The 144,179-nt window shown below is 26.2% G+C and overlaps 9 protein-coding genes and 1 long non-coding RNA gene across 10 annotated transcripts in view; 4 read left to right on the top strand and 6 right to left on the bottom strand.

The window, feature by feature from the left end:
- Nucleotides 1–3,285: 3,285 nt before the first annotated feature.
- On the bottom strand, nucleotides 3,286–7,059 carry Vps26 (vacuolar protein sorting 26). Its single transcript, XM_011501033.1, has 6 exons — nucleotides 6,587–7,059; nucleotides 6,354–6,497; nucleotides 5,410–5,804; nucleotides 5,127–5,233; nucleotides 4,728–4,939; nucleotides 3,286–3,995 (listed from the first exon to the last, which is right to left on the bottom strand). Exons 1-6 carry the CDS (start codon nucleotides 6,587–6,589, stop codon nucleotides 3,705–3,707), a joined length of 1,152 nt encoding a protein of 383 aa, XP_011499335.1. The 5' UTR covers nucleotides 6,590–7,059; the 3' UTR covers nucleotides 3,286–3,704.
- A 2,040-nt stretch (nucleotides 7,060–9,099) lies between these two features.
- On the bottom strand, nucleotides 9,100–17,667 carry Grip163 (gamma-tubulin complex component 6). The gene is made up of 18 exons (XM_011504958.1): nucleotides 17,343–17,667; nucleotides 16,843–17,057; nucleotides 16,546–16,784; nucleotides 16,285–16,381; nucleotides 15,886–16,191; nucleotides 15,700–15,807; nucleotides 15,463–15,633; nucleotides 15,101–15,399; nucleotides 14,725–14,944; nucleotides 14,149–14,380; nucleotides 13,863–14,055; nucleotides 12,927–13,786; nucleotides 12,269–12,686; nucleotides 11,533–11,800; nucleotides 11,208–11,468; nucleotides 10,857–11,066; nucleotides 9,887–10,059; nucleotides 9,100–9,426 (listed from the first exon to the last, which is right to left on the bottom strand). The coding sequence occupies exons 1-18, from the start codon at nucleotides 17,542–17,544 to the stop codon at nucleotides 9,138–9,140; spliced, it is 4,761 nt and encodes a 1,586-aa protein (XP_011503260.1). The 5' UTR covers nucleotides 17,545–17,667; the 3' UTR covers nucleotides 9,100–9,137.
- Nucleotides 17,668–18,952: 1,285 nt separating this feature from the next.
- Nucleotides 18,953–29,845, top strand: Oseg2 (intraflagellar transport protein Oseg2). The gene is made up of 21 exons (XM_011501022.1): nucleotides 18,953–18,991; nucleotides 19,305–19,448; nucleotides 19,555–19,667; nucleotides 19,853–20,038; nucleotides 20,114–20,417; nucleotides 20,898–21,003; nucleotides 21,202–21,504; nucleotides 21,868–22,224; nucleotides 22,764–23,130; nucleotides 23,439–23,741; nucleotides 23,807–24,117; nucleotides 24,376–24,554; nucleotides 25,022–25,389; nucleotides 25,874–26,069; nucleotides 26,156–26,390; nucleotides 26,684–26,892; nucleotides 27,421–27,753; nucleotides 28,202–28,454; nucleotides 28,544–28,794; nucleotides 28,911–29,184; nucleotides 29,378–29,845. Exons 1-21 carry the CDS (start codon nucleotides 18,953–18,955, stop codon nucleotides 29,779–29,781), a joined length of 5,235 nt encoding a protein of 1,744 aa, XP_011499324.1. The 3' UTR covers nucleotides 29,782–29,845.
- A 1,618-nt stretch (nucleotides 29,846–31,463) lies between these two features.
- On the bottom strand, nucleotides 31,464–36,309 carry LOC105366486 (low-density lipoprotein receptor-related protein 2-like). Its single transcript, XM_011504947.1, has 6 exons — nucleotides 36,131–36,309; nucleotides 34,298–34,899; nucleotides 33,411–33,660; nucleotides 32,738–33,346; nucleotides 31,917–32,398; nucleotides 31,464–31,637 (listed from the first exon to the last, which is right to left on the bottom strand). The coding sequence occupies exons 1-6, from the start codon at nucleotides 36,210–36,212 to the stop codon at nucleotides 31,464–31,466; spliced, it is 2,199 nt and encodes a 732-aa protein (XP_011503249.1). The 5' UTR covers nucleotides 36,213–36,309.
- Nucleotides 36,310–40,918: 4,609 nt separating this feature from the next.
- On the bottom strand, nucleotides 40,919–51,217 carry Sec71 (ADP ribosylation factor guanine nucleotide exchange factor Sec71). Its single transcript, XM_011504936.1, has 17 exons — nucleotides 51,089–51,217; nucleotides 50,401–50,912; nucleotides 50,078–50,240; nucleotides 49,357–49,702; nucleotides 48,678–49,082; nucleotides 47,753–48,142; nucleotides 47,272–47,583; nucleotides 46,888–47,129; nucleotides 46,423–46,703; nucleotides 45,773–46,106; nucleotides 45,275–45,402; nucleotides 44,397–44,865; nucleotides 44,099–44,319; nucleotides 43,511–43,714; nucleotides 42,665–42,973; nucleotides 42,053–42,332; nucleotides 40,919–41,608 (listed from the first exon to the last, which is right to left on the bottom strand). The coding sequence occupies exons 1-17, from the start codon at nucleotides 51,213–51,215 to the stop codon at nucleotides 41,067–41,069; spliced, it is 5,265 nt and encodes a 1,754-aa protein (XP_011503238.1). The 5' UTR covers nucleotides 51,216–51,217; the 3' UTR covers nucleotides 40,919–41,066.
- Nucleotides 51,218–54,999: 3,782 nt separating this feature from the next.
- Nucleotides 55,000–68,640, top strand: LOC105366469 (Bloom syndrome protein homolog). Its single transcript, XM_011504924.1, has 11 exons — nucleotides 55,000–55,119; nucleotides 55,287–55,383; nucleotides 56,348–56,472; nucleotides 56,762–56,983; nucleotides 58,954–59,315; nucleotides 59,922–60,180; nucleotides 61,873–62,259; nucleotides 62,653–62,806; nucleotides 63,265–63,452; nucleotides 64,294–64,618; nucleotides 68,624–68,640. The coding sequence occupies exons 1-11, from the start codon at nucleotides 55,000–55,002 to the stop codon at nucleotides 68,638–68,640; spliced, it is 2,256 nt and encodes a 751-aa protein (XP_011503226.1).
- A 160-nt stretch (nucleotides 68,641–68,800) lies between these two features.
- On the bottom strand, nucleotides 68,801–84,144 carry LOC105366460 (uncharacterized). Its single transcript, XM_011504912.1, has 6 exons — nucleotides 84,109–84,144; nucleotides 83,893–83,953; nucleotides 70,974–71,147; nucleotides 69,967–70,007; nucleotides 69,071–69,181; nucleotides 68,801–68,980 (listed from the first exon to the last, which is right to left on the bottom strand). The coding sequence occupies exons 1-6, from the start codon at nucleotides 84,142–84,144 to the stop codon at nucleotides 68,801–68,803; spliced, it is 603 nt and encodes a 200-aa protein (XP_011503214.1).
- An 8,233-nt stretch (nucleotides 84,145–92,377) lies between these two features.
- LOC105363345 (uncharacterized) lies at nucleotides 92,378–95,759 on the top strand. The gene is made up of 3 exons (XR_912918.1): nucleotides 92,378–92,554; nucleotides 94,847–94,944; nucleotides 95,684–95,759. It is a non-coding gene; the product is annotated as an uncharacterized LOC105363345 (long non-coding RNA).
- A 7,554-nt stretch (nucleotides 95,760–103,313) lies between these two features.
- Pde8 (phosphodiesterase 8) lies at nucleotides 103,314–119,770 on the bottom strand. Its single transcript, XM_011504901.1, has 18 exons — nucleotides 119,746–119,770; nucleotides 117,958–118,040; nucleotides 115,094–115,284; nucleotides 114,352–114,408; nucleotides 114,207–114,273; nucleotides 113,372–113,539; nucleotides 110,822–111,036; nucleotides 110,375–110,520; nucleotides 109,946–110,076; nucleotides 108,606–108,713; nucleotides 107,396–107,598; nucleotides 106,697–106,975; nucleotides 104,952–105,078; nucleotides 104,689–104,829; nucleotides 104,392–104,553; nucleotides 103,922–104,051; nucleotides 103,784–103,851; nucleotides 103,314–103,527 (listed from the first exon to the last, which is right to left on the bottom strand). The coding sequence occupies exons 1-18, from the start codon at nucleotides 119,768–119,770 to the stop codon at nucleotides 103,450–103,452; spliced, it is 2,379 nt and encodes a 792-aa protein (XP_011503203.1). The 3' UTR covers nucleotides 103,314–103,449.
- Nucleotides 119,771–144,137: 24,367 nt separating this feature from the next.
- The window catches only part of LOC105363324 (brain protein I3), a 1,907-nt gene continuing 1,865 nt past the window's right edge, over nucleotides 144,138–144,179 (top strand). Inside the window, exon 1 of the mRNA XM_011500995.1 lies at nucleotides 144,138–144,179. This exon is cut by the window's right edge and continues 425 nt beyond it. The gene's annotated coding sequence lies outside the window, so the exon portion shown is untranslated.

Below are 144,179 nucleotides of genomic sequence, written 5' to 3'. Positions count from 1 at the left end.
CTGATTTTGAGACGCGTAATTATTATTAATATTTTACGAAAAGAGAAAATTATTTGCAAATTGAATAATAAATATTGGTGCGCGAAAAACTTCGCTTTAATATCTAAATATACAACGTATTAAAATTTTTATTCTAAATTGAAAATAGTAGTGACAATATAAAAACTTGAACGTACTTTCGCAATAATTTTTGTTTTTATTTACAATGTGTAAAACATTATGGGCTAGAAAATTATTGTAAATTTGTCTACGTATAACAAATACATGTTACATTAAAAATTGCAGTATTATCACATGAAATATAATAAAGAAAATTTTCTTATTACAAGGGTCAAAAATAAACACAAAAATAACATTTTCCATTTATTTTCAGTGATCTTTATCAAGATGGTTTGTTTAATTACTGAAGTGAAAATGTTTATTAAGTCAATTTTTTAATTGGTAATTATTTAAAATATAATGTATGTATATTTTTGTATGTAAATACAGAAAATAACTTTTCATTAGATATATTTTAAAGTAAGTATAAATGCAAAAAGTCTTGTATGATAATATATTTATGTATATATGTATATATATACATTATTTCACACATAAAATAATCTATGATTCATTCTATTTTCACACACTTTTTGTCTTGCATAATTCTCTGAATTTTTTTGGTCAACAAATAACAAAGTATATAGAAGATGTTCAGTTTTTTCTTATCATTCTCTCATTCTCTCTCAGTTTCAAAACTTCCTAGAAATGTCTGCATAATGCATATGGATATAGTTTATTTTTGCACTATGCAAATATACAGAAAAAATTCAATAATGTGTACTTTGATAATATTTAGCTATATTCATAAAAGCTACATTATCCATTAAAAGTTATTAGACACCTCTTAAAGAAACCGGTGAATCAAACAAAATATATATCTAAATAATTTAATATTTATAATAATTTTAAAAGACATTCATAAAGACATTCCATGTTTATTTTCATTTATTTATGTTCGTAACATTTTCATCGTATTTGATTTAAATATATAGTTTACATTTTTCATTTCTTCACATAAATAATGGATTGGTGTCTGAAAAATTTTTAATCGATAGCGTATATACCGTCAATCTTAATTATTTTAATTCCTGCAATCATGATTTATAATTAAGCTGCATTTTCGAGACATTTTATACAAAGAATATTGCAGCACGCAAAATTACTTATCAGTGCTGCAGAATTTAAAAAATGGAACCTTCGACATTCCTGTCTCGCATAAATATACATAATATACTTTATATATAAACAATTCGATCTGTTGACTCGATTAGGGCTACCCAATTTCTGATTTTATTTTCGTTTTTCTTTCATATGTTAATTACAATTCATTTTACTGTCAGGCACGAAAAAAAAGGCTGAAGTTGCATTCTTAAGGTATTTCATAAAACAGACTCTCTTGCTGTAAAATGTATGGCATTTTGCTCATGAGTATTAAAAGTTAAAAAAACTGTATATTTAAAAAATAGTATCATTGGTATAAATAAAAAAATTCCACTAATTTTCTTTGAATTAAGCTGATATAAATTAAAACCTTCAGGTATAATTTTTTTTTGTAAAACTGACAGTTTTCCATTTGTGGTATTTACACGTGCATACAAATAAAATATATGTATAAGTGACTATGTACTTTAAAAGACATGAAATATTTCATCAATCATAAAAAAATTAATGAGAAATTTCTTTAATAAGTAAACTTATTAAATATTGATGCTTTTCATTATATACATATTTATTTTCTTTTTAAATAAACTGACAGTTCTAAACATGAAAAATTACATTTTTTTATACATTGATGAAATATTTCATAATTTTTAAAGAAAATTATATTTTTTACAATAATAAGTTTAAAAAGTGGAAAAAATGAATTCATTTGTGAAAAGTTTTTCTTTCTCTTACAAAACGTCATGGAGAAATTGGAGTTCATGAATTTTGCTATTTCAATGGACGTATTTTTATATCTACACTCATTCATATTTGCCATTTCAAAATCATTAGGATACTTCCATTTTTTTAAGTTGGAGGATATTTAGTTTTACAAATAATCCATTCATTACTTTTTGAAAAGTATTCAAATAATGATTTTTAAATTATATTTTTAAATTTTACGATATTAATAAACATAAAGTAGATGATGGAAAGACATGATAATTCAAGGATTACAAAATTTAGCTCTCCAAAATTATTTATGTGCAATCGAAGTATTTACAACTTTCATCATTCATGCTAAAACTCTATAATCCTTTCTTTTTATAAAAGAAACTTTCACTATTTACTATTAATGTAAAAATTGTGTATTCTAATCCGATTCTAAAACAATTTATACATAAATCATATGAATTTTACGCACATGATTATGTAAATAGTACCTAAGTACACACAAAAATTTATATTCCACAAAATATTGAAGATAGTTTCGAAAGTATTCTAGAAAATCACAGAAAATTGGTATAAAACAATTGCTCTGAATATTGTTTAAATAAACTTATGTATTATTTTTGTGTGTATCTAGTCTTAATAAAATACATATCAGTCGTACATAGGTTTATTTGAGTCACTGACAGATTAATATAATACAATGTATTATTATTATAATTTTACTTATAACTTTAACTTCATATATTTTGATTATAAAGCAATAAGAAAGAGACATGATACATGCGTTTGGTTTTTCAATAAATTATATAATTTTTGTCATATTATATTGCTGAAAATTAATAAATAAAAGATAAAAGTCATTATTAGTTTAATAACTTTATCACTAGTAAATTGCTTATATAATTTAATTCGTTATGATTCATTATATAAACTAATAGTGAATTATATTCAACATTGTAATTCATAAGCTTATATATATTACAAATTTGAATAGAAACTTACAATATATCTGTTAGCTATTTATCTCATTCTTTCATATTATTTTCAAATAGTCAATCTATATTTACTATATTTTAGACATGGTTATATTTAAAAAGATAATGCCATTCAATTTATTTATCAAGTATTGTAAATTAAGTGTATCATTCAAGTATTGTGCATTTAATGTAGATTTCACGTACTATGATTCAAATGTATCTTTCAAATTTCATTAAAAAATATTTAATATTTATTATTATACATCATATAATAATCTACAGCTATACGTTTCTCGATTTTATATAAAAACATAATTTCACATATTTTTTAATTTAATCAGAGTACAATAACAGTAATAAATTGATATATAAAACAAATATCAAAGACGGCTTTTCTTAATACATTAATTAATATTAGTGAATTAAGCAAATACGATATTTAAAAAATTTCTCAGGTACATCAAGAATATATCACCTGAGAAGTATAATCATACAAGAATAAAAACCAAAATTTGCTATGTATTCGTAGTGTCTCATTGTCGATGTTTCACAAATGTAAGCCAAATGTAATTGTTGATATTGACTTCACATATGAAGCCTGATGTATACATTAAAGTTCGAACTTCTATATAATCAAGATAAATAAAGCAAGTTTCCTCCTTGCTATTGACATTCTAACCTCAAAACGTCTGTCAGTGGCTTCTTATTACCCACGCACGAAAACACGTACAACTCACATTTCGCTTGTGTCCATACAACAACTCGATTCCTTATATTTCGCACACTTTCTTATTATCTCATTCCAAATTCTCACTGGCTCTCAGGGCTTAAGTCCTTTTCACCTTCACCATCCCCCTCTTCTCGCGTCATGCCCTCAATTGGGGCGTGTGACTGATGGGATTGAGGTTGCTCTAATGTTTCTGGGTCATCATACTGGGCTAGATTTTCCGACGGCTCCTGCGCTGGTGTTTGGAAGGGTGGTCCGTTTTGGGCAGCACCCTGAGGAAAGCCTGTCTCCGCAGAAACTAAGTGTGACGGTAAATGAGGTGAAGCCGACTGTGGTTTTCTGCTTTTTTCACCCTTCCGCCAAAGTGTAATTTCCTGCGACAGAAAAATTTAATTTTAAGTTAATAATCAGACATTATAGAATTTGATCCTATTACACAATTGTATTTTTATAATATATTTTTTTAATAAATAATATTTTTAAAATATAAGAAAATTACAAAATCAATACCCATTGTGAATTAAAAATATATAAAACTTATGATGCTATTTAGGGCAAAAAATTAATCAAAATTTAACAGACATATTAAGTTAACTTTTTACATTATAATTGTTATATACAATTGCCATAAAATTCTATTAATTTATAAAAGTATCAAACATTAAAAGATACTCATTTAAACATATATATATCTAAACCTTAAAAGTATTTATGTAAATATAAATGTTTTACTTGATGCTTACTCAAAACTATCATTTAATTTTGAAACATTCATTTGAATAAAAATTTTCTTCAATATCTTAGAAAATAATTAAATAGATATATTTGTTATAAAAATGAAAAATGATAACGTAACATGTCAACATCAATTTTGCATTACAAAGTAAATAGAATTTTTTTGCAATTTTTACATTAAGTAGATTCCTATATTAACTATGATTTATTGTATTTTAATTATATATTTAATATAAACATAATTTGATTTTAATCATGGAACAAATTTTTTTTTAAATACCAAATTTGTGTTCTTGATAAAATTGAATAGATTTTCAGGATGTGTTTCCATTAATTAACATAAAAATATAGAATATAAAATGAAAAACAACCTGTTGTTTGAAGTATCTTCGATCTTCTTCATCCATAAGGACTAAATTGAGGTAATATCTCACACTGAATTTCTTGTTAATATCTCGCATTGTTGGTGCTAAGTCATAACCTGCTAAAAATACTCTAATTGGAATAGACTCTCCCTTCACTGGTGCACCATCCATTATCTCATATTTTGCTATAGTTTCGTTTTCCATGAATGTATGAGGTCCTGTAAAAAATATTTTGAGTAAAAATGAAAAAAATATTTGCAATATTCTTTAATATTTATTCATTATAAGTTATATTCATTGTTTTTCTATTATAAATGGGTGCGCATGGGCATTTGTGTGTATGGGTACATAAATATAAAATTTAGTCAAATTTTATTAATTAATAAAAAATGTATAACAACTAACCAGAACCTGTTGTCTCTCGTTTAATAATTGCTATTTCCATGTGTTTGATCTTAATTCTGACCAATAAGAAGTAAATTTTTCCAACTATAACATCTTTTAAATGATATCTATAAGGTAACAAAAATTAATTATTAAATTATATTCATAGTCAATTGTTTGCATATACTCTTATCATTGTAAACTGGAACATGATAATTAATAATCTTGACATTTTAGTAATGAAATATATTAACAGAATTTTAACAAAAATATTTATTTTTATAATCAATTAATAGATCCTTACTTGCTTTTATTATATTCAAATTCGATATGCAAACAGTCTTCAATTCCAACTTCCATTTTAATGGGATTATTCATGTCTGGATAAGAACTAAGAGTATGTACAACAAGCTCCAGTTCTTTAACAATATCGCTCAGTCTTCTAACAATTGTTACTCTAAGAAAATATCTTAGTCGCACATTTGATCCTGTATAGCTTTCAAAAGATTTTTCCACATTAGCAAATTCAAATTCATATGTGGTATTATGCGTAAGTTCACCAGGCCTTGCAAGTTCCTTAACTAAACTACTGAATTCATGATGATTACCCCTGTCATAGTAAAGTTCTATCTGTCCAATAAACTCAACTTTAACACCTTGATGTTCCAATTTTCCTGCTTTTCTCAGACTAATATTTATCTAAGAAATAAAAATTAATTTTATTATTAAAAACTATCAAAACTTACAAATAAAAAATATATTAAAAAAATACTGATTTTTAAAAAAATTTATATCGTTAACAACATATATATAACAAGGAAATAACTATTAATTATTTCATATTATTCTAATATATCTTATAGCTAATTAAATAATTCTTAAACATTATACATCGACTGTATTTTTCTTTTACATTTGTACAGCATATAGTTATATACTAGATTTAGAAATAAAATAAAAAGAAACAATTTTTATTAAATTTTAACAAAGACAATTTTAAATATGATTAAATATAATGAATAAACTTTATCAATATTTATATTAAATTCAAAATTATTTGATATCTTTGTTACTTCCTTTATTATTGTAAATAATTTACATATGTCCATGTATACAAGTATGTTTATATGTCAATTATTGTTTAATAGATATACATTCTTTCTTATTAGATATAATTAAATATTCGACTAAAGAGGTTTATTTTATATATCGTTCTAGTTTACACTGAAGCATAACAACTTGACTTACCTTGCCAGAGACTGTTTCTCCATCAAGATATAACAAATGCCTTTCTTTTTTTCCATCTTCAGACTTAATATCTGCAGTCTTCCTGGTGTCTGCACCATCAAGTGTAATCTCAATATCTGCAGATTGGCCAAACCCAAAGAAGCTCTATAGTTAAAAATTAACGACTTTCAATGAAACACGCTCTATACGGGTATAAAAAGGCCATAAATAAGATGAAAAATGTGCCTACTTACCATTTTAAAGCTCTAAAGAGAAAATTGACTTTTCGATTTTCTTATGGTATAACCTGGCGCGAGCGACCAGAAACACGTTCGCGTTATATTCTCACCAGCACTGTCCACGGCATAATTAAAGAAATAATTATTAAATGATCGAGAAAGTGCAATTTTCTGTCCTCACTACCAGTTGGTTTTCGTTTAGACACAGGAAGGACTAACGAAAGATAGATTTATTTCTCCCCGTACCGAACGATTGCGGCGGTGAACAGTCACAAGTTGCCAATATGGCCGTACGGCACTGATAGCACTTTTGCCATCGGTAGTTCTATCTTGTCAAAAGTCCCTGGCTTAAATATTCGCATATGTTTAAATGCATTCGTGCACCATATGTATGTATGAATAAGTCTAAGGGAGAAAGAGAATACATACAATGTACACCTCTACCTATCTTTTTCTTTTGCGTTTAAATTTCTATTACGTTTGTCCGTCGGAATTCGTATTGTAAATTTATAGAAATGGAAAGATAAAAACGACCTTAACATCTGTCTCTCTCATTATTTTTCTCTCTCTCTTTCTCGTTTATTTTTACATCTGAATTTTTTTTTCGGCTTTCGTCTACCTTATCAAAAATTACTTTGCGTAACATGTTACTATCGGAATAATGAAGTACATTCAATTCACATGAAATAAATGGTACATTCAATTTCATAAACAAGTGGAGAATGACTCCGTAGTATAGGCTACATTAAATTTATATTTACGAAAAAGTAAGAGAAAAATTTACATATTTCATGTTTACATGACAATATGTACACACACATATATATATAAACAGATATGCAAAAACACTAAAAACTGCCAATCTGATCAAAATCTTTATATATGCCCAGAAAAATAGGGTAACTAATATTAAGCCATATCGATAATCTATGCATCAATTTAAATTTATGACTGTGACATTACCAATTAACAGTAAACACGTAATTCATAAACATTTTGTACTAATAAATATATAGGTTAAACAATTTAGATTACTGAATAGTTTACCTCACTATAATATTCGTGTAAAAAATACAATAAAATTTAATACTTGATTTAATTGAATAATTTAATACATATTATTAGTAAGTTTTTAATCAAAATTTATTAAACTTTTATTACGTTTGAAGTAAATTAATTGATTAGAAATTTTTAATTTGAGTGGAAATAAACACGTATAAATAAAATTCTTATGTAGATTTACTGATGTGGTATTTGATAATTTAAAAAATTAATGTGATCTTTTAATAATACATAACAGCTATAATAATGAAATATTTTATTAACTCTTTATAAATAAATATAGCTCCTTGTAATTACTATACTTGTATTTAAATAAGCCAAATGATCTAAAAATAGTAATTAAAATATTAATTCATGTTCTATATTGAAAAGAATTGATCAATTTTATACATTTTTATGTAACTATAATTCATGGTTCTGAAAAAAAAATTGAAAATATAATTATATACACATTCGATATTTAATCAACTGACACATTTTACATTATTATAAAATATATTTTTGAACATCTTCAACAATAATAAATTAATGATAATTAAAACAATCGATGCTATCTATCTCAATCTATATATTTAAAGAAGTTTCATTGGAAAATACAAAATATGCATTCTCATATATTCGCCAGATAATATTCAATGACAAAAATTACGACAAATTCATCACTATAGTTTAATAAAATTAAAAAATCTAAACATACAGAAATGTGCCTTTTAATAGTTAATCGTTAAAGATTAGTTAACGCTTTTAGTACTTGGAAGATTCTAATCTTTAATTTAATTTCTTTTGCAATTGTACTTCTCAGTTACATTACCTAAAAAAGATATACTACATATAATGTGGATGCAAAAATTTAAATATTGTAAAATAATGTATTTATAAAATAATTTGTTTTCTTATCAAAGTTAAATTACATATATTTACAATTATATTGAAATGTATACATTTAATAATTATATAAATTCAATATTTCAAATAAGTAAATTGGAATTTTTAAAAAATTAACATTTTTTAAATTATTTAGTATACTATTTAATCTACACTTGACCAAATTATAATTTGAACCATTATTTTTTGTTTTAAAATAAGAAGCAAGCTATATCAAGTTTATAATTATAAATAATTATCAAATTAAAAGAATGCTAATATTTTAATCTGATTTATTTGATATTTGAGGAAACGTAAAGTTTTTTTTTTGCTGAAATTTTAATTTTAATTCTTAATTCTAATTTTATTCTTATTATTGAAATAGAATTTGAAAAATAGAAAGGAAAATTAAATAAAATTAAATGAATAATAATACTTTTACATTATGTGCTAAAAAAATAATGATATCCATACATTTGCAATTGAAAATACAGTTGCCGACGCAAATACTAAATTGCTATATAATCACGTAATTTTAATTGCTTATTTCGTTGAAATAAACCGTAAAATTTAAAAAGGCTTTAAATTTTCAAAGTATACTATTTTTAGTCTAATAAACTGTTTAAAAAAATATAGGAATCTACTTTTGCGAAGTAAAATTGTAGCGGTGATTTATATTTAGCGCATGCAAAAATTGCATCAAATGAGGTTGATAGCCGGTATTTGCTAATTTCTCCGCCACGTGGGCCAGGTAAGCTCTTTGTTCACTGAAAGCTATATACATCTTCTCGAGATTCTCGTAATTCGGACCGGCCGACTTTGATTCGTTCCAGTTCTGCGTCTTTATTCGATTGTGAAATTTAAGAACAACTTTGAAGATATTGCATAGGCACGTGCGCATCTTTTCACCTCTGAGATTCAGCATACACCTATAATAAATCTCGGAAATTAAATTAAGGTTCATAAATTAATGAAACAAATTTATAAAGATTAACATATATTAATAATAATAATAAGAAGAAGAAGAATAATAACAGTAATAATAGAAACAATAATAATAATAATAGTAGCAATAATATTAATAATACTAATAATGGATAATTATATCAAGTCCTCAATAAATATATTAGGACTATCATTTAATTAGAATACTATTTTGAAAAATTAATTGAAAAATATTGAATATAATTCGTTCTGACTTCATAGAATATATCTTATTGAAAACTATTTTTTTATTTTAAAATAAACTAGATACTGTTGAAAGCCTTGTATAAAATAATTACATGTAGTTTATTAGGAATTGAAATGCCCATATGCTTATATACGCATTTATTATAAAATATTTTAAAATTAAACAAAATATTGATCTGCATTTTATTATTGTGTTACCTTGATAAAATCTTTTTTATGTAACTGATATGAGTATCATGCACTTCTTCAAGAGTCATTGTGTTTTCTAATTTCTTTTCAAATTCTGACCAGCTGGCATGCAAAACACTGCAAGTTAGGTATGTATGCAGTGCATTCATAAATTGCATCATTGAATGCCTGTACAATTGGAGCTAAAAGTGGAAAAAATTTGCAATATAATTTTTTTAATACAATATATGAATTCAATGCTAATATTTTCAATTTAGATTGACATAAAGCATTTTATTACGATTTTAGATATTTTATTATAAATTTGAAATTTGGTACATTTTCACATTTGGCAAATTTATAAGTTGTCAAATTAAATATTGCTTACGATATTTATTTGATCGATATTTATAAACTCAATCGCGTTTTTTTTAAACTTTTAAAAAGAATTGTCCAAATATTCTAATACTCAAATATCCAATTTATTTCATTTACTTAATGATCTTATTAAATATATTTAATAGATCACTTTTATCACTTGCTTGAATGTCTTAGAAACAAGATATGTATACAAATTAGAGTATATATTTTACGAAAATCATTTATGAAACAGAATTTGTACTAGAATCTAATGCACACTTTCAATTCTAATAAATATTTTAAACAATTTGTTTTACATACAAAAACATTGCAAAGTATATATTTAATAATTTTAAAAATATTTTCAATTAATTGCTTGTATTGATTCAATTACGTTTTGCATCTGCAGCTAATATTTTATAACTGTATTAAATGCATTTAGTTTGTAAATATTCACAATTCTGATTAAATAAATTAATTTAATTTATTCATTAAATGTAATTTTTAAAACTGAAGCTGATTCATAAAAATTATCAATTAATATGAATTTATAGAAATATTACATCTGTAGTTATATAAATAAATTTACTAACAATATTTAATAATTATAAAATTTTCATTTATAAATTATAAAACTTACTTTATGGTGATTTTTTGTAATAGAGGCTTTTCTTTCGATTTTTAAAATTTGAAAATCTTCTTGTAGTACCCACAGAACACGACCAACCATTAGCAAAAATTTAAATACTTTACTATATTGTAACATAACCATATCGTTAAATATTATATTTAAAGGCCATGAAATTTTATAATTTAATGACAAACAACTAAGTATTTCGGGGTTCGAAGTCTAAAATGAATAATAAAATCAATTATTATAAAATATATCCTATCGAATATTCATTTTATAATTGTTATCAAGAAAAATTTAAGAATTTACTTTTCTTTATTTTATTAAAATGAATTTTTCGTAGACATGTTTATACAATACCTGTAAGTGCGTTGGTATATTTAAAGCCGAAAGACTCAATAATTCAGAATTAGCATAAGTACTGCTAAGCGAACTAACAAGTGCTTTTTCTAAAAAGTTCGTTAAAGTTGATGAATTGAGAAGTTCACTGGGAGTTGTTACTTCGTACAGCTTTGTAAATAATGACTGCATAAGAGTTTTAGCAAATTCACCATTAAGTAAAAAGAAATAGCTACGCAAACTGTGCAGATGAGAGAGCATATTATGTTCAGTTAATAGGTACTGCAAAAGTATTACTGTAATGATTATTTATTCTATTAAGTAAAAAGTATTTTTCGACTGTTACCTTAATTATAGCACTATTTACAAGACGACTTTGTGCCGTTAGTGGTATCATAACAGATTTCTCCAGGTATACTTGTAGGGATGTTGTATCAATCATCTCAACATCATCAACAGTTAGTTGTTGAGTTTCAATAGATGGTGTATTTGGGGTGGAATCAAGCCCGATGAAGTTTGGAAATACTGGAGAACTTTGGAAATATTTGGAGCTTTGATATTGTGATAAATCTTCTGTTGACATTTCATTTGATGATTTAGCAAAAAGTATGTCACTACAAATTTTAATATATTCTTTAATAAGTTGCTCCTTCATATTGAGTCGTAACGAAAATATTTTTATCGTTTTATTTTAATATAGTTAAATTATATTTAAATTGCAAAAATATATATTTTTAAATAGTAAAATATTTAATTTTATCAAAATATCGTAAGTTCTTTGAAGGTAAAACAATGTACCCAAAAATAGAAAAAAAAATTGAAACAAAATAGTCAATGTATAATTAAAATAAATAGTTATATTTATAAATAAATGGAACTTTATAAATGCAAATTAAATTACTTTCAGAGAAATCAAATAATTAGCGTACATTTTTTATGACAATTTGCTCAAATAATTTCATGCTTTATAATTAAAATTTGTCCTAAGTTTCAAACATATTTTTAAAAAATATGAGGATCAATTAATTTATATGAAACAATATCAAGTTTCTAATAAAATTATATACTATAAAAATTCACACCTGTGATTTGTAATTTCAGAAAACGGAGTATTCTCGCAACTCTGTATTGGTATAGAACTACTATAGGTTGAAGCAGTGAAATGGTCGGTTGTAGTTGACATAGGTGTTTCTTTTGCTGGCTCATTATCAACAAATCTGTTTATTTCAAAATCAAATTGATCGGTATTGTGAGCCATATTCCGATTTCTATTTTTCTGCCATTCAGTCAAATTTTCTGTTTTCGCAGAGACAGGTTCGAGATCCTCCATCCGATTGTAAAAATGTGACATAATTTTGTTTCTATTTAGTTGGGCCTCTGTTAATAATGGTTTCTCTACCGTTTCACTTGCTTGTGGATCATTCCAATTCAAATGGGTGAGATGCTGCGTATTTCTCAATCGATTAATTTGAATCTCTGTCCTTGGTTCATTTAAGCAATCTTGATTTAGAAGGAAATACAAATAAATTTATTTGTAAACACTTAAGTTATAATGATTTTATGGAGCCAATATTTTTTTAATATAAAATATGTTTATAAAACATGACATTTTTACTTTACTTTAATTATATTAAATATATAATAAATACTATAATAAATAATAAATATTAAAATATTTTATTCATAATATTTGTATCTAAAGTTATTAAATTTTGAATAAATACTTAAAAAAGATAGTACCTTCATCTTTTATATGACGTGTTGCCGCCTCAACATTATCCCAATTTAAATCGATTAGATGATTAGTATTTCTCAATCTATTTATTTGAATCTCTGACATTTTAGGTTGATTTTCAGAATTGTCCATAGACACGAGTATATTAGTTTTATTGTTATTTGGTGAGACTCCGTATTCCTGTTGCAGAACTTTTAACTTGTTGCGTTGTGCTTCTGTCATGTTATCAGTTTTTGTGAGATTTAATAAATTAAGAGCTGTGTTTTCAATACAAGTAGCTTGAATTGTTTTGAAACCATCAAGTCTGTCAAGATCCTTTAAATTCTTCGTACAAGTTGTTCCAGGAATTTCAAGTATATTTGGTCGCACTGCTTTTATTGTATTTTGTTTGCTAATAGTTTTATCTGGTGAATTAATATTTTGTTTCTCTGTAATAGAAGTAACCATACTTTTAATTTCGAAATTAGATTCGTCAATTTTTATAGTTGTGGGATTACTATTTTCATCTGTATTCAGAACTACTGTTATTTGTGTACTATCAAGAGGTATAGAAATAGAAAGATTATTTGTATTTAGATTTCTTTCTTTTTCTGAATCATTATTGTTCTCTTTCAACATTACAGTTTCTTCAAATCTTTGATTTTTTATAACCTCTTCATTTATTTTTTGCTCTTCTTTTTTAGTACTATCAAAGTGAGCAAGTGGTTCGAATTTATCTGGTGTAGTGGCAAATTCTCGCTGCAAATCGGATATAGCCAAGATTCTTTCATCAAATAGCTTCATTCTACGTATTCGCCAGCTTGCATGAATACGACGTCTATTCGCTTCCTCTGCTAATTCGTTGTAATACTTTATAGTATTTTCTCTATAAATATAAATGACTTAAAGAAAATCGATTTTTCTTATTTATTTTTATTTTATATTATAAATATATAAAATACCTTTCTGCTCTCTCAATAAGTTTAGCTTCTTCTTCCTGCTTTAAAGCATTTTTTAAAAACACTTTATCAGAATTTAATTCTGCAATTCGGTCTCTTTCCTTTCTATTAGCAGCTTCTTCAGCTTGATCTTTCAACTGCTCTAGAAGTTGATTTTTCTCTTTTATAATTTGTTTAATAGCATCTTCTCGTTCTTCTACAATATCACAAAGATAGTAAACTTTCTTAATTTTTTGTTAAATTTTTGTTTAAGATAAGAATAAAAAATGCTTTAAATTCATAGGCTTACTTTTTAATCTTAATAAAGTATCTTTTTGTGCTTCAATCACGAGTTCAGCTCTTCTTTTCTCTGTTTCTTTTTCTTCTTGAATTGCAGAACATAACGATACTTTTTCACCTTGTTCAATTTCTCCTTTGATTATATATTCCTCATAGAATTTAGCTTGCTCTATTAACATACCCACACTCAAACAAACGCGAATTTGTGGTTGACTAGAGGCTGAGACTTGACACAATGGATTCTGAATATAATTCAATATAATTTAATTATTACCGTTCTTAAAGATATACATCATATATAATTACAAATGCATTAACAAATAAATAATTTCTTTATATTAGTTGTAGCAAATTCCGTTTGAAGCTTGAAAAAAATTAAAATATTAAAATCACTGGTTAATCTTAATTTAAAACTTCCTTATACTCCATATATATAATTAAATTATTTAAAAATAAGTAAGCTAACTTTTAATTTCAATAAAATATTTTTATTATGTGCATGCAATAATTAAAATAATTATGATAATTTAATGTGAAATAATTTACTTTAATGCAAAGTGAACAACTATTATATTTATATACGAACTTTAGGATTACATATTCTTAATAAAGCTACAGCTTTTCCACATTGTAAAATTGAATCCGTCAATTCGGATAAGAATCCAGGTACCGATTTCTGATTAATACCGAAAGCTCTTGTCCAGAATCGATGGCCTCGAATTCGAAGATATTGTGTTCTCACTTTTATAATAAATTCTTCATAAATGTCTGTGCATTCTCCTTCAAAAATCCAACGTTGTAGAAAGCTATAATAATAAAAATAATTTTTTTAATTAGTTTAATAAGGAATGATTCAATGTAACTATGTAATTTAAATTGTTTATTTTATCAAGGCAATGTGAGATGTACAGAAAGAATTCAATAAAATAAGTAAATAAAATGAATATTTAATCTATACTAACCGAAAATAGACTTCACAACAGGTTTTTAAAGTTGAATAATAAACTAAGGCAACATTTTGTTCTGTAACTCTTGTTACTTCTTTATAAATATGTGTTAAAATACCAATACCTTCGCCCAGCGAAGTTAATATTTGATTATCACAGCGACAAAATCTTGCCACTTTATTAATTAAATTACCTAATGGTCTTACTCTATTTAAGAATTTCAACAACCCTATATTTCCATCTTCAACTATTGAAACTCGGAGAATGGCGGCATGATAAAAGAGTAGAAATTCTTTTATACTACTACAAAGTGCCTACATAATTTAAAAAATTTATTATTAAATTTACTAATAAACATTTTATTTTATTAATATTACCTTAAAGATTAACCCTTCTATCTGTAGTTTTCCACTTTTTTTATCAGTAGCAATAAGAATAGAAAGATTTTTAAAAGAGGTACCCCAATGAATAATCTCGTAACTCAGATTTTCCAGAGTTCCTGTGCTTATACTATTTATTGCTATATTTTTTTTCAATTCAAAGCCAGTCTACAAAAATATTATAATACTAAAAATTTGAAAAGTATTTATTGTACCAATAAATATTATACATACCGATGAATTGTAAATAAAGGTATTAGATTCAACTCCAAGTAGTAGAAGTTTGACATTATTTATAAATTCTTTACTAGAAATTTCAGTAATTACATAATTTGCAGCAATCTAAAAATTTACTATTATTACATACATGTAAAATATATATTTTATTATTTTATTAATTTTTTAAAGTAAATGACAAACTTTATTTGGTAATATGTTATCATGTATAATATTCATTAAATGTAATGTAGCTTCAATTGATTCTGAAATAAATGGAGGTTCTTTAGGTGGTTCAGATTTGCCTAAAGTTTCCCAAGTTCTGTGGTTTGATAGAGGTGATGTTTTGTCCATATTTTCCCATATTTTATCTAAATTCTTCACTAGTTCTTGACTTTCCTGTTTCTTAATTTCATAAAGTTCAGTTTCACTTTTATCACAATGTATAAATTTCGTTTTAGCAATTTCTTCTTTATAAATTGGAATTTGTTCATTTACTTTAGTTATATCCTGATGAAAATAATAAAAAATTATGTAATTTAAAATATTATTTAATTATTCAATTTTAAAGTATTTTATATTATACAATGTGTTAATTCTTACTTTTATTTGTGGTAAAGAAGAATGGATTATTAAATTATTGCCATTAAGGCTAGTTATGTTTCTTGATATGTTTGATATCACTGAATCACTATTATATCTATAAAAACAAATAGTTAATAGTTAAAATGTAACATTATAGCATAAATTAAAAAATCGAAAAAAATTATATATAAATAGAGAAAATTTATAACAATATATATTATTTAAAAGTTTATTTTTTACCATTAAATTATAACTTATTTTACATAAAAAATAAATTACCTCATATTCTGTATATTGGAATTTGATGCTGATGTAAATAGACCAAGTAGTGATAATTTACTTCCTGGCTCAGCTGTGCTATACTTAGTAAAACTATCACGTTCTAATTTAAGATTTGATTCAAATTTTTTTGGTAAAAAGAATGATTCAATTGGATATATTTGAAAAGGTGGAACTTCTCCTTTATTATAAATTACTTCTGGAAGTAATGGATGTGATTTTCCGTAATGAAAAATATCCTAAAATATAATTGATTAATTAAATTATAGTTTATATACCAATATTTTTTATACCTACCATACAGTAATCATCTTGAGATTTAATCAATTTTAATTCATTTAAAAATTGCAAAGTAGAATAGGTCGTGGTGTTTGGTTCCAATCCACTATCTATAAATTCATCTAAATATCTTTCTAGTTCTGTAGCTTGTGAAATCAAACCCGCTCCTACTTTTATGACAAATGCATGTTTCAATAATTCTAATATTGGATCACATGACTTGTTATTGTTTACTACAAGTGTAAAAGTAATATTAATTCATGATTCAATATTTTAATAAAATAAATAACTATAAAATTTATTATATTATTTTTATTGTATTACTTATAAATAAAAGTAAAAATGCTACCTTTATAATATCTTATACGTAGCTTGGAAGTCACTTAAGAAATTAAAATTTAAATAAAGGAGATTTGCTGGATTTGATAAAAATTAATTTACAGCAGATAAACAAAATGCAAGAATAAGTAACTGTAGTAAGATTTTTTAATAAATAATTAAAAATGATTAAGATTTACCGTAATTTTGACTAGACTTTTTTAGTAATATCTCATAAGCTTTAGATTTGAGTTTCTGCAAATGCTTGTTATTGATGTGTGGAGGCAGATAAGGGTGTTCTTCAACCTGATAATGTTTATAGAATAAACTTTTGCATAACTGACCGATGAGGCCATAAACATCGTTATCTCTAACCTCCGAATCCATTATTTTTCTTTTCATCTTAGATTTTCTATTTCAGAACTAAAAGGCATTGTGACCTTTGTAAAGTGATTACATTAACCTTTCTGCAACATATACATGTATCAAATTAAGGCAAAAAATTAAAACATAAAACATCCCCACTAACTGACTGAATACAATGCATGGAAAGTCGATTCTTAAAAACTTACAAGAGTAAACGGTAATGTTCTCGTCTTTTACGCATAATATACGTTAATATCTGTTAGCGATAGTGTTGCATGACAAGCATTAATTATGCATGATCATATTAAATGTGAAGTTCAAGCATTAAGAGTTTTATATTATTTATTATTATTTTTTTTTTATTGTGAGAGCTAATTTTACAATTACAACTGATTTTACCAATTGTATGACTCGAATTATATCATTATGTCAATAGTATTGATATTACTGTAACATATTCTTTGAAAAGAATAAATGTATCATCTTTTTTTTAAATGATTTGTACAAAAAATAAATTTTTATAATTCGATTAAAGTTGTTAAATATTGTTTTTTAAATATATTGAATGCTTTAAAAAGTTGCATAAATAGTATAAATGAATAGTATTCTCTTATTAATTAAAATAATAGAAATAGTAAAAAAATAATACAAAGGAATAACATGTTGAAAAATAGTTTTGATAAAAAAAAATTTTGATATCAAAATGCTTCGATCACTAAATATAAATTTACTGTGTAGATTCTCGACTTAAAGCAATACATTTAATATTGTTCGCTATTAATTATTTTCTGATTTTCATAGATTGATGTTACATTGTATTTTAAACTTAATATACTTATAAAAATCCACAATAAGGATAAAACCATTTGTATATAAAATTATGACCTTTATAAGAGTGAACAATATAAATATTATTATAATAAAATTATTTGTTTTCTATTGAAAATTATATACTGAATTAAATAGAATTAAATATAGCAGTCATCCGTTTAGTATCCAAAAAATTTTATGTACAAGAATAAAAATCTTCGAAATCTTTGCTTTGCATTTTTTAGTATTAATCTTTTCATATATCGTTTTTCATATAATTTAATCACAATTTAAATTTTATAAAATTAACATATATAATCGTGCCTCTCGTAAAAGCATTAATACAATACTAATGACAATTTTTCTAATAACTCTAATTTCAATATGAATCAATAAAACTTTGTGCTCACATGATAGCTCATTCGATTGTTACAATTTGTATATACATCAAAGAACCAATAAAGTTTAATAATGAGATATAAGTTATGGATACAGTGAGCGTCGCTTAGCAACTTTATGTGTATACACAAAAAGCCATATCGTCCTAAACTCACGAGGTTTGCTGTTGTAACTTATACAAGCTTGGATAACTTATTAAAGGCAAATTTAATAGGGTTCAATAACATGAGGGAAAATGTTGCTAAAGTATTTGGGATCAATTCTACCGGCCCACGTAAGTTAGCATGCATTTCGATTTTTTTTTTTTAAATTACGAGTAACTTTGTTGTTACACATCTTTTATCAATGTCCAAACTTAACCCTCAAATCAAACCTTGCAACTTCGATTTTTTCGTAATAGAAACTTTATACCTATAACCATTGTTTATTATCAAATATTTTCAAATAGCTAATCGACCATTACAATCTGTATTATTGTATTATAAATGATTTATTATCAAAATGTGATGCCAATAACGAATTTAATTAGAAAATCAGATAATAAACTGTGTGAATAATAATTATTTTCGTACTGATTATTTTATAAGGACTGCGAAAATCGAGTTATGGCAATCGCTTGGTCACCAAATAGCTTGAAATTAGCAGTTGCCTCCACTGATCGCTCGATTTACCTTTTCGATGATAAAGGTGTAAAGAGGGATAGATTCTCTACAAAACCCGTTGATTCGAAAGTAGGTGTTTATCGGTTAATTAACCTTATAATAAAGGAAAATTAAATTGTGTTACATAAATAATATTGATATTTATTTAACTGAAATGGCGTCAATTTTTTCGTAGAATGGTAAGAAAAGTTACTTGGTGAAAGGTATTGCATTCTCACCGGAATCGACGAAAATCGCTGTTGGTCAAACAGACAATATCGTCTACGTGTATAAAATAGGCGAAGAATGGTAATGAATTATCTCTAAGTTTATAGACACTTCATTCAAGTTATTATAAATGCAACTTATGCTTGATTTACATTTATTGAATAATCCAATTTGCGATTGAATAATAGAATCAGTAAATAAGCAATTCTTCTTTTCGTTATAAAAACTCCGTCACACGAGGAAAAATACTGTTTCGTTGATCGTAGGGGCTCAAAGAAGGTGATTTGTAACAAGTTCCCACAGAGTTCAGCTGTAACATGCCTGGCTTGGCCAACAGAAGGTCCAATAATTGTTGGCTTGGTAGACGGCAAAGTACGGGCAGCCATCATCAAGGCCAATAAGGCTCAGACCCTTTACGCCGCGGATTCCATGACTCTCGCCCTTGCCACCAAGTGAGCAGAACTCCTTATTTTCCTACCCCCTACGGATAAATAACAAAAATAATATCGATGTTCGGTTGTTTATAGCTCCCGCGGTACTGGCTTTTTATCGAGCCATGCGGATGGTAGCGTGATTCGCTATTACGTATCAGAGGATGGTACTGCGGAGACTTCGGGCCGGGTATTGATGCATCCCGTATCCGCCTACGCTCTTTCTTGGCTCCAATCACATATTCTTGCTGCCGGCTGTGACAAGAAAATTATATTCTATGACTCGCGGGGCAAGAGCGTGAAAATTGTTGATTACAGCAGGAGCTCCGATGAGAAGGAGATGACCGTCGCCTGTTGCAGCCCCAGCGGACAGAGCGTCGCCGTTGGCTCTTGGGATAAGGTATTCTTTCTTTCTTTCTCTTTTACTTTTTCATTATTTATGAATACAGACGTTTACACTTGTAAAAGCTTAACGCTAAATTAATATATGATAAAGGATGCCCTAAGCAAATAAATCCACTGCATTCAATCACATTCTGGTTCTAACCTCAGCTAAATCTGTTCGCGAGACTATCTTTTTAGTGAACTTTATATCAATGCGCAAAAAAAGTTGAGAAACTTCTTGCAGTAACAAAAAAACTCAAGACTTCCGATACATTTGAAAATTTCGAATTTTTATAAGCAACTCGTACTTTAAGAAAGATAAATTCTACAATTAAATTCTACAATTATGGCGTACGGTCCCATTAAGCAAGCCCAGATTTCGACAGAAAATTAATCAAAAAGAGTACCATTGATTGTGCCAATAGTCGTCTTATAGTATTGCTAGCGATAAAACTTGAACCAAACTTATTCGTCTCTTTTTCATTTTTTATTTTAGATAAGAATTTTCGATTGGAGTCCTCGGAAGAACATTTGGGACGAAACCAATGTAAAAATTCTAACCAATTTTTACACAGTTACAGCCTTAGCCTGGAGAAGAGATGGTACGTAATATATTACGAGACTATGTTAACATAATTTGTTAACATACTAATGAAAATTCCTTACGCTTATTCTCTGAATGTTGAATTATATTAGAATTAGAATCGATATGAATGAATTAATTATCACTACGCATTAAAATAATAACATGACTCGTTCGTACTTTTAAATAAAATAAACGAAAAAAAATGTAAGGGTAGGTTCGAAGCTGGTGGTAGGCAGTTTGTGCGGTGCAGTAGAGCAGTTTGAGACGATTCTCCGACGAACCATCGTCCGCGGAGGCCATGAGGTGGCATACGTCGGGCCCAGCCAATTGGTGATAAGGTCACTCGAGGGTAAAGGACGTCCAGTGATTATTAAGTCCTTGAACGGCACCGAGATCGAGGACGTGAAAATTCTCGGCCGGGGTGATAATCGGGTTGTCGCCCGTACCGCTGTCTCCCTCCTTATCTGCGACATCCAGCAGAATCTGCTCAGTGAGATTCCCTGGGAGGATAAAAATGGTGAGTCTTGATCCCAAGGTAATTAGATAAGAATAAACGATGAAGCTCGAGATTTCATTGACGTTTGAAAGAGAAACGATTTGAGAAAACTCATATATTATCTAAACATCTACTCAAAATCAATTTTAATCGTCAACGAGAACTATCTTTCTATTGTAATTAATAATGGTCACTCTCACAAGAAAAATTACTTCGTGGCGGGTTATTCTATTTATTATATTTATCTATTTTCTAGATTCTATTTATTGCATATTATCACGAATGAACTATTTTATAAATGGAAAAAATTAGAAATGACAATCCATATTACACAATCTTCTCATTTTTAAAAAGTGAATGCAAACTTTAAATACAATATCGAAGGTGGCGAGAAGTTCTTTTTCGAGTACCCGGGCGTGTGCCTAATTTTCTATGCGGGTGAGTTGACGATCGTTGAATACGGAAGGAACGAGATCCTGGGTACGGTGCGAACCGAGTCGGTAAACCCTCATGTGACGAGTGTACGGATAAATGAGCGCCAGCTCCTACCTGGGGTAGATAACAAGAGGCTCGCCTATCTTCTGGACTCACGGACGGTGCGTATCATGGATCTGGTGACTTCGGCCACAGTTACTGTAATTGGGCACGATGCCCGCATCGACTGGCTCGAGCTTAGCGAGACCGGCACTCGGCTCTTATCACGAGATAAGCGAAGCAGACTCTGGCTGAGCGACGATAAGGGTAAGCTGGTTTACTACGTGCACTAAGAAGCTAATCTGTCAAGTCTATTGTTAAGTACAACATATGTACAGTTTATTGTTGAATGTGCGCAAATGATTGTTTTTAATGAGCCATTGTACGTAGAATTGAATGTTATAAGTACATAAGTAGTGTAGGTGAGAATGAAGACTCTCCAAAAAGGAAATTGTTTATTTTTTTCTTTATAAGTTTTCTTTAAGTTTTCTTTTTAATTTTTTCTTTTTAAGAAAACTTTTGTCTACGTTATTTTCATACGTGTATAGTTTACATATTTAAGCGTATTTTATTTTAAAAATTCGATATATATATTCATCATCATACATAGAGACAAAGGAAAAAGTTAATTATAAATATTAAATTCAAATAAGTTAAAGCTTCGATAGGTACTATAAAAAAAAATGTTAACGGGTAGAAAAAAATTATGAGATATTAATAAAATGAAAGTTTGTCCATATGGGTCATTGTCCTGTTGCATTTTTTGCTCCTTGACCACATTAATTCCTCTCCGAGATTTTTCATAGGCGGTCACATGCTGCTGCTCTCGGGTGCGAGCTATGTTAGCTGGGTGGTGGGAAGCGACGTGGTGGTTGCACAGTCGGGGATGAACCTCGTGGTCTGGTACAACGTGGACGCCCCGGACTCGATGAATACGATCCCGGTGAAGGGTGACGTAATAAATATCCTTCAAGAGGGTAGAAGGACGTCGGTGATGGTGGAGGAGGCTGGCACCGAGGTTGCCTATCTCCTCAACGAAGACCTTATTGAGTTCGGCACCGCACTCCATGATAACGACTTTGGCCGGGTCGTGCTATTTCTGGAGGAACTCGGCGACCAGCCCCACGTCGAGGCCATGTGGGAAAACGTCGCCACTAACGCCATGAACGAGAGGTCGGTAATATTCGTCTTATTTACCATGAGATGACAAAAAGAAAAACAAAAACTTTGAACTTCGAACGATCTATTTTGTAAGGATAATTGTGTTTTTTTTTAAAAGTTACGCGAGGACGAAGGATTATGAGCATTTATCCGGTGAGATATTTGAATTTTCTGAGTTAAAAAACATTGATTATTTACTTATAAAATTAGAAAGTCATTAGAAAGTCAATCTCTGTCTCTGGGCATTAATGAAGCAAAGTATTTTGTAATAGAGAAACATTCATAAGAAATGGATGGGAACAACGCCATTTACATTTCAGAGCAATGATAGTTGCCGCGAGAAGTTATGCAGCATTGGGCGATGTCGCATGCTCGCGTCACCTAAAGGAGATCGTCCAAATTGGCGAGAAGTACGCGGAAGAGACTGGAAACGAGCCCTTTGCCAGCCCCGATTTCTGGGCTAAAATGTCGATCCTCAAGGGTGACCTCAAAACCGCCGAGGCAGTTTATCTCGAGCAGAACGAGTTGTCCAAGGCTCTGAACATGTACCAGCGCTATTGGCAGTGGGAGGACGCCCTCATTCTCGCCCAAAATCGACGCTGGTCCGGCTTGCCTCAGCTTCGGTATTTTGATTTAAGAATCGACAAACAGGCAAAGTTGATGAAAGTAAAATGTCGGTTATGTGTAGGGATAAGCATCTTGGCTGGCTAATGGAGAGTGGCCAGATGGCTAAAGCTGCATCAATCATCGAGGCGGAGGACTCGCGGCGCGCGGTCAAGTTGTATTTGAAGGCGCGACGCCCGGGTCGCGCAGCCCGGCTTCTCCTTAGCCAGGACGAGCTGACGGACGATGACAAACTCGTGACCGACGTCGTAACTGCGCTTAAGGCCACAGATCTCATGGAACTCGCGGGCGAAATTTACGAGAGAATCGGCGATCATCATGCTGCGATCGTTGCGTACAGCCAGTCAAATATTTATGCACGTGCCTTAGAACTGGGTTCGTTTTATTTATATAAATGAATACGATAAATATAAATATAAATGAACACGATATATATAAATAAAATTAGCACAATGAATATAAATATAAATAAAAGTGAACACGATCAAATAAATATATGATAAATAAAACATTTATTTATCTGCGTTCGATTCACGAGGTAGTTTGGGTGATGGTAAAGGAGTTCGAAATCTTTGATCGATGTATAAATCGACGTAATTTTAATTTTTTGTTCTCTGGATTTTTATTTATTAGCGAGAAATACAGAGCCTAATTCGGTGGTGAAGTTGGAAAAGGATTGGGGTAATTATTTGATGTCAAGCGGACAATACGATGCAGCCATTAATCACTTCATCGAGGCTGGAGAAACATCGCGAGCATTGAGCGCTGCGGTGATGGCACTCCAATGGAAAAAAGCACTGCAAATAATACAAGTAATGCCGCCAAAGTTAAAATTTGAAAGTGACAAACTTCGCGTATTTCGATTGTATATTTTGCACACTCATTTGTCGCATGTTGAAGTTTGAAAAATTTCACGTGAATAATATACAGTCAATTTAGCATACACTGTAAAACATTTTAAGCTCGTGCTTTCCAATATCATTGGAGCATATTGTTTGAAATACTAATAACTTAACTAACTAGATTTTTTTAACTATAATAATCGCTTCATATTTTTTTGCTGGATTATGCACATATGTTTGTAATATGATACAAATGATTGTGAACAAATGCATCGGGATGGTATTTTAAATAATACGTACTTATTGAATTGCATGAAGAATAACGATAAAGTTCGGGAACGAACATTCGGTAATTACACAACAAGAGTACTCGAGTGAGCCTTAAAAGCCTTAAAAGCCTTAAAAGCCTTAAAATCGATCAATTGTTCGGAACATAGGTGATCGAGCCAGAGAACGATCCGGAATTTCGGAGCCACTGCGAACGTGTAGCGGAGCACTTCGCCTCGGTGAACGAGCTGGGGCTCGCCGAGAAATTGTTTCTACGAGCAGGTTTAGCGCGACGAGCTGTGGAGACCTACGCCGCGGCCAATGCCTGGCAGAAAGCTCAAGAACTCGCCCAGCGCGAGCTCGAGGCCACAGAGGCACGAGAACTGCTCGCGGGACACGCGGAGATGCTTAAGACAGCAGGAGATTATCGACATGCGGAGATACTATATGCAGCCACTGAGCAGCATGATGAGGCCATAGGCATGTATAGGCATGCTGGGCTTAGGCAGGACATGATTCGTCTAGTCGCTAAATTTAGGTTCGTATTCGTCCTTACTTTTGATCTTTATGACACACAGTTCCGTCTTGGAGTGGTCCTCGATAGTACTTTGATCACTCATCTCGTCCAGTTTGATTTTACTGTTTCCGTGTTACAATCAACATTTAATTAAAAGCATAATTAACGATTAATTAAACGACTAAACAATGATTACAAGTACAAATTAAAATTAATAGTCTTTTAGAAAAATTTTAAAGGCATGTTTGCTTCTTCAATTAGAGATCATTGGAACGCAATTTTGACAGAGTTTATAACACGCGCATTTTACATCCAAAGTCTACCACTTTATTTGCGAACAAGTGTATTTCCATATATAATCGTTTTACGATAAAATCTTTCTCATCAAAATGAGAAAGAGCCCCGTTCTCTCCGTATTGTCTTTGAGGTACAAAAATGAAAACAAACCCACCAAGCTTAAGGCTTATCAAGTACGTTAGGACGGATGTTGCGTTTATAAGTGCAGACCAGAGCTTCTCAAAACCACTCACGCTCACCTCGCTAAGGAGTTGGTGAGCACGGGAAAGCCGAGAGAGGCTGAAGAGCACTTCCTCGGAGCCGAAGACTGGCGTGGCGCTGTCGCGGCTTATCGTAGCGCGAATATGTGGGAAGACGCTTTGAGAGTCGCAGAGAAGGCGTCGGGCGATAAGGCAGCACAACAGGTAATCCATCACATATTGGTAATTCGATTGAGAATCCGCTACTCCAGTTAGAGCCACGACTCGTTAATTGGATTTTTCGTCGATAGGTGGCACTGATGTGGGCGCGGACCCTCGCCCCGGAGCTGGGTGCGAGGCTTTTATCGCGATTGGGACATTTGGACGCTTGTCTGCAGCTGGCGAGCGAGGCTGGGCTCTTTGACTGGGCTCTCGAGATCGTGAAGTACGGCAGCGGTGAGCAACAGAAGGACATACACTATCGGTACGCTATGGCCCTTGAAGACAACGGTCGCTTTCCTGAAGCAGAGCGCGAGTTTCTCAAAGGTAAGAAGTGTCTTGTCGCGCTTTGGCCTCCTCGTCATAAAATAATTAGAAAGAAAGAAAAAGGCAGAGGAAGAAAGAAAAAGTCAAGAAAAAGTAAACATATGCCTGAGTGTCATTTAAAAACGATTTATTCTCGTTGAAATTTCGCTTAAAAATAAAATAAAATGCTAAAAATCACCGCATATTTCGAATCGTTAACGTGTAAATTCACACATTCGGATAAGCTGAAATTTTAAATATCTCATTCTCTATTATAATTTTTAGAGAGAGAATGAAATTTGTTTTATTTGCAGCGGGTAAAGCGATGGAGGCCGTGCAAATGTACATCCATACACGGGATTGGCAGGCGGCGGAAGATGTCGCGCAAAATCATTGCAAAGATGGTTTGTCGCAGGTGCTCGTCGCCAAGGCGTCAGAGGCTGTTCAAGCCCTGGATTATGCAACTGCAGAGTCATTGTTGCTGCGCGCACACAAACCCGATATCATCATCGACCATTACAAGGTTTTTTAATACTTTTAATCGTAATAAGACCATCGACAACATTGCATTGGCAACTTTTGTGCTCGGAATTTCCACACAGTGAATTGTTATTGCTTTGGTCAAGCGACTCGTTGCTGTAAATATAAAAAATAATTGTTGTATAATGGTATTTTATACTTTCTACGAGTTTATCAAATCTTTGAATAACCAACGAATAGAGATTTAATGAACTTTTGAGCTGTGCAGCTTTTACATATATGAATGTCTAATAATTAGATTTTCGGAAAGTATAGGGGTAAGAGTACAGTAGCAATTTACTACAGTAGCAATAGAAGTTTTTTTTACCAAGTCCGCAACTTATTATTCATCATTCTATTATATAATATATGTTCGTATCCAATCAATTATCACTTGGAAAATAGAATTCTAATAAAATGTCAAGTCTTGAGTCGTAATGCCATAAGGGCAACATAATACTTCATCAGAATTTTGCAACTGCGTAGGCTCGTAATCGAGTGAACGTATCGTGAGCAATTATTATTGCCACAGAGTGCGGGTATGTTCTCCGAGGCGATGCGCGTCTGCCGCGAGTACTTACCGAGTCAGGAGGCGGCTCTTCGCCGAGAGCTGGGGCAACGCGCCGGACAATCGGACATTGGCGATGGGAGTACCCTCATCGAGGATGCGCGCCGCTGGCTCGAGCTTGGAGAAACGCAGGAGGCTCTTGACCTGCTGCTCCGGGTGTCAAGTAATCCGAAGCCGGCGCTCGTGCTTGCTGCGGACATCCTTCTGCACAGGGCCGGTGCGGAACTCGCGGCCCAGTTAGGGGCCGACCTAGGCTCTAAGCTCTTCGTCGTTAACGAGCATGCCCTCGCTGCGCAGGTATGAGAACACCTTTTCCCGGACTGTTCTGCAATCATTGCCATTGAGCGCACGTACGCAGACATGCGCATATATAATAATATGGAATAATAATTAACATAGGATCTTTAAAATACATTATAATATATTAGAAAAGAAAAAACTTTCATACTTTGATCATTACTGTAACGAATATTAATTTTAATTTTGCTTTACAAGTTTGAAACATTAAATTTGTTAAAATTATTAAATTTATTAAATTTTAAATATTAAATTTGGCCATCGCAATAGACGACCTACGATTTCGACTTGTCACAGTGTTGTTTTTAGTCATCACATGACAGTTACATTATGCTGCCTCCAAATTTCGATCGTTCGTAAAAATAGCTGTAATATGGGTCGGGAAAATCATCTGCCATTATATTGTAAAAAAAATAGAACTTAATGTAACGATATCCGAGTCCTGCAGGTATTTCTTCAAGCCAACCGTATAAAAGAAGCGGTAAATGCGCTGGCTGCTGCGGGCGACTGGACAAAAGCCAAACGCGTGGTTCACGAGCTCGCACCCGATCTTGAGATATATCTCGAAGACCTCTATAGAGAGGCAATGATTAAGGAAGGACAGGTGGAGAATCTCGTCCGTGTCGACGCCGAGGCGGCTATCGATATGCTAGTGCGCAAGGGACAATGGGGTCAGGCTTTCGAGACCGCCAAGGCTCAAGGTAGCCCATTCACTTGCCTTTCATTAAATTTCAATGTTAATGTCTTAAGAATCATTTTACATTGGCAAATTGGTTCTCTGCGCCCGCAGGTCACACGGTGCTACACAAGTACCTAGCTCAGCGAGTGGCTCAGCTTCTCAAATCTGACAATGTTGCAGACGCTCTGCAGCTGTACTCACAATATGGTGCTCCTCCGATAAGTCAAAATTACAATCTCTATTATCACTTGAGCGAAAGAGTCCTGAATTCGAACGAGACCCACACTGAGTACTTGTACTTAGCCAAACTTCGAAATATTCTACTGAGTTTGGTGAAAAGCCTCGATGTTTCAGCCGCGTCGGTGAGTATACGTATAAGTGAGAAAGACTTGCTAATGTCCGAGATTTACCCTGTCCTGTAATTAAAAGACATTGATTGGTATAACACCGATGCATCCCGTTTTACCACGCATAATAGGTATTGAAAAAGTTCGAGAGGATATTACGCGCGACCCATTACTCGGCGGTGTACTACTCCTGCAGGGACATTCCGCACTCCACTCTCGCAGATCTTCCCCTTAAGACGTCTGTGTCGCTGTTGCGCTACACGGATATTCTCCTCGCCGACAGATGCTATTATGAAGCGGGCATGGCGGCGCGTAACGTCGGCCTCAGCAGCGAGGCGTTCGTCTTTCTCAATCACTTTCTCGACCTAGAGGAATGCGTCGAGGAGGGGGATGGTAGCGTCCTAGGTGCGCCCTTTCTTTATTTCATAATTTAAACAATTTCAGGTGGAGGTACTTATATTGTAAAAGCATGCAATGTTAGTCAATATGAAGTCGTTGATTTAAAATTAAAAAAAAATTAATTCATGAAGTACCATTGGCAATATGTAGTAGGAGGAAAAAGTGAAAAATCTGCACAAAAATAACTATACTTCCACAGATATGGAGGACCTGCGGGTGACGGATTTTCCATTAGAGGTGCCGCTGCCGTCATCGCTGAGCCTCGATCGAAACCAACGCGAAGAAGTGCGCGAATGGGTGCTAACGGTGTCGATGGACCAGCGGGTAGACCAAGGTCTGCCTTTGGATCAGCGAGGCGTCTACGTCGGCTCCCTGTCGAGTCACGCGGACTCAAGCACGAGCCCTCTGCCGGAGTGTGTCCTAACAGGATATCCGGTGCGCGGATCCTCCGTGCAATTCGACGGAAGCCGAGGAGTCGCTGCCCGGGACGATTGGAACAAGTTCATCACTGTGGCGCGTCAAAGTCCTTCTGACTCGGACCTCAACGATGTGCTCGCCTTCATCCAGGATTGGTGCGGCACCGCACCAAGTTATGTTTTTTAAGAGTGCCGTTGCGGTTATAGAATCAACAATAACAAACGCACAATTGAATTGGGTGGAAAATAGTAACCAGATTGGTTTACGAGGGATGTTAATAAGTAGCATAATATTACTAATAAATATCGGAAATATTGGCGGAATAAACAGATTTTATGGGAGCTTCAGAAGTTTGTCACAGTTCATTGATATGCATCATTACATGTGCAATGGTTAGAGATATATGCAAACAAAAGGTTTTACATTGAGTTTGTTAAAAAATAATGTGTAGTCTGTAAGTTACACTTATATAACATTCTACATTATTGTTAATAATTACCAAAAATTCATAAAGAGTATTATTAGACGATATAAGAGTATTAGCATTATTAGACGATTGAAATCATTTAGAATGACTTACATTTTTTTTAATTATTGAATATTTTAGAATATTGCAGATAACATTCATTATTAACCATACGAATTAATAACTTTTAATAAACTATTTTTGTATTGAGAATAAAAATACTTCATTATAATTAATTTTTTAATACGTATACTCCGACAATCATAATTTTCACAAATTTTAATAAAATTTAAAACAAATCAAAACCAAACCAAACTAAACAAATCGTGGCTTCAAATGTAGGAGTTTAAATAAAAGATTACTAGGGAAATTTACGAAAAACTCGAATTCGAATATAAAATTCAAATCAAATGTCTAAATCTATGAAAACGTAATTTTAATTTTTTTTAACACGATATAGGATGATGTAACCTTGTAAAATATTGTTATAAATAAATAGAAGTCGCATATACTAAAATGGAAACATAAAAATGAATATAATTATATACAAAATATTTATAAAATTATATTTTCTAATTTATTCTAACCTATTGCCATTAACATTTTTATATTTATTTTAATACAAATTTTCTTAAAAATGTACTACAAATAGTTTTGTTAAAATTTGTAAAAATGAAACTGTGAATAAGACTATTCTGAATAATCTAATCATCATTTTATTTATTTCATAATCTTTATTTCTCGTATTTTCAAACCATCTCTGGCAGTATACCGAATCAAATTATGTAATATAAACGGATGTACAAACAATTTTAATACATTTTCATACTATCTTATGGAAACCAATAAGGAGAAATTGTATATTAATCTTGTAATACATAAAAACGTATGAAATATTTAACAGTTTTATAATTGAATCCTGTTACTTTTTTTAATAAACCAAATTCTATAATTGAATTTTATTAATTTTTATTTTTCTTAATATTACAATAAAAATTACTTATATAAAACACAAATATAGACGTAGAAGTTTTATAAAAAATTCTTTATTTCGTACCATATACAACTAATTCTACTTTATTTATTTTATAATTTTATAGAAACATAGTATTTATAAAATAAAATTGTATTATCAATGACTTGAAAATCTTATATTACTATTCAAATACAGATTTACTACAATAGTTTTGTTTTGTTCTTTCACTCATTTTTTTTTTAAATGCTTACAAATCAGGGTTCATTATAATTAGTTATGATATTAATTGCTTTTAGTCTGAATGAATAATAATGGTTTTGAGATAAATTTAATATAAATTCTAATTTATATATAGACATTATTTTTCGAATTGAATAATTAATCCCATAATATACTACAGATACCTTTTTTATAATAATTTTAATATTACTTGGAGCATTTACAGAATTCGGCATCTGGATTTTTATTTTCTTTGTCTATTTCATCTTTATATGCACAAAATACTTTACACGCTGCTTTTGTAATTTGATAGTTCACTCCATAGTGTAAATTATCTTGAGATCTTTCGATAATTTTCATTCCCGATCTTAATATTGTGTCCTTAGATTGAGTGTCCATGAAAAAAAGTAATTTATATAGAATTATAGTTATCCATATTTAATAAAAATGTTAATTAACTTAACTTAAATATTATTTAAGTTATTTATAGTAGCTTATTTACTAAGTAATTGTGGTGTATTGTTAACGAATATAAATTTATCGTTGAAAAACGTATTTAATGAAAATTTGAATGATGAATCAAATTAAAGGAAATATTTAAAACAATATAGTAAAAATTAATTACAACTTTCACTGTAATATTTTGATAAAAAGTATTACCTTAGTCTCAGGTACGATGCAAGTTGTATTACCTCCGGTATCTTTGTTTATTTGCCAGATACTTATATTGTTTTTTATGTAAATCCAATCTTCGTCAATAATCATGGAGTTTATTTGTGAAATCGGAGATTTAACGATCAGTGTTTTTATATCAGTACCATTTAAATTACTATATTGAATTTCTCCGGAATCGGTGAACCAGTAAAGTCGATCCTTATTATTATCGATTGCAAGCCCAATGATGTTTCCCGAACCAATTATATTCAACTTCATAGGATCATAGCCACCAACTTTCATGCATGTTATTGTGGACTTATTGAATAACGCGTTGAAAGTCAATAAATAAAGAAATCCTGTTTTAGGATGAACGACTAAGGAGAGGGGTCGATCGATTGTACGTAAATTATCTGGTTTGACAAAAGCTCGACGTTTGAAAGTCGATGGAACGTTGACGGCACCAAGAACATATGTACCGTTACTACCTGTTCATAATATAAATATATATTATTCAAATATCACCTTAAATATTTTTTTCTTTAAATTTAGCGTTTATTTGTAAACAAAGGTTTTGAGTAATTGTATGTAAAAGAAATTATATTATCATTCTTATAAATAATTAATGCTATTATTAATTATTAACCGTCATAATACAAAATTGAATAAAATTAACCGAGTGTATTGAGGTTATCATTTAAAATGTTATTTAATATGTAAATTACTATTTATAACACATGAAAATACTTTAAAAGTATATGGTAACCTATTATTATAATAAAAACAATTTATTGTTGTTTGTTTGAAAGTTCTTCTACTTTATCTACCTAAAAGTTTAGTAGTATAGATTTTGCCAGACTGCCAGTCGTAAGCCAAATCCTTGTAGCAATCAGATTGGAATCTTGCAATACTCCAACACCCCCTCAGATTTTCATCTAGGTCTATTTGCAATAAATTACGACATTCCAAATATAATAGTTTATTGGTAAGAGGATTAAAATCAATGGATGCAATTTGATCCTTTTCCAAGATACCCCAGACAAATTGCGGTGGAAAGTTATAAGTTTTGTTATCAGTTAATGGATTTAGAGTTTTGCCTCTTATATAATTATTACTTTCATAGACAAGATACTTAAGAATAGGTTCACAGTCTTTGGAATTTGATGACAGTTTATAACCGATCTTACAAGCACAACCGTAACTTAGATTAGACTGTGACAAGGATGAATCCGAATGTTTTAAAAGACATAATTGCTGACACTTTCCATTGTCTATTGCACATGGATTGGATATATTATTTTTATCAACTAAACCAGCTACTTTGATTTTGTAAGGTACATCTCCTATGTCCTTCAATATAATGTTTCGAATGATATCTGCTCGACACGTATTGTTACGTAATTTGCATTCTTTGATAATTGCACGTGTTGAAACATCTGAAATTAATATTTCCATATATTGATCGCATTCATTGTCATTATAAATTATTATAAATTTTACCGGTTGAATTTTGTGACCAAAATAAGTGATTATTGTAAACTGCTAAAGCAACAGAATCATCAGCTTTTATAACTGTAACTCGATCATTTCCATTATAATCTGAGCTCTCAATGATTCCTTTCTCACAATCATTCCAGTATATGCGCTTAGTCAAACGATCAACATCTAGTCTACAACAATTATTTTTTATCCTTCCAGCATTTAAAATAACAATTTTCAAGGACGTTCCATCTAAATTTATTCGATGAATCTAAGAATGAAAATAGTTTTACTAAATATTTTACTAAACATTTATTTTAAAAGTTAAATTAATTTCAATATTTTATAAAGCATGTTTTACAAATATTCGATGTTTGATTAATAAGGTTGAATTAAAAAATTGAATTTACATGCCTTCAAGAATAAGAGCTTCAAAACATACCTGATAATTATTTTTACATTGTTTTAAGATGACAGAATAAGCGGTAATATTGCCAAATTAAGCTTAATATTAACTTTTTACATAAAAGCAGTAATATTATGATATTAAAAGCTGGTATTCCAGTTAATCATATTTCGTGTGATTTATTACGTTACTCTAAAAGAATTTTTTTTTTATTAAAAATTTAAAAATTATTACATTTAACTAAATATAGGTATGATAAAATAAAACAAAAATAAACGTAATACAGTAATTTCGAAAAACAATGCACAAATAAATATTATTCACCTCTTGAGTCTAACCACTTAATTAGGATATAAATTGTAACTGATAAATATCTTAAATACAATAGATATAAATATAAATATAATTAAAAATATAAATATAATAGTAATTTATAAATATACTATAATAATATAATTTAATAAATTAAATAATATAATAAAATAAAAAATATAATAATCACCCTACTAGCCCAGCTGATGTTCGTTCTGATGAACATTAGACCCTCGGTAGGGTCTATGGCAATTTCCATCGGAAATTCCTGCACGAACAACATTCCCGCATAATCAGCATTTTCCAGCTCAACAGGCATCTTACCAGCGAATACGTAGTCCTTGATCTTACCCAAGGTTTCGAAGCTGGAAAGTATGCTACGTTGTTTGCCATCAAAATCAACAACCTCGACAGTCGGATTAATAAATCTGTCGATGGAGTAGAGCTTCTCGTTCACGTGGTCCACGGCGATGCGTCGGCTGCTGAATTGCAAGTAATCGTAGTAATCGTACCAGAATATCAATTGGTCGGAGTTGTTGTTGCTTATTGAGCTTGAGTATAGCCTTTCGTTCCAGGACATCCAGAGGACGCGACTTTTGCCTGTATCATAATCCAAATCAACGATGTTTGCTCTTCCTGGTACCGTGACGTTTGTATGGCATTTTTCTGTAGCAACTATCGTATTTGATACTATTTTCGGTTCTGATTTATCGTTGACATTTATTTGCCAAACTTTCCCATCTTTCATATTGAATATTAACTTTATCGTTGAATTGGTTGCTAAGTCATTACCTGTGTGTATTCAGAAGATTTTACTTTAATACACAAGAAGATGCGTTAAAAATATAATTTTTATCTTTTTTATTTGGAGCGATAAAGAAAATAGTTCAATCAATGAAACTAAATAATTTAATAACTTTTATTTTATTAGAGACATTAAAAACATTTTATCAAAAATCATTTGATAACATATGTGCAATAATATTGTTCCTTTACAAAATATTTAAAAAAGTCTATATTTGTAAAGTGAAATATAACAATATATTGTGTTTACACAAAAATCAGTGAGGTATATATTAAAATTAACAAATAGTATATTGCATAGAAATATTTTTGAAGTAACCCGTTTTTATGTATACTAAGCTGATTGAAATGCGTCTAGAGCTGCTAAATCATTATCAATACTTACATCATTGATAATTTTGAATATTTAATTATTAAATTAATTGATATATATATATATATATATATATATATATATGCCTAATATTATAAACTGTATCAAATATACTTATTATTGGTACTTTTTAAACAATTTTTATGTTTTTTTTCTGATAATTTTTAATATATTTTACGTGAAACATAATTTAATATTTGTATTAAAAATCATAGTAAATGCGGAAAATTAAATTAAAAATTTTGGAAAGCAAAATATATTTATATAGTCGAAATCATTCACTAAAATTTAACAATAATGCGAAGTATTTTTTATTATATTTTATGTTTTAAATGTATTATTATTTAAATGTATTAAATTTAAATTAAATTAAAGAAAAACATAATATTAATATTTATATAGAAATTGTATTCTTTGGAAATTTTGGAATTAAATATTTATTATATTATGTCACATTGTACATAAAAATATAATTATGTACCATTAAAAACAAAGCTTTACTTGACTATATCGAAGGATATTAACGTGTGCCATTTAATCTTTCAGGAATTATTTTCGATGCATTATTGTATTAATATATATATTATAAAAGTAATTGAATTATAAAATTAGGCTGATTTGACCATTTAAAATAATTTATCAATGCTAATTATAGTATTCATGTGTAAATTGTAACCCACATTTTTTGTTAAGTATTGTGACTACATGTCCTTACAGATTATTTCTTTAAAGAAAGGAATATTCTGTAAACGTATATTCAGGTATTTTTAATGTACGTTTTGTTTGACGCATTAAAGAATGTTATTCACCCCAAAAAAATTTATTGAAATTTAAAGATCGACTTACCTGTATTTGGCAATCCACGAACATGTGCACACAGCAAAATTATGAGCACTGCAATCTTAATAATCTCCAATATTCCAAGCATCGTATTTTTTTAACGGTATTCAATCAGCTTTGTAAAGAAAAAAAGAAAAGTCACGAGCTTTATCTCGAAATTTTTAGCACTGCTGCTGATCCGTTCGTGTCAGCTTCGTAAATGATCAACAAAGCTCCAGAGGAATATTTTCTTATGTGATCTGTCCGTACAGACTCACGCATTCAGGTCATAATAGTTTAATCCACCTATAAGAAAGATAGGCAACTCTCAATGGATCCTATTATTATAGCAATAGTTCTGGCAATCACCGAGATTTCCTGTTGTTCTTATTTTTATAAACGATTCTACAAAGTATTTGGGTGTACTAGACAATTTTTATATTTGAACAAAATTAAAATTCTATGAAAATCCAAATTTATTATTAAAAATAGAGAAGCAGTTAGAAAGGGTTTATTAGTATTATCCAATCTTTTATATTTGAAATATAATATAGACATTCTATAAATTGTGTATTTAACTTTAATTGTAAAAATAATAATTTACTCTCAAAAACATCTTATATTTAACATATATACAATTAAGAATTATTTTATTGATAGATTCTTTTAATTTATTATACATATGTTTAAAATTTTTCTTATTTTCTATATGTGTAAAACAGATTGTTTTAATTCCTCAGATAATTTTAACTGAAGCTCTTTGAATTTTGAATAAAAGATCAATTAGTTTAATTCGATAAGATAATTAATTTAATGATTCGATCTATCTAAATCGAGTATTATTTAAATTTATTTCACTAATATTTTAATCATTATATATCGTAAACTAGCAGCAATTCTTTTCGAAGGAAATATTCAATCTTTTCGTTAGCGAAGCAGGTCAAAACTCAATTAATAAACACTTAATTAAATATGAGTGATATGTATATTTTTTACATAGTTTTAAATTATTTTTAAATATTTTTTATTATTTATGTAATTGAAAATATAATTATATTAAGTATTATTAAGTGTTTAAAAAATATAAGTATATGTCCTTTTGTTTTATTTATTTATTACAGCTTTATAAGTTTAAGGATAAGAATTAATTTTATTATATATTTTTAATAAAAATTCTATTAAAATACAAATAATATAATATATGTATTCAATTATAATACTTTAACATATATTTTTATAAATATATAAAATAGTGAATAAAGAATAAATCAAAATTCATTTCTTTGAGCTCATTAATTTATTAAAATTGTTGATATATAAAAACAAATAATTCACCTGAGCGTAAACAATTTAATATTAACGGGGTACGAATATACATATCTCATACATTTGCGTGTTTTTAAATGTTTCTGTATGATTTTCTTTTCTTATATAAATAATTCACTGTTCAAGCTACGTATAATAAGAAAATTTATATATCATATATTTTAAAAAATAAAAATTGACTTATATGTTACATAATAATAATCAAAGGAACTATGTAACAGTTTATAACTAAAGATATGACCAAATCGTTTTAAAATTACGAATTACTATAATTTCTAGACGATAAAAATACAAAATCACCTTTATTTTATTCTATTCATAAATATTTTTCATATTTGTATTTATATAATTACTAGTGCTTACTCTTAATAACTTTAAATAACTACTTTAATTCAACCTTTGTCGTATTATTATTAAGTTTCATGATAAACTAATTTGTTCCATTAATCAGCAATATAATAGTCTAGTATTCTTTATTAACTATAAAAGTTTTGATGATAATAAAATACCTATTAAAGCAGAATGTGATCATAATATTGAAAATACTTTTTCCTTATTAATGATACTGATTAATATAATTCAGTAAATAGTATTGATATTCAAATTTGTTCATTAGTTAATAATTAGTAGTAACAGCTCAAAAATTTAATTTTATATGTTCAGCAGTTAAATTAAATTCCTTGTATATAGCACAAAAGAGTTATAAATTTTGCCATAAAAGGAAGAAAGGTAAATCTAAAGTCTAATTATATTAAAGTAAAAATATAATTACCAAATTAAAAAAATTTTTTTTTTCAAAATTAAATCATTTTCTATAATGATTTATTTTTATTTTGTATTATCTTATATTTAAGTTAATGCTGACTTCAATATTTGTTTACAGATAAATTTTATAAGCACAATTAAAATTTTTTATTAAAAAGGAGAAAAAATTTAATACTTATTATATTAAATGTAAAAGCTTTATCAATAATAATTGAAAGCTTTTCATCTGTATTTTAATATTTTTATAAAATACGAATTTAACAAAAATAATTAGACTATAAAACAAATCATTTTTATGATTTTGTCATTATAAAGGCTATAACGATTGTACAGTTAAAATTTATAGTTGTTATTATAGAAAGCCATTGTATTTTAATGCATACAAAAAGATGATGTGAACGAATTTTCTTAACAAGACAAGCATTGTTATAAATTTATATGATATACGTATTATATAATCCATTGTTTATGAAATATTATAATAATTTATTCTGTTTACGGATTGGCAATCAATTCGAATGTTGAGTAGGACACATAAAGTATAGTGTCATAATAAACTTAATTATTAACATTTGAACATAAATAAGGTGAATATTACAAAGTTGGACATTTTTATTTGATATTTATAAATAGGTATAAGATTTTTCAAATTAGTATCAAGTATAATTTAAAATAAATTCTTGAGTAGATCATTCTTGTTAACATAATAAAAATTTTCAAACAATTAATATTGCTTAATAATTAATGATTAATAATTAATAATTAATAATAATTAATAATAATAATTAATAATTAATAATAATTAATAATAATAATTAATAATTAATCTATTCTTTTATACTAAACAATCAATAAATGAATTAATAGTTTATCTTTTAAGCATACACCTTAATTAGTCTATTAATGAATTTTATGAGTTTTACTAATAAGTGAACAGAAATATTAGGCAGATAAGAATATTTTTGATTTCAGTTTAAATATATTTTTAATTAAAAAGTGAACCACTTGTTACCATTTTTTAGATAAAGTTTTGATATTTATAGTACATTTTTAATTAAAAGTATTTTAATCATTTGCTATTAAACAAATTTTAATTAATCGAAAAAGCTATTTAAGCATTTTTCAAAATTCATCTTAAATATGTGTTTTAGGTCTAATTTATGTATTTCTTACAATAATTATATACATCAATATTTAAATAATATTTCTACTACACAGATGACTTACAAAAAATTTGTAATAATTAAACATTTACTATTTATGTCTTTTCAATGTCAGACATTTTATATTTATAAACTTTTGATGGTTAATTAAATTAGATTTTTTTGACAAGTTTACTTACAAATAAATCTTTCTGTTAATTTTTTATTTAGAGATAAAAGAATTTCATATGCAAAAGGGTTTTGGAGCAAAAAAAGCTCTCTGATATATCCTTTTTTTACAAACCTAACTTTTTACATATAATTTTTTTATATATTATAAATTTCACGGTGCTTTCATGTTGCATGATATTTAAATTAAAGTATTTATTTACAATAATATCCAAAAATAAATAAAGATCACTTTAAAAAATATTTATTTTTACTATGTATTATTCTTATTTTAAAAATTATATCTGATTGCAAGCAAGAAATGAAAATATAAAAATAGTTTTATGCAATATTTGAAAAGTAATTGAAATTTTTTTTATATTATTAATGGACATGTATAAGTTTCTTATAACGTATATACAAGTAAAAATTTGGGATTGCAAAGAAAGGATTTTTTTTAAAGATTTCGTGATATTCTTTATACACTCTGGAATTCTTTTTTTTACACTTCTTTACGAGTTAGTGCAAAAAATAGGATGTCAAACGTAAAGAAAGTGCTCTTAATTGTATGATAGTTGTAAATAAGTATAATGAACATCAGAAAATACAAAATACTTATAAAAGTGAATTAATCGTTAAATCTAAATAAATTTAAATAGCCTATAAGTGCATTCAAAATAATGATAAATGCTTCATCTGACCAGAATTAGCATTTACACATTTACTTATACGCATTAACTTGTTTCATCTTTCGATACTTGTCTTAGATTTATTCATACATAAATTTAAATTCCTTGCTACTATTCGAAAATGGTGAAGTATGAGAACAGATAGTATTGAATTTTTTATTTGAAACTATAGAAAGTCATAAATTATTGATAATAAAAGCCATACTGTAAGTGTAAAAAATTATGTCAAAAATATAATAAAAATTTCCAGAAAAAATTATCACTATTATTTTAATTAAAATTTAAATGTTTTTCATCTTATAAATATAAACTTTCTTGTCTATATATGAAGACACGATATTACTAATTAATTAATAATGATTTTGATCGGAAGCTTTACTGTCTTGCTTTTAGACTTATTGTAACAATTGCAAATTTGCATAAAATAACTTAATGCAATTGTAAGAATTATAAAAAATTAACATTCACAATATTAATTAGAAATCTCTGGATGTCTTTTAAATTTATATATTACAGGACTTCATCTGATTTTTGATTATATGTTCTCAATTTTAAATAATCTGAAAATCTTGTAATTAAAAATTTTTTTCAATGTTCCTTTTCTCTTAAAATATTATTGATGAAAATCAATTCATGCGTTCAAAAAGCTAAATAAGGTCGAAATTATAAATGAAGGCTATTTAAAAAAATTCCTTGTTACCCAAAATTTCCTTAAATCAAGAGCATAGTGAGAAAGTAAGTTTTTTTCTCATTATTCGTTCAGTCACTTTTATAAAAAAGTATACGATACGATCCAAGAACGTTGTATAAGTAAACAAATGCTAACTTCTGAGATCGATCTCTCGAACCACATATGTAACAATATTAAAGACATTATTGTTGAGTAATCCTAAATACGGGTCCGATCCTTAAGAAAAATCTCCTGAGAGCGGATCTGAGCTCGGGCTTGAGGTCGAAGCACATGATTTCACAGAGTGAAGGGTAAACACTAGAGGCGTGAACGGCGAACCTCGCATCTGGCATTTTTAGGACCCGGGCAAGCAACAATAAGAGTATTGGGGTCCAGGCTTCACGATGTGCCTCGTTCGAAAGCGCGAGGAAGTAGTCCAGAGCCTCGCTTGCGACTTCAACCAGCCGCGATTCAACTAATTGCCAATCAGCACGATGCATCTCGTCACTGTACATCTTGAAAAGGATGCGCAGCGCACACGCGAGTGATTGCGTCTCCTGTTTCAGCAAGTTGGGCTTGATACTACCACGGAAGCCTGCTTTCCATAGGATATTACGTTGCTCATGGTTGGAGTTGAAACTCTTGGCGAAACGGTGCGAGGCCAAGAGACAATCGACGAGCTGCAGGAGGTGAGAGGTTGTTAGCGCGCAGTACATGCCCTGCTCCTCCTTTTGCTGGTCACCACCTACGACGTAGTAAATGCACATAAATGAGTTTTTAATATAAACTTATTTAATACATAGTTAATAACTATTTGACATTGGTTTCGCTTTTAATCTGATGAACGAAATATTGTATGTTATCACTCATCGCCGAAGAAAGACTTCAGATCATTTGAATAATTAAAGCACTTAGATACTACAATCTAATCATTATTATATAATTTGTATATTATTCGATTTGAATAATTTTTTGTTTTAAAATTCCTCTAATTTACATAATTAATGTATTACAAACATATTTAATAAATATTACTAGTAAAATAATTTGTGATAGTTCATTTTAAATAATAAATTATTAATTTTTAACCTAAATTTTGGATATATTTCTTTGCTCGTTATTTTTATACATAAAATGTATTTAAATTTACATTTAAAATGTTCCGTTATTATTAGCGAAAATTATTGACCTGCTCCGATGCCTCCGACTTGTTCGAATTTGCTGTTAAACATATCGGCTTGAGCAGCGGCGAGGTTCTCTTGGTCCTCTTTTCTCGAAGTGGCCGGATAAAAAACGATATTGTCAATTGTCTGCATAAGCTCGAGTTGGACAACGCATTTTATGAGTAAGGCAGTAAAGATCTTCACGCGTACAGATTCGAGCGATGAGAGGCTTTGGTTGCTTGTGCTACGCTTCAAGATGCCAATATGCACGTCGACCTCGCCGGTTATTACGTCCAAATCAGATTCCTTAACATCAACACATTCGTTAAGTTAGTATCGTATTTATTCACATAGTGTAAAGTATGTTATATCAATACGTGTTAAAATTTATTCTAATTGATATTAAAAAAAATACCAATGATACTTATATTTCCAAAGAGAAAATAAGTTGTTTTACAATTTGTTATTTTATTAATAAAAATGTTCATTATGCGTAAATCTTAAATAAATTTAGATAAAAGCTCAAAATCATGTATTCACCATCTCCGATACCAGTTGCTTATTTATTATTAATTTATGCACTGAATTTCTTATACACGATGCTCAAATGTTTTAATCCACTAAGAAACAGCGTTAACCTTATTATTCGATTGTGGTTTCCAAGTGAGGAGTGCAGTGGGTAAAGTACTAGTAAAAATATCGAGAATGCAACGTGTGGTTTTGTTCCACGTGTTCTCGTCGAACTTAATGCCGTTGCTAATAACGAGGTTCTCCAGGCAGTTGGTGCCAGACCGCGCGAGTTGTTCATTATCCTGTTGCACGCACCAAAGTAGTTGTGCATATAGTTGCTCTAGGAGTAATGGCCCGAGAACATCGTAGAACTGTGAGAAAACGTCGACTATCGCATAAAGTGCGTGATTGCACGTTGTAGTCATCCATTCAGCCTTCTACCAGTACGTGATAAAGAATAATCGATAGTTAGTTCAAGTATGAATTGCAGTATTGTAATTTTGGGAACATTTTATAATTTATAGATGAAAAAAAAACAAGTGTCTCGTAATATCGCAATAGTTCATAATGTTAATTTACATTTTGAACAAGTACATAATTTATTATGGAATATCTTTATATTACAATATATAATCATATTTTTAATTCAATCTCCCAATATTTTTAATTCAATCTATGTGCAAATAATATTATTAAATTAATAAGAATTTTATTTCATCGTTTTACTAGAACAAATATGATATGTCATTCAAATAATTAACCAAATTAACAAAGTGAATCTTGAAAATTCTATATTTTAACGATGAATCCGCACAAGTTATAAAATACTTTCTTCAGAGTATATAAAAGTAACCTCTTATATAATGAGGAAATGTCGTTAGTCAAATGTAGATTTATTAATACAAAATAAAAGAATAACATAAAAGAGTTACGTTGTTCGCGGATCTGTCCTTGACAAAATTCTTATCATTCACCTCGGTGTGCTGTTCGGGTAATTTCATGTTGTCAAAGATGCGGAAGAGGATCTGGAACAAGTCTTTCCACCAATGCGGCTTGAACGATGCTCCGTACGTTTTTACAACATCGAATAAAACGGTGAGTGCTCGCGTCCTCACGTCAAGCTTACAGCGGCTCAATACGCACGATAACTCGAACAGCAGAGGGAACCAACCTCTTACCTATAGATTGACGTTATCCTTTAGTTTTTTTTAATATTCTTTTAGTGGAATCTGTGAGGTATATAAGGTGAGATTATTTAAAACTTTGTCACTAGTGCCTTTCACCTAGGAATTTATTATATCATCTGTCTATGTAAAATTTCTTAAAATTTTATTTTTATTTTTTATTCACGCAAATCTTTTTTTAAAAAAAAAAAGAAATTTAAAAAAAAATAGCCATTTATTTTATACATCATTATTATTTTATACAGTACGCGATAATGGAAAAAATAAATTTTCGAAAATTGTTGAGTTTCTCGTTAAAACATTAACATTTTATTACATAAAAGATAACTAAAGAAGTTAAAATGAAATAGATTGATAAATAATTTTTAAAGTGTATACCCAGGCTCTGTCCTCTTCTGAAACCATTCCATTATCGTCCATCATGCCTTCGGCAAATAGGTTTGGATTGGCATCGATATAAGATGCGCAGGATCTTATCAGTCTTATAGCTTCCATACTTGTATCAGGAAACGAGGCGTTACACGCGAATTCACTGAGGCACTTGACGGCATCTTGGAAGGAGTCCACCATGATACTAAAGTCTGCTGCATACAATTCATCTACAAACATTTATATATTATTTTCATAGGCGTTATTAAGAGACATTAAAGAAACATTAATAAATGAAAACACAGACTGATAATCTTGCCGGTCATGGAGAATGCGAGTTCGACAACCGACTCGTCCCTATCGCCTGCCGCATGATGAAACACGCTAAATATATTTTTCCATCCAGAACGAATATTGGGTGCCTGGGAGTGCACAATCTGGGCGACACACCGCACTACCATATCTCGTATGATTGTGGAGCGATTCTTCTTCATGATATGCTCGAACGGTCTGAGAAAGTCCTTTTGGAAGCGAAAGTTCGCAAATTCGCCCTTCTCAATGAATTTAGTGGCAAGCTGGCGTAGCGAGTCAACTGCAAAGAAAGATATGTCCTGGCGTGGGCTGCAGCCTACTCGATCAAAATGTTCGCCGATTACTTGCCAGATGCGTGACCACTGTAGACGTATACGACCCATATTGTAGTAGGAGATCTCGACGATTTTCGTCAAGGAAAACATGCGTGGCTGGCTGGGGTGGGCGAGCTCCTCGAGGGATACCTGAGAATGTTGAGAAAATGATAAAACTTAATCTATCTGTACTAAAATGTATGTTAACGCCGTATAAGCGCAAGCGTATATGTATGCAAAGAATATTTCAGATTTAACAACTTCACTTGTAATTTAAAATACAAAGCATATCTCTGCTTAATGTAAAGTAATATAAAAGCATTTCATCCTGAATTTCATAGTCGATAAAAAAAATAATTGTAACTGATGTTAAACACGTAATGCAATTATTTGTATATGTGGGTATAAAAATATACGATTCCGGATATTTGGTTTAAATATCATTTGCGTTTAATAATTTTAAGATATAGATAACCTGGTGCTAGAGATAATCTGGCAATGGCTTTTATAAATTATATATATATAAAAGGTAATTTTACGAATCATTCAATTTATATACCTGACACAGTGCTTTAACAAATTCTACTATAGCATCTCCGTCCAGCCTTGTGGATCCAGTAAAAATTCTGTCTACAGCTACAACTACACTTTGAGAACTCGTTTCACCAATGGATTCCTTAACACTTGCTGAAAAAACAAATATCACTTACATTGACTGCTTGTACTTTTTATTAATTTCTGTTACTTTTAATTTCCATTATACCTTGTAATATTTGTAATATAAAATTAAGTACATCTAAAAAGTTAATATTAATTAAATATTTAATTAATTAAGAGAACAATAATTTGTTACTCATTTCGAAATATGTACGAATAATATATTTTGATTATAAATAATATTACATTTACTGTAATATTAAGTACAAAACCTTTTTTGCTACGATTCAATTTTAACAGAGCAGATATTGACTCAATTTACGTTAATAATATTGTATGCATTTAAGATACAAGCATGTCTAGGAGTACATTTTGCAAATTCCAATAAAATTGAACGTACGATCCAGTGAGCTAAGATTTAATCCATTGGTTTGGTGTAAGTTGTTATGATTGAGATTAGTGAAATTGGATAGCGGTGAGGGGAAATGAGGCTTCGAGGGTGGCCCCAACAGTTGTGGTCGCACGCCTGTACCAATCAGCTGGGCGAGCTCTAATTGCGATATACACTTGACAACATCGAGCCAGGAGTTGCCGAGGTAGTTGCCATCGGTATGCGCCACTGTTATCAAGGTCTTGATAGTATCAATGTTCTTTGCTTTCATTTCTGTTATCGGCGAGTTGGCTGTTAAGAGGGTAAATCTGGCTAATGCCTGAACATAGGCATCTCTTTCAAGCTACAATGATTTTTATCAAAACAATAATTTATTAGTTAGTTACTTCAAATATATTTTCTTTATAAAAATAATATGTATGCAATTTTTAGCTAGTGTGCATGCAATTAATTTAAATAGGAAGTTCTGGTTTAACAGATAAACAATTTTATAAATAAATGCAGCAACAAAGAAAGCAGCATCTTCAAATTATAACGTTTTACAACTTTACAGTTTTATAATTTTATTAAAATTTTTCGAGTAAAACATTTTTTTAAAAGTAAATCTCATTTCTATCTTATTAAATGTATAGAAAAAAGTTTCGGCCCGCAAAACTTACCATCATATGAAAAATGCAAGCAATACGAATAGCACAACGAATTCCATCGAGGCAAAGCGATGCAATCTCAGGATCGTCGCAATCTTGAAGGCCGACACTGAAGGCCGCGAGGAAGGGCGTCCAAGCAATCTTGAACATCGGTCGCACGTGCTCGAGATGCTTAGCCGTGGTGAAAGGTGCTTGCACATGGCTAACTGACTCCATCAGATTCTTTGCCGCCGTCGAAATTACCTCCATTTCCATATTCCATAATAGGCGGCGCTTCTTCTCACTCGATATTACTGCATTTGATAAATAGAGAAATGATTTTTATGTAAATATAATACGGACTTTTTTGATTTGTAAACTATTTCCACACACACGCACACACACTCTCTCTCTCTCTTTTTCTCTCTCATGTATTGGACATACTTAGTATTTGTTTCTCTATTTATATCGCAATCAATTACTGATTCATCAGTATACCTTGTTTTCCAGGTCTGTTAGGGTTAGATTTCATTTTGATTTCGTTGCCAGCTATTTCATCATAAATTTTTGACAAATATTCTTCAGGTAAATCTTCGTTATCGCTAATTCGTCTATTAAGTTTTATATACTGTTCTTTGGTCATCTTATTTTTTACTTGAGGGGAATGCAGGTCTGTCGTCAGCATTATTATCGAAAAGCCCAGTATGTAGGCAGTATCGGCACTTGTGAAAAGTCCGTTGCTTAAAAAATGAAATACATTTGTATACAATATGGATACAGTGGATGCCATGTATTTTTTTTGCACAAAATATCAATGCATAATAAGTCTATTAATATCACCATAATGCGTATTTCAATATCTGAAATAATGCTGAAACCTACTTAGGATTGCACTCGCAGTAGCGACTGGCAAACTTTTCCATAAGCCTATCGATTTTCTGGGCCTCACCAGGTAATCTGAAACCTTCGAGAAAGTAGCGCAAAGCGGTTACGAGATCACGCTCCGTAAAGTCCATTTGATCAATGTAATTGTACATGACTTGATTATGGTTATGGTCTCCGAGGAAGTCACCGATTGCCGTTTTGTCAAGGCGTTCGTCCGTATGTAACCAGCGTGCAACTTCTTCCACCGTCGTTCCTAAGAGACTTTGTTCCTGCAAGTACTGAACTCCCTTGATCGGCTTTCGATTAAATCTACAGAAAACACGATATCGGTATTTTATTACAACATAATTACATTTAAAGAAGATAAAACTTTATTTTTATATTACATACAATTAAGAAGCTAGGTTAATTTAATTTGAGTAAGAACAAAAATTCAAATTTCAACAAAAATTTGATACGTGCAAAAGTTAGAACTTACATTTCGATGCCAGTTTCCCAAACTTCCTTTTGCTGCTTCTGAACTTCGTATTGTTCGGGAGAGTCGGGTACTTCTTTGTTCCCAAGGAGACTTGAGTTCGCCGACGAGAGACTACCAGCGCTTCCATATCTCGGCAATAATTTATTCCCATTGCCAGCACCGGATGTCGTTGAAGTATCTAGGGGTGGATCCGGAGGTTCTGCAGGTACTTGTTGTTCAACTGGTATCGAGGGATTCACGTAAAGATCTCGGCTCCACTCCACCATGCATTTAAGGATTGACACGAGACATTCAAGACCGCGTATACGCATGGACTTTTCCTGATTTGGAGAGGCACCAAGTTCCAGGGCCTGTCGACCTTGTGCTATCTTTGATAGATCATTCACAAGTCTGCAGGTGAAACAATATTTATATAATTAAGTTTATTTAAAGTAACATATAATAATTTTGATTATATAAAATATGGATGGAAATTTTTCTTTTTTAAAATTTAAAACAAAAATTTTTGTTAGAAGTTAGATTTGTCAGAACTCTTGGATTATACATTAATAATAGTTATTGATTAAATTAAAAATTTAGGATATAAAGATAAGTTTTAATTGTATAAAAGTAATAATTGTAAGTTTGTTAATTATAAATTTTTTTTCAAACATTAGCCAAGTGCTCTTAAAATGTTTATTGGAACAAGATGGACTACATTATATTATTAGCATTGATCAAAATTATAAATACAAATCGCTATGAAATTTTCTATATTATGATTCTGATTTTATTGTCAAAATAAAAATAACTGATCTGAAATAGGAGGAAAATTTTATAATTTAACAATTAATGCCTTTATAATTTTAATTTTTATATCGATGATGAATTAAAGAACATCTTTTCAATTTTAGTATGGAAGGCTAGCGTAATAAATTTGTTGAACCTTTCAAATAAATTCGCAGCCGACAAATCACAGTCGTAATTGACATATATGTCGACGACACTTTGAGCATCGGCGCAGATGCGTGTAAGTGCATGAATGACCATCCACTTGTGTTCGAAGGAGCTGCTCGATGTTTCTAGTATATTCATGAAAATTTCTTTGAAGAAAACTTCGATCTGCATTTTTAAGTGGATCTTGAAGCGTGCGAGTAGCACAAGAAAAAGCGCGAGCGAAAGCTCAAACACTTCTGGTACGGAAGAAACACCGTTTTTCGACAGAGCGACGCATAAATATTGTTTTATGGCTATCACAAACATTTCATTTGATCGTAGAATCGGACCCGCGTTTTGTAGAATGCCAAGTAGAAGTTGCAGCGAAAGAATCTTTGATCTCAACTCATGTGATCTGAAATTTTTAAATTCTTTATTGTAAGCGATCGTTGATCAGTAATATTGATAAAATTATTGTAGAATGGTTTTTAATCTAAATAAACTTTTTATTATTTTTTTTAATAAATATTTTAATTTTTCTCAAAACTTTTATTTTGCTTTTCTTGATGGGGCTTAAAAATAAATTTTATAAATATAACAACTTATTAGTGTTTTTTAAATACACTGAAAATAAATATACCTGTTTAACGAGAGGCTAACACTTTTTCTTGAACATAGTATTTGCTTACTTAGGATCTGGAGTACCATCAGGTAGGGGTTTCATTGATAGTTTGCAGAGTGCCCGGAACACAAGGAAGGCATCTTTTTGGAGCACATGAGTGAATTTGGCAGTAACCATGTTGTCATTTTCGGCAATCACCTCATCTTGTACATCGTCGACATTATTCTGTTGTTCTTCTGGTGCTGGTATTGTATTAGGTGTCGTCGGTTGTTGCTGCTGGTCCGACTCTGATGTAACAGATTTTGACGTCTGGTGTCGTTCTTGAACTTCTTCATCAGGTACGACTGTATTTATCACATCGTCCAACACTGAACGGACGATTAGCAATGCCTCGTTATAAGTATCCGTTGCCTCTGCATTAATTTAATTTGTATTTATTTAATTTTAATCGCTACTACACTATATCTGATTTATTTTAATAAAACATTTATATCATTATAATGCCATTTGAATTATGTAATATTACATTTTATATTTTATTGCATAAAATTATTTATTTTCTTTTATATTTTAATTATATATCAAATTTACAATTTAATAATTTTTGTAAATAATCATGTTATATTATAAATCAAATCTGTAATTTTGTTATACTTAAAGGTAAAAATATAAATTACCACATATTACGAAGAACATTTAACGTTAAACCTGTTTCTTAAAAATGAAAGAAAATATAGTGAAAAAGAACGTTTCTAATTAACAATTATCAGTAAGATATATTTTCTAACCAGCTGGTTCTTCTGTTGTTACAGCCTCTATTGACGAATCTGTCTGTATTATCTCTACAATTGAATTTATCGTGTTATTTAAAGATTCATTTTCTGCTTCTGGAATACTAATTGTCGATATATTTTGTGCTTCAATGTGTCCATGCTTTAAGTTTTCTTCTTCCTGATTTATAAAAACATAATAATGAATCATCATTGTTAATTGTAAAAAATTTATTGGTTTTAAATATTCGCTTTAAAAAAATTTTTCAATTTATAATGTAAATTAATTAATGTTAACTTGTACTATTATTTAAGTATTTTATAATAAATTATAAACATACTGCCTGAGTTTCCATTCGAGCAAATATCACATTAATCATCTGAGTAAGAGTTGCTCTAGCTGTTGTCTGATTAACTAAATTCTTAGAGGCTAAATAAACATTATAAACAGTTCTAATTGTCAAGAGTACTGTCCCTTCATGAACTTCGACATGTTGACTTGTCATGACAGTCAATAAAGCCTTAATGATTTGCAATTGAACACCTTCATCTGTTTGTGGACCCATAAAACAACTACAAATAGTTTCAACTATACGAACGATTAAAAGCTTGTTTGGATCGGTGGAGTCTGGAATGCTGCCAGTTAGATGACCATAGGCTATAAGTTTTTGCAGACAGTCTAGAGAAGTTACTACTATTCTAGGTGATTTGCTTTGACATGCCAATTCAAAGGGTAAGAAATATTTTTCTGCACTGATGAAATTGGTATCATTCTTGGGTTGTGGTAAAGCATTTGAAGGAGCTTCTTCACCCACAGTATTTGGAACTTCTTTAATCTCATTATGGAGATCCTCTATAAATTATATCAAATATGGTTCATTATTTTACATTTAAATAATTTTAGCAAATTAAATATTATTAAAACTATTATTATTAAAAAAATGATTTTATAAATATTATTCAAGAGTGATTATTAGAACATATATTGAATTTATTTTAATTTTTTAATAAAGTAATTATATAATATACCAAGTGCAGCTTCGCAAGCTTTTCTGAGTTGTGACAAGTGAGAGCGTTTAACATCTCGATCTCCTAATATCTTCTCCAAAGCTCTTACAATAAACATTTCTCTTGTCTTGGAGTTATTTCTCATCATCACCAAAGATACCTAAAATTAAATTGAATTTACTAAATCAAATGAATTATTAATTTTGTATTTAATGTTGATAAATTTAACGCCAATAACATTTAAAATACCAAAAAATTTTGTGATAATCAATATTTTTATAAAATTTAAAATTAGCTATTTTTAAAATTGGGTTATTAACATTCCATTATCAGAATATACTTCAAACAAAAATGTATTTAATAATAATCTAAATTATTTAATGATTTTATAGTTACTTTGTATCTAATTCTTTATTTAAATAGAATTACGAGAAATTTTAATATATTTTGAATAAAATTGTTAGATATATATATATTTCTAAATATATATATATATATATATATATATACATATATTTAAATAAATCTATTGAGTCCATGATAAAAAAATTGTATAAAGTGCTTATATAGTCAAATTCTTTTGCAAATAATTAAATCAAATAGTTGTAATAATTGCAATATCAAGATGTTATAAATTAAAATACAATATTAAAACATAAATCAATACCAAATTCAGAACTATCAAATTGAATTAATTTAAGAATATTATATCAAATTATTCTAAGAAGATACAAGTATTAATAAAAATAACCTTGTTATTATAAATTTATTAAATTAAAAACTAAGAAGTAAACTAAACAAAGCAGTAAATTAGTGAACAATTAAAAAAATTATCATCTTTGAGATAATTCAATTTTCTCTTAACTTTGTTATTATCGTAATAATGTTTTATAAGTTAGACAAAAAGCAGAAAAAAATCACTTGGATTAGTGTCCTCCAGACTGTCTTCTTTGATTACGGAACAGCGAAGGGCTCGACCTTGAGAAGTTAGAATCGGCCGAACCCGGGTGTTGAACAACTTTCACGTTGACATTACTGTAGCCATTCTCGTCGGCCTTTGCCACTACTTCGATTCTTGACGTGAAAACTATTATAAAAATTACGCACACCAAACAATGAAATCGCTAACGTCGTATCAATTATTATTGAAGTGCAAGGGTGAGAGCTTCTTTTTATTATCACAACTTTCCTTTACTTCCACGTCTTCTGCACCTTATACATCTGGATTGCGTTTAGGGTATATTCATTACAATGAAAAAAAAACTAATAGAAAAGGAGAAACGTATGCGGAGAATCATTAGTAATTAAGTGACATTTACACAAATATACTAAATACGACAGGTGCAAAAATAAAGACACCAACGATATATTTATTCTTTTTCACACACACATGCGTATGGACAATGACACAAAGCTGTATGAGGTATATTGAGTTCTTGATACGTATGTCCGCTTCCGAATAATATATATGTGTGTATGTTGAGGTTAAGTTCAATCAAGTCTGATCGGCCACTTTGATCCTAGCGCCATCTTTGATAAGAGCGTGAAAATCTGAGATCAGAACGGCTTATAAAAATCAAATAAATTATTGAATTGCTACAAATCAACTACTTATATATATTTTTTGATATTAACAAAATTAATATTTTTAATGTTTAATATGAATATCTTTTATGCAGAATAATAATTATCTTAAGTATTGTTTTCTGTGTTCGAATAAAGTTAAGTATGTTATTATAAAGTTATAGAATATCCAAAAACATATGTAAAATTTTATATGAAACGAAACTGATTTAAGGATTTTGCCGCAAAGGACTTACTTTTAAATATTCAATCTTTAAAAGAACGTTACAGTTAGAAAAGCTATACGATCGCCATTATGTGGAAGAGTTGAAAATAAACATTGAATAATTTAATAAAAGTAAAAGGGTAATGATGATTTTATAAACATTCATATTACTGTTAGAATATTTTATATATATTCGATATTTCATAATAAATAATTGTATCTTAATATAAAAGAAACTCATATGTTTTCAATGAATTTTTTTTATAAAATATATTTTAAACTCAAAATTTCAAATCATAGTATTATATCTCTTTAAATCTTAAATTTTTTTATTAAATCTCTTTTAAGGCACTGTTTCGATTTTTTTAAATAAAAAACATTTATTTATAGATATATTTAAAATAAAGACTAATTTGTTATTAAATAGAAATATTTAAAATAAAAAATTATTTTTTATCTTATTTTCTTATTAATTTTAAATGAATAACTCGATTATGAAACCATGAAAAATTGTTCCTAAATAATTAATTTATTATTCCACTCGAATAATTCAAATGTGTAATAATAACTAAATTATGTTTTTAATTAATTTATAATAAGATAATTAATACTTTTAAATAAGTCTATTTTGCAATTTAAATAGATGCCTATACGTGTACCTATGTGATTGCAATTATATTTGATAATTATATTATAAGAATTTTATTAATTATATTATTTAACTATTTAAATATATAAATAAAAAAAGGTATGTTATACTTTAATATGATTGTCATAATAAGAATAAAGCGATTCCTAAGAATATTTCAAAAACGTCGTCTTTTAAAAAACAAATAACCATTATAATTTAGATATTAATATTTATCAAATTGTTTAACATGTACGCATGCAAGATTTGAAATATTAAATGTGTTAAATAAAAATATAATCTTTTAATGAAAATTTATATACATACTTATTTAAATAACAAACAAAACAATTGAAAACAATAATCTCAAAATTAATTATAAACAGCTTATCATTATTAATAAACAAAAGTACTTTATTATTGCAATAAAAGAACAATACACAGAAGACGTAGTAATAACGTTAAACTGTTCTCTACCTACATCAAGATTACATGCACGATAGGAGTATGTACTACTAGCATTCAAGTATTTCACTTGTTATGCGCCTCTGATTCTAAAATTTATTTCATAAAAGTAAGTTTTTCTTATTTATATTAAGAAACGATGGAATGTTCATTTCTAAAGATAATAAATTTAATAAAAAATATACTTTAAATATTTAAAGTTCAATACACATATGCGCGCGCGCGCACACACACACACACACACACACACACACACACACACACATATATATACATGCATATATATATATATATATATAAATATCAAAAAACAGTAATTTCATAAAACTTATATTAAATAAAATTAGTTTTTTCATTAAAGTACGTGATTTTTTAAAAATCATGATAATGTATTTATAATTTTAATAAAATATAGAAAATTCTGTCAACATTATAAATTTTTAGTACACTTTATTATTATTATTTTATTTTCATACTTCCTTATAACTATCCTTCATTATAATTATTTTTTTTATAAAATCATATAATTCATAAGATATAGCTGATATTAATAGTTTGTATTTAATTAAATGGTACACATCGCAAGATTAAAAAAAAAAACCTGCATAGGAGAAATGTCAGAAAATAATTTTATATTGTTTACTTAATCCAAGAGTAACTATAAAAATAATTTATATATATACATATGTATGATTAACAATACTGTCTTTAAATAGTTAATTTTTTATATTTTTTAAAATATATGAAAATATTGAAATACTGAAATGTTTGCCTATAAATTAATATAAACAATAATATATACAAATATTAATTATAAATAATTTACTGATTTATTCATAAAGTAAAACTTTCATTAAAGTCAATTAGAGAAAATTTGAATATTTGTGGACAATCATGGAACATATTGAACAATTTTTTAATTCTACTGAACATAATGATTTTAATAATGACATTAAAAAATCATCTATGGAACATTTAAATACATTGAAAAATCAAATAGAACCTGGAATCTTGAAAAAAATTGATACACCTTTGCATAGACGGTCCAAAATGGATGTAGTAGAATTGGAAATGTTACTAAATAATTTGAGACGGATAAGTTTCGATAAACATATAAATGAATGGGTAGAGTTAAAGGAAAACAATCCTGTATTTTCAAATTCAGAAGCAGTAAGTAGAATAAATTCAATCGAAATAAAATTATATAACAATATTCCTTAAATAGAATTAGAATTATTGTGAAAATATGTAAACTAAATAGATTTATATATTTTGAATAAATCCTATAAAGTCAATCATTTTAATTTAACTATTGTAATAAAAAAAATATTCTTTAGGTATCTAAGGAACAGTTGAATTTGGATAAATTGAAACTACACGATATAATAATAGAAATAAATGATAAACTTTTCTCAGTTCTGAATGACATTTTATGTAAATTCCCAGGCTATTGTCGATTAAAAAATTTCAATCAACGTGTAAATACAAAAATAAGACGAATCAATAGAAAACTATTGAGTTTTGATGAAATAAAATTTGAAAATACGGTGATAAATCAATACAGTGTAAAATCATTTAAGTGTCCAGATGATGTTTGTTCAGATTCTTCAAAACAACCTCTAAGAGTAACATTTCTAGATAATGCCGAATACAATGATAAAAACCAATCTTTTGATTATGACGTAAATTCTATGGTACAGAAAATACACTTCGCAGAAAATGATGATCTTAACGATTTATGCGATAATGATAGTAATAAAATTAATTTATTATCAATGCCACAATATTTATCTACAAGTACTGAAAATTTTATAATTACTCAGTCTCAGGAAAAAACCAAATCTCAGAGAAATAAATCAATACTGAAGAAATCTAAAAATGTAATGAAAACCACTTATCGTGATACGAACCCGTGGATTAGTGAAATTAATTCACAAATACGAGCACTTCCAACTTCTACAGTAACATCTTTACCGTTTGTTAAAAATAAAAAAAATATCAATAAATTTAATGGTCTTAATAATTCCGTGAAAAATAACACGGGCACTAGTAAAAATAGTGAAGACAGAATAAATGTGAATAGAGAACAATTTTATATATCTTCAATTATATGGAATGATTCAGAAGGTTCAATCTAACTTTTTTTTATCAATAATATCATTATTTTAAATAGAACATTTTACTATAAAACTTTTCAATTATCGAGCAAATCAAAATTTCAATTATAAATCTTTAAACATTATTATTTATATAATTAAAATTTAAATTAAAATTTAAAGAAGTAATTCATTTTTAGAAAACATTAATAATGAGATATTAGGAAACAATAATAATGAAATATTAGAAATTTTAAGCGAAGATTCAAATGTAAAAAAATGTAAAAATATGATAGACGCAGATGCAGTAAAATATAAATATAATGATAATGCTTCAAAGGTGAAACTTATAGGAAATATACAAAATGATAGCATAGGTAGGAAGTTTAATAATTTAGACTTTCCACATTGCCGAGAAATGTTAAATGTAAGTATATTATAATTATAATCTATCAAATGATGTAAGTAAAGAAGGTAGAAAAGCATTAACTTATACATAACATTATTTAAATAATTTGAATTATTAATTATATAAGAAGTGATTTAATTTTCTTATACATCACAAATTAAAATATTTATAAATTATTATATTTTTATGAGCTGAATAAATAAATTGCTCATAAAAATAATAAACACGTACTCAGTATTAAACTGTATTTAAAAAGTTAAAAAGCATTTCATAAAGTTAATAATAATATAATAAAATTTTGCCGTAGATATTTAGAATGAAATTTGGTCTTCACCAATTTAGACCAAATCAATTATCAGCAATAAATGCTGCTATTCTTGGATACGATTGTTTCATTCTGATGCCCACTGGTGGTGGAAAGTCCTTATGCTATCAACTTCCAGCATTAATAAGTCTTGGAATCACCATTGTCATTTCACCATTGAGAAGTCTTATTATCGACCAGATTCAGAAGCTGTCGTCTCTTGACGTAATATTTTAGAATTATGAAATTTTTAATTTCAATTTTATCTGTATTTGAAAGATAAAAATAGAACATTAATTTTAACATTATTTGCTTTACACTTAATACAATTTAAAATCGTATATTAATATTAAATTTTAAATATTATTTTTATACATTAGAAAATATATTCGTTTGACTAAATTCGTGATTTAAAAATCTTAGATTATGGATCATTGGTTCGGATATAAAATTTCGGTTGTTTAAGAGTTTCAAGTTATTATTCTATTTATGTAATCGACATTAACATTATATTATATTAGATTTTATCTTAAAATTTGCAGTAGTTTTAATTATTTTGTATTTACTATTTGATTGTATGACAAATTATGCTATATATTAGAAAAGTTGGTTCCTTATAGCGTTGCACTTTGAAATAAAATTTCACATAAAAATCTTTATTGAATAAAATCGGACATTGCAATTAGCGTTTCATTCAATTGTCACGTACTCTTATATTTTCCAGGACTTAATCTGTTGATAGTTTTATATAATACTTATAAGATTGGGGAAATTATTATTCCATTATGTATATATTATGATTTATGATATTGAGAATACCTTTTTTATCTGTAGCTTAGTAAATATGATCTACGTAAACTGTTTTTGTATATATTCATTTTATGCATCGTTACTTAAAAATATTCATGTAATATAACATTCATGTATATTCATTCATGTATATAAAATACATTGAAGCAATTTCATTTAATAAAATAAAATTAAATCGATCATAATATTTTCTTTTTTATATCGTAATATAATTTATACATTTTAATAAAAAAACAAAAAAGTGTTGCAATCGATGTAACTTCCAATTTTAGAATTTATTAACTCTATAAGTTTTTCTTTTCATCCATTTCTGCGTATGTTTAAACATATTTTTTTCATCGTTTCATGATTCCAATGAATTATTTTTCTCAATCAATTAAATTTTATGATTTTACCTAACTAGATACATATTTAAATGACGTATTTTTGAATAAACTGTTTTTTTCAATATTGTTTGTTTTCTTTTACCCGTATTTAAAATTATCAAATTTAGTATATAAATGTTTATGTAAAACAATGTATATATTTTTTAATCATTGATTTTCTTAAGTTTTTTCGTTTTCTCATCGTTATTCACCTTATTATAACTTATAAATATTCATTGTAAGTTCATTACTACTAATCATTAACATCTTAGTATATGTCTATTAAAGCTTGATTTACATATCAGATAGTTATAAAAAATATATATATATATAAAATAATAAATTGTTTATGTATTGTATCTTATTAAATAGTAAATGGTTTTAAAATGAATCAGAAAAAGCTTATGCTACTTATATCCTAAAACTTGGCATATTATTTATAAATATGAAGCAAATCTAGGTTCTTTCCAACAGTGAAAAATGTATTTTTCGACTACAAATATTATATTTACAATATCTAAATTCATTCTATTTGTTTCACTAATTGTAAGTGCGATTTAATGATGATTTCTACAATATAGATCATTTTAACAATATTTATACACTGTTATACTATATGTTTGTAAATGAATTAATATTACTTTATAAAAGTAATCAGATGGAAATATTATAAAAAATTAAATAATGCAGTTTAATATTTGTATTTCATAATCATTAAAATATAAAAATAACTGCTTAAAATATGAAAAGTAATACTTGGAATTATACGATTGAAACAAATTAGTATAATATATATTATTTTATAACAAATTATTTAATATATTTCACACATAAGATTAAAGGTAAAGTGACGTTATAAGGCATAAGAATTCTCTGCATTTGGCATTCGTGAATTTTATTTATTCATAACGAAATTGTTTAAGTATTATAAGTCTCGAAACAAGAGTATGCTCACAATTTTTGATTAGATAATCCTATTCAATAAAAACTTATAAGAAAAAAAAACCAATATAATTTCAGATTCCAGCGATGTATCTGACTGCTGATCTGAGTGACGAGCAGGTTTACCGTGTGTTTAGGAAACTGCATGAAACATCGTCAGATCTGAAGTTGCTGTATGTAACCCCGGAGAAGTTATCCATGTCAACTAAATTCTGCAGAAGTCTTGACGCCCTTTATCAACGTCGCAAGCTCGCACGTTTCGTTATCGATGAGGTACACTGTGTCAGCCAGTGGGGCCACGACTTTCGTCCAGATTACAAGAAGCTTTGTGTTCTAAAGGAGAACTTCCCCGACGTCCCTATTGTCGTCCTTACAGCCACGGCTACGCGACGCGTCAGAAGTGACATTCTACATCAGTTGCATCTCCATTCCCCGATGTGGTTCGTTCTATTTGTATTTTTTGACAGATGTTAATTTTTATATAATACTTGACATTAAGAATGAATGCCATATTTATATTGATGATTATCGTTTTTATAAGCATTAAAATGCATTTAATCGATGCTCCAAATAAAAATGAATCAATTAATTAAAATAAATAAATATAAAATATTATACTTAGATGAATTGAAATCTAAACACCGAATGAAGAACTTGTATTTCGTAAGATATCAAAGAAATTAAAATATTTTATTATATAGTATCCAATAGCAAACCAAAATAAAAGATGATTAAATTAAAGAAGGGATTATTAAATATAAGTTAAGTTCGGTATGATTAAATATTGAATAAATGCAAATTAAAGAGAGTAGTATTATTCTGATAATTGAGTAATGCAATTTGAAGATTCCAACAGTCGGTAGTAATACATTAAAGAGCACATTCAAATTTATAAAATATAAAATTATAAGAAATTTCTTTACTGTATGTAAATTAGCAATTTTTTAATTTTTTTTCTTGTTATATATAGAAAAAGATTTGTTTTTTGTCTTTCAAAATATAAATATAAATTTAAGAAGCTTAAATATATATATATAAAATTTTAGGTTTATTTCAAGCTTCAATAGACCAAATCTACGTTATTCAGTAATACCAAAAAAAACAAGAGCTGCTTGTCAGCAAATTGTAGATATAATCAAATCGAAGTTTCCGAAAGAATGTGGTATCGTGTATTGCATCACACGGAAAGATTGCGATGATCACGCAAAAGCATTATTCATGAAGGGTATTGAAGCATTAAGTTATCATGCCGGGCTTGATGATAAGGTACGAATAGAAAGACAGAGCCAATGGATTTCTGAAAAGGTAATTGAGAATTTTAATTTTGCATAAAAACTTATAAATCAATAAACATTATTAATATGAACAAAAATTAAACATATAAGTCTTTTTGAACACATGTATTTAAATAGAATTTCTTGATAAATTATTAATATTATGCAATTATTTTGAAAATTAATGTTTTCTAAATTGAATAACTTAAATATTAAATATTATAATTAATCAATATTTTATTTTCATAATTTTTAATAAAAATAAATCAGTATATTTAATTAATATACATTAATATTGTATATCATGTATTTCTAAAAAATAATGTTACTACAAAAAAAATAATTTAATAATTTAAATAATCTTTAATTTAAACACAAAAATAATTTGACTTATTATTATTAATTAATAATGTACACGTTTCGTTAATTTAATACATTTTAATTATATAGTAATCTAGTTAAAATTATGAAAATAAAAATAAAGTCATATTACTATATATTGGACATTGTATTTTGAATACTTTTATTATAATCAATTAAAATACCAATACCCATTAATTAGTTCATCTATTGCTATAGCTTTTATAATATGTAAATTTTTTTACGCTGTACAAAAATAAAAACTGTGAAACATAAAATTACGAGGTAAAACTGTTATTGAGTATATAGTAAACATAATTTTTTTTATCCATAAATAATTGGAATATCTGAGTGACAAATCATGAGTACGACAACATATAAATGTGTCGAAACTATGTGTATGTCGAATAATATTAATATAAGTCATGTAAAACTAGCGAATGTGTGGCATTGTAAAAATTTATGGATTATGCTAGTAACTTATTCTGCTATTTTCCTGTTCTAAAGCAATATTATCGCGAGAGTTTTTGATGTTCAAGCTCCAAGTGCCAGTGATAGTTCCTGATTTTACATGTTTTCCTAATACTGTCAGTCCAGACTTGAGAACTAAGCGTGATAAAATATAGAAAATAATAAAAAAAAAGATTATAAAAATATAAAATAAAAATGTCGAGATGAAAATTAATTATTAATTAAAATAAATTATTTTTTGTATGATAAGAAACATGGAAGAATTGATACGATAGTATCAACAATGTATTACATATAAAAAATACGTACTCATATTTACTTAATAAAAAGTATTTGTTTATTGATTATATTTTTATTGCAAGACTTCAAACTTTTCGAAGCTCTAAATTTTCTAATCACTATAATATCAACTCATTACATTTTAAATCAAATTGAAATTTATCAATTTTTTTCTTATCTCTAAATATAAATTTATAATGCGTATTTTATTGCGTAATTATTATATGCGTATTTTATTTAGTATATATTAAAGTCTATAGTTTATTTATAAAAAAAGTAATAATAAAATGCAATAATTTATATTGTAGCTTAAGTTTTAGTAAGTGTGAGCTTCTGGATTTGATATTTTTTGTAAACTAAAAGAAATTAAAAGAGTATTGATTATATTAAGGGAAGTCGATATGAATAAATATTTACTAGAAGCTACAAAATATAAATGGACGTATCTTATGAATTGTCTTCTATCAAATATTGCGTTATAATAATTCTTGAATATCAATATTTCAAAAAATCTCCTTGTTTCTTAAAAAAATCTTTTTTTTTAAGTGGGAAACATTTCCTATTATATATTTATCGATACAACTGCGCACTTTCATATTAACCTCCTGTACAGGTGAAGGTGATTTGTGCAACAATAGCCTTTGGCATGGGTATCGATAAACCGAATGTGCGCTTCGTGATCCACTCGTCAATTCCTAAATCCATCGAGGGCTACTACCAGGAGAGTGGACGCGCAGGTCGTGACGGCGATGCTGCTGATTGCCTCCTCCTTTATAACTACGCGGACATGCACCGCTATCGAAATATCATGGAACGCAATGACTACGCAAACGTGGAAGCCCTCAAGACCCACCTCGATAACCTCTACAAGATCGTGCATTTCTGTGAGAATTTGACTGATTGTCGTAGGGCACTGCAGCTCAACTACTTTGGGGAGAAGTTCGATCGACAGGAGTGTATCGTCAATTCCGAAACCACCTGTGATAATTGCCGTACTTACGTGAGCTACAGCTTTCTTTAACGTCTGTCAAAATTATTTACACTTGAAAGGGCTAACGCACTCTTCATTAATGCATTTTACCTTCAAAACATACAAGTCTAATACGATTTTTTTTCGAATTCTCAGAATTCAGCAATAATAATAATTAAATAGTCATTTTTAATTTAAATAAGTAAGTACTAAGAATTCAATGTTTAAAGAGTAACTGACATTCAATTCTAAAATGGAACACCTAAATAAATTATATTAACATTTAAAGAGAAGGTTATGGCTTTCGTTGTTTATCTACAAACACATTGACTACTAACATAGAATTATATCAACCTATAATATATTCATGTTTTTTTCTAATACCTACACAGTATATTAATAAAGTATTTTCTAATACAATAGGATAAATTTCAAAACATGGACGTTACGGACGATGCAAAAGCACTTGTTAAACTGATCCAATCATTAAATAATGTACGAAAAAACAATGTGACGATATTGCAAGTTGTCGACATTTACAAAGGTTCCAATATTTCTAGTATAAGTTACAAATTAGGTATGCTACACTTGAATTGTTAAAATTTACATGAATGAAATATATTTATCTAAGCGCATAGTATCTAAATAAATTCTATATCATTAATTTTTATTTAATATTTTTTCATTAAATTAAAAACTAATTAATAGATGTTAAAATATTTTATTCTAGGCTTTATATTTTTTATTCTATGCTTTAAAATATTAATATACTATATAAGTTAAAATGCCATCTATTAAAATAATCAATAATAACGATTAATATATTATTAATATTAATAGAAGTATTAATAGAAATACGGATAAAAATAATTAATAAAAAGAATTTATTTAGCAATAAATTGTAATAGTAAACGTTACTCAACACTTTATTTTTAGTATCGTTCTAGTTACAAAAAATAATTTAGAAAAGATAATATCTTCCAATGTAATGAAACAAAACACTTATATAATTAATTACACGATTTTCTTGCATAGGATATAATTATCATGAATGGTTTGGCCGAGGAAAATCGATGACAAAATGTGAAATCGAGAGGCTTCTGCATAATTTAGTAATCGAAGGATATTTATGCGAAAATATGGAACTTAATAATGGAATGATTTGCGCTTACGTTGCACCTGGACAACTTGCAAACGAATTACTATATCACAGTAACGTTCAGGTACAACAAATTAGATTATGATGTTTGCACTGTTCAGATCAAATGAGAAATATTTTTAGCATTTGATTTTTTCAGCACCAAATTAACAATTTGTAATTATTTATAATCTTAAGGATAGTTAATTCTAGTAATAATGCATTATTAATTTAGAATATTTTTTTTATAAAATTAAATATATTTTTTGTATAAAATATTTTTATTACCATTTTGCTAAACTTTTTGCTTGCATGTTGCAAGTGAAGGACAAATATATTTTTATACATAAAAATATAACGATACTTTATATTTGTGTATATTGCTTTCAAAAATATATAACACTTAATTACGAAGCTAGAAAAATCTTTTTAAGATTAAAATCAAAGTAGACATAATCAGGGAATACAATTTTTATGCATTAATACATGTTTACGTAATATTTTATAGACTTTAATATATTAATTTATAATAATGTTCTTTTAATCATTTCAAGCATATATAGAAAAAATAGCTAAAATATTCATGCATGATAGTATATAATATCTGTGTATTCATATATACTATATAGTATAGTATATATGAATATACGATTGAAGTAATATAGTATACGATTATAAGTATATTTTTCAGGAATATATTAACAAATTATAATAATTTCCTTTTTATCCTTTCCGTTACATTACACATAAATAATTTATCTTTTATTTTACTTTACATTTCAAATTACTTCAATGAAACAAAAGCACTTCTATATTTAAATTAAATCCAAATTATTTAATAAAAAAATAAGCTCGATATTCTAGTATAAACATTCAATCCAGAAAGTTGAAAAAAAAATAGAGAATAATGTAAATATGATATTTAGATATTCATTCAGAAAAAGAGAACGCCGGAAAACATAACAACGGAGGGCAGCAGAGTGCAAATATCGGCGGTGGCGAACGCCGAATTGAAAGAATTGGAGCAACGCTGCTATGGCGAGCTATTCGATATGGTCAACGGCATCGCGGGCGCTCTCGACGTGTCTGCCAACTCCATCATGAATATCGTAGCCCTTCGCGCTATGAGCCAACAATTACCTTGCGACGAACAGGCCATGTTGAAAATACCGCATGTGACCAAAGCAAACTTCCTCAAATACGGTAAAGCGCTTCTCGACGTCACACAGAAATACTCAAAGGAGAAGCAAGGTAAGTTTGTAAATAGATTATCACGAGGGTTCTTTTTCTTTGTGCAAATTCAGATATGTTCACTTCCAATTCCCTTATATTTACTTTGAGAATCCTTTCACAGCCGTATCTAAAAGTATGTAAGGATACTGCTTATAAAGAACAGGCATTCCTATTTGTCTAATATGGTAAATTAACAGGATATTATTTTAGCAGTCTCCAAGAATTATCGCATTTACCTAAATATTATAATGTCATTAAAATATGCTAATTATTCGATATCAATTTTTTATATTGTTTAATACGAAACAATATTTTGGTTAACAAATAAAAATAGTATTGATAAATAATCCTGTCCAATTAGCTGTAAGATATAATTTCTACATTCTTTTTTTTTATGTATGTATTTCAAAGATTATTTAGTGCATATATATCATTATATTCATAACGTATCAAAATAGAATACAGGAGTGAGATTAATATAAATAATGTATAGTATTCTTTAAATAATTTTTTATTTTTATTATTCTTTAGAGTATCTCGACATAGAAGAACGAAATCAGCCCGAATTTTTAGACTATGAATATTATAATAGTGAATCTGAATGTGATTGGACAGAAAATATGAATATATCATCAAATAATGCAAATAAACGCAAAAGAAATAAATCCAATGTTGAATTAAAAAAATTTAAATATAATAATCAGTATTATGATTATGATGAAGACGTATTGTGGTAAGTTAAATAAAAAGATAATATTTATTTGAAAAATATTTGTCATTATTAATCTAAACATTATTCCAATAAAATGAAAGTTGTAAGATTCTATAAAAATAAATAGTATTTTATTATAAGTATTTAAGCTTTTAAAATATTTTTAAAATTATGATTTAATTAATTTAATATGTGCAGCCAAAAGGCAGATAAAAATAATAATACAAGAGGAAATAAGGCTTATAAAAATACAAATCGCAATAAGTTTTTTAATACTACAAGAGGAGCTAAGTTATATAATATGACAAGAGGAAGAAGGCCTGGATCGGGACGCGGTAGAGGTGCTTATCCAAAATATAATAATAACAATCCAGGACTTTGTGAATTTACAAAGAAACATCCAATGATAAATTCTCAATGACTCAACATAAATTAATTATATTTAATCAAATTAATTTTTATGTTAATCGTTGCAATTAAGCATTAAAAAGTTAAATATAAAGTATGTTCGACTATTTATTGCACTGCTTTATACAACATTGAAAACTACTATTTTTATAACGTATCATAAATAAAGGGATCTATTGCAGTTAAAATATTTTTCAATTGTAGAAATATTCAACCATTTGAATATTAATAAAGTGGTGTGTTACATTGATAGATTAATTAATTCATTCATTCATCTAATGATGCGTTACTATTTTAAAATACAGAATTTTATGTTCAAGTTTATAAATAAAATTTCTTATTATTTCGTACCATTATGTGAATTTTTACCTTAATTCATTCATATTTAGCTTTTAATATATTATTTACATTTTGTACCAGTCAGACCAAGGTTCACTAATTGTTGTCAAGATCTGTACCCTTATTACTTTTAATATCCAAGGAAATAAATATAACATAAGTTTATTAAAAGTAAGATAAAAAATGTATTTATATCTATATAATAAATTATTTTATACATAAAAAATACAATAATCATTTTTGTGTTTAACTTTACTGAAATAACTTTATTTATAATTTATAATTGATTCCGGATATGACTACGGTTGCTCCCAATGCAATTTCGACGGATGCGATAACAGGACGTGATTAAACAAATGTGATAATGACTGTGATAATGATAATGAAAAGTATGATCATTATTTGTGAATTCATTGATTCGGACAAATGGAAGGAATTATTCCAGTTACCAATATCATGCATATTCCTTTTTGAAGCCCTATATATTTAGAATTACTTTCGCATATCGATATAGATATCTAAGGAAGAAACACGCGTATTACTTAAATGATAATAAATAAAGAAATAGTTTCTACAAAATCTTAACTAAAAAGAAGAATAGATATAGATTTATTGCAGAAAATAAATTATCAATTAACTCGAAATGTACATCATTTATTAAATATTTTTAATAAATAACGTTCAAAGGGATAAAGCACTTATATTGATTATAATATTTTATGAAATGTTGTAAAAAAATAAGCATAATAAAAATAAAACCTATAAAAATATATTAATAAAAAATGAACGTATTATACTCGATATTAATAAATTCCATTTATAAAATATGTAATATATTACCAAGACTTTAGAGACTAAGGAATATCCATAAAAATTAGAGCTTCAAGATATGGAAGTATTTATATATTTAGATAATATTTTTTCTGTTACATATGAAGATAATATAAGAGTAACTCATTTCTAAATAATCTACTTAAGACACGAAATAAACAAATATGGAGTTAAATCCAATATTTTCAGAATTAACTAAATATCATGAAATATTTATCTGATACGAATAATTGATATTTTTCAAAAGCCTTTTCCGAGATACTAATTCAATTTTTATAAATTTAGTAGACTGTTTATATTAAGACCATACTAATTAGAACAATATTAAGTTATGGATAAGAAGTCTGAAAGTGAATAACTTTATTTAATAAGTCGAAAAGAATGTTTATTTATTATATTGCGAATCGTTATTTTAAAAATTTATTCATATGATTGGTTACTTGTAATTTGTAACGTTTTCAAATTTAGTTAACTTAAATCAAATTTAATAAATATTCTATGAGTTGTTAAAATGCCGAGTAAAATCAAAGGTTAATACGAAATTCATGTATTATCATGTATTATCATTTTATTCTAGAGTGGAAATATTTTATAATTCTATTATAAGTTAAAAAATAATCGATAAAATGTTAAAGTATTTTTATTTCACCATAAATATTTTTATTGAAAATTATTATTTCTTCGTATGGTATATTAGTCAGCATTTTATATGACTAAGAGTGTGTACATTGAAAGGTGATGAAAATGTTATATTACATAACTTTTTGACTATATATTATAGAAATCTGATATCAATTAATTAAAGTATAGCTTTGAAATGTTTGATTAATTAAGCTTGACCTTTTTATATTTTTTTCATTCAAATCTATCGTTGTGATCAGAGAAATAAATAGTTCGCTTTTGATTATTGTGTATTAAGCGACTACATATGAAGCGTAATTTTAAAAAACTTATGCGGGTAACTTAGATATATATTGAATATTTAAATTGTGTAATCTGTTTTTTTATAACAGGGAATATTTTATCAATATGAAACTAAAAGAGCCATTCACACAATGATCATTACAAAATCATCATTATATCAATATATTTGTATTAAGTACAATAGGATTATACGAATATAATATTTGTAAATGAAGATATCTCATCTTTATAGCCCTATTAAATATAATTCGTTAAGTTGATGTATTTCGATTCCTTTGGTTTTTTTACTATTTTATACAATTACAGTACGTAGTAATTGGAAGCAACTGGCTGATTTTTGTATCACCTTAAATGTAAATATAAAAAAAATATATAGTATAATAAATAATATTATACAAAATTATATAAAATTATTCTTAAAATAAATGTGTTTAATTATATTAAAATCAGTAAGTTTTATAATCGAAAACAAAAATAAATAAATTGTCAATATTGTACTTTGAAAATTATGAAATATCTTTTACTCTAATAGTATTACTTAAAGATTTGATAAAATATTATTTAATAAATTATGTTTCTTTTACTTTTTTATGTTACTGATTTGATTCTGTTTAAATATAGTTTCATGCAAATTATTTTTATTACTTCTGTTACAATTTGTATTAAAAATGTTCATAACATTTTATTGACGTATTTAATAATATATAATTTTAATATGCATTTGTATTTTTATCTAACGATAAAGACGATAAAAAGAATTTATAATACTGTTTGTTATTAGATACAAAATAATTTTATAATTTTTTCAGAATCTGAAGAATGTTAATGTAATTGTTATATAATTTTATAAAATTATACATATTTGAGCAGTAATTGCAATTTAGTAATTAACACAGTTATTATGTGTTAGTTATCATGTTTCTATTGTATATATTCTAAATAACATGTTTCGAAATTTGACATCTATTTATATTTAAGTTTATGTTTTAAAATTTGACAACACTTACTCCAGTAAAAGTACGAAAAGTCAAATCTATGACAAATCCTGCTGTAATCTTTGCAGGACAAGCACTTGTGATTAAGAAAATCATTATTAAATCTGTTGCTCTATTATTTGGTAGTGTGTACCATTCAATCTTGTAGGTGAAATACCTTACTTTTTCATTCTGAAAATTATGAATCAATATTAGTTTTATTTTTCAAGAAAAAAAATTATTATATTGAAATGAATTATTAAATAATCTTATTTTTTATACTTGTTCCTTAAGAAGTTCACCAATGTAACAAATTATGAAAATATTGAACATTAAAGACACGATTAACGTGAAATACGTAAATGTAATTAACAAAGTTTGAATTTCCTTTCCCTAAAATTGAAAATTCTTTTATTATTTTTGAAGCATAAATTGGAAATATCTTATTTAAAATTTTCTCTGAAAAATCACTATATAAAATTGATTTACTAAATTAAAATATTTTTGATAATGAGACATGCTAATATTAAAATAAAAATTTTTATTTAATTTTATTTAATATTTAACAATACCACTACAATGTAATATTCAAGTAAACATATGTTAAGTGTACAGCTCACGAATTGTAGAAAGAATGGAATATTCAGATTTTTCTTCAAACGTTCTGCAAAACTGAAACCAGAAATACAGTCTGATAAATAAATAAAATTATATTTAAAAATATAAAAATATTTTATTTTAGAATAAAATACCAAGTCATGAAATGATGTTTAATTTATTGTATTAGGCATAATTAAATAAGTTTAATTTCTATATTGCAAAAGAATATAATGAAAAATCATTAATTTTATGTAAAAATTAATATTTTTAATCAATATGATATAATAAAAAGGATTTCAATATACTTTAATGAATTTTGAATATCCTAATGCCTTGATTAATTCTCATATAAGTATCTAAAGTTCGCTTTATTCATGTTATATTATATCGCTTTACTCATTGTTTATTTATATTTTTTATTGCATATATAGAAGACTTATAGAAGACATATAGAAGGTAACAATACATTGTTCAATATGAGCGATCGATATATATAATTTAATTGATCAATCCAGTGATGGAGTATTAATATACATTTTCATTTTTAAATAATTAAAATCAATTAATTATATAATTACAATTGTCATTGTACAATGTGAATGATGAATCATTACCAAAATTTTTAATGATCAACGACAACGATATATATATAAGATAAAATAAAATCTTCTTTTTATTTGAATACTTAAGTGCGCGAAGGTGTTGCTCAATGATTTTCGCCATTTTTATTTGACTCGAATATTTGGGAGCAATTGTATTATTTTTTGAATCCTTGTGTTTTGTATCAATAAGTCGATGTAGCATTAACACAACGATTTGCAATTGTCCACAAACGTGCACAACAAAACCAGCAGCAATAGCACATACTGCAACGTTTACAGTATAAATGGCGAAACCACCAATAACTTGTGTACAAAAACAAATTAGATATGTAGTCTTTCGGTCGATAGTAAAGAACCCTTTGTAGATTGGAAAAATGAGTGTCCGAGTTTCTGAATAAAAAATTATATTAATTTTGTTAAAAAAACGTTCTATCATATTCAAAAAAAAAAAATTACTTATTATTAGATTATTTTTTATCGTTGAATACTAAACACATTATTGTTATTTAAATTATTACATATAACATATTTTGCATATGACACATACCATAATTGAAACTCACTATATCCGAGTTATTTTCTGATTGCAGATTTATAGGTGTAACTAGATGTACAGGAAAGATTCCATTACCTGTTATAGGCATGAAAAAATGATACAAGAAGCCAGAAACATACATAAATATTGCGCATACTGAAGCTATAACTCTGCCCAACTTTGCGTTATTTTTCATTATTTCATACTCTTCCTGTATGTAGTTGAATAACATTAATACCATCAGAATCATATGAAATACGTCAAAAGTAATATTCATAAACAAAGTGAATTAGTTGCAAAAAGCACTAAATATCAGATCGTAAAGCCTAACGTACTTTAGTATCAACGCTGCTATACGAATCCCAATCGTCTTCAACATGTTTAAAAAATGCGCCAATCTCATTAATATTTTTTATAAGTGATAAGATTTTTGAAAGCGAATCCGAACAAAAAATTATAGGCCCCGCGAGTTTCAATTTAATCATCATATCCTTTTCCTCGTATAAGGTATACAAAATACCTGAAACTATTTGCAAAAGAACAGAAGTAACGAAGACAAACAAAAGCATTCGCTGTACGATTTTTATCACAATAGATGTATCTTTGTTCGTTGGCCAAATCCCTAACATCATCATAAAGATGTAATTCAATTTTATCTCATTTGCTAATTTTTTGTTTAACATTTTTCTTGCAGACCAATACAGAATAAGTTGAATCGTAAATACTGGCTTTAGCTACATTCGGTGATTAAAAACATAATAATAAACAAGTGTATTATAAATTATCAAAGGTAATAATTTATCCATAAAATAACAGCTAGTTGTACTATATAATATTTAATATAATAATAGACGACTTTTTCTGTTCACTGTTAATTTATATTTATATATATAAATTTGTTCACAATACTAATACCCTATTCTTAAATCCTTTTTTCTTATTTGCGTTTAGCACAGTATCTATATTAAGATAACATATATTGCAATTAGTCAATTAATACAAAATCGTTTTAAAATATTATGATTAAGGGTATAATCGTATGAAAAAAAAATCTCGATCTCTTTCTTTGGTTTCTTATTATATCAATTATACTAAAGAAATAAATATCATGATTTTATATGTTATGAATTTCACTCGTATTTCAACGATATATCAAATAACAAATACAAATTATTATTAGAATTATTTACTTATATTTAATATAAAAATATAAATAAAAAACAATTAACTAATTCAATTATAATCCGTAAACTGAGAACGTACGTCGATCTTCGTACATTTCTTCTATTATTGATTGCTATTAAAAATCAATACGAAAAATTTATTAAAAACGCTTTCATTACATTTCTATTATTAACACAGAATTTTGCAATCTAACTTAAATAAATATCACAAGGCTTCATTTTTACTAGGTCCCAATTATATGGCACAAAACTGTAATTAGATTTTTGGCAATGCAAATCATACCTGGTTTTACTAGTTAATATTTTCTTGTTTTAAAATTCTTTTTAAATGTCACTATAAATCTATGCATAGATCTAAAGTCTAAAACAAATCATTATTTGTTTCATTGTTATTTCACTGTACTTCAATATTTATAAGCATGGATTGACACTCACTACAATTATTTTAACATATAACTAATTTCAAATTCTTTAATCTATAAATCTTATATATCGAAATAAATAATTCTTTTATTTTAAATTCAACCAAAATTTATAACTTATATAATTTCATTTTCTTTTCCTTTTATTTTTATATTGTTTACAAGATTTGAAGTATTTAATATGATAATTACTGTATTTTATATACTTATTAATATTTAAGTTATTTGAAGTGAAAATGTATATACTCAATAAATATCATTTTCACTTGAAATAATAATTAATAAATTATATATCTATACATACACGATATGTGAAAATGTTAAAAAATATTATGCATATTAAAATTTGTAATCTATTATCTTATAAATTACAGTCATTCGAGATATTAAATAATAATATTCAATATAAAATATATAAAAGTATATGTAATAATTTTCTCTTCATTAGTATGGCTATTATTTTCTAAAATTTATTCATATTTCATCTATGAGAATAATATAAAAAATATGTTAATTTCTAAAAAAATCCTAATGAATAATCATTTAGAATTGTATTATAATTCATCTTTTATGACTATTTAGTGTATTGACGAAGCTCAAAATAATAATTATTATAATGAATTGATGTGTTCTAACTATGAAATAATAATGGTATTAACAATATCTATAAAAATATTGTAATTACTGTCAAAAAATTATATTTCATAATATTTTTTTTTATAGATAAATTTAATAACACAAGGACAATAATTAAATTATGTGTGAGTAAATAATTTGTTTTTAAATATAAATACATAATATATCCAGTAAGTTTAAAATAAATTAAATCGCGGATATCTTTTAAATAATGTTATTAATGCATTCTCTTGAAAAATAGCGTAATCTCTAAAATAATAATTAGCACGACTGTTAGTTCGGCGATAAAAGAATTATTTTTTTTCTTGAATCAATTTCTATATTAAATTTTATATATAATCGTTACAACATGTGATTTAATTAATGCAGTAATAAATAATAACAGATGTATGGCTGCACATTCCTGTAATTAAATCGATCTTATGCTCCCCAGAGTATTGCTTATATTAAGAGGGAGAAATGTAAATGCATTAATTGTATGTTCTGAGAGTCTCGTATTAAATTTACTGTCAACTTTTCGACAAAAAATTTCTTATCTATCTGTTATTTCAACATTGATATGCCTAATAATCTGTAATGCATATCCCATCAGTATGGATTTATAAAATACTAGAACAAAACATAATATATTATTCTTATATTGAAACAATTTTATCTAATATTTTATACATACAAAATAATTATTTCATATAAAATAAATTTATTGCAAATTAATTAGTTACATATAATTTTGTGATACAATAAGGCTATCGTGATCACATAAAATTAAAAAACCGAATTTACACAAAAAACAAACTGAATTTATTTAATATAATTAGGTTTGAAAGTTTATGTAACAAACTAAAAAATAAAACAAATAGAAAAAATCTCTCTATAAGAAACTACAAAATATTATTATTTAGAATAATAGAAAATATACAATTATTTAGAAATATGAATAATTTTTGTTATAAAATTATAGTGAATATAAATAACAACACTTATATTATATTGAAATGATTGAAATTAAATTATTATTAAATTTGATAAAAAAATTTAAAACAATATTTATTTCTAGCATTTAATATATAAACAAGAAAATATTTTATATGAGTAAGAGGAGGAACTTACAAGTGTCTACTACGAAAAGATTATACTACGACATGTATTCTAAGAATTTTAATATGTCAAAAAATCATTCATTTTCTTCTAATATATAATATTACAAAACTGTAATTTAGTAGCAATATGAAACAGAAGGAACTCTTATGCAAAACCAATTAGCTTATACAAGTTAAATTAAATACGTCTTGACAGAATCTACTTGTCGTCATTATTCCTAATCTCGCATCTAACAAACTACTGTAAGTTATTTTAAATTATGAATTAAGGAAGGATTTTTGAATCGGAGAATTTTATAATAATAATAATATAATATAAATATTAATAATATAAAAATTAGTTAATATGAAGTATATATTAAAATTTCTAAGGTAATAAGATAGAAACGCTCTAAAAGAAAAGATACAATATAGAGACAAACGAGAAAATCATAGAGAATGATAGCATAAATACTACTTATATGCATGGTATTGTTCAGAATGAAATTATTCTTAAAAATAGGACACTTCTGAAATTATGTACATACATGAAAGACGCACTGTTCTGGAATTACTAGGAAAGAGTACATTAAGAATACGTGGTATCCACATCTGCACGTAGTATATTAATCAGGTGGTCTCTTGCATGTAGTCTATTAAAAAGATCGAGAAAATTTAATATTTAGAATATTCTAAACATTAAGTATTTATACTTCATTGTAATATGTAAATATTCAATGTAATATGCAATACATACAGTAAGTTAATATCGCATGAAATTTTCACTTTTTTAGACAGTACAACATTTGATAACCAATCATCGCATGTTTGTCACATTTATGCCCGAATAATTATTTATAAAATATGATAAATGTTATGGAAAATAAATTGGTATAAATAGATTTATATTTAAATTATATGATTTGTCAAAATTAAATTAAAAAGACTAAACAATTCTATCATTTACAATGAATCATTGAAATAACGATAAGAAAGTTAAGTATGATATTGATATCTTAAATATATATAAAAAATAATATTTTGATATTATAATTTTTATATTTTTTACTAATGTTTTTACTATCTAACTCATATTATGGAACTCAGTACATACGTTCATACAGTTTTTCAAGTCAAGGATAAATAATTGTCCAGTAGTTAAATAAGGACAAACAATTTTCTACCTTCATTATAAATATATTTTATAAAAAAATGAAAATCACATTCATTGCCACAGCAGATTTTTTATTTCATTTTCATTCATAGGAATATCCATGGTACTAATAAAAGAATTTTTTAATTTTTATACAAATAGCATTTAAAAGCTTTTACATCTTGCTACTAGTTTTAATTCTAAATTAATGCTACATTTCAATTCATAGATTTAAATATAGACATTTGACCATAAAAATTTGCGATATAAAAAGCGTTTTTCGTTAAATTTGATGACGTATATATTTGCTCGAGAGTCTAGGTTATTATGATACTGAAAAGTCCTATAATTCTTAGAATAACAAAATTTTGATTGCATTCCTTGAATAATTTTATATTCGTTTTTAATTTTTACAAAATTCATATAATTTTTCATTTTAAAGACAGAAGAACAATTCTGTTTATTTTAATCAAATTTTATTTTCATTGTTCAATCATGAATCAAAACTGTTCTCAAAATGTAGATATATTTAATTTAGACATTTATATATAATTATCAAGTAATATGATTTAAATAAATATGCAAAATGATTCAATTAACTATTTTATGCATAGTAGCAATATATAAAAAGATTATTTAATATATTGTACAATAAAATAAATGTGTATTATTTTTCAGACAGCGATTATATGGCAATTGGATAATCTTTAATATCTGAAGTGAAATACAATATTTCGTGAAATAGCTGTTTTGTATCAAACTTATAGCAAATTTATTTTGAATGATTTTTAGACCAACTTAGAGTAGTAAAATTATTGAAATAATTAAAATGGATAATGTTTGATACAAATGTTTATTTTTGATATTTTTAAATGGCCAATTAATGGTCCAATTATTTTAAAAGTATTAACGATATATTTAAAATTCGTGTCTTCCTTAAACATTGCATTCTATTTTACTTTAAAATATATTAATATGACTCAGAATATTTAAATTCTTGTAAATATAAATTAATTTAGTAACAATGAAATAATTGAAAATAATTGAAAAGTTTGTATGTTCAACAATGATTATATGTTTATTTTTAATTATATAAGAATTAAATATTTTCCATAATTTTTCTATATATAATATATACGTAATTAAAATTTAAACTTTCCATCATATATATTTATTTAAAACTCAAATTAGTAAAATACAAATATATAAATTTTCTATATTGAACTATTCTTCTACTTTACAATTACAGTTTTAAATTTTTTGTTAATTATCCTCATGATTTATTTATAATTGTTTATTTGATAATGTTTTTAAGTTTATTACTGTACTTATATATGAACTGAAATAATATTATAAAATATATATTAAAAGTAAAATTTACATCTTCATAATTTGATAATCTCGTAAAATAGCTTGATTCGAATTATTTAACAAAATCTATGAAAATGAATTGTCACAAAAAACAATAAATTAGCAACGAGTAGTTAATCTGTAGATCAAAAAATATCTTTTTGTGAATAGATATTAAATGCTACATAAACCTTATCTATAGTACAATGCTGAAAGTCTGAAAATAATTAACGACAGTGTAAATTTATAAATACCATTCGATTAGTATTTCGTATGCTTTTATATAATACAAAACTTTTTGCAAATGAACATACAAAGCCTATTGAACTAATTAACCTTAATATCAGGTTAAAATGCATCTATACTTTCATTTTATTATAGATTTTATGTACACATCGCATGAACTATCGAATCGATCGTCTTCTATATTGTCGATGTCATGTAATTATTATTTACATTTAATTTATCGGTGCAAACTTCAGTTTACCGTATTATTTTCTATGTAAATAATTTTCTATATCCTTTGAACGAAGGATTCGTTTAATATTTTATAATAGAAGTTTAATGTTGAAAATTTATTCTATTAATTATTAATGACAGCAGATCACTTAACAAAATAAAGTAAGGTTAAATTTTTAAATAAAAGTTTTTATTATGATTTTTCATTAACTATTTGTCAGTAAATAACAATTTTATGTTTTACATAATACAGAATTAAAAAGCTTAAATTTTTAAAATTATTACAATGCAATTATTACATATATAAGATGCATATGCTAATAATTTTTTTAAAAATTATTAAAAAATGAAGTTTAAAGATAACTATTCGGCATAATTTCAAGAAAAATACAACTGCTGTAGGTGATTAAACTCGATAAAAGTGCTCATTTTCATTATTTTTTAACAAACAGTATTTACTGAAAATATTATTATTTTAAATGAAAACAAATTATTGAAATATACAAAATATAGGGTTATTTAAATTATAAATACTACCAGAAAAGGTCGCCTCAAGTTTCTTAAAAGTTTTATGATTTAGGTTCTATTGAAAATATGAAGTTTAATATTAATAACATAAATATTAATAATTGCCTTTCGATATTTTCATTACAATTACATCATTTTTTAAGATCATAATAATAAAAATTGGTGTATTCATTCATCGTTGGCTACAATCAAAACAATAATCATTATGTAGCTTTCTGAAAAGTAATCTTGAAAACATATTTAGTCATTTTATTCTTGGAAAAAACAATCCATCAATTTGTATGTCTAATGATGACACATAACTAGTTATTAAAAAATTACTATTTATTTGTATTTATCTACTTATTAATTTATTTACTTATTAAACACAATTAATAAAATAAATAAATAAATATAGAAAAAATATAATATAATATTAACTATATAAATAATTTTGATAAATCTTACAAGATTTCACTTTCATTACAATAAAAATATACAAAAAGTACCAGATTCATTATCTCTTCATATTTTAATACAATTCAATTTACACTACAAACGTATAAATATAAACCTTATAATTTACATATATAACAAATACTTAATACAGTTTATCAAAATATAATATGTTAAAGATTTCCATTATCAGCTTAAATTGAAATTTATATTGAAAATTTATATATTGTAAATATATAATTATTATAATAAGATTCTACAAGTAAAATATATTTACTGTTTTTTATATACAGTATTTGCAAAATATTCATATTTTATATGTATTTATACATAATTTTAATTTTACACAAATTAGCCAAAGTTGTCCGAACATTCTTCTACTTGGAAGTAATTCAATAATCGCAAAGTCGATTTAATTTTTTTATTGAAAACTTTATATTTTTTGAGTAATATTTATGCAAATATCCTTTGCGTTTATTAAAGTATGTGGAGTTTAATAATTTATGAGAATATAATGTTAAAATTAACTAGAAGGTTTATTATTTAAAATGCATAAATTATTGTATTGCTTAAAAATTACATCACTCATATGATTACATTAAAATAAATATTTTAATTTTGATATGGCATTTTATATGTAGTGGTAGTATTCCAAATTTTATACAAAATCAAATTGGCTTTATTAGAATAAGATACAGTAGCTTGAATGAACTTTTATGTAAACATAATAACAAGAAAATTCTGAATTATATTTACGAATATAAGAATAAAGGTATTATCTGAATATGAATTGTATGGAGAATTTGAGATAAATTCTAAATGGAGGCAGTGAATCGTGTAGCAGCATCGAAAAATAAGAAATAATAACAGTTCAGTAGATATTAATAAAATATGCTATCAAGATATATATACAAAATGATGTATTACGAAATTCTATAATGAAGAAAGCTAACAAATTCAATTTAAATTGGTACGAATTAGAAAAGTGAAACAAAAGGATTAAAAGAAAAAATTGTTTGAAGCCTGAGCATGAATGTTAAGCATTAGTCTATTAAATGAATATTTGGTATAAATAAAAAAAGAAAGATAATATTGAAAGAGGTAGGGTAGTATCGAATGGAATATATTTTACAATATATTCAATTAACGATATCTTCAAAGTACGTACGGAGATTGCCACTGTGAAAAAAGTTTACAATAACTGATGGGCCAATCTTTAAAGGTCTCTAATTGATATTAAAAAAAAAAAAAAAAAAAAAAAAAAAAAAACAAGACTTATATAAATCTGAAGCGAAATATGATATCTCGTGAAATATTTTTCCCCATTTGCATAAAATATATTGAATTTTTTAAATATATTGGAAGAATTTTGCAGAATGTCGAATTTTTACCTATTTTTTATGTACGTTAGCCATTGCATAATTTCACAACATAATTATAGTATATAAATGTATATTTAATTAAAATTTTATTTAAAAAAACGAATTATAATACATATTTTTATTTTATTGAATACGCAAGTATTACTTCAATAACATAAATGAAACATTTTATATTACCTGTGCACACTGGATACTGATTATTATTATATAAAGTATATTTTTAGTAAATGAAACTATTAGGATAATTCGATAAAAAAATTTTCAATCTTTTTGTTTGGTTCAAATCTTAAACGAAAAATATATATTAGCATAAGTAATTAATATAAATATCATGTTAAAATGTCTATATTTTTTTCTATTGTTGCATATATTTTATCACACCAATTATAGAGAACATTTAATCGAGCCATGATTCGTATTCTATTATACAGTGTTATTTTATAGATAACTAAGAATTATATTATATAATGTATTAATACATAAAACTATTAGTATCTTCTTTGGATCGCCATAATAAGTAAGATGTTTTAAACATATTATTTTAAACTTCAGATATATGCATACAACTTTCTAATGAATATTTCGTAAGAAATGCATGTCGTTTACATGTAAGAGATATTGAAATTCAAATTCTTATACTACATTATATCATATGCAATCAAGTATAATGAAAAAGTAGTCAAATACTATAAAAATTAATTTGAAACAGTAATTAGAATCAAATCTTTAACACAAATTTAAAAAAAAAAGTATAACAATTTATATAAAATAAAAAATCCAAGTTTGTGATAATTTAATTATAAAAGATTAAATAAACCATTGCATCAACAAAACTACTTTATTTTATAAAATTGTTCATAATTCTGTCCGTAAGATATTTAATTTCACATCCCTAAATATATTCATACAAACAAAGACTATCAATATACATTTCTTTTATATGTACATTGTATTATTTATAAAATTCATTTTTTATCTATTTGCATTTGAAAATATCAATATTATTAGTTGATTTTAGTAACATTACATTATGTTATTAATTTTGAAAATATAAAATTTTCAATCGAACGTATAAAATTTATCGTCATTAAAATATTTGGGTTTTCTTATTTCAGAGGGTCATGTACTTCATTAAATTCTTCTTGTTATTAAAATAGACTTCTTTACATTATTTCGAAAAATAGTAACACCTAAGCTCTATAAATAATTGCTTAAATGTCGTGTTTGTAATTTGATAAAATAATATTTTATTTTTATGCAAAGAATCATATAGTTATCCAAATTAATAAATAATGTAATTATACTTTATTTCTGCTTATTATCATTTCTATATAATAAGAAAAAAATAGAAGGTAATAAAACAATTTCATATGATGCAAATCGAACCATTATTATTGCTCATCCTTAAATAAATGATAATTTGACAAAAACCTTTGTATTTTTAAATAAGTTTGTTTGGTTATGTTACTTAATAAATTTATATTTCATAGTCATTTATTAAGAAATATTTATATTCTAAAAGTGAAAATGTTTTTAGTAGAAAATTTAATGGCTGGTTTCAAATCACATATGTTCATTTATAAAATTTATTTACAATAAAAGGTATCTTTTACTTATTATAACAAAATATTTATATTTTTTTTACAAATTAAATTTTTTTCATTAATATTGAAGCATACAATTATTAAAGAGGATTCTTCAAATCCAAAAGAATAATGCGAAAATATAATAATTATTTACACAATGAGGAAAACAAATTATGTGAATAACTACGATAATATTTATTTACGATACCGAATACAATTTAAAATATATAAGAATTCTTTGCATATAGAAAATTTTTTATATATAAAATTCGTGATATTTTCATATTTTTAATGCTTACTTACATAAGTCATAGTTATACTTAATATATACAAAATTAGATCTACAAAATATATATCTATTACAATTATATAAAGAAAATAATTTAGAAATTAATTCGTATGAATTTGTACAAAATGTATTCGCCGTTTCGGCTTGTTTTACCAAAGCCGGTTCAACGGATACAATTTGATGCCGTTGACAACTCAGTGAGCACGGGTGTTGTGTGGTAGCGATGAAAGGTCACAAGTGGAAGGGATATTATAATAATACAATATGAATATTGTTGATGTATATGCTATTTATTCTGTTATTTATTGATGACAAGGTTGACTAGTATTAATTATTGAAATAACTCTCGAATTGGATTGATGTGTTTGCGGTGGCAAACGTATTCTCATCTATGCAGCTTGATGGTTTGAATATGACTGGAGAATAGCGCGAAGTTTCGTTCGTCAACACTAGCGCTGTTTGTTGCTTAATTTCATAAGCGTCCGAACTTGAACTAAGGTGAGGGTTGCCGAAAAGACGCCCTTTTTGTGGGCGCAAACTTGACGACGCGTATTGGAATCTATTCCGTACTGTTCACCCTTAGTTGTTTGTCGATGTCATAATCTCTGACTCTCAGAGTATGTAATTATTGTAATAATAATATTACTTACGAAGACTGCTGGTATATTTGAAATTGGGACCTCCTTGTTCTTTCTTCAAGGGGGCTTGTCACTGGACACTTGTCGTTGGAATGCGTCGCCCGCTAATAGGACTTGTAACAATAGCTGTGGTGAACTACGTTAATAGGAAACTGCCAGTGTCTTCAGACTCCGATAAGGGAATGCGTCTTCCGCCAATAGGACTTGTAACGATAGTTGTCTTGAACTACGCTAATAGAAGACCTTCCACTTATTAATTGAACAGTACTGTATCGAGAGTGATGAATATTGAAAAATGCGCTCCTTAAATATATTTGCTGACCATGAACTTCACTTGACCCCCTTCCCTTATTTTTCGTTCAATCAGAGACTTCTCCCTTGCAGAGCGCGGGCACCGCCTCTTGTGGCTTCATAGTTAATTAAGGGGCTAGTTATATCTTGGTCTTCATGGCACGAAGACCTCACGTTGCCGCTGACGCATCTGGCGACAGCATTACAACTTGTCGACAGCGGAAAGGGGGAATGGAAGGTTCGCTCGCAATAATGCTTGAAGTAATTACCGAGCAGAACGAATTCGTACAGACGTCTAACTGAGTGGGTTTCTCCCGTATTTATTGCATTGTTTTTCCAGATGTTTTAACTTGAATACTGAATATATGGCCACGTCTCGTCTTCACAGTATACTGAAACACTGAGCGGCAGTTACACTTAAATGAGCGCGAAGTAAGATTATAATGAGCGTCTGAGCCTTTTGAATACGCACATGAACCGAAGGCTTGATTGTTCCGTGACGGCTCTGCTGAAAATACCGACCGTTCCATGGCAGTCCTGATAAGGGTAGATCAAGACCCGTGTGCCATGGCATCCACTGGTAGATGGTTAGATCGGTTCACTATGTTCGGTCACGGCAAGATGTTAGCCGCAAGCGCAGTTGAGCGAGGGTGGTTCGGCTAGAGAGCCGGTCAGTAAAAGAGGCTGTCAGCGAGAGAGCAAGGCGCGGCGAGTGCGTGCCTTATATATCCACGCGGCGGCTCACTTAGCTGGCAACAAAGCATCGTCGTTGTTGCATTAATTCTTACAGGAGGCGTAGAAAGAAAAATCTAGAACCTTCGAGAATTTGACTAAAGAAAAATAGGGCGTAATACCTTTGTGTGATCTTATAGTATATTAGATTTCATGTCGTAAAACATGCTCGGACTTGCCGAGTTTTGTTTATAAACATTCGCCCGAGTGCGCGTCCCAGTCCGAGCGCGCATGCCGTGCGTCGTACAGCGCGTAGGACCCACTTTTTCTTAAATTCGTGTAAATTTCGTCAATTTCGAACACCTAGAGAATCGACACTCAAGAACGCTTGACTGTCACGCTTACCCTCTGAATACTAGAGAAAGGAGAAATACAAACTCAATAGATTCGTACCGCATCAATGAAGATAATGGCTGAGGAATGTGAATCATTAATATACAACATATCACTAGATGAATTAAGGATACATTGTTACATGTCAAAGAATTACATAAAGTTTTCATCAAGGACCATGTACACTTACATACAACCAGAGCCTCTGCCACACTAATCATAAAAATTTTTTGAATAACGCCTATCAAGAGAAAAACAAGCAATATAACATGGCTTGAAAAATCATCATTAAACTTCGTCACTCATCCAATAAAGAACCTAGTTTGAAAAAATCCTCACCAACCAAGGTACAGACACAAAGGCATCCTACTAATGTACAAGTAGCGCATAGGCAATAGGATGATACATGCAGCCAACACAGTCTATTCATGTGATATTTTACTACCAAGCACACTATTGCAGAAGGAGGATCTGGAGTCTCATGACCTCCTACCTCCATATGTTGTGCATGCTGACGCCACGTGACAAATACCACAGAAGGAGGATCTAGAGACTCATGACCTCCTACCTCCATATACAGTGCTATATCATATAATACTATACAGTCCAATCACCTCATATCCATGCATGAACAATTTGTAAATTCCTGACATATCGTATCAGCACACAAAAGGAACTAAGACCATTGAAGACTCAAGAGAAAGACAAAGCCGAACATCTAGAAGCATTGTGTGACCATAAAAACATATCAAAAAGTCATCATGAATTTATCAAGTATAAATGAACAACGCCAAGCCCAATCCTCTGGCACAAGATGACAAGCTCAAAAAAGGAATGCTGCACCCACGCACACTCAACACTTGTGCGTACAATTCATGAACATGTCAATTGTAGAAAACAGAATCTTGTAGAAGACAGGACTATGCTTCAACTGTCAAAGACATCACAATGTTAATGTATCAAGAATCAATACACAATGTAAGAAGTACTTCATCAGTTGCCAACTGGCACGCACACTTTCAAGGCCACCCATTTCCGGCAATTCGAATACTGCTGCAATTAATAAAGGACGAGGGAAGTACATACCCTCTCACCATGACTTCCACCATTCACGGAAGACATGTCGATGACACTTCCGGAAATGCAGACACAAAACAAGCAACTGAAGCCGCAGCTTGATTACGGGACCCCCGCATGACGGGCGGTTCCCCCTTGGGAAAATGACATACAATCACCGAGATGTCATCACCGCATTAAGAGCAAATTAAAAGAAGAATACCCAGCTTACGCTCGACGATTGCTTCACCAAAATCAAAAGATGGTCTCTTCAATAGGACACGCTTACATTCAAGAAAGGAAGGACGTCGATTCAATTGGGAAAAAAATATTCAAGCAAGAGCTATAGCAGCACAAGCTCCATGGGACGAAATGATGCTATCTCAGCCTTCTGCACAATGGCTGACAACCAGAAGAGATCTCACCAACCTCATCGACCTCTACATACCACATTGGCTCAAGATAAGGAGCACCTCACACAGAGAACTGCATGGATTCTCTAATGCATGAAAATTGGCAACATCGGCAGTCATGTACGTATCAGTACACGAACAAAATAAAATAATGACTCGCATATCACAAAAAAGGGTATGAAAAGCAAGCTCAATCAAATTCAACACATATTTTTTCCAGGCGATAAATGAACCTAGCAAGCTACCAATCTCTAAAGGTAAATTTAATCACCAACAAAATTGGTGATGGCGGGCGAAATGTTCGGGATTGACGCCAGTTTCAAGACCGCCGATTATCGATATCGCCGGCCCGTTCAGATCTCAGATTTCTGTAAACACTTTTATGAGAATTTTTCGTCTACTTGTTATGCTTTGGTTTCGAGTGGCCCGTAATATTTATATGGTCTTCGGGTAATAACATCGCCCAGAAGTTTTCTATCGGTATTACGTCCGATAATTCTCGAAAGTTCTAGATTTTCTTTCAACGCCTCGTGTAAGATTCCAGTGCAACAACGACGATGCTTTGTTGTCAACTAAGTGAGCCACCGCGTGGATATATAAGGCACGCACGCGGCGCGCCTCGCTCTCTCGCTGAAAATCTCTCTTGCTGAATGCCGTTCACGCTGACCGACTCTCTTGCTAATCATCTCTTCCCGAACCACCCTCGCTCAACTACGTTTGCGGCTAACATCTTGCCGTGACCGAACATAGTGAACCGATCTAACCATCTACCAGTAGAAGCCATGGCACACGGGTTTCGATCTGCCCTCAGCAGGACCGCCATGGAACGGTCGGTATTTTCAGCAGAGCCGCCACGGAACGATCAAGCTTTCGGTTCGTGCGCGTAATCAAAAGGCTCATACGCGCATTATAATCATACTTCGCGCTCATTTAAGTGTAACTGCCGCTCACTGTTTCAGTATACTGTGAAGACGAGACGTGGCCGTATATTCAGTATTCAAGGTAATAATACATGTGTGCATTAATAAAGAAAACTCGGCAGATTTAGAAGTGATTACAGTGAAGCCAAAGGAATAGTAATCAAAGGAAACATCAGCCTCGTAGTAAATCAACACTCCTTGTCAGCAGTTTACAAGGTACATCTTTATATTAATAAATAAACTAGTCACACCTTGTACAAAAATAAATCGGGCAATTTCACATTACCTTGGTCGAACCAACGCTTCGACATCGTACAGGCCCATAAGAATCGATCGGGCAAACTTACGCTCTCTCGAACTAACACTTCGAAACCGTACAGGCCCTCAACAGACGACACAAGTGTCGCTATGCGTTAAGCACGTTGTCAAGGAAGGACAACAATAGATCGACTAATCGACTATAAATACAGATTATTAAGTCCTTCAAGAGCTCGAAGGCTTATCATTAATAACTCTTGTGTGTGACTAGCCCTTCTACTGCCCCCATAAATAATTAGACATAATTGATTACTCACCAAGTTCTATTAAATATCTTACACCATATCAAGTATAGTTATTCATACATCAAACATACTTGATTCAAACACCATCTTCTCATGCTACCTCATGAGCATGATTGACGGACTACACCAGCTGATATTTATAAGGATATAATAAGTGGAAGGGCTGAATAATATTATATATAACGTAATTTTAGTAAGATCAATGTATTATTTGGTAAATTATTATAATAATATCGCACTGTTGTTGAGAGGGAAGATTATTCTATTGTAGTAAAGAGGGTGTTTCCTTGTGTTCTTGATTATCGTAAATTCTATGGATATTACTGCGTATCTTGAAATTGAGGTTATGCTGTCGAGAGACTAATCCACTGAACTATTGAATTGGTAGTTTGAGTTATAAAGTAAACCTTTAAAATCAAACACTAGGACTCTTAGTGTTCGAGTATTGGGCACTTCCTTCATGAAGATATTAGATGTAATATATTTATCATTATCTTGAGCAGCTGGACAGATCATTTCCAGATACGCGTGTTCCTTAGTAAAGGCCTTGTGGACTTCTTCAGCGAATGAATACGAGTCTGAGTGCTCTTCTGCTGTGATGTCAGGTTCAGATACAGCATATTTTCCACAAAGTTCTGTAATATTTGAATGCGATTAGACTATGTTGTCATTTTAGTTGTAAATTCAGAGATTAATTGGGGAGATAATGAGCTGGCTCTTATTGATTTGACGGTCTTGGTACCCTTGGCCACCATAGTGGCGTCTTTGATCTCTTTCTTATTACTTGATAGCTCGTGGAGTAGGACCACGTGTTCTCTACGAATGTTTTGCCTTCCACTGTGTCTGGCAGGCCTAATGTGTATGTGTGGACCCTGCTCGTCTGCTCGACTCCTCAGATCTGCTATCTGACAACGAGACTATTCAGCTTGAAGTACCAAAAGTTCGGTTTTAAAGATTTAGTTTATGGCTCCAATTCAATAGTTCAGTGGATTAGTCTCTCGTCAGGATAACTTTGAAGGATATAATAAGTGGAAGGGCTGAATAATATTATATATAACGTAATTTTAGTAAGATCAATGTATTATTTGGTAAATTATTATAATAATATCGCACTGTTGTTGAGAGGGAAGATTATTCTATTGTAGTAAAGAGGGTGTTTCCTTGTGTTCTTGATTATCGTAAATTCTATGGATATTACTGCGTATCTTGAAATTGAGGTTATGCTGATGAGAGACTAATCCACTGAACTATTGAATTGGCAGTTTGAGCCATAAACTAAACCTTTAAAATCGAACAGTTATTATTTTGAAACTTTATTAAATTGTATTACAGAAAATGGTTTCGTCCTTGATTTCAAGAAACTTAGATTTATATTTAATATGATGTTATAATACATTATGGATTTGAAACTAATAATAAGCATTCTAAAAATAATAGAATAAAATGTGATTTTTTGTATATTATGATGGAAGTGTTCAATCTAATAAATGAGAAGTTCGAGTTATATATCTCAATATAACCTTTAGAGTTAATTTTCGTCGATTGTTTATAGTACACAAATTCAAGTAGAAGAATGTAAATAGTATAATATAAAAATGTCCAATAGAAACATATTCAATTATCATATAAAAGTAATAAAGTAATAATAACCAACTAAAATTTATATTGGTTTTAGAATGTGGATTATATATTATAAAAATATTCATATTTTCTTCCTTTTTTTAATTTCTTCATTTACATTATTAATTTTATAAAAATAATATTTAAGAAACGTAAATTGATTAAAATATGACTTTTTAAATTCAAATACTGAAAAAAAAGAAATAGACAAATTTTAATTGAATTTATTAGCGCAAAGTTTTCATTCTTTGTTTCTCGATTCATAACTTCATACAAGAGTGTTGTTTTCAATCGTAAACTATTTCAATCTATTTAAAAAATTGTCTTACAAACATAATGATTAAATATATTTTTGCACAAATATTATAATAATAGAATAATAAAGTGACCCTTCACATACACTGAAAGTTCTAATATAAATTCATTTTAATTTAAAAGAGTAAAATTTAATAATCCAAAAGTGTAGGAACCGCATGCATATATATATATATATATATGGAATGACAAGAATCAAGAAGTTGTGTGAGCAAAGCAGGGTAGTAGAACCAACAGTCGATAAAATAGTTTCGCTCTCAAAAAGTTATTGGGCGAACGACGTAGAATTTTGCTATGTGCTGTCAGAGTGACTATTTGCAAAACATGGGCGTTCACAAATTTAGGTAAACTTACCGGATGTTTGTAAATAAATCTTTGAGAAATATGAATAATTACTGAAAATGGCTACGCTTTTATTTTTTTAGTGAATATCGCCCTTCTTTCGCGGGTTATAACTATTATTCTATTTTTATGATTTTATGACTGTTGATGAACATTTTTCTCTCCTTGTTGTATACAGCTTTTTTTATCATTAAACATACGATTCAATTTTTTTAAGCATCAATTTACTATTATTGTACACTTAATGCAATTGTAAAATATATTCTGATGTTATTAAAATTTGTTTCTAACATTAAAATTCCAATATAATTAACTAATGCTTCTATTTTAGTTCTACGAACATAACGAACATGAAAAATTAAAATAAGTAAAAGAAATTTGATTCATTTTGAAATATTTTATTCTTTAAAAATAATTATATTCTAACATGCAATTCTTTTCATTAATAGTACGAAAAACTAATGCATTTTAATAAAAAAATGTCGATAACTAAAATAGCTATTTTAAAATAATGATATAATAATATTTTCTTAATAAATGACAATAAAATTTTTTTATTTCTTTAAAACTTTATTCGAAGAACTAAAAAGTTACTAGCGATTGCAAGTTATATGCATATATACGAATAAAAAATTAAAAATCTAAATTAATATAATAATAAGCGACTTACTAAACTTAATATTGCTTCTATTAATTTTTTTAACGATATGAATAAAATATACAATGTATAAATATACACAAACAGGACTATATTTTCTACTTTTAACTATTTTTTCTTTTAAATTAAACCTAATTGTTTTTTTATTAAAAAAATATACCCCATAATGCAAAAACATTTACATAAAATTATGAATTTCTCTATTACTATTCAATCATCGATGTTCTGAATTTTTTTCTAATTAATTCAAATATGAGATATACACTATATAAAACATTCCATTTACAATAAATTTATAATGGCTAATAACGATTGAATGACAATAATTTGTATAATTATTGATGTCAGATTTATGTAAAATCGATAAGTCTCGAATTAGCCCCAGTGATACATATTTTGATATAAAAAAGCAATGATATATATAGATACAATTGAGTAATGGTTTTTAAGTGAAAAAAATATTACTTTTGCGTCTTAATTTTCCCGATTATTGATCGCATAAGAGCATGCGTTTCTACGTCGTTCTAGAAATGGTAGCTTAATTTTACGTTGCAAATTAAGGATTAAAAGCTGCGTATTGAATCGGACTTTAGCTATTGCATAAAATTTCTTTAATTCCGATCGTTACTCTTCTTAAACTTAGTTTTTGTTGTAGTAAATTGGAAACATTCAAAACATAGTTCCATTAACGAAATGACAAACTAATCTTTTTATGTAATATTATAATTATGTATTAAATTATGAATTGTCATGATTTCATTTAAATAGTGCATCTGCAATATGTTTATTATGAAATAGAACGATACATAATTAAGATTTTCAAATTATTAATATTGCAAATATTGATAAATCACTAAGTATTTTATATAAAATTTCTTTTACTTAAATCTAAAATAAATTAAAGAAAGAATTTGCATTTTTATAATATATCATATAAATTCAATGTTATCGTGTTATAAATTTATTATAATAATCAATATGATTTGTACATTATTAAAATTTTATTAATTTATATTTTTTCTTTTACCAGATAAAAATGATTAAAACTATTACATTTTGAAAATTTATGAAAATAGCTTTATAAAGTAACGAAATTGTTATGTTTTAACAAACAAGTATAAAATATAATTATAGCTAGATATAGAATAAAGCTATTCATATTTATTAAAATTGTCGGTATTTATTTGTTTTTATTCTTGTATTTAAATTTTAGAAAACATATAATATTCAGTGTGTGCATATTTTGCCTCAAACATATATTTAAATTCTTTTAGTTACTTAGAATTAATCAGTCAAATAAATATAGAGATTAATACAGATTTGTATACATTTAGATTTGTTTAAATTAATATAGATATGTATTCGTTTCATTCCCAAAATATATATATTTTATAGACATCTTTAAACGTAATATATAAAATGATATTATTTAAAATTGAATTTCCTTTGAAATATCTATTTATAATTTATCATTCAATAACATAAGAATAACTAATATGAATGTAATAATTAAAATTTGGAAATCACTGTATAATAATTAATAAAGCAACAAAAGAATTGGAATATCGTCTTTGCATACACTCTTAATTTTAATAAAAATTAATATAATACTATATTAGTAAAAACAACAACATAAATAAAAATCTAAAAGGCGAATATTCTTGAGAATTGTAACATAATGTGTATATATTTTTTAAAAATAATTTATCAGTTGGACTAGCTTATAATATTAATTACTAATAATTGTTTCATTAATTGCAAAGTAATTGTTTAAAGAGTATTTTTAATATTTGAAAACAAAACTACATTACGCTTTAGTTTTACAATACATGAGTTTCTTTAGCTCCAAGTAACTATACTGAAAGTGTTTAATTTATTATATGTCAGTAATAATAATAACAACAACAACAGTAGCAGTAGAAAAACATTAACAATAACAACAACAGCAGCAACTGTAAATACAATCACAATACTAATAATAATAATAATAATAATAGTAATAATAATAATAATAATAACAACTCTATTGTTAGTGCATCATTATTTTTTAATATCTAAAGCTACAGCTTTTAATAATTTAATAATCGTCTAAACTTTTATCGAACATGTTATACAGTTCATGTAAAGTATAGCGAATCATTTAATTATTTATTCGTTAAATCTTTTGACTGTAAAATTTCAATATGGCGCTTCACGTAATGGAATATTCCGTAATCAGAACTGTTTTTTCCAACGGCCTGCTTGGAAAGTGGCTTTTAATGCTTTAAGGATATTCACGCTCATCTGGTTCGGGGTAAGTCGTAGTTCTCCCACTGCGCGTCTTTAACCTTTTCTGGTTGTCGCGCATTATCTCACGTCCTTTGGAAATTTTTTGAATAGCAATATTTTTAAAGGATATCCGATCTTTTGTACACTTGTTGGAATACTATCAAATTTCCTCATGTTTTCTATTTGTAATATTAATTTTACACAACAATGTAAAATATTGATTATCAAATTTTGCAAGCATTATTATATAATTGATCGATGTTATAATTTAATATAAGTATTGTTGGCACTAAATAAAATGACCTCTAAATTAGAACTCTTTTTTTAAGTATCGAACTATGTTGAAATTTAAAGAAAAAATTCGAATGGCGCAGTAGAATGAAACGCGATAAAGATCTCTCCCTACCAAAAACAGTTTCAATTATTATAATTTACGAGCTTTTACAGAAGCAGAGAAATATCGTTTAAACTAGTAAAATAACTACAGCCAAAATTTATTTATTAATGCTCCAATCATTTTAAAATCCGCATTTAACAAGTTAGGAGTTCAAAATATTTTGCACTATTGATTGCTATTCTGATCGATCTTCGAACTCGGCTAGTATTATTTATCCGTAAATGCGTAGCTCACGTCTATTTGCACTTGCTGCTCTACGTCCATCTTCGATCCATATCGCCTGAACAATAATAGACAAAGAACTTCGTGACAAAGCAAGCGAAAAGGGCGCATAAGAGAAATGCCGGGCCCCGCTGGCCCACAATGGTCAATTCGAAAACACAAGCGTAGGCGCAGCAGTACACGCACACGCGCACGCACGCACGGGCTCATATACGCAGATATCCAGGAGCCGGACCAGAAAAAGAAAGAAAAAAATCCCCGGAGCCCTAGCGGTCGGCCTCCCTGGAAAGTTCCATTCGATTGCTGCGCAGTAGCCGGGTACCGAGCTGACCTTGTCATGGGTTTCGCCCCTCCGCGGTGCCGGTTTCGGTCCCCACCTCTGTCCCGCGCCCTGGGAACGTGCTGGGAACCTCGTAGCCGGCGATCAATACGTGCCCGACACTTTCTCGAAGGCGCATCCGCGAGTATACATACAATCGTGAGGCCGTTGCTCTTAGTGGGAAGGTTCTCGAAGCCAACCACGCCAGACTATAAAAGCGGCTCTTGCCTGACTATACCGGCGCATTCGCGAGCAGGACGCCGACGGAGGAAGCGACTCCGACAGAGGAACACGATCTCCCCCGATCTCCCCCGCTCCTCGCATAGCTGGACGTCGTCGCTTTGCGACGACGCACTTTTAAACTCTGGACTGCAGCACGCACACATTGGAACAATGTAGACTGTAGGAGGCGAGACTGCGGGGGATGCTGCACTTAACCGTAAGTAGAGTCTCGAATTTTCTTCATTATCCATTTCTTTGTTTCACTTTGTTGATTTATTAAGTATATTTTTGTTTCTCTTTGTTTGTTTAAATTGTTTCTGTAATCATGACGTCTTTGTTCTTTGCGACGTATGCAATTGCATTTTATGCTCACGTCCGTGACCTTCACCGAGTATAAACGATAGTTTAGCGAAGCCGATGGTAATGCGTAAATAGTAAGACCTTTAAGATACCTTTAGTTTCTTATTGATTTTGCTTCTATTAATGAATAAAAGCGTATTACAGTATTCAAGGCTAAGATAATTCGACATAATATTCGTGGTTGACTAAAAGTGCTTTGTAGTTTTTCTATTGATGGCAATAATCTTATTGCGTAGTAGAATACGTAGCGGAAGTATTATAAACTTGTCAATAGAAACTTATTATTATATCCAATTTTTTTCATTTTCAACTCAGTTATTGCGAAGTTTCAGCCAATTGCATATAAAATTTGTAGGTTTGATTTTATTAAATACGTACCTAAACTATAACGAAAGTTATTCGATTTTATTTTAACTAAATAATTATGCATATTAATTTAAACGTACATATAACTTATTTCGCTGTTCTTTTTATGAAATATATTATTTTTGGAATTGTACTATCCATAAAAGCTAGTAATCAAAATTAATTTTCGAAAATATTGTTTCCAGAATTTCGTAAAAAGTATATATGTTTTTATAGATTAATTTTTATAGATAATTTAAAGATATGTTTTTAAATTAATTGTGCCCCTTTCATTCTCGATATATTATAACTGTCTCATTAAAAAGCATCAATATTTCTCCTTGAATATAATTTGTTACGCATAAAGACAGAAAAATTCATTAAAATTTTTAATATGGAGCTAACATTATATCTACTGAAATGCATTAGACTTCTTTCAATAATAAAGATATTTTTAAGCTAATTTTTTATAGAATAATTGTGTTATGAAATTGTAATGTAAATTTCTCGTCATTCGCTCTAAAAAGAAATATTAATATTTAATGTAAAGTGAAGCCTAAGTTTGTGCAAAAAATTTATTTTAAAATTAAAAATAGTCTCATTCGTCATTTGATTGATTTCATTACAATTCACGCTAAAGAATTTAATTAATTAATTAAATTTTATTTTTCAATATTTTACTCGTCGTTTTCATTATTCTTTTATTTGATATCAAATTACACAAAAAAATTTTAATTTATTACGTAGGATATATAAGCTTTCATGAGTAATTAATAGTTACGTGCATTAAAAGCAATGATTTATCAATAACATACTAGTACAAAATGAAATAAAAATAACTTTTTTTCAAAGTCCCATTGTATGGATTAAAAATATCTGAATTTAATATTCGTAAGCTGCCAATTTTTCGAGTATTATTTTGCCGTTCTTAAATTTAGAATATTCGATTTGAATATTTATATTTCAAGATAATAATATTCAAGATAAGATAATAATATATCGAAAATAATAATAATAATAATAATAATATATCTTCAAAGTGTAGATCACAATATTCTTAAAAATGAATACCGGATATTTCATAAACATCGATAATATTAAAAAATTTGCTCACAAAGCCATTAGCAAGTATGATACTGATATTACGGAAATACATAGTATAAGACATCGATTATAAAAACAATGACTTATATAAAATACTATAATATTGGTTTTATATTTTAACACTTTTCAGCAGCTTTATGTTCTAAAGGGTACTTAAAAGCAGTAGGTTAGGACAATATAGTTTGATATTTTTTAATTTATTACCCAAACGATTGCGTGTATTTTTGCCTTTTCTATTTTTTTATTCTCATCTGTTCTCCAATATTTAGAAGCAATATCTGGAATTAAAAAAACACATTTAATTATTCATAAGTAAATGTAGTTATTTTATTATATTATAAATTATCAATTAAAATAAAAGAAATGTAGTTGATTAACATTACTTCTAACGAAAGCAGTAACTGCATTATAATATATTTGATATTACACTAGAATTCAATTATTAAATCTTAATTATTAATTATGAATAGACGGAATTAATTATTAATAGATTATTTATTATATCTATAGCTATTATATAGCATAGTAATGATCGAATTATCATTAATACGGTATACGTACATTCTTTTTTTTAATATAATAAAAAGTGTCATTAATATGAATTATCAAAGAACAAAAAAAAAAAAAAAAAATAATAATAGTTGCCAATTTGTTAGAATTTTTAAAACACATAGAATCGTAATTCTTTTTATATTTTCAGAGCACCCTATGGGTTAATGGTACAAAAACTTTGATCATTCTGAACCTTTGATGTATTATCGTTGGTTAGGATATGCATCAGCCAACCAATGAAAATAGGTAAGCGTGAAATAGAATAGACCAATATTCTACTGGATAAAACTTATAATTATCAAAATAAAGCTAAGAAGTCATGAGTGCTGTTTTCGAAAATCGAGGAATGATTAAAATTTATAGTAAAAACAAAAAAAAACATGAATCGTTTATTATCTAAAAAAATTGATAACATTAATTTTTTTATAGAATTTTTGCCCTACCGCGTATTATATTATTTAATAAAAAACTTATTACTTTTTTATGAACATATTTAATGTCTTTAATACGAAAATTTTATTTGTTCTTTTTAAAAAGAACAGAATTACTATTGTAAAATAAAAATTTTCATATAGAATATTTTTAAAGATTTATCTAGAAAAGATTGATCATTCACAGTTTACTTAAAATTTTCACAAAAAACGATAATAAATATATAGGCGCTAATAGAATGCGATTGCATATCCATTCTTTCAGAAAACGTAAATTTTATTTTTACGTTTTAAAAACTAATAATAAGCTTTATTTAGCATGCTTCAGAGCTGGTATTTTTTAATTCATCATAAAATCTGAATATTACTTATTACATCAAAATTTTCTGTTAGTCCTCTTCATCACATACAGCACTCTTAATTCTTAATCATTAATTTGATAGTATAAACATTTACTGGATAAGTTACAATAATTTAATTATACGAATTTAAAATTAAGAAGACTAGTTTAAGTTATCAATACTTGAAAATCTGTTTTCTCTGTTTTGATATAGCATTGCATTAATTAGTCATCTTGGAATCGCAACTTCTCTTAAAGTTCTACCGTGTCACGCTATAGTAGAAGATACCTAAACAATAAAATAAAACGAAAACATATAAAGTAAAGATCGAGTATGAGAAGAGGTCCCAATAACCTGCTTGATTATAACTGCTAATGAATGCAATAGGTAAGCGAGTCTAGGGTTAATCGAAGGGCAACTACACAATTTTCTTTAAAGCCAGGCGTCTTCGGACGCCTCGGCTTATGAGGCTTCAGGATTAGTAAACAGATATAACAGGTGAAAGACCAATTAATCAAGTTTATTTAAAAAAATATTCAGGAAGGAATATTGTACAAGAACATCACATCGGGCTGTACATCTGCCTTGAGTATTAAATCAGTATAGGAGAGAAAAAAGTACGATAATTTAGGATTAAAGAAATTGAGCAAAAAAGAAAAATATTCGTATTTATTGGTCAACTTATCGGATGGGCAAACAGCGTTAAATTAAGTTTCTTTTAATTTTTTGCTGAACGCCCATTGTCGATCCGGCAGTATTTTCCAATGCGATTTTGAAAAATCATTTTATTTACCGACTGTCGATAAGCAAACAGAAACGTTTTGATGTAAATTTTTTTTATATAAATTGAGTACCGCGAAAAATCGACACTTAGCATATTTGAATCTTAACCATAGAAGACTTCTCCCCACGCGTAATTCATGTAACTGGAACGCCTGAATTTTACTATTCCCAATTGTACAAACATTTAACCGAGACAATGTAGTTCCAAGGTATACCTGCTTGTATGAGACTTGTTTCTGCTGAGAGAAGTTGGTACATGCAAGTGGGTCGTACAACGATTATTTTATTATTTCGCAAGATACCTGAGTTTTTCAAAAAGTTTATTATCGAAAATGAGAGTTCAATTCGGCTCATTCAAAATTTTCATAAAAAGAGAGTAAGAGTTTACGAATAATGTTAGTGGTATTCTATTCTTTTCGTGTTTAGAAACGCCATTTTTGCGCGTTTAGCTGAGTAATTAAAAGAATAGGTTGATATTTATCTCTAATATTATATTATATTTAGTATTAAAATTTGTCATTGTTAAATTGTTATTATATATAGATACATATATACAAGATATATGTATATACGTCTATTTTTTTAATATATACGCGACTATATAGCTTTTTGAAAGGTTTCGACGTAGGTGGCGCCCCTCAAGGGGCGGGGGCGCCTGGATATGGGAAGTAACTTGCGAGTATTGAATGTGTGGAATCATAATTCATGAATAATTAACAATGACATCGTAATTTTCGATTTCGTTAAAAAAAAAGAAGAAGAGATTCTATTCCAACATCGTAGTAAACAAATATTCTCTCGTAGTTTTGCTTAAACTTAGCCCCTGTAAAGACTGACATGGGCACATATGCAAGAAACTAACTTTTTTTTTATATACAGTCAAACATATGAGAGAAGTTACAAAAGATAAAACGAGTTAAACAAGAGAATTAACCAATGAATATTCTTTATATAAGAGCGTATGAGTTTTAACTTTTTGATCGAAGCAGCGATCGTCGAGCTGTGATTCCTCTAGAAATATACGGTTCTAATACTTGTACGCCGAATGTTTCACAAAGTCCTTTAATAGTATGATTAAAAACATTAATGAGCAAATAATATATGAACAAAGTTTGATATATTTGTCATTTATATCATTGTGAACTTGAGACACTTTTTCAATGCAAAACTTTTTTTATACTTAAATAACTTTTGCGCATTTTTCAATAAATTTATCGAAATTTAAAAAGAATATGTAACCATCACCTTGTCGTATTATTTATACAGATCTATACAATTAAGCAGCAGACTACTATGTGAATTACCAAGTTATGTTTAAAATCATCTCATTTACTTTGAGAATTTTTAATAAAATATTTTCTCTGGTATGTTTTGAGTAACCGAATTTCTAAAATTATTTACAAAATAATTTTAAACTTAAATTTGGCAAAGTTTTATGAAATAAACGATCTATTCTCATTTTATTAAAAAAAACTAATATCGATAGCAAGTTCCATAATTTCTTTTTATTTCGAGATTAAAAAAAAATATAAAGATTGCAACTATTTCATGACTTTATCATTATGCAAAAGTCATAAAATAGTTGCTTTGTAAGTATTATTGAATTATTTGTTTATTTCATTCAATTACCAATAAAATTTAAATAAATAATCATGAATCATTAAATCTTAATATAGCTTCAAAAATAGTGTTAGATGTTATGTGAGAGAATGTAATGCGAAGTAGTTACATTGCAAATTAATTGCAATATTTAAAAATTTGAAAGGAAAATAGATTAAAAAATGCACATATTAAATGTAACGTGTAGTAATATTTAAAATATTTCCTATACTTTTAATCTAAATTATTTAATTAATTAATGGCATCCTAATATATATCGTTAAAATCTTTCATTATTAAATTTGATATTTACTGATTTCTTGAATATCCCGAAAATTTTTCTGCAATTTTCGATAATGATGATTAAATTTTCATCACAGTTAAGAGTTCCATAGGCTTCAATTACTTGCCTGTGTCTCGGTGAGATATAATAAGACATATTAAAAAATTATTTAACTATTTAATTTTACATTGTATCCCGCGGATAAGTTTTCATTAAAAAACCTAACAATATCGAGACTGTATAAATATTATCTTATCAGCTTTCGCATATGTAATTAACATAATTAATGCTAGTTCACGTAAAAATAATAATGTATAATAAATTTCCGATTTTGATTGACTCCTTTTTTTAATTTTGATATTTTTTAATTGTATATTATATTTAATGACTAAATATTTAACGTTAAATTGGATATGCAGATACTATATGCAATCTGTAGTTATTTAACACAGCATATTATGATGATCATTAATTATTAAATTATCTTGAATAATCGCATAAACAGCGGCTATATTAATTATTATTGATATCTTAAACATAAGCATATTATCATAATAAGTGCATGTATGATTTTAAAAGCGTTAATTTTATCTGATTACGTCATTTGGAATAGCTTTTCGACATCATATACCTTCTATCTATTAGTTATTATTAGTAGTAGTAGATTATTCTATAAATTGAACTAATGAATTTGTTTTCTGAATTTTTTAATTTAAAAAATTCGTTTTTCTAAAATTATACAAGCTTTATAAATCGTAAGGTAGTAATATGAAGCTAGTAAAATAAAATGAATTTTATTTGTTAATGCATGAATAAATTTAAATTATGCTATAAATGCGTTATCTTGATATCAATATTAATAATAGTCACATATTTGGAGATCAAGTGTTACCTCGAGCTTTTCATCTCCATTTCAAGATCAATAGCTTTACTTTACTGATATAATCGGCTTGCTCAATTATAAATTAACTTTCGTCACTACATCGAGTGCAGAGGAATGTAACGTCCTCTGAAAAAATGTATATTTCTCCTTGGTGTAATATTACTCTAACAAGCTTGGGTATTTAGAGCAAATGTGATAGGTGTGAATAGAATCAAATAAATAATATATAATTCTTACGAATTTAATATATTATATATACTTAGCTTCAAGCTACTTATTTTCCATAAAAAATACCAACATCTTCATCGAGATTTGCAGGATCCCTATCAAAAAGGGAAACACATCTTTATAACTTGATTCTCAATGTATTTACAATAACAATGAAAGATTTTTTTGTAGTAGCTAATGTATCATGCCAAGAGTTTAATGTAACAATTTTTCATAGATGCTCAGATTTTCGCAGCATCGTTCGATATTCTATATACATATGCTGATATGTCAAGCTTCAATGCCATCCTCTTGGATTGGACCAAGCTCGCTGTTCTTTTCTGAATTGACAAGGAGGTACCGTATATGATCATGACTATCTTGACAGTAATGTTCTATATCGGTGGCAATTACTCTATCGATTTTGAGCTTTAAATATTCAAAGATACGTGAAAATGAATTACGAACGCGGTACAATCTCTAAAGCTATATGGAAACTGTCCTATGCTTATTTTCGAGTGGCTTGAGATTAAATCAAGGCGTTGGCAATACTCGATAGGAATTGCACTTGACCGTGAACATTAACTAATATATACATTCAGGGCAATGATCCGTCATAAGCTCCCCTGTTTCCGTATAATTGCGGAATAATATTAATACAGTATCTACCACTGATAAAATTCTTCTAAATATTCAGTTAATGTATAAGTATGTGGATGATTTCTTACCTTACTTAAACTTAATTCTACTTTATTATCAAGCAAGAAAAATAATTTTTTCTTGAAATTTTGTAGTGTGAGAATCGATTAACTAAGATTGAATATATTATTTTCTGTAAGCGTATATATTGTAATACTTACACACAAAAACTGTTTTTAAACTGTTTCTTATTTTTTTTTTATTCAAATTCAACGTTATTTGTAAGTCTTTGGATAAAGAATAACGTCTATTCATAGCATATTAAAGTTACATATAATCTATAATTATGTTTAATGATTATGTATAACTGAGATTTAGATGAATAATCTGATAGTTTTTATCTTAAGATATTATATAGCGGATTAGATAACTATATATACATCTTTTAGCCATATGGATAGAGTAACATTTTAAGTTGAAGTATATAGAACGACATGTTTTAAAGTTCATATATAATTATTGAAAAAGGAGCTTAATAATAACTTGATATTAGAAAATTTGAAAAACAAAATAATAAAAAAATGAAGGGTGAAAGGGAACAAGAAACACGGAAAACCAAGATTAGAGTAATAACAAATTTTAACAAACTTTAATAATGTGCAGTAGTTTTCATTATTTTAATACTCAGGATATGTTTCTTTCGATATTGTAGTTGAATGTAATCAAAATAGTTATAATTTATTTTAATTACGCTAAACTATCAGCTTTGATCAATAATATACTTTAAAAATATTAACTTTGTATCTACTTAATATTTTATTCTTTTATTTTAAAGACAATGTAGAATTATAATAATTGAATCGAAGTTAGAGGAATATTTGACTTTGTATGGAAATATGTTAACTATCATCTAATATTGAAAAATTAAATTCGTAATAAATTTTTTGCACGAGAAATTAGACTTGCACGCGTATTTAATCTTGAAGCATTGTTGTAATTAATTAATTACGTAGATCATTTTTGAAAATCTAGGATCGTATGGATATGTGTAGAATTGCCTGTTAAGGTTACCTAATATTTAAATATAATGTCACATAAATAAACATCTTGTTATCCAAGTAATAATCAAAACTTCGGTAAATGTAAAAATAAGGTAACTTTTGATCTAAGCATTTTTAATTATATATCTACCAGGCACGAATGTTACTACGTTTTTAATGAAGAGCAATAGAATTAGATAATCTTGAAGGGATTACTGCACTAGTATCAGCTCCATATATAAACGTTAGTAAGCTAACATTATATTTTATATGTATTGAAACTATTTTTATTCGTTCTTTCTCTTTAGTACCCGAATAGGCGACACACTATAGAATGTTTAATGAAAAATTTAAATATGTGACGGCCTTTGTAAATGAGCAAGCAAGATAAAATGTTTAGTTTATCACAAGTATCGCTATAGTTGTGAGATGAAGTAAATAATATCAGAGATCTTACAAATAATCCATAAGATTCTTTTTAACTGTCTTTAGTAATTAGTAACTATGTTGAGCGAAAATAGGGCAATGTTTTAAAATGTTGCAGCCTATATCGGTGACTAGTTAGTATCTTCGATACTAATCAATGCCTAGACTTTCTTTCTCTAGCTCCATGTCTGATAATATTTAACTTAATAAATAAATATAATTATTCATAATCATCGGGATATACTGGAACTTTAACGTGTGACTTCATTTTGTCGTGGTTGATTTATCAAAATGATTTATGCATGAGGAGTGATCAGCAGAAAGTCTTTGCTCTTCTCTACCTTCTAGCATTATAATCATTTAACCTGCTGCGTATATTATTGGTTTCTTCTAACTTATTGTTTATTTTATTGCATAAATTATTTGTAGATTTTATTTTTTTATTAATTCGCTCCATTTCTAATTAGCATGCAATTCGTATTTAATAATATCTTTGATCATCAGAATGAAATTATATAACTATATTGCTTCTTCTACATTATAATCAATGGTTGTATTCCTTGTCCTACTTCTTCTTGTTAAGAATAGAGATAAGTTAATTAAAAGTAACTTAAAATGTTGAATAATGATAAAATAAAAGGAAAAAGAAATAATGCAAACGAACATAGTATGAGTGTTGATTGCATCCAGCTTACTGAGAAACCGATGTTTGTATGTCCATGCATTATGGGGTTTACGCATAAACTTAGAGCAATTCCAGCTAGGCAAGTAAGTCTTAAATCTTATGGTATTATAAATAAAGCTTGATAACTTTTCTGATACATTTGATAGAAACGATCGCATGTGCTTACTACGGATTGGTATTGTAATCTAAAAAAGCTCCAAATTATCTTTAAATTAACAGCATATTAAATAATGATGAAAAATTAACCAAAGCATGCATGAAAAGAAACTCAACTTTTGATGTCAGATTTATGTGTTTATTACATTTATGATCGCATTACAATCTCTTGATAATATTTAAGAATAGGTTTAAGAATCAGGAAAAAACAGAAAATAATTTTGATGGATAAAACTGCTGTGTCAGAGAAGTAAAATAATAAGATGAAATAAAATAATAATAAAATAATAAAATAATTTAGATGTAAGTGACAGCTGATTAAGGGCTTATAACTTGGTAATTCGCTGGATTAAGCACGATTAAACACAATGAAATATCCACGCATTTTGATGTCTTAAAATAAATATTTATTAATTCATGTACATCCATGTGGTAGATAATAAATTATATATGGTTGATTATTTAATTGAACATGAATGAAAAAACTACGAATTATAAACGAAATAAATAATAAACCAAAATAATAATAAACTTGAAGAAACTAAATCAATGTGCGACCGCGATTACAAATAAAATGAAAAATAACACCGTTGTAGATCTGAAAAATAACACCGGTCATTGAATCTTTATCAAAAGATCGTAAAAAATAATAGAGCGATGATTAATAAATGAAAAAGAATGATTTAAAGAGTCTTATTTACTGTTTCTTAATACAAAGTTCGTTAGACTGGTATAAATAATATATGTGAAAAGATAAAACATGAATGTAATACTTAAACGGAAAGAAAAACATTTTTTGTAGTATTGTTTTATGGGAAAAGAAATCCAAATCATAATAAAGAAAAATCTAATCAAATGACATGCATTTTTCTATTAAACATATATCATTTGTGAAATACAGGCGGGCCGAATAAATATAACCAGGCGAATACGGTATGTTTTTTAATTTATTCTGACATTTTTCTTATTTATATTTCCTTATAGTATTTTTCAAACATTCTTATTTCATAGATTATTTTCAATACTAAAATCTATAATTATTTTTAACATTATCTAACACTTATTTATTTTACGTCTGAAATATCTTTTAAAATAATATCCCTCTTAATTTTAGTAGTATTTGTCATTTATTTATCTTCACACTCATTGTGTTTAAATGAATGTAAATAGAAATATTATTTAATATTAAATGATCATAGAGACTATTATGAACACATTATGAAAATGAAAGTGATATAAATTCGACGATATAAATTTTATTTCATGCTAATCTGTCATTCAAGTTGATTGAGGCATTTGCAATTCTGCAGACTGCTGCAATCTTTCAACATCCTGCAGGGTCGAGATTCCACGTTCCTACAGAAAAGCATACAATTTATTTACCAAGCCGGCACCATCATTATCATCATTATCATTACTGTTATTATTGCTATTGTTATTATTATTATTATTATTATTATTATTATTATTATTATTATTATTATTATTATTATTATTATTATTATTATTATTATTATTATTGTTGTTGTTGTTGTTGTTGTTTTATTGTTTCTGTTGCTGCTTATATTGTTATTAATTAGAAAATCTTTGTATAACAAAATTTTGTACGTACGTTATATTCTTTCCATTTTTCGTAGTTCTGTTTCATATAGGTGATCATTTCCGGTATATCGATGAATGCTAAAATAGACTTGTTCAATAAAGCAACAATTCGATTATTTTTTTGGAATACCTATAAAAACGTACGTACCGTTCCATGCTTCCATCATATCGTTGATAATATAATCAATAAAGCCGATTTGCGATTTTGGAATAGAACAGGTAGATCGGTCAAACATGGGCATTACAACAGGCAGTTTTTTCTTTTTTTCTTCGTCAGTCTATAAAAATAATAATTTTTATTTAATTATTTGGTAATGATATATTATCATTTTAAAGATAAACTAAGAAAGCTTTAGGAAAAATTTAATGAATCAGCACTGTTTTAGTAGCTTATCGCCACCTCAATTTTAAAACATCAACTTTTATATTAAAGTCGTTTTATAATTTACGAGTAATCAATTAATGATTTTTATTTTAATTTTAATAAATATTGTTATATAATAAATAAATACTGTTGAATAAAAATGTATTTCGAAATAAAAGAAAAAACAATGTGCTTGTCGAAGATTATATGTTATATAGATTTGTTGGAATACATATATTCTAATTTATAAATACTTGTCTAAAGTACTCCTCTGCAATGCGCTTTGTCCATTCTATACAAAATGTTAAGGGTCGCGTCGGGTTTGAAACATCGGCACACTTAATCATCATCCTTTTAACGAGAGATACGTTTTCTGGAAGTAGGAGTACCGATGAGTCCACTGGATCTGAAAAAGGCTGATGCAAAAACTCGGATAAGTTTCCCATCGATATTCATTATACCGATATTATAATGGTGGTGTTTTCATATGTAGTAAAATAGCTATATTAAATAATAAATATATCGTAAAAAGTATTTACTTTCATTCTCACCTCGGATTGTGATTCTTCGGTACGTATACTACAAACATTGACGAACTTCGCCAAATGCTCAAAATGTTTGGTCATTTCTGTAGCTAAGATCATGTCAATAACATTATACCTTACGATTTTGTAAGTTTCTGCATCTAAATTCTAAAGTAGACAATTCAGATTAGTATATAATACCAGTATTATGAACATGTGTAATCGGTAAGAATTCCTTATTCGTTTTACGTTTCAATGACGAGTGGGCGTTATAAATAATAACAATTCACCTTAAATATATTGACATCCTCATCAGAAAGCGTCAATCGGAACGTTAATGCAGCATGATGAGATTCAAGTACGGACAAATCATTGTACAAAATGGCCAGTTTATTTCCAGCATTGCATAGAAATTGACTAAGACAAAATATATGATCACAATATGAATAAATTCTATTATTATGAATATTATTATAAAGCAGTGTATTGTTTAATATGTACTTAGTAAAAGGATTTTTTTAATTACTATTAAAAAAAATTAATTACAATTAAAAATTTTGTTAATGTGTTCTTAATTATATTTTCCTAAATAAAGTCGTACAATATTGAAATCCTTTTATTGATTTTCCAAAAGATACTTTAAACTTTTTAAAATCTTTGTTTATTATGCGCTTAATACTAATTTTTATAGATAATTTAATTTACTTATGCCTATTATTGTCTACAAAATTTATAATGAAGTAATAAAAATTACTCTTTTGAAAATATAAATATTATATATTAATGAATTTTGAGAATGAAGTTTAAAAATAAAGTTGTTACAGCACCAGATTTTTTTTGTTCTTAATCTTTAACATATTAATTTATAAAAATAAATTGTTTAAATTCATAAATTATACTGTAAGGATAATGAAATCTTTTTAAGAAATTTTTTAAAAGTAATATTAAGTTAAATTTATCGTAAATTTAATATTGCAAATATGGCTTGTATTGTTTTAAATTAAATATACTACAAAAACTTATCTAGAAATATATCCTCATTATTATCAGAATTCGATAAAGTAATTCTACATGTTAGTGGATAAATTATGGATTAATAAAATTTCTCTAACATTTATCATGATTACAATTTTATTTTATTTTAATATACCTACAAGTCTTACAAGTTTTTATCATTAAATTATTTGAAAAAATTATATCTACTGAAATTCAAATTATTGATTATTATATTTTAAAATTATTAATATCTAAAAATAGAAATTTAAAAATGATCGAGAGTTTAAAATAAATTAATAGGAATGTGAATGAATTCAGTTTGTTCAATTACTTCAATTTCAATTCTATATTCTAATATTTAATTTAATGTTGTTGCTTAAAATTTAAATTAATTGTTTTCATTCATACGTAGTCAGATTAATATTTAAATAGTTTTAAAATAAATCGATATTAATATCATTATTAATATTAATTAGGAAAATTAATTAAATGCATTTGCTAATGCTGATTATATTAAAGACTGAACATAGAGCAATAATTCCATGTCTTAAATATAAAATGGAGGTCACATTTTACTATCAATATAATAATTTATTGGTTGTTTTTATATATTGTATATTTTTATTATAATTAAATATTCAAAAAATCCAGTTAAAGCAATTTTAAAACGCTAAATAAACCTACATATATTTATATCGTTCTAACTAAAGTTACTTCCATACTTTACATTTAGGTATATTTTTTGTAAAAAAAACGTGAATTTGAACCATCTTAATTGATTTAATTGAAACATTAGTAAAGTTTTTAAAAATATTTGTTAATAAAAATAATTTAGTAACTTATTTTCATTTAAATATCTTCTTAATATGACCTTAAATTATGGAAATCAAAATATTTTTCGTCACCCGTTGCGTGACATTGTATATATATCAAGGCTAGAAGTTTTAATTTCAAAAGTTATAAAGAGTTAACATTTTCAATTCTCGATTGCATTTATATCTCGATGTCAAAATCTAGGTATAAATGCGAGGGCGGCTACCTGGACTTGCCGGGATGGTCGATGTCGTGTGCTGCCGCGGCGACGAGTGCTGCAACCTCGTCGAGGGGATCGAGGAGAACTTTAAGTCTGTCAGATTCCATGAAACGGGCAGTCGCTTGAAGCACATCCGCAGCGTGGGTTGAATTGTGATAACTGTTAGCTACATTATAGTTGACCTCTATGACAGTTAGCCAATTTTGCAGCGTGCGCTCGTCACAATTGAGACGGGCCGGAACACTGTAGCGATTCATTAGGTTCATCCCCAGATAGTAGAGAGGCCTGTCCAAGATATTTCACTGGTTAAAGCAGGGAATATTATATTTTTCTTAATATACTTATTTCATAGATTTTAATCAAATGTAGAGGAATTGATTTCCGTAGAAATTAAATAAACGAAAAATATAATGGTCGATTATTGATGATAATAGAATCGTCCATTCTAAATAATGTAGATAGTCAAATTTATTATATTTAAAATTTAATTCTAAAGGTATAATATATTTAAATTTCAGCATACTACGTCTTTTAAACTCCAAAGAACGATATCCGTGTACAATAAATTGATTTCTTATGTATTTTTTCATCGTTGTAATTTGATTAGATATTATATTTTTAAGGCTCAAGTGCAATTTTAGGATCACTAAAATGTGAAAAAGAGAAAATGACAAGAATTGTAGAATATCGTTGGATTAGATTTACCTTCTACCCGATAATAGTTCAAGTCGAAAAATGTCAAATTCCCAATTGAAGCAGCCGTCGAGGAGTATCTCGATGTCGCGCGGTGCCCTAGGACTCTTAGACATTGTCTTCAATGGTTGCTGGTGTAATATTCTCTGAACCTGGGACACGCGCCCAGATGAGTCGTTCGATGACCTCCGCGAGTCCCGCGAGTATTGCGGTGCCTTAACCGTTAAATTTCAGGATTACAGCGAAAGCTTATATTGCGATTGTAAATTCAAATCTAATGCGACAAAATATCATTGCTTCGCAAATTTTGACAATGTAATTTTTACATAAAAATGAAAAAAAGCGAAGAAAAAAGTATTTTGTTAATGAATAATATTTTCAGAGAACACTGTTTATTTTTTGTTTGTTAATTTAAAACAAATTAATTTAAGTATTTCCTTATATAGAATTTTTTTGTAGAAATAACGTAAGTGCCGAGCTTTATAAGAAATTTATTAACATTTAAGAATTTTTTCAAACACATTGCAAATACGCAATTTAGAATATGCTGAGCTTATTCAAAGTAATATTTAATTAGGTTCTATCGAGTATAAGCATTTTATTATGTAAAAATTTAATTCTCGATTAAATTATCTACGTAGTAGATATTGAAATTCAATTAATTAATTATCTTTGATATTATTCACATAGATATAAAATATTTGATAATATATTTTTTAGTAAGACAGATATTAATAATTTTTGAACGAATACATTGAATAGATAAAAGTGTTCAAAAAAGATAAAAGAAAGAGTACATAGTTTTTTTCCTGTAAAAGAGGCCTATTTAAATTGTTAGATTTCTACAAATTACTTTATCTCCTACACTCTTTGAAATATATTTAAAATGAAGCTCGGATCTAATAAAGAATAAAGATGCTTATAATAAAAATTAAATACGAGAGTACAGATATAATTATATGAAATACGACTGAATATTTTTACGCAATTAATTGTTTTGTTGTAGTCAATTTAATAGCAATGAAGATAAAAAAAAAGGATTTTACACATCTAAAAAAATTGAGATAATATTGTAAAATAATTCGTAAAATACTTTATCTTTAATACTAAATAATATTGTTGCTATTATTATATTTAATTTGCTAATAAAAATGTGAATATTTTTTTTACCGTACTTAAGGTTTAAAAACAAAGAGATGAAGGAAAGACCGCTTTTACTCACCGATATAAGAGCACCGATGAGATCAGAAGTGACTGGGTCATTGAAAATCTCATCAGCTTCCCTGACGTAGGGTTCGTAGAGTTCTGTTGTCTTCAATATTTCGATGGCCTAGAGCGAGACATTGTAGACAGTCTCGTCTCGCTTGAAAAGAGGAGCTAGGAAAGCTACTCGTATTAAGTGGAGGCGCACGCGCCTGCTTAACTTATCCTTGTGTAATCATGGCATTCCAAAAAGTGCAATTTCGAATTTCGAGCAGACGCCATCCAGCACGAAAATTCGTCTGTGAGTCGAAATATTGAACTTGCACTTTTGTCGCAAAGGTAGAAGGTAATGTTAAACGATTTTAGCTAATTTCAAATACTTAGTTGAATTATTCAAATTTTACCTATAAAACAAACTTTATCTAAATGATGATCAACATTATTTATGAAATATTGATAAAGAATTGCAGAGTTAGCATACAGAGCTTAATAAATATCAAAAGATTATTTTACCTTTTGATCATCGCATTGCGAACCTACAAAATCCATATTCTTAATTTAACAATAGACGACATTAAAATTTATTTTAATTTTTCTATAACACTACTTTTAACGAATCTTAAAATGTTTCGAAATAAGCAAATGAAAAATTGTGACTAATGCTCTTGAAGCTTTATCATTACAATAATCACTATTATAATAAATACGATTTAACAATACTGGTTACTAAAATTAATTAAAAATATTTATATTTGTTAAAATTAAATTAAAAATTATTTTATAAAATCCTATTTTCTCTTGAAAATAATGCTTATTAAATTTATTTACTTTAAAAATATATGCAAGTTTTGCTAAAAGTAAAAATTTTTGCACATGAATTGATATAATGATGAAAGTTTTCTTTAAAATATTAGAAAAGCCTTTTGAGTACTTATATATTCAATTTATTGCTTTAAATTCAAAAAGTGACACTGTATTAACTAGGTGAATTATATTCAATTATATTTTTTATTAGATATTTTATTAATTTCAAATGTTAGGCACTTAGGAGCGCGATTTTTTAATTATAATAAAACCGATAGAATATTATAATTAACTTAAAGGTTACTACAATAAGATTATATTGTGATAAATGAAATTGAGTATGATTAAAAGTGTCTATTCTATATTTATAAGATGCTTTGTCAATATTCTAATACTTAAAGTGCAATTATTACTTTATTTTAGCAACTGTAAAACTTGTAAATATAAATTTTTAACCATAACCGCATAAATGTAGGCAATATAAATCATTCGCTTATATTAAATTTAAAATCTTTTTCTTTGAGCTTCATGCATTATAGAAGTATTTTTACAAACTTTGTCAATTTGTGCTACCACATCTGGACTGACAGCATCTGTCATTGCAGTCGTCAATAACGATATAACTTTTGTGATTGGAGCTTCAAGAGGTAAATTGTGCAATTTTGCTACACTACTTCTCCTTTGTACTGTAAAAAATATTTCGTTATAATAACGTATTTTATATTAAATGATTATATTTGATACATTTTTTAAAATTTGTTTGGATTGAAAAGAAAGTTCATTTGATTGTTAGTCAAGAATTTAATTTTCAACGATTTAAATTTCAACGTAAATACCAACTTTAATATTAAAGCTTAAATTGAGGATGAAAATTAAAATTGCTATTTTAAAAAACAAATATAAATAAAAAACAATATAAGTAGCATATTTTCTTTTTATCTAAATAATCGATAATACAAGTATTAAGAAAGATAATTCACTTACAATCACTACCTACGGAGCCAATATCAAAAGAACGTAGCGAATGTGAACTTCCTCTAGGATGCAAATGTGATGATGATGTTGATGTCACTTCTACGTTTTCCAATAAATAAGTAGTATCATAAATATAAATATAATGAGTAGGCCTCCTACAATATAAAAATGAAAAAAATTGTACATCAATTAACTGTGATTGCATTGCAAAGTGAAATTTTAAATATAATTATTTTTTCATAAACGAAGTGGTTGTTGCAAAAAATTTTTAATAAAAGGTTCAAATTGTATATAATTAATGAATTTTATAAAACGAATTCCTATGAATTAATCAAATTATATTAACACCTTTACAGATGCAAACCAATAGGGATTCATTTAAAAGAGGCAATAAAATTCTTATAATTTTTAAAATAAAATTTAGCTATATATTTATATTTAAAAATAATAAATTACCTTCCATATGCACAAAATGGAATTATTCTGGAACTGATCATTATTGTTTCATCAGATTTTCTTTTACAATTCATATTACCATGGAATTCTCGACCCTTTTGTAACTGCTGATTCATTAGCGTAAAATTTTCACATATAACAATCTCAGAAAGATTTTTGTTTAGTAGTTCCTCCAATTTGTAGCCCAATAATTTCTCACTTACTTCATTTGCAAACTGTAAAAATAAATACAAAAGTAATATGAATAATTTAACGAAACACTAATTTACAAATAAAATACTATTTACAAATTTTCATGTATCGTACTTTTTAACATATAATTATAATTATTAATCATCATTCTAAAACTGATATTTTAATTTTTCTATTAATGAATAACATTTTGATATTATTTATATAGTTTTATGTGCGTAGAATATGCGTGAAAAAATAATATGTTTCACTTTTGTTACAAAATTTGAAAAATGTATACTGCTTTTTTATTTAATATTTAAACTTTCTTCTATAATTAAAATATTTTAAGATTATTTAATAAATTATAGATATCTAAGTAATTTCTAACATTTATGAATTAATTCAAATGAATTTTAAGATTTAAAAATCCAACCCTACATAAATATTCAGTTCATCATTGTTATCTATTTGAAATGGTTTAAACTTTATATGTAATTTGAATAAATCTGATAATATAAAGATTTCTAATTATAAATATTATTTATATTTTAATATAAATCGTTTATATGTAAACAAATTTGCAATGTTATTATAATTAATATTTTTACTCAATCTGTATAATGATTGAAAGGTTAGAAAGATTATTAAATAAACAAATTTTTTTTTTTAATTATTAATGGTATATAAATACATTTTTCTTACAATTTATTCCATGTATCCATATATATTGTGATCCATATAAAAATTAATATTTCAATATAAATATCAATTAGTTCTGTAAAAATTAATGGTCTTAAATTATAAGATATATTTATAAAAATAACGATAAAATGATATCAATTAATAATAAATTTATAATAATATATTTATAAGGATATTTAAGTCATAAATTTAAAAATGTCATATTATTGAGTTACAGTTTAAAAATAAAATACATAATCTGGATAAATACAAATTTTTAACATTATGTAATAGAAAGAAGATAAAAGAGTAATTTAAAAATATAAAAAAACTATTGTGAATTTTATTAAAACTTTTATTGCATTATACTATTAATTGAAAATTAATTAGGAACAAGTTTATATACAACATTATATTTGATTGATTTAATCATAATTGACCATTAAGGAGGAGTGCGAAATAACAGTAAAATATAACCGATAATTGATTATAAAAATATATTATTATATTATTATAAAATATAAAAATAATTTATAAACAATATATATATATATATAAACAATATATATATAATATAATAATTTGATATATATGATATATCTAATTTAAATAATAATAGTTCTTGCAATAATTTGTTTAAAAATTTAATTCAATGATAATTTTCATATTCTTTGAATGATTTATCCTTCTTCTTGCTACTTCTTATTAAATTTTTGTCATTCACTTTGATAACATAAAGTTTAAATAATTTGTCATTTATATAACATATTTTTTTAGTCTTGATTATTTATAATTAAATCTATTGATTATTTCAATGAATCTATTTCGAATATACTTATATAAATTTTATATTATCAATAATTTTACATAAATTTTGATTTAATGATAATTTAATCATAAATTTGATTTTTTTTTTAATGTCATTTGACAATAATAACAAATTAATTGAAAATATAATAATACTTAACTATTTCTTATTTTACGAGAGATAAGTTTATCTTATCAGTATTTAAAGTTTTTACGTGATAATTAATACTAGAAAAAATTCAAATATACAAATAAATAACAGATGAATAATCTAATAAATTATACTCATTTAAATTATTATTAAAGTATTGAAATTACCGAATACATAAGTATATACAATTTGAAAAAATATAATCTTTTAAATATCTTAAACATTTTTATAAATGTATTAAATTGCACAAGTATATTTTTTACTTTATTGTCATTTTTGAGTTTATTATGGTAAATTTCAGATTATGTTTAAAAATTCCTATAAATAACATAAAATGTCGGGTATTTATATATATGATGTAAATTTTTGTAAATTTTTATCTAATTATTATATAAACTAAATTAGAATTTAATATTATATATATAATTTAATATTTTATACATAATTTAAAGATTGTAACAAATTTAAGGAAATTATTGAAATATAGAAAATTTTAAATATAATTTTCAAATAACACTATAAAAAATGAAATATGATTTTAAAATATTTTCTTGCTTCTTTCCCCGTTGACGTATAAATTCTTTTTTGAGTTGTATTATACATTATTTCAAAGATAGATTACCACATTTGAATAAATATTTATTTTATTGAAAAATAAAAAAATCGATCGATATCATAGCGATTTTGAGAATAACAAACTCTTTCTTTGTATCTATGATGAAAAATAAAAGTCTTACCTGAATAAAATGTCGATCGTTAGTCACATGAACCATATCGCGGCACCTATGAACGGCCAAGTATAACGAATGAGCAACTGCCAGTTGAAGCTTCGGTTGTACTTCATTAGCGTAAATCCCAATAAGCTCGTTCATTACGATTTCTGTACTCGAACACTCAATAAGTGCCTTAAGAACAGTGAAATAATTTTCAATACAAGTAAATATATCAATGTTACACGGAACTTTCTTTTAGCCCTCCGATTGCTCAATTTTTTGCTTCATTGGAGGAAAGAAAAACCTATTATATATTGTCTCAATAGCCTTACTAGTATAAAGTAATTATTTAAAATCTTTATCAATGCGAGTTTGTAGCATACTTTATCGAAATTGATATCAATTTACAACTAACATAAATGTTATTGTTAAAAAATTAATTCGGAAATAATACTCGTTAAAAGAGACATTAGACATTACATAGTTAAGTACATCACTAGTAGTCCAATAATATATTTTATAATGATATAGAATTGCGAATTGCTCTTATTAAATAATTAAAAAATTAAGATTAAAAATCTAATTCAACATTATAAAATTAAAATCAAATAAATATTTGATTTCATTTAAATTGCAAGTAAAAATGAATAGAAAGAAAGATATGTATAGTCACATTTCATTAAAAATAATTCCATTTATGAGTAATATTAATAAAAGTAATTTAAATTTTCATTTGAATTAATGTGTCGATATTTATAAAATATAAAATATAAATATAATATTCCATAATTATTGCATAATGTTGAATATAATTTATTGTAAAGTTATCTTTTAAGTATGTTAAAAACATTAATTTTACCCTATTGTATCCATTATCAAGTACTTGCAAGGTGGAAATTTTATCTTGATCAGATACTGTAAAAAATCTGCAAATATATCATTCACTAGTCAAAAATTGAAAAAAAAATTCATAATAAACAAAAACATTTCAATGAACTACTTACGATTTTTTTACAATGGCTATTATAATTGATGCCTGATGGTGTATATTATTTAGAGCCCTAAAATTCATGTAAATTATTAACTTTCTATAAGTGAATGTAAGGACATTATGTAATATTCATAATAAGTTAGGTACATTTGAAGATAATTAGATAAAAATATAGAAATGTAGTTATGTAAAAATAAGAATCATTCATAATGGAGTTTTATTATTAATATATTTATTTTGCAAATTATTGAAAGTAATAATATATTTTTTTTTAATAAAATTAAGTAGAAAAATATATAAAGCTCGATGAACAATAAAATATTTAAACTAACTTACTTAAAATTGAAATTTTAAATAGATTTAATTTAAAAATTCTGATAAATTTGTAAGCCAATAATATTGTTTTTGAAGCCATTATTTATAAGAGTCGTTTCATAATATTTACGTACTTCGATTTACAAAATACTTTTATTATTTCATTAGTGCAGTTTTTTATTTTAAAACATTTTCAGATATGCGGGTATAAATTGTTTGGGAAGAAAATAAAATAAGAAACTAATGATAAGTGTCAAGACGTGAGATTAGCCATATGTATTATAAGGATTTTTCGCTGCTGGGTGATATATTTAAGAAAGAGGGCTGGGTAACTACTACATATGGACCTAAAATCCTAAAATTCAAGTATAAAGAGAATGTAAAGCCTTTTAAACGATTAACAAAAAGATGCTTAAATGTTCAGAGAACAAAATGAAAACCTGCATATCTCGTCAGCCTGCTGGCAATACCTTCCCCTTCGATCGATAATTACAATTTCGTGACAGCGAGCTTGAAATTGATCAAGTGCTTCCTCAGTATCCCGCACTTCCGTCACGTACCACCCGAGTCTCTCGCATGCCAATCCGATTACCTCCGCTTGTCTTTCACCTCGGGGAAATGCCAATAGTACCTGTATATTTATTTGATGGAATGATTAGATTTACTAGATATTTTTCCTATTTCTTCTAAGTTGCCACCGTAGCTCGCTTATCTGAAATTGAGTAAGCTTGCATCTTTTGATATATTACTCATTCGTTGGTAATAAATACCGTAAATTTAAATTGAGTTATTTAATGAAAAAAATTATGTTTAAAAATGAAGTTATTAAAATTAGTGAACTAATGTAGATCTTTTAAAAAATTAATATAAAACGTTATTTTAAAATACATATTAGTAATTAAATGTTTGTATTGTGGTCGTTTATTTGATGAATGTTTGACATCACGTATTATACTACCGATTTCTGTTCAGATTAATCAGAATAGTCGTATATATTTTTTCTCATATATTTTCTTATATATTTTCTAATTTAATAAGTTATATAGATGAGATAATTACTAATTATTACGTTCAAAATTTGAAAGATTTAAAAAAAATGAATCTTGATGTCTGTTTATATCTCGAAATGTTTAGTAATTAGAAGATTCCATTAAATTAGATAAAATTATAAATATCTTTTTAAATAAAATTATTATTAATAATCTTTGTGTTGATTTCTAAAATTATAAAAAGATTTTTAAAATTTTTATTATATATCCTTCAGTTGATTATTGACATTTTTTTGTATCTTCAAAAATATTTTTATTTTAATAATTATTCTTTTTTATACATTCATTTTTATATATTTTTATTATAATTATAGCTGAATCATATTTTTACTTAAATTTTAGCTTGGATGTTGAATTTTATTTTGACTATTTTATATTGAATATATTCAATGCATTAACTGTATATTATTCTATTAAATAGATTTTGTATTTAATATTTCACAACGTTCCACTACAATTTTGTTATTATTTTATTAAATTTTTAATTTCAATTTTGAATTCATATATTTCATAATCTGTACAAAATTTAAATAATATTATATATTATAAATATGTCTGTGTATGTATTTATATTATTTTTAATTTTTTTTATAAAATAAATGCAACTAACACTAAATTATTTTATAATTATTTATTATGAAAGATTTAAATTAAATTATTATTATTAAAATTATTATGCTTGTCGGATATTGAAAACTTTGATGTACTTTATATCATTATATATTTTCATTAAAATACAGTGAAATAACCTAATTGCTTAGATTTAATTTATGTATTCTAATAGTATAGAATTTAATAATTTAATACTTTAATTACAAAATAATTTAAAATCGGATCAAATACTAAATAAATTGATAGAACCGAATATATAATTATAATACCTTTACATAATTGTAAATTAAATTGTTTTTGTACTTCATATATAAATAGACCAATTAAAATGTTTACATTTTAAATATATTTTATTATTAGTTTAATATTTATTATGTAATGAATTTTTTACAATTACTTTAGAATATAAAATTTTTTTAGAGCAGCCCTTGTTTGTTATTAACAGTAAATAATTTTTATACTATGCTTATTGAAAGTTAATAATGAGTAATTTGATTTATTCATTTGATATTTTTAGTTTGCAAACATTTATTTTAATCTTTATACCCTATATAAAAATTCCTATTTTATATTGATTTATAAAATCATATCTGATTATTCACGTTGAATGTTTATTGTTTCTCATATTTAAAATTTATTATATTTAGTCTTGATATTTAGTATTGATATTCATAATTTCAATCTCTAAATTGTATTCTGCTTTCATATATTTTGTTTTTATTTTTTACCTTTGATTGATACCGATGATATTTTAAAAGCTTTATTAAATATTATATACTTGATAATTGGTGTAGTATGTCTGATTATAGAATTGTCCAAATTAATTTTTAATATGTAGTGCAAAATTAATATTTTATTCTTTAAAAAGTAGTCACATTTGTATTGTGTATGGATGAAGAATCATTTATTAATTATCATTATCTAATAATTGAATTCTATAATATTCTATATTTCTGCTGAATATATAATTAAAAATTTTTCATATATTTATATACGAGTACTTAAAATAGAATACTATTTTTTAATATAAAGTTATTCAATAACAAATAAATGATGTAGTTTTACTATAAATTATTGTTATACAATACATTAATATGTATATGTATATATGTATATATATACATTCATATTAATGTACGAAAATAGAAGCATTGGGATATGTTGTAAATTATAGTATCCATATTTTTATGTACTTTGTAGGCATATTATGTAACAATATGTAATATTGGAAAATATTAATTCTTAAATTGCACTCTACGTAATTATTTAATATATAAGAAATTGGAAAAATTAAAAAAAATTGGTTTAATATAAATTTTAGTACTTATTGATTTCGTTACTTTGTTTAGTATTAATTCTATTTAGTATTAAATTCAAAATTTATTTAGGATTAATTGTTTTAATATGTTCAATTTTTATAAGAATATAAAAAATTTTTTTAATTTATTTAACAATAATTATAATTCATAGTACTTAAATCATTATATATTAAATATTTGTATAAAATATTTCTTATTTTAATCTATAATCTAATCTGGTAAAAAATATATTATATGGTTGCAAATAAAAAATTTTTAGGAAACTATTCTTGGAATATTTTTGTGAATAAAAATTTACAAATTAGTTTAATTTTTATTATATACTTTAACATGATCTGGCGCTGAACTGCTTATCAACCAATTGCAACCAACATCACTTGGCCCCTTCTGGAAGATTAAAACATTAACTGGATTAAAAATTACTTAAATAATAAAGATATAATAAATATGTATTGTTAATTTCAATATTTTAAATTAAATTATTTCAATGTGATTTTTTTAAACATATTTTATTTTAATTAATTAATTAAAATTATTAATTATTAATTATTAAATAATATAACCGAAATGATATAAATATGTAATTAATTTAATATTTCAGATCCACGCAACATCCCTTATATATGATATTATTTCCCAGTAAGTTGATTAATTAAATGAAGTTGGTCATTAAAGAACGAAATTTAAATATATACATGCAATGACGAAATAAGTAAAAACTAGACGAAATATATTTAGTCTTAGTTATAAAGAATATAAAAAATATCACGGTATATTTTTATTCGAACATAATAAGTATAAAATTAATAAGTATAAAATTAATAAAAGTTAAATATATAATTATATTAAAATATTTTGAAAACAATTCAATAAAAATTATTCAATAAAAAAGATATATTGGATATAAATTTCTACTCCTAACGTGATAAAAAAACAAACATTATCTACAATTAATGCAAAAAAAGATAAATAAGTATTTTAAAATAATTAAAGTTAAGATAAAATCAAAGTGCTTTTAAAATAAATACTTTGGCATTCTAAATCTTGTTAAATAATATGGAAAAAATTTAATTCAGTCAATTAACCGATAACGTATGTATTATTTTCTTATGATTGAGATAAATTTTTTAATAATAAATAGTGTCGTACAATTAGTTCATTTTTATCATTTTCTTGCTATTTATTTAGAAATTTTATTATTTTTACTTAATTTTTATTCAATATTAAAAATTTAAAAAATAGATGCATATAATTATTTTATAAAAATATTAAATTATAAAAACATTATATAGATATAAAAGGTAAATATAATAACGGATTATTATGCTATTAAAGTAGCTACAATCACTAGTAAGACATCTAAATTTTATCCTCTTATAATAACTAAATATAAAAAGTAATATAAGAATTATGAAAACATTAACAGGTTATATTTACAACAGAATAATTAGTATTTGTGTAAAATAAAAATAATTAATAAATAATTTAGAATATAATAACTTAAAATAATTGAAAAAGTTAAAAAATCGTTATCTTATAAGTTGAATAAATATCAATAGTCATATTTTTTAATATTTATTTATAATTCAATCGTTTATTATGTAATTCCACGTAAAAAATCGTATTGAAAGGCAAGAAGTTTGAAAGAAAAAACTTTATTTTATTCGCCATCATTATAAAGATAATATCATTATTTGGAATATGAAGTCATTAAAATAATTAAAAATTTTAATTTAAAAAATTTGTTTTAATTCATTATTTAATAATAACAATTTTGGCTCATTCAAAAAAGATATAAATATTAATTGAAAACTTCGAAAGAAGAAAAAATAATGATTGTTGAAATATTTTAATGTTTCTAATGAAATTTAGCTGACAGGAATTGAGAAGAAGAATTTATAACAAAGACTTTCTAAAGAATGTATTAAATTATTATAAATATATAACAAACTAAATAAATTAAATCTAATATAATAAAAGAATTTTATACTGTATAGAATTAAAAACCGATGCTGAATATCAATAAATATAATCTAGAATAAAACAGATTGAATTTGAATTCATTTATTGATAATTTGAATTAAATTATGCAAATATAAAATTAATACCTACATATGTAGATTCTAGAAATAATCATCTTTATTAATATAACGTGATTATGCTAAAATAAAATATTGAAAATTGTAAATTAAATAATAAATAGTATATAAAATAAATAGTGTCTTTATATTTGAACACTATTAAAATTAAATGTAATATGAAGATAAAAACTGATGGAATAATGTTTAACAGATTATATTAAAAATCCTTATTAAAATAGTTATTCTAATCAATACTTATCTCAAATAAATGCAATAAACTTAAGGGAGCTGGTATATTTTATAAATCAATGTTTTCAAAGTACTGAATATGTGTTTTCTATTAAAAAGTTATTCATATTATGTGTTTATTTAGCAATCAATTATACATTGATTGCAGTATACATTGAAATAAAAATAATATAAAGAATACTAAGAATTTTACTTATTTTACTTCATCAAACTGACATTTTAACAAATTTCAGATAAATTATGTTTTTTATTTATATATTATTTATATTATATTAAATATATAACAATTATATACTTATTTAATTGAATTTAAGCAATTGATAAAATGCTGAATTACATTTTATTTCTTAGATTTTACATAACATTTGTAAGATATATTAGAAATAATAACACGCTATGATTCGTCGGTTATTAAGTTTAAAAAATTCATGGCATTGTTATTTTTATTATAAATAATACTATATTATGGTTTTCTAAATTTATGATGCATAATATTTATATATAATATTTAATTATATATAATATTTTTTCATGTTTCATATATTTATATATAATATTTTTAATTTATTAAAAATTAAAACTATAAATAATTCACGATTGAAATTATAATCTATAAGAGAATACATTTTATAAAATTATTATTAACAAAATATTGTCAATTAATGCACACTTTAAGTAGATAATAAATATATACATATAATAATAATATAAATGAAGATTTAATTTTGAAACTTATGACTTATAGGAATAACAATTAATTTTATATTAAAATATGAAATAAATTGTATATATCGAATTATCTAGTAATAATTGTAAGTTTAAAGACTTAAATATAAGTTACATAACAGTAAAATAAAACCACATCTATATGCGTAAACAATTTTTACTTAATAATCCTTCAAAGAAGGTAAAATAATTTTACATTTTATTTTAAACTCTACCTTCTCCAAATAATAGTGTAGAGAAAATGAAATTTTTATTTATATAAAATATAAGAATTTATTTAATTTAGAATTTATAAAATTACTAACAAAGTGGTATTAAAAAAAATGTCAATGCTATGCAATTATAAAAATACTAAATTATATAATTATAATACAAATATTAATAATATTATATATGTCACACATATATAAATATTTTATATACTCTTATGTTCCGAGTTTTTATGCTGTTGTAATTCAAATGTACTATGCGATATAACAATGCATTTATAAAATTATAAGAAAGTTGTACCTTACTTCAATATCTTGTATTAGCAATTATTTACAAGTTGAAAGATATATAGAAATTAAAGGAGCAAATACAAATAAATAATTAAAAATGAAATGGATTGAAAGGTAAACTACTAAAATGTAACGACAATGAAAAAATTCAGTTTAGTTACTTAAAAGAGAGCGAAAAGATAAATTGATATATAACAGAATGATGAAATAAGTTTTAATTGTATTTAGAAGTAATTCTAGAAATATGGACCAAAAATAAATATATGTAAGTAAAATCAATATATGTAAAAGAAAAGTATATAGGAAATCAGCATTATTTATTTTAATAGATATGTAATCAATTTATGTTAAAATAAGCAGATCGTTCCGATTTTCGAAAGCTTGAATTTTTCTGTCTAAATAAGATATTAGAAATTAGAGTATAATAAGAAATCACAAAATTTAATTTTAATTTAGAATACAGTGTTTTTAAACGAGAATTTAATAGATCAGAGAATGCAATTTAAATGCAATTGTTCATTATAAATACCAATTAAATAAAAATATTCACGCAATAACAAAAATAGAAACCAGTAAAATAAATTGAAATGAGCAAAGAATTACTACTTGGCATATAAAACTTGTAAAAACGGTAAAACTTTACATTAACCTACATTTTAAAAATATTTATATATTGTCAAATATCTTATAATTATCTTAATATACTGATATTATAAAATCTTGTATAATTTTAGCATAATTAAGTAAAAATCAAGAAATATATTACCTAATTTCATTGAAAAATGAATACCAAGACGCTTATTCCACGAAATTTTCATATTTTATAATATTTTAATTGACAATACATTTTAAATATGTTTAGTTCCAATATTTTTTTTAAATTACTAAATTTAAATTACATTCAACTATTAGAAACTTTGATAGTTACTTACAATCTGCTGCATTTCCACCTCTTCAATAGAATTTCTTTGACCCGTAAATATTTTTTCCTCTCTTGATTGACCGGAATCATTGCCATTAGTTTCCTGTCCTAAAACAAAAATCGATTTAAATGTACTAAAATTTATGATTAAGTATATATTAAAAATTTAATGTGAATTTGTATACTTTAAAGATGATTAATTGTTGTGTCTATTATAATATGAAAAAATTAATCATCTTATTATAGTATCTAATGATATATTGTATGATATTTAATACGTGTCATCAATAATTATTTATAATAATTAAGTGATCGAAAAATTGCTTAATTTTCTTTTGTTATAAACACAACTTATTATAAGAAAAAATAATATGGTTAATAGTATAGCCTAGTTATCAATAAAAAATAGTATTAGAAAACTTAATGTAAAAATTCAAATTATTTCGACATATGTTATTTTATACAAATATTGAGAAAGCTTAATTTATAAAATATTATGATAGTTCATAATACAAGTAAAGAAAATCATATTAAATTAAAAATATAAAACTATATAAGAAGTAAGAAGTTAATTAAATCAATAATAAATATTGAAAAAATAAATAAATACATAAGCATGAGCAAATTAAAATTTCGAAATTCTATATTTTTAATATATTTAATATATTTAATATCTAACTTTAAAAGTCAATAAATTTAAAATATAAGACTTGATATGATGAATATGTCCACATTCTTAATAATTAATAAAAAGTAATTATATTTGTAGAAATAGAATTTAAAATTTGTATCAAAAATAAAGTTTTAATATTAACGATTATATTTAAAATACAGAATAATGGACTAAATATAGAATAGAGGAAAGTATATAAGTACAACAAAACATTTTTAGTAATTCCTCTAACATTATTAGTACGATAAATTGGCTGTTAGTTAAGATGAAAATTAGTTACATAAATAGATAAGTATATATATATATATATATATATATCTATATATATATATAGAGAGAGAGAGAGTATCAGTATTAACATAAAGAAAAATGATTTATTTATATATAAACTGAATTAAAGAAAATAAATAATATTTGATAAATCATCAGTATCTACTTGAGATTGATAAAAGTAATATATAATGAAATATTATATATCATTATCATAATAAGCATTGTAAATATCAAAGTTATAAGTTATAAAATAGTCGATAAAACTTTTATGTGCGATTATGTGAGCCATATCAATTCATTAATGGAGGAAAAATATTAAATTTAATATTCTATTTTAAAATAAAATTAACTATCATCGTCTTAATTTTATAAATTTATAGTTTTTAATATTTAATTTTCAATATTTTATTAATATTGATAAAAGAATACTCAAAAGTTTTTGTTTAGTAATATTCATCATAATCTAATAATTTATTTTATATATGTATACTATATCATTTTTGACCCTATAGTATTAATATTATATACCTGTTTAATTTATAAGTCATATAAAATAACATAATAAATTATTAATTTTATTTTGCACTATTAAACAAATTTATAAAAAAAAATCTTGTTCATATAAATGATTTAGGAGATTATAAATATTATAATCTAATTATTCAGCATGTCTTAACACCCCATACTAATCTAATTTCGATTTCCAACCTTATACTATGATATGAACGAATAATCAAGGTATGATTTGTTCAGAGATTACAGATCATAAAAAAAAATATTTCTGAAACCAAAATATCAATCGATTCGACAATGAGGCTATTGTAAACTGATTCTATCATAGCCGTTACGAAATAATATAAAAGGTTCGTCTTACATATCATATTGTGAGTCTTCAAATTACCATTTTTTTTAATCGCATATTAAAATGCGTGTAATATATTAAGTGAAAGTATCACAACCTAACGGTTGTCTCGGTACTGTACCCTACACGGTCAATCACTTTGATTTTAGTATATACCTTTTAATCCATAAAAATTTACTTCTTTATAATAGATTATTGTTATTTAAGAATATATAAAAAGATATAAAAATATTTCATGCGTTTCGGCACCTATAAAATTATATATAAGATTTTATCAAAGAAAAATAAACCACTTAACTATGTAAGTAGCAACATATGATTTTAAATGCTCAAATTTAGTTGCTAATTGAATTATTTATACCGTCTTGATGAAAGTTATAAAACGAAGATTTTATAGAATACTTTGATTGATTTCAAATTTACATAATTAATTCGTTACTAATTAATATTTTTACATTACATATATTTTTACATTTTTACATTATTTAGAAGATATTATTAGCAAAAAGCAAAGTATAATTAGCAAACTGTCATAATAAAGTAACTAATAAAATATGAATAATTTAATTTTAATAAAAATAGGCAAAATTTTTTATAATAAATACAACTAATTATATTAGATATTGTTAATTAAATAATATGAAATCTATGGATATCTAAAAAATTTAAAAACCAGTATAATATAAAAATGTATTATATTTACATAGTATTTAAGTTCATAATTAAGCATTATGTTTAAATAGTATTGGAGGTGACTTCGGTATAACAGTATTATTCAATCATTTAGGATATATATGTATAAATATTTATTTATTATAATAAAACATAAATAGAAATATTAGTCATTATAATTTGAAATTATAAATTATACGTTTAGTTAATTTGTTTATTCTAAATAAGTAAGAAACTTTTTTATGACTGTGGTCATATAAAAATCAGTATTCTGGTTATTAAAATAGTTTACGGTTCTAAGCATCAATAAATAATATGAAGAATTACTTAAAATTTTAAAAGTCACAAATAAATATACAACTTACTGGCTTTAATACAATAATTTTTGCCTGTAGACAAAAAATTGAAATTCTAATATCTAAATTACTAAAAAAATATGATAAAAATTATGATTTATGTATCATAATTAATTTGTAATAAAAGAAGTTAAGAAATGATCATACTTTTATTTAAAGTCTTTTAATAATTACATACAATAAAACGAGCAAAAATCAACTAAATTTTGTATTTCTACGACTTTTAACGTTGTGTTTTTATTAATATAATTAACAAAATAACTAAAATAAATAATCAGTCATGTTAATTTTTATTATTCATTTGATTTGAAATCTTTATCTTAAATTGAATTTGTTTTCCAAATATAATTCTCGTTCGAATAAGTTAGTAAATGAATATATGAAGGTTAGGTAAATTATGATAAAATATACTTGTTAGAATACTTTTATAGAAGTTTGGACGTTTAGAATAAATATACATAAGTAATATTAAGAAATAATAGTCAAGTTTTTGATAATGTTTACAATCTTAATGTACCTATATCCATTATTTTTATAATTTTTTCTTAAATTTATAATATCGTATTTACTAAAAATAATTGAACTTTGGAAACTAATTCGCATTTCTGTTATTACGTGTGCATCTGTAAACATGAATTAGTAATATTCCAACCATAAGATGTATATCAGATAAAATTAAAACATTCTTAACAATGTAGATATAGTGTAAAAATAATTCCCTTGGATACTTAATAATCAATAGAAGGGTCAACTATAAACGTAAAAGAATTTCTGATAATTTATTATGAAATTTTGAAATAATTTAACATATATTTGATAAATAATAAAAAAAACTAGAGTAAAATCATATTGAGAATACATATACCTATATAAAAATAATGTTAAGTAAATATGAGAAAATATTTGCAAAATGATACTAACCACAAAATAAATTATACAAACCAAAAGCAATAATACATTTCATTGATGATTTATTTTTTATTTTACAAAATATTAAACTATCATTTTTATATTACGTAATACTCTTAGTATTGAAATTATTTTAAAACTAAAACTTATTGTAGTATTTGAAAAATTAAATTTATTAATTTTCTCTATTTATAAATAATTAAGAATAATTATTAAATATTATATAGGAATAATAAATACTAACTATAGATTAAATTTCAATGACGATCATTAAACAATAAACGGTTTCATTTACGTATAAAATATGTAAATGCAGGAGAAAACAAATCAGTGTATAAAATTTATTTTAAAATAATATATGTGATTTAAACATTGCACTTCGTAGTAAAACTTAAAAAAAATTATTAACACCAAATCCAATGAAATTGATCGCTAACAATTATAAAATTAAGCATATGATAAAGAATAAGATTAATAGACATACCGGTTTAAGAAATGTTTCCAGGAGCAATAAAATTTTGTGAATAATATTTAAAATTATACCCAGTTTGAAATTTATTAAAGGATAAAAATATGACATTCAACGATTTGAATTCAAATATATTTCGCAGTCAACAAAAGATCGAGATTTCAACGGATTTTTAGTAAACACAGCGCCACACGCATAAAAAGCATATGCATAAAAATAGTCGCGATCGAGAAGGACAAATTTTTTTTAATCGTAATCGCTGAATTATATACTAACCGCGTACTACATTCGTTTGGAAGTAACCAGTAAAAAAGGTCTTTAATTTGAGTTACATCGGCCATTGCGTTGGCCCAATTCCGTTCACGATGCTCACTCGTGCGAACGCACTGCTATTTGATTTGAAAATCACTTGCGCAAAGGCCCCATAGGTGAACGAGAAACGAGATGTTTTTGGTATACGGAAAATTGGTCTGTGCGGATCTGTCACTTTCCGTCTATATTTTTAACCATGCGCTATATTTATAAATTTACTCCATAATATCTCTATTCGGACTTATTTCTATCCTCGATAGGTGGGTCACTAGGTCCACGGTGCCTTGTGTTGACTGTTGCATCTCTAATGTTATAAATATTTATTGAGGATAAAAATTTCTCGTATAACGTAAATTAGTATTAGTAATAGAAGCGAAAATCAATCATAGAGTGATTTAAATATTTTACTGCTAAAAATATAAGTTTTTTCCACGTTCAAATCTTCTTATTCTTTAATAATTTAATATAAATTTGTTTATAATAAATAACAAAGAAGTTTTGTTCAATTTATACGATATATATGAAAAACAAGATCGTAGTAATTAATTATACAATCATATATTATATAGAATTCGTACTCCCAGTGACATATAAATCTGTGAAAATTCTTAATGTCAATCATGACCTTTCGGAAATCAACCTTCGTGAAAAATGTTTATAGTAAAGTTTTAGAATTTGCCTTACAAAGCACGTAGATAGATTTTTTTGTAAGCTATATTTCTTTTCTATAAGCATACGTAAGATTGAATGCAATGAATCTTAATTGTAAACGTGATTAAAATTAATTATTAATATAACTTCCACAGTATTCAATTGCAGTTCAAATATATTAATTAAACCATGTTTACCATGTACAGATTAAAAACAATAACCTTATATTTTTATGTTTTCACACTATATACACAAATTGAATGTATTAAACATAATAATTTAATAATTAATATTGAAAATATACATAATTGAAAAGGAATATTTTGAATAATTACACTAGTTTTTATGAAACACTAAATTATAAAAACATAAAATTAATATAATTAGTAAATTTTTGGTCAACGAAAGATTAGCCAAATATTAAATTAGACAATTAATATATGAAAACAAAAATTAAATAAACGTATTTTTAGTATTATTATAAAACGATTGTACATCCCGTTTAATATTAATTTAATCTTGCAAATTAATTTAAAACTGTAAAATTGAGAGACATTTTGATCTTAAATATTAATATATATAAATAACAAAGATAATCTTACAAAAAAAGTATATAAGTGAATAAGTAGAAGGAGAGATATATGAGTTGATAGTTGGCTGTACTAAAATAAACCAGTGATCGTTTAATTTAGTCATGTCTACTGTCAACGATTAAAAATGGCTGATATCTCACTATAGAGGGGCGATGGTTGGGGCCCCTCTATTATTTATCAATTATTGTTCTATTAGAATTTTAACTTATTAAGATGAAGTAATGAATAAATTATTTTTTACCAAAAATTTTTAAGAGCTAATGTGACCTATAAAAATATCAATTATTTTTATATATTTACTAAATTTAATATATTAAATAAATATTAAATTGACAAAATTTATTTCAATTTTAAGTATTAAACATTCTTTACCTTGTCAATAAAACTGTTCATTTTACCTATAAATAATATTATATAATGAATATTCTTAATTTAATTAAAACTTGTGATATAGAACTAGAATAATAAATATTTAAAAATGCCACGCTAATTATAACTATATCTTTTTTACTATATTATATAACTTATTCAATACTATTTAAAATTCATGATACTAATGTTACATAAATTACCGTAATTTTAATTATCATTTTTTCTAACATTATAAGACTATTTTTATTTATGATGCAAATGATTTTTTAAAATAAACAAAACTTTGATTTTGAACACAGTTTTGGCAATTTTTTAAAAAGTAGATAAATTATGAGATTTTATTTGAAATCAATAAATTAAGTAATTTCAAAATGATTTCAACATATTTGAAATAAAATTTTATCGGTAATAATATTAAAAATACGCAGAACAATTGAAATTGTTATATTAACATCAATAAATATTAAAACAAAAACATATAGATAATTATATCGAATTCAGAATATAATAGAATATAGAATAGTATAGAATAGTATAGAATAGAATAGAATATTTATAGAATATAGAATAGTATAGAATAGTATAGAATAGTATAGAATAGTATAGAATAGTATAGAATAGTATAGAATAGTATAGAATAGAATAGAATATTATATCGAGTGCAGAATATAATAGAAGCTTTATTTCGTATAAATTAATACTAATTACATATTACTTTAAAATATACTTATATTACACGTATATAATCTTATCTCATATTTTTTCAATTATTCAATTTTTTTTAAACAAAAATAGATCTAAATATGCTTACGCAAATATAGATATAATAAGCACCGGCATTTGATAAATAAGTAATTTTGTTATGAAATATTAAAATGCTAGATGAGTAATTGAATAAGTAGCATCATATTAAACAAAAAGTTTGTATTGATTCGAATGGGGCCAATAAAAAATAAAAAAAATTGGATATTAACTAATCTTCTTTATCGATATTTTATTTAACTTTCAGTAAATATTATGTAGCTTCTAAAGTTCGCGTGTGCATTAAAAATTAAGCGATCATTGAAATCGAATATCAATATTTACAGCACTGATCAGGACAACAATAAATATAAAAATTTTTGACATCAGCTACATCATATTATGAAGCTGCATTGAAAAACAATGGAATAGTCGCTGTAACATTCATACCAATGTTAATGATGAGCTACATGAAGTTTAACTTTCGATCTCAAAAAACCTTGTCATTACCAGTATGATACATAAAATACCGATATGGATCAAAATAATAATTAGGTTTATGTAATAGAAGATTTAATATTAGCGGGCGCCATTTTTTGTTTTCTACGGAGAACGTTTATTCCAAGTATTGTAATAATGAATCAGGTAACAGTATATATGGTCCATTAGTGGCACATAGATTTAAAATTATTTCAAGAAATCTAATAAACATATTATTCTTCTTAAATTAACGTTAATTAAATATGTTAATTAAAGAAATATTTAAGAAATTTTCCAAGTAAGTAAATGGTTCCCCTTTTCAAATCAAAGTTACGTCTACATTTCATCAATGTTAATCAAATGTAATAGTTTAATTAGTATTCCTAGTGCTATCATGATAATAAAAGCAATAAATTTAGAACACTATTTGAAGTGGAATTAGAAATGAAATATGCTTAACGAATATTTATTATCGGTTAGTTGAATAAAAATTAATTAGTACTATATAATAGTAACCTACATAACAAAAAGTATATGGTAATTTATATAAGGAAAAAAAGTGCAATAAAATCAATTTGTTATATATTAAACAGTAGAAAAATATTTTATTAAGCTTTGCATCTTTAGAAAAACTCACCATTAAATAAAGAAAGAAGACTCGATTGCAATTCGTCTCCATCTTCATTTGAGAAACTGAATCTGCCCCTGGCGGATGACATGGATCTTCCATTAGCTTCGACGATTATCGCTTACGATTATTCGCTTGTAATTGACTCACATTCCCCGATGAAGTTTTTGCAGCCCAAAGTAGAAAAAACACTTTCACTTGATTTACTTTTACAATTTCCGAGGCTCCTAAGTTATCTCTGTATTTTCTCAATTAAATTTTGTGTGTTTGAATACGTATATTAATCTTATACAAAAGTACATTTACTAATAATTAGTTTAATTAATTGAATTTGTAATAATAAATAGTCTAATTGGAGTCAATTAGTAAATTTTTTAAAATATTTTCTATATAGACATTTGATATTTATGTAAATATATGTATCTTTACAGTTAAGTTTTAAATAATTATGTGATTGCTTTTAAATTTAATATCATTTTAAAAATAATAATAATAAAATTTCGTTCATCGAACAATTAATTATATAAATCGTAAGTGACGATTCTAATGTCAGTAATGGAAAGCTGTAATTGGAAATTATGTTTTTGAATGGTATTATTTTTTCTATCGATTCCACTTGTAGTTTAGTTCCAAAATAGATCCTGCAAAAAAAAGTTTTTTAGTAATTATTTTAGTTTATGTTAAATAATAAATAAAATAAAATAATACCATTGTGAGTAGAAACTTTGAAAAGACCCGGTCGTTTTTAAATTGCTTGATTTATTATCAAAAAATAATGAAAATAATTACAACGAGGAGAATAGATTAAAACGGCAAATTTGAAAAAATAAGATACGAAGACAAAAATATTGATTATATTAAGTTAAAAATATTTACTTAAAATTTTGTTTTATAAAATTGAAATACTTATTGAATTTTTGGCATTGAAAATTTAAAAAATTTTTAAAATTATACAAGTACTTTAATGTAATATTTTATGTTTTTTATTCTTTTTGTACAATCAACTCTTAACAATATAATTTTTTTATACCAATAAATTTAATTGCTTATAAAGCATCGATAACTTGATTTATTGTAACTACGCGTCATCATTACGAATATTTTTATAAATTAACAATCCGTAGTAATGATTTTAAAATTCTGCTATAAATTAAAAAACTTTTTCATTCGATTCATCAACATTGGCAAGTTATCGCAGCAAAAAGAAAAAAAAGAGACGTCAAAAAATCCTTCCACGGCACTAGTCCTGCTGTTCAACTTGATCTTATTGCGTGTCTGAGAAAAATGCGATATTACACACGCTATTACGCGTCAGCCTTTGAATAATGAAAAAAGCAATGGATTTTTGAATTAATTTGGTAGAGTAAGCTTGCTGAATTTCGTAATTTTGTTTTTATTTGTATTATTCTGTGTTTTTAACTGAATCTTGTCAATATGTTTACAAAATTTCTATTCAACAGTATTTATGATATACGAAAAATGAAAAATAGAATTTTTGATATTTACTTAATTTACGTAATAATTTTTTTAACATTTAACTAAATCTAACTTTACATGTTTTGTAATAAAATATAAATAGAAGTAAAACACTAAGTTATTATAAGTACCCGTTCATTACAGTATAATATATACATTTTTAATTTTTGTAATATTATTTGTACGTTATTTTATTTTTCGAAATACTATTTGCTATCAGTTTACAAAGAAAAGAGTCTATTTTAGAAATTATTTGTAAATTATATGTGGTCTTAATATTTATAATGATTAATAATATTAATATTTCTTAACATTCTTAATCTTGTATTTCCATTACTATTTTAATGATAATTTTAACTTTAATTTTTTGCTATACAGTATATAAAATATAAATTTTTTAAATATAATATATAAATTGACAAAATATGTAGAGTTAAAATTTATAGGTTTCGATGATATTTTTTAAAACAATTTGGAGAAAAATAAATTTGGAAATTTTATTGTAAAATTGCAGTGTTTTTTAATATTAAAATATTTTTTTACATTAAAGTATATTCCATTTGTCCTACATTAAAAGATATATAAAATATGCAATATTTGATTTATACAAAATAATTAATAATAAAATATTTCAACTTTTACAAATATATTAGAAAGATAATTTATATTGTAATTTTAACGTAACAATATAAAAAATATAATATTAATAAATCTTTTGTAAATAACAAATACCGAATCATAAATTGTATCATTTGTTATAGGGAAATACTTGTTGATATTTTTGTTAAAAGAAAATATCTTGATATTTTAAATAAATAAATTACTTTCAAACATAAGAACAAATAAAATATCTAAATGTAAAAATTCCATCTGTAATGTTGCTAAAATACATGTATAAAATGTAAAATGCTACTACGTAATTGGTATGGTATTATATATTTTTATTATTAAAATTAACTGAACTAAACTAAATCAAATTTAATTTATATATTAAATTAAATTTATCTATTAGTAAAAATAATTTGTCAAGTAGCATATATACAAGAACTGTTTTAATACTTTCAATTTAATTATAGAAACAATATATTTTTGTGTCGCTATAAAAAAATTGTTAATAATTTTGTATTGAATATTATAATTACGAATTGATGTTTAAATATTATTTACAGATTTGTAAGTTAAGAAAAAACATATGACATGAAATATTCTTTTCAAATAAGAATATAATTTATATAAACTAAAGAAGATAAAAAAGAATTATGAAATTAACAAAAATTTGGGAAGGAAATTTCATTTATTCTCTTTTATATTATATATTTTATAGTGAATTGAACATTAAAGTTTTCACTAACTTTTTATACTCTTGTTTTTATAGAAAATTTTATATTCATATATATATGTAATAATTTGTATTCTTATAAATATTTATATTTTTATTGTATACGTGTTTTTTTGTTTAAGGATTTACATACATTACGAAGTTTTGGATAGATATTTATTTGAGCTTGGTATAATCATTTGTAATAAAATAAATTATATGTATTAAAATTTCTGAAATATCTGGTTTTTCACATATTTATTAGTTTACTAAGTTTTTAATCTTATCAAATTTTTTTAAGTTACTTGAAAAACAAATAATTTTTAATCTTCTAAATAATTATATTGAATTAATTGTAGAAAAAACTCTTATCAATTGAAACATATTTCTATAATACATACTGTATTAAATATTAATACAAATTTAAAGAAATTTTTTAATGTTAATGTTAAGCAGTATATACTAAAACTACTGCAGACTTATACTGTCATAACTAAATAAAGATAAATAGTACACACTTGAGTTATGTTGACGTATCAGTAAAACTTTTAACATTTTCTGTATCGAAGGCTAGATATCGTCATTTCGTAGCACATTTTATTTTTACGTTTCTGCATTTTCTTAGTCGCCGGGGAGTCATATGTATCTCCTTCCTTAGCTGTTCACTTGTCTTACTGTGACTTTCTTTATCTACTCGTCTTTCCTTACTCTGCTCGTTTCTACTTAGCACTTTTGTTCCCTGTTCTACTTAAATGTGCGCGGCACGTCGAAAAAAGTCCTTTTACGATACGTCGAATTATTCTTTTTTCAAGAATATTCCAGAAGCTTAAAAATTTGAAATAATATTTCTGCCTTTATTAATTTAATATTGTTTTGATTTATTTTATTTTTCACACAAGATATATCGTATTCATTGTAAGTAAATTAATATAATTGAAATTTAAATAATGTCGGGATTTATTTATAATTAAAATATATTATAATTACATTTTCATATTTTTTTAATACAACTAAAATTTTATAAATTTCATTAATGAATTGATATTGAATTACGTAGAAGCATTAGTAACAGATTTTGTATAAAACAGATAAGACTTATATTGCATTATCAATCAACATTATATTATATTTGAAACATCTCCTCAAGTTAAAAATTAAATATTCTGTCATACTGAAATTTAATATTTGGATAAATAACAGATAACAGAATATAATGTATTCAGAAATATATTTTTAAAGGAAAAGATATTTCAATTAATATAACTAATATAAGAATTCATTTATCAATATAAAATATTAGGTATATTTATAAAATCATATATTTTAAAAATAATATGGTATTTCATTTATCATTTATTACCAACCCGTGACATTCACTGTCCATACTTTATTTATCTTATAATGAAATTTTATAACTAATATTTGTTTCACATAAATAAATCAAATAAAAAATAAAATTTTTAAAATAACTATATTGTAAGTATATAAAACATTTGGTTTACATTATTATAAATTTAAATTTTAAATAAATTCTTAAAATTAGTGTTTTTGACCTTTATAATTTTCATTCGTTAGATAAGTCTATTATATATAATATATTGATTAATATTTTTAAGAGCACTTAAATAAAACTATTTAATTATTATTGTTATTTTTACCTTATCTATTTTATAATCTTTTATAATTTTAATATATATTTTAATAATATACATTTTTATTATTAATATTGATTTGAGATTTTTATAAATCATTTTTAAACCTGTAATTTTATTGATTACTAAAGTTAATTCAATAATAAATATATTTTAATTATAATAAAAATTTATAATAAAAATAATGATAAAAGTTATTATTCGGTAAAAAAAACCATTGATTTAAATATTGTGTTCAATTTAGGTTATAATCATAACGAAAGTTGTACTTTTTTACATTGTTAACTTTTAGGATTTAAAATTGTAAAAAGTATAACTTATCAGATAAATATATATAGCTTGCATATTTTATTTTAATATAACATTAAAAATCGCATAGAAATTTATCGAACAAAGATTGAAAAATTTATAATACCAATTTGTAGCTTTTTTATTAAAATAAAATTTATGTGGATTCATTTAGTAAAGCTTCAGCTTGTTAAATAATACAAGAACAAGAATTCTTGTTTATAAATTTTAGTTCAGATTATTTCAGTAAAGATTGAATGATATCTCATTAAAAAAGTACGAAGAATTTTAAGTGATTTTTATCAAAATTAAATTTTGGAACTTTTATAAATTAATAGATGTATTAGTGCAATTAATGAATGCATATATTCGATAGAATTGTATGTTTACAGTACTACAAATCATTTCGAAAGAAATAATAAAATTATTTTATTTATCATAATATTTATCATTACTTAAACGAGGTAAAAAATTTTCAATAGCTATATTTCTATTTAACTAAAAAATTTTAATTATGAATGATAAAAATATATCTGAATTATTTTTGTAAAAGTTGTTTTTCTATTTTTCATATCGCATAAAATTACGTGCGTTTAATTTTCCCCTAATTATTCGTTATTAAAGTAGTCAGATATTTTAATATTCAGACAATAACTTTGTTATTTTATAACAATGAAATAGAAAATACAAGTTTTGTACTTTTTATCCATGTATTTAAGTATTGTTAAATAGTATTATTAATATTATTAAGTATTGTTAATATTATTAAGTATGATTCTTTATATTTCTTTTAAAAAAATAATCAAAATACTTCTTTTTCCAACTCTCAATTAGACAACTCAATGTTAGTCAAATATATATCTCATCTTCTGTAAATTCATATACTCTACATTTGATTAATGTTAAAAAGTATATAATAATTTTTTCAATTTAATATTTATAAGATTTATATTTACATACAGTAATTTTGAGTAGACAGTTGAATTATAGTTTTTCATTCATTAAATACAATAATGACAAAATAATAATAATGTTTAAAAACGAGGATATAATAGTTAAGTATAAATAAACTGTAAAGCTAACAATTTTGAGATTGAAAATTAATTTTTACTTATTTTGAGTATGAATGATTGAGTTACATTATATCATGAAGATACGAATGGAATCTCATTTTCTCAAAGCATTTATATTAATCACATGCGATTCTAAAGTATTTAACTAAAGAAAAAGATAAGTTGTAAGTGTTGGTTACAAGCCATAAAAAGAGTGCTATTGCGAATATTTTTTTCTTTTTCTTAAGAAAAAAGTCAAATAATTACTAATACTGTTTTTTCCAAATATGTATCATGCTCGCTAAATGTGGTATGAAAAAGCTTAGGAATATTTCTAAACGACGTATAAAACTCGTAAACTTTTCATTGTTTGTGTACCTGTTTCTGCTTTTCCAGCCCTCTCTCGCCCTGTACTCCGTCTTAACTTTCCTTTTACTCCCTCTTTCTCTCTCCCTTTCTTCCTCTCGCTTTTTCCTTCGTTCATTAACTTACATTCTTCTGAACTCGTTTATTATACCAATGTACTTAAAAATGAAACAGAAAATGCACAACCGAAATTTATCAACTATGAACGATGACAATGTTAACGGATTTTCGTTGGCCGAGGCGAAGTGATAATCGCGTTGTTACTTCGCTTGCGCAGCGAGTATCATCACGCCGGGAACTTTTTACGCCGACTGCCACCACAACTGCCAGGAGATTGTGTTTTACGACCGGAGAACGAACAGAAAGAGAGAGACAGAGAGAGAGAGAGAGAGAGAGTGAGAAAACGCTTGTAGCGATCGAGGTATTCTATTGCATCTTCTTGAAAAAACAGTGATGATAATTCAAACAACACTAATTGAAAATGATAAAGAATAAGAAATATATAGAACAAAATAAATAAATAATTAAATGCAAATATGTATTAATAAGTTATAACATGTGATGGTAATCGATTGAGACAAGTGTTACTAATGAAGGCGCTAGAGTGATTTAAGTAACAAAATATTATTGATATATAAGCAATATTTTCGCGAATATCGACTCACAGATGAATAAAAAGATTCTTTTTGAAAATGGAAATAAAAAGTACACAAAAGAGATCGCTATTGAATACAAAATAACCACTGAAAAACTTTTTATATATTTGCATTATCAAGCGTATACCAATCCAAGCTTTTTTCTTATTTTTTTTGGTTGTTATTGAAAGTTTTTTACAATGTTTGAAATCCGAAGTAATTAATAGAAATTTAATTTAAGTTATGTTTTTTAAAAGCTTAGTTGTATTTTTATTATTGCTTATAAGTCTTCGAAATTTGGATAAACATTTTATGTTTATAAGTTTATATAATATTTAATTATATAATATGTAATTCAATAAGTTATAAAAATAGAGAAAAATAGGTAAAAAATAAAGAGAAAAATAAAAAATATTTTATATTAGGATTGTATGGATATACGTAAGACATTATAAAATACAACAATAACAAGAATAATCAAGTAATAATATGACACTTTTCATAAGAATCAATTACTATAACGTAAAATTATAGACATTCTTCATATTAAAGTGTAAAAAATAAAAATGTACCACATACATAATTCGAAAAAGCAATAATAAATAAATAAAATACTATTATATAACAATTGAATAGTATTTATAATTTGTATAATCCACTATCTTTATGTAATTAAATATACATAAACGAATATAATGATTATAAATATATTAAAACACAACTAAAAATTTGCTTAAAAAAGGTATTTTGTCTAACAATATTAGTTCTTGTATATGTAATCATATATAGATTATTTTTAAATTTATATCAATCGATAAAAAATAATATAATTTTCAAATATAAATTAAAGTAAAACGTGCCGATAAACTTAATCTCAGATTAATACTTGATTAAACACTATGTAATCGTATATTTTGTAATTTGTGTTTCAGTTATTGATTCCAAATATTTTATAATAATATAGCATAATGAAAGAATACAAAAATATGTGATGTAAAAATAATTGATGTAAAATAAAGAAAATATACATAGTTAGGGAATAAAGGTAGGTTATACGTAATATGGTAGATGAAGATAACATAAGATATAACAAAAAATGATAAATTAGCTTTAGATAATCGAAAAATATCGATTAGAGGGGAACCTTATGCTACATTCTAAACTACATGAAAATAAATATTGATATATTAAGTTAACTATTATGATAAAGGGATTTGAGAAAACAAAAAAGTAAATCATATAAATAGAATAATTAAGCTATAATATAATTTTTAAAATATGTCATATGTAATAGGATAAAGCACAGATTATCGAATGGTTGCTAATAAAATATAATATTTTCCATTTTTAGAAATCTTACCTACTACGGGTTTATAAAAAAGTTTTTATAATTAATATACTAAGGAAAAATAAGAACACAGAAACAATTTCATTAGATTAACAATACTTTATTACAAAATGACTATAAAATTCAATGAGATATAAATACATATAATTCGTATTATTTACATATATCGTCTTATTATTAGAAAATGCTGCAGCTTATGAATTTGGAAAACTCAACTACGTGCACAATAAACGAAGATCGTATAAATGATCAAACTTTTAGCACATTAATAATCGAACTAGATATAATAACAGTGGAAGACTGACCGAAAAAAATCAACGGAAAAGAGAAAATCGCGGCGTCAACGAAGGGTGCATTGCGCAAGTCGCAATTGCATTCGCGTCAGGTATAGAATCGCGCGGGCGCCGTCGTTTTGTAACACTTGGACGCGATCGCGTTGAAATTCAATGATCGGCTCACAGGGTCTTTCGTAACCGCGCATGCGGGATCTGGATGCGATTTTCGTCAGCGTCACTGGAGAAAACAGCTTTTATACGCTTGCACTTGCCTCTTTCACTCTGGGTATTTGGATTTTCGATTATCGTTATGTGGAGTGATAGACTGAAGAAAAAGTATGCCGCCTTACTTGTATTAAAAATAAAATATAACTTTATACGTTTACTCATACTAAAGATAAAAAAATTCGTTTACAAAGCTAGGTAATGTTGATGGGCAATAATTATACTATCAAACATAGACGTATTTTTCTTTATAAATTACATATTCAAATGCATTTTAAATCTTAGATTTGCTATTGCATGAAAATGTTACTAATATAAGCTAATATTTCGTATGTGCGTATGATTTTCTTAAGAAAAAAAGTACTCATGTGTAAATAGAGATAAATTTCTCTTATCTAAATAATAACAAAACTTACAAATATTTTAGATTGGTCTTCGAATGTATTACTAAAATATTACATTACGATAGAAATTCTAGTACGCTACGTAAAAATGTGAAAGCTGTACTTTAATAAGATATTTTCACATAAAGTTATGTGTATTTTAAATTTAAATTCATATCAAATAATCAATTGTTAATTGGAAATAATATGCAGTAGAATTCGAAACACTTTGGCAGATTTGAAGAATTTAAAACTACTTGTTCAAGTGAATGAAGTACGAAAATAAAACGAAGCTTTTCATCACTCTTTATAATAATGAGATATCAACTCATTGGATTCTTAACTTGTTTTCGATTTCATATTTTCAATGTGGTTTCGAGAAAATCTCCCGAAAGCCGAAACATTTCCTGAAAAAGAAAAGCCGACGGCATCTCCGTTCGTGACGTCGTTATTTGGAATCATGAGTACGATGACTCGGGGGCAAACGACTCGCCAAAAACTAGGTCAAGGGAAAGACGGACAGCGAGAGAGAGAAAGAGAGGCTCCGATGCTATTTCGTCCAGGTGTACGATTCCATTTGGGCGAATTTACAATTATTCGTCCTTTCCGCCAATTCGGCATAAGGGAAATGCGTCTTATATAAGATCGACTAATAAGTGCGTGTACACGAAGCTAAACCTTAACGACATAATTAATTACGGCGATGATGAGTAAAAATGCCATGCACTACCGAGACATAATGAAATGCAAACAAGCAGGGATAAAAAAGGCCGCGGTTGACGAGGAATCTGCAACGGAAATAAGTTTCGCGCTAGAAAAGAAGTAATACGTGGCAATAGAATGATTAATATTATGATTGGTTAAAATTCCATAATTCAAATATTTATTTATTTATGATTTTATTAGATTATACTCTATTACATCTTACTATTTTCATTCTTTAGTAATAATTTAAGTATTTGTTCACTATATAATATTCAAGAAATTACTAAAATAACTATATCTATTCAAATACAAAATTTTTAAACTTATTTTGAAACGATTATCAATAGTTAGTCATTAATTAATAATTAATTGTTAAAAGTTGTTTTGAGAAAATTTTCTGTGTATTTAATAAGAAATTACTGAAAAAATGTTTACATATTAACAACGCAAGATAATATTATTTTTATAATAATTCAGATTATAGCCTATAGCATAATTATTTCTGCTTAAATGATTATTTTTAAATCTTTTTAAATTTGCTTATAAAGTTGTAAGCTTTCTTTACCATAATATGTACGAAAAGATATCCCTTTACTTTCATATAAATTAATAATATAAATTAAAAGTAATTAATAATTGTTTATGAACAAAATTATTTATTATTTTCTAGAAGTATTTTTAAATGATCTACTAATTTTTCGAAATTTGTTTTTTAACAGTAATGTTTCGGATAAGTTATTTTCAAATAAATACATTTTTTTACCACCACTTCCACAATCGACTAAAGTGATATATAGCGCAGACAAATTTCTTTAGAAAACCTGTTCTAGTAATTGCTTATAAGACTTAACCTTGACCTTCAATCTGCAATGTGTATTTGTTTGTTTGTTTGTTTCTTTGTGTGTGTGTGTGTGTGTGTGTGTCGCGCGCGCGTATGTATGTGTGCGCGCGCGCGTATGCATAAATTTTTAATCTATCCCACATTTCATTTCGAATTGCATCGCATAGTGGCTTACAGTTACTAAATATATTTTACAAATATTTTTACATAGTAAATAAAGGTTATTCGAATGTGGCCAATCTCATACTCCAGTATATAATAAATTATTTGAATTAAGTAATTACAATAAAGTACTATTACTGTGTTACATTTTTAAATAGTTATAATTAAGAAAAAAAAATCAAACCAAAAAAAAAATGTAAAAAGCAAATCGAACTTTAAGAAGAAGTGAGTTTAAAAGATGATAATATTTTAAGCTGAAAGAATATATTTATAAATATTTAAATAATTATATTAAATATATATTTTATATAATTATAATTAATTACATGTTTGATTGTTACAGAGATTGTAATAAAAATCATTATATGTGCAAATAAATGTTTTTGATATATTTGTATTACCTACCAATCTATCCCTAACTATAATTTATTTTTTAATTATAAATAATATATTATCTTATATAATATATTAACTCTTTATTTATATTGCCATCAAAATTTAATAAAAAAAGTTAAAATGGTAAAAGCAGAAAATATTTGTAATATTTGTTGGTTTATAAGTCGCGTAAAGATTGTTCTAGATTGCAATTCCAGCAAAAGCATAACGCGTAAAATGCAAAAATTAAAAATACACAACACGTATATACACGACACGAATGAATTCATTAGGATCGTAATGTTTATTTTTATTCTTTAATCGTCTTCAAAGTTACATGGATACTAGAAGTAAAATATAATACTTGATGTATTGTAGAAAAATTAGTTTCATTAATTACATAAATTACATTTTCTGAAATAAGAATTTTAATAAATTAAATAACGCATTTTAAAACAAACATAATTAAAAAACATATTATTCTATACATACGATTGAAATAACTAAACTTGTTGTGGATATATATATATATATATATATATATATATATATATGATAATAACGAAAAAAATGTTGCAATCACAATTTAAAAAGATTATAAAATGTAAATATTTCTTTTTGGGTCAAAATTAAAATGTTTTTTAAAATTAAAATAATAAAATAACTTATAATTAAATAAAATATAAACTTTTACTGTAATATTATAATGAAAAATAAAAATTTAATCAATTTAAGTTCCAAGCATTATTTTTATTTGCTTTTGAAGATTAAATAAGTCGAATTATAAACCTAAATCATTAATAATGCAATATTTATAAAAATTTTACGTAAAATATAATTGCTAAAATTGATTTATTAATAGTAACAATTAAATAAATATATTTTTTAACTTTGCAAATGTACATTGTATATTCAAGTTTAAAAAGAATATTTGGGCATATTGATGTTACTTAAAGTGAAGCCTTAAATTACAAGGTAAGCAAATATTTATATATTATTTATTATTTATTATAATGTTGTATTGAAAATATATATAAAATTTCAATATTTTGTATTTTACAGAATATTTAATTCTGAACTACAAACAAATGAATTGCTCTTATTTTGATCAAAGCTTTAAATATACTTAAATGTATTAATTTTTAATATTCATTTTGAAGTATTATAAAATCCTTAATGTATTTAAAGAAATAAAAATAATTATTAGATAATATAAATGTAACTTCAATAAATTTTCGAGAATTTGAATTCGTTGATACTATAATTTTTTTAGTATTATTAATTTTTTAAAGTTTTTGTACGTATTTTGTATAACGTTTTTTATATGTTTATTATCCTTAATATATATTAGAAAATAATATTGTATTTTATAAATGTTTTTTTATAAATTACAATATATAAATTATTATTTCAATTAATTTAATTTTACTTGTTGATTAGATTATAAAAAATTTTGAAATTTATATAATACTATAATTTAGAAAAGTATGTTGATGGTAAAATTTGTTTTATTGTAAGCTAATAATTAAAATTTTAATGAAGTTAAAGAAAATATATTGTAAGATATTTGTAAATTGAAACGTGGTTCTAATATAAAATTATGATTATGTAAATATATGCATTACGCATGTACAAACAACAAAGTGAATGAATACAAAAAAAATTTAATAAAATATATATCACAAGTTCTCAATGCGATATTTTAATAAAAATCTGTACTATGTAATTCATGCAGTAATCATAATACTAAAACTTGAGATTGCTAGAAATCACTATTTTCAGATAATTTGAACAATATGAAAGAAATGATAAAGGTTTGATAAAAAACTTACGATGCAAAACAATACAATTTTTTAAACATTTATTGAATACAATAAGTTTTAGAAAACGTAATAAATATGCATATATTTGATAAAAGATTATTGTATTTAAAAAATCTTAAATTTCAATAAATAAGAAGACATAACATTTCAATTGCATATGCGATTTTATATTTTTCACATACATTTTTCATATCTAATCAATGCTAAAATGGTTTTAAAATAAAATTATATTAATGATTGCTCATACAATAATGCCAATTAACACCATAGTACTTACATTTTCAGAACTGATAACTGCATTTTATTTTTCACATTCATCATTTGTTTTTTTTAAATACCTACATATATTACTTTTACTTTGATTAAAGTTTAATGCGTTAATTTATTATTATCAATTTGTATGTAATATCATTTATCATTTCAAATTATTTGCTATTTTATACGGACATTTACTTAAAACGTAAAATTGATTTACATTGGATATATATAGGCATTTTATTTTCTGTATATACAATTGTTATATCTAAGTATTTTAGAGAATTGATAAATTTAATGTTAATAATATTTTTAGAGAAAACTTTGCATTTGTTACAATTAATATCTGTGTATTAAACTTTGGTAAAAAAAAATTCTTACCTAATAATCAAGTAAGTCACTTGATTTAATCAATGTGAATTTAAGTGTAAATTAATGAACAATTATTTGGAATGCTGAATTAGAGTACTCTAGTATCATATTAATTATAATCGTGTACTGAAAAAACTATTTAAAAATTGGTGGACGAGCTAAGTTAGTAAAAGTTAAAAGTAAACGAAAATCTAATTATGAGATCACGTAATGAGCAGAATTCCGCTTGATGGCGCTGACTTCGACATATACTCTTTATAAGCATTATTCCTTATCTCCTTCACAATGTTAATATTTTTAATACAATATAAATTTTCTATTCCTTTGTAATAAGCTGCAGATGATATTTCTATTAAATTGTAAGATAGTCATTGAATATAACTAGAATATGTCTACGTATATTAATTTGCTCTTCAAATATAATTTAAAATTGAAATAGAGCGTGTTTGTTTTTTACTTTTCATTGTCCTTAATATACGATATCTTGTTAAAAATATAAGTAAAAATAGAGAAATAATGTAGATTG

Source organism: Ceratosolen solmsi, unplaced genomic scaffold (genome assembly GCF_000503995.2).
Source record: "Ceratosolen solmsi marchali unplaced genomic scaffold, CerSol_1.0 scaffold10, whole genome shotgun sequence".
NCBI classification, from domain to species: domain Eukaryota; kingdom Metazoa; phylum Arthropoda; class Insecta; order Hymenoptera; family Agaonidae; genus Ceratosolen; species Ceratosolen solmsi.
This window is presented reverse-complemented; position numbering and strand designations above follow the sequence as displayed.

Bases quoted from the DNA above. Each gene is read 5' to 3' on its own strand.
- LOC105366486 (XM_011504947.1), bottom strand. From the start codon at position 36,212: ATGCTTGGAATATTGGAGATTATTAAGATTGCAGTGCTCATAATTTTG. The intron at 33,347-33,410 runs GTAAAATTTATA...TATTAATTTCAG, and splicing joins TTGGTCACAAAATTCAACCG to ATGTTTCAACACGTGCAATT. The intron at 32,399-32,737 runs GTAGATAAAGTA...TATTATGAACAG, and splicing joins CTATACTACTAAACTTTTAG to GTAGTAACGGTACATATGTT.
- LOC105366469 (XM_011504924.1), top strand. From the start codon at position 55,000: ATGGATGTAGTAGAATTGGAAATGTTACTAAATAATTTGAGACGGATA. The intron at 55,384-56,347 runs GTAAATTCCCAG...TGATAGACGCAG, and splicing joins AGTTCTGAATGACATTTTAT to ATGCAGTAAAATATAAATAT. The intron at 62,260-62,652 runs GTGAGCTACAGC...CTAATACAATAG, and splicing joins GTGATAATTGCCGTACTTAC to GATAAATTTCAAAACATGGA.
- Pde8 (XM_011504901.1), bottom strand. From the start codon at position 119,770: ATGATTATTTCTAGAATCTACATAT. The intron at 110,521-110,821 runs GTAATTTATTAT...TTTATATTGTAG, and splicing joins CCATTTTGTGCATATGGAAG to GAGGCCTACTCATTATATTT. The intron at 110,077-110,374 runs GTAAGTGAATTA...TATTTTTTACAG, and splicing joins TGGCTCCGTAGGTAGTGATT to TACAAAGGAGAAGTAGTGTA.
- Sec71 (XM_011504936.1), bottom strand. From the start codon at position 51,215: ATGATGAGAAATAACTCCAAGACAAGAGAAATGTTTATTGTAAGAGCT. The intron at 50,913-51,088 runs GTATATTATATA...TATAATTTATAG, and splicing joins AGCTTGCGAAGCTGCACTTG to AGGATCTCCATAATGAGATT. The intron at 50,241-50,400 runs GTATGTTTATAA...TTTATAAATCAG, and splicing joins CTCGAATGGAAACTCAGGCA to GAAGAAGAAAACTTAAAGCA.
- Grip163 (XM_011504958.1), bottom strand. From the start codon at position 17,544: ATGAAAAGAAAAATAATGGATTCGGAGGTTAGAGATAACGATGTTTAT. The intron at 16,382-16,545 runs GTAATTTATTTT...TTGTTTTTATAG, and splicing joins TCCAATATACAGAATATGAG to ATATAATAGTGATTCAGTGA. The intron at 13,787-13,862 runs GTATTTTATATA...TTATATTTATAG, and splicing joins CTTATTGAGAGAGCAGAAAG to AGAAAATACTATAAAGTATT.
- LOC105366460 (XM_011504912.1), bottom strand. From the start codon at position 84,144: ATGTCTTCCGTGAATGGTGGAAGTCATGGTGAGAGG. The intron at 70,008-70,973 runs GTTCGGATTCGC...GATCATTAAAAA, and splicing joins CGCGGGGCCTATAATTTTTT to TTTTGGTAATGATTCATCAT. The intron at 68,981-69,070 runs GTATAAAAAATA...CATAATTTTCAG, and splicing joins GTGAACTTCTTAAGGAACAA to AATGAAAAAGTAAGGTATTT.
- Oseg2 (XM_011501022.1), top strand. From the start codon at position 18,953: ATGTTGCTAAAGTATTTGGGATCAATTCTACCGGCCCAC. The intron at 25,390-25,873 runs GTTCGTATTCGT...TTATAAGTGCAG, and splicing joins CGTCTAGTCGCTAAATTTAG to ACCAGAGCTTCTCAAAACCA. The intron at 28,455-28,543 runs GTAGCCCATTCA...CTGCGCCCGCAG, and splicing joins CGAGACCGCCAAGGCTCAAG to GTCACACGGTGCTACACAAG.
- Vps26 (XM_011501033.1), bottom strand. The intron at 5,805-6,353 runs GTAAGTCAAGTT...TTTATTTCTTAG, and splicing joins GAGAAACAGTCTCTGGCAAG to ATAAATATTAGTCTGAGAAA. The intron at 4,940-5,126 runs GTTAGTTGTTAT...TATTTTTTACAG, and splicing joins ACGAGAGACAACAGGTTCTG to GACCTCATACATTCATGGAA.